Source organism: Panulirus ornatus, chromosome 52 (assembly GCF_036320965.1).
Source record: "Panulirus ornatus isolate Po-2019 chromosome 52, ASM3632096v1, whole genome shotgun sequence".
Lineage (NCBI taxonomy): Eukaryota > Metazoa > Arthropoda > Malacostraca > Decapoda > Palinuridae > Panulirus > Panulirus ornatus.
Genome location: NC_092275.1, coordinates 14,440,559 through 14,584,737, shown reverse-complemented (window position 1 = coordinate 14,584,737; position 144,179 = coordinate 14,440,559). Strand labels below are relative to the sequence as shown.

Sequence of the window (144,179 nt, the reverse complement as noted above, 5' to 3'; positions counted from 1 at the left end):
TTAAGCCAGCGTGTGATGCGATGCAGCCACCGTTAAAGAGGTAAGACCTTGACTACCTCTACACTGAGGCGACACCAACCCTCAGTGGTAACATGAGAGACACAGGGATCCCTCACTGGCTACAGGGTGGAGAATCTGTCCCTGAATGACTACAGTGAAGAGGAGCGATGCTACGTTGGTCACAGTTAAAAGGGAAGGCCCTTATCCGTCCACGTGATGAGCTCCTAGCCTTGCGTGGACACAGTGAGGAGCTCCTAGCCTTGCGTGGACACAGTGAGGAGCTCCTAGCCCTACATGGACACAGTGAAGAGCTCCTAGCCTTGCGTGGACACAGTGAGGAGCCCCATAACCCTGCGTGGACACAGTGAGGAGCTCCTAGCCCTGCGTGGACACAGTGAGGAGCTCCTAGCCTTGCGTGGACACAGTGAAGAGCTCCTAGCCTTGCGTGGACACAGTGAGGAGCTCCTAGCCTTGCGTGGACACAGTGAGGAGCTCCTAGCCTTGCGTGGACACAGTGAGGAGCTCCTAGCCTTGCGTGGACACAGTCAAGGTTGCCCACTCTGGAAGAACGAGACTTGGAGCCAAGTGGCCACACAGGAGAGACACGATATCTTATGGGCCACAATGAGGAATGTGGATCCCTGATTGGCTGCTAATCTGGCCGTACAGAAAATAGATGGCCGTCTGGATGGCCACAGTGGCACCTATCGATCCCGGGGTGGCCACACGGGAGAAACGTGAGCCAGACATGGCCACACTGGAGAGACCTGAGCCCTGTCTGGCCAGAATGAATACATTTGGCCTCCTGGCCTGGCCACAGTCAGGACACTGAGATCTTGTGTGGCACACATGGGAGACAGCCGACCCCTGGAACTCCCAGGGTTCCCAACATGGGAGCAAGACATAATGGGCCGCTCTGGGAGATCTATTTTTAGAATTCTATTTTTGTGTCTGACGTCACTCATCCGGGACCTGCGTCTGACGTCACTCATCCGGGACTTGCTTCAGGCTGGCGGGGTAAGAAGGACTTGCATACTTGTCTTCTGGTTTCGGGTCTTAGTGACTCCGTCTCAGACTTACCAGGACGTTACCAGCTCTGCAGCGACCAGTGACGTAAGGGCACTTGCGACAAGGTCTCCTTGTGGAGGAGAGAGAAGAGAGACGCATCTTATGTTACTCACACAAGACCTAGTGAGCGAACGTAAGGACAACATCAACATCTGGAGTTCATGATGTATATAGGTACTCTACTTCTGGCGGGAATATTTGGTTATGATGAATCAGAAGGAACTTAGTGATTAGCTTCCTAGTGTACCATCACTAAGCAGATATCACTATCTCTTCTGGAACAGTAAACTTTACCGTCTGAAGCAGTGAACTTTACCGTCTGAAGCAGTGAACTTTACCGTCTGAAGCAGTGAACTTTACTGTCTGAAGCAGTGAACTTTACCGTCTGAAGCAGTGAGCATTAAGGTGTGAGATGAGTAAGAGTGAGATCAACTTGTACAATCTTCACCCTCCTCCCAGACTCCATGTACCGGACAACCTCGTGGGGGAGAGAGAGAGAGAGAGAGAGAGAGAGAGAGAGAGAGAGAGAGAGAGAGAGAGAGAGAGAGAGAGAGAGAGACAGAGGTCCTTTCCTTCACCCACTACACACGCTGGTGCGAGCCTTTGGTATGATGGCTCAGCTTCTATCAATGGTCAGGTCAGGATCCAGGTCATTATACCGCAATGGTCGTACTGTCTTGCTCAGCAGTTCAGACCTGGACCAGAGACTGGCTATAACAGATCCTGCCAACAACCTGGCACACCACACTGATCATTCAGACTGTTACTGTATGTTGGACACAGCCACATCCCTGACCGTCGCACCTCCACATCACACGCTTTCTACACGGGAGTCGACCTCATGTTTCGCTGCCCCAGAACACAGCCAGCCAGCCAGCCAGCCAGCCAGGGATGCTCTCAGTAGATGGAGAGAAGATCGCCATGGAAACGTACTCACTGGGGGGTTGAGGGGAGGGATAGAGAGTGGAGGGTCACCCGCCATCCCCAGTACATGTGGGGGAGGCCGGCGAGGCCAACGGCAGAGTGAAGGGAAACAATGAAGTGTTGATCGTTGTGTGTTGTGGACAGTCTGGTGTCACCATCTGAGATGACTGGCGTCTCACCCGGGCAGGGGGGGGGGGGTCAGGACGTCTGGAGGTAACCACCTTCTGTCGTGGGTCCTGAGTCTGGCATGTCTGCACTCACGGTGTCCCCCCCAGCAAGAGCCTGCTGATGGGACACCGTGACAGCTGGTGGCGCACTCTGTGAATTGTATCCTCGCTAAGATCTTGTGGCTGTTAACATACAGAGAGAGAGAGAGAGAGAGAGAGAGAGAGAGAGAGAGAGAGAGAGAGAGAGAGAGAGAGAGAGAGAGAGAGAGTACAAATTCTCACCTCACATCGTTCTTAGCTCGAGCGAAGGGCTAGCCTGAACGCTGGTCACTACTTCTTACAACTTCATTAACAAAACTTCCTGGAAAACCAAACAAGATGAAAACAAAACCCAAGAACTGAACAGCAAAATGTATATTCTACGATTTTTTTCTTCCTGTTAGAACCACAAGTTATCGCTCAGATATTTTTCCACACTGTATGATAATTTTCTTTTCTTTTAAAACTTCCTGTCATTATTGACCGAAATTCTTGTTGTCTTTTCAATATGATCCAAAGTGTTTCAGTCAACTGTGTGTTGAGTCAATGATGTGTCTCAGACACAGCTGATGTGTCTACAGTGATGGCACACCTCCACAGTGAGGTTCCTCCTCAGATTTTTTACTTTTGTGATAAAAATCGGACACAAACTTACGGTTTCTCTGTGAATACAACAGTTTTTTTTCCCTTCTGTCCTGTGTTCTGTCTCCTGATTGACTATAAATCATTGATATTTTCCTGCTACAGTTTTTTAGGTAGACTTTTTTTTTATACTAAACGAGATGAATTCAAAGAGGGTTTTTCTGGTTCTGTCTCACAGTTACCAATATTTTTTTTCCGTTTTTTCTTGTGCATTGATGCTGGGTGCAGCATGGAACAGTCCCCTTGGTTTAAAAACTCTAATATTTGAAGTTTTTCTTGTGTGAAAAAATATCATAAACTTTTCGAGTGTACAAAATAAAAGAGAAAAAGTATCCAAATATTTAACATGAGAGAAAATTTTTATTTCTGTTGTATATAGGAACAGTAGAGGGTCTAAATGGCGCAAACAACGAGAACTAATATTTTCGTTGTTTATTCAAAAATAGTCTGGAGGTGGCTGGAGCCAGAGTAACACAGGAAGGAACGTAGGACGAAGAGAGAACATGAAGATAACTTTGTTCCTCTCATCATAACACGGGTGAAGGAACAGCAGAACATGTGGTGAACACTCGGGAACACAAAGAGAACACACCACAACATAGAACCTTATGTGAATCTGTAAAGTAAATTATAATATATTACAGTAAATAAAGAAAGTTGTGCGATGATCGTGCTAATAAAGGACTTTGGCCAGCAGTAGGACTTAAGAAGCAGTTTTCATCATTTCTGTAATGATTAGATAAACTATACTTTACTCGTATCAATAAAGCACTTTTGATATAGCTTTATTGATAAAGAAATCTAACTTTATTTTACTAATAGAGCACTTTTCATTATATTTCTACTAATAAGTTTCTCTAGGTTATCTCTGTGATGACAAAGATTTGGTGTTATATCTTTACTAATACAGCAAATCATTTCATTTGTATTTTGGTTGAGGCTTTATTCATATCAAGAAAGCAGTTTTACTACATACTTTAGATTATAACGCTCTGTGGGATATACTTGTTTTAGTGGTCCAATGTCTCAGTGTAGGACTACAACCTTACTGAAGAACAACACTAATGATAATAATAATAATAATAATAATAATAATAATAATAATAATAATAATAATAATGATAATAATAACGATGATAATGATGTTAATGATAATGACAATAATGATAATAATAATTGTGCATGTTTGAACGTGCCTGTGTTGTCGCCTGACTGACCATTTCTAATGCCATGGTAAGTTATCCTCGTACGTGTCGTCGTGTTCCTCAAGATCTTGTCACCGGAGCCGGTGTATTAAAGGCGACAGGTCGTGGAAGAGCTGGTGGCTCCTCACCTACAGTCATAATCTCTTAACATGGCTGGTCATCATCTCAAAAATCGTGAGACAATGGAGAAGGAAAACGTCTTTGGAGACAGTCAACTTAGCTTTGAAGATAACTATATGGTCCGTGTCCTCCTTCTTGGGTTCCATCCTGGTGCTTTTCTTATGTTAAAGTCAGGAGAGATGAATGAACGTTAAAGGTGACGCTGGGATATACTGAGCTCTTACTTCATGTGGTAAGATGATGAGAATCTGTCTTATATAATCATATCACGGCTTACTGCTCACCTTATGACAAGCTATATAACATCTATATGTTCTGATAGTCAAGATGAATCTTCTATCTAACAGACGTAATGAAACCTTTTTGTCTATGTCCTGACGGCTGAGATAATCTCTCTATGTTTTCAGAGCCAGGGTAATGAATTGGTCTATTTTCTCAGAGCCAAAACAATGTTCACGTCTATCATCTTACAGACAGCATGATATTGCTGTCTATTTTCTTAGAGGCAGGAAAGTATCAATTTTTGATCCATATACACAATTGCTTAGCTACAGTTACAAGCCATGATACAGTCTTAGCTACAGTTACAAGCCATGATACAGTCTTAGCTACAGTTACAAGCCATGAGACAGTCTTAGATACTTACAGTCTTCAATGCATCAAGCATTTCCTTTGCCATTGATTCTCTATGTTTCCCTCTAGACATAGACTCGTCTCATAGGATTACCCTACACACTGATCACACTTCCATGACGTAGTACACAACTAACCTAACTGGTCCTCAGTAATATCTCTAGTTTAACTTATATTCACTCATCAGTGTTACTTTGACCTCCATATTCATCCCATGAGAGGTCTTCCTCAAGACCTCCCTCAGTAACGAGTCTTCGCAACAAAAATGTATCCCACGCTGATGTCTCGTATCTGGATGACATCAGCACATCCGTCTTGTACCTGCCCGCAGGAGCGTCCCTCATAACCCCTGGACTTCCTAGCTGCTCTTGCTCCCTCCCCTTCACTCTTCGGCCAACGTCCGCTGGGCTCCCACACTCTCACTCAGCCATGCAATTGCTCGTGGCGTCACCGCTCATACCAGATGACCTGCGTCATTCTCATCAAAAACTCAGGAAGGACCGTAGACCACGCACTCCATCGCGGATCCCTCCGTCCTCTGAAGATCCGGTTCGCTGGCAACAGTGGTCGAGGGTTTACTCTCAGTGGAGTCGCTGGCGGTTGGATGAATATTTGAGCGGGAAAATGCAAGACTCTGATTGGCCAGCATCAGTTGCCACGTCCGGTCACTATCCCCGGGAACCGAGCCAACCAATCACAGTCCACGGCGCGAGATTTAAAGCATTTAGCCGACACGTGCGGCTTGGGATTCTTGCATCCGTGTTTACCAATGCAGCAGATGAATTGTTGAAGCGGTTGGTCACGCACGTGTGCAGAGAGGGTAGGTGAAGACGAGAAAACCTGGGTCAACTCCGCATACTCTTGTGAATGGCTGGCGTGGGCATCTTCATGGCCTCCATGTTGAATGACGATGAGCACACCAGAATTATTCTTCTCTCGCCCAGCAGATCGTATCGTCAGATGCTATTCACATACACACCTTCGTCCCTCACGAACCTATACACTGAGGGTCTTCACCTGTGTGTTATGCTCGTGTCTCTTGAAGTGGGTGGAGCGAGATGGCTCTCTGTGAGGGCTTTGGCAACTGTTAATAACACAGACTCCCAAACAGTCTTTTCCGAAAGAGGCGCCACCCGCTGCTGGTATTTATAGATCGCCAGACATTATCATAGCACTTAGCATTGTAGTGAGGAGCTAGTTAGCTAACTATATATCACTAGTGAACTTTACTGCAATAAGAACTAAATTTACGTTATCTCCATGAATCTTATCTACGGATCCTAAAGTTGCTTACCTGTATAAACCGTGTTACTAAACGTGTTCAACTGAATTATATCAACACTTTTATTACTTAATGAGTTTCAGTATTGCATAAGTAACCTATATAGTAGTAAACAAAGATGCATATGACCCCCGCTGTGTCAAGGAACATCATTAAGCAATTATGAAGTCTAAGATTCTAATGGAAAACCTTTACAAAAATCTTATGACAGAAGTGAACTAAATACAGGATAGATTATCATATTGATATATAGAGGGCGTCTGATCCTTGTGGAGGTTTATCACAATTCTGTCTTGATCCACTGAGCACAACAGCACGACCGTAAGATTCTTGTGCACGACGATGCGACGACCCTTGAGTACGACGGTACGACCGTCGTGTACGACGGTACGACCCTTGAGCGCGACGGAGAGAGCTTTGGGTAAGTCATTCTAGTGTCTGACCTGTCTCATGTCCCCACCATGACCTTTGTCAGGTCACCACACCCTGTGACTACTATCCCCTCCTGACTCACTCCTGCCCACCATACCGTACCCAGCCACTGCCTCATTCATGAGAACCAAGACATATGATTGCCCCACCCCCAATTCCCTACCCCCATAACACCAACCATCATTCACGGGATGAACCACTCTCGTCCTCCTAGCGACGTCAAGATTCTGGGAATCATTCAGTGGAAGGTGAATACGAGAGGTGATCAGGCTGAGGCGTTGGTGTTGGTCCAGATGTGCCATGAATACTATAGTGGCTGGTGGGAGGCGTGTGTGTGTGTGTGTGTGTGTGTGTGTGTGTGTGTGTGTAGAGAAAGCGAATATTCCATTTTCTTTTTCAGATACTTCCTATTTTCTTTTTTCCTTGTCTTCCTGTCTTGCTGGCTCAGTCATCGTCCCCAGTGCCTCCAGCACTCGCTGCTGTGCTCGTGTTGTGGTACTGAAGGTCTCAGGGAAGCGAGGGTCGCCTCGATGTACTATGTTGCCTCACTGCAGGTGGGCAAGTGGAAGTGTTGTGAAGGGTCCTTGTTGAGGGTGGAGGTATGGACGCTACTCACTCACAGGTCTGTGTGGGGAAGCCTCTCAGTGGTGCATGTTGTTGCATGGGGTGAACTGTAGTACATGGGAGAGTCATGTAACAGACGACCTGATGATCTATATCCAGGATATCTGTCTGAGGACACATTCCAGGTTATCTGTCTGAGGACACTGGCCAGGTTATCTGTCTGAGGACAGTAATATTATCGTGAACTAATAATAATCTACGTAGGAAGATGTAGTATAGTAAAGTGGATTGCTCCCTCCCACCCTCAACTCGCACCAGCATATACATGAAGACAGGACAGTAAAGCAGAAGGCTCCTCCCCACTCACCACTCCTTCCGGCTCATAGGTAGAGACAGGACAGTAAAGCAGAAGGCTCCTCCCTACTCACCACTCCCTCTGGCATATAGATGGAGACAGAGTAGTAAAGCAGAAGGTTCCTCAGCCACTATACGGAGTAAGTCCTCTAAGCAACATTAAAGAAAAGTAGAATGCAAAGTGTTACTTTTGAAGTAAAGAGGAACAATAACAACAGTACTGTGAAGGTGTTCCTGGGGCTGATACTGAACTGATCCATGCTGTGGTGAGGCTGAGGCAAGCAGAGACGAGCAACTCATACAGATCCAGTGGTGTGGTGGAGGCAACATGTCGGAGAGAGATATGAGAGACTAATGGTAATGTGGAGGTCTCCGATGACCCTCAAGACTTACTCTGATACTTAAGGAACAAGTGTGACAGATGTTTGGTTAGTGGTTTACTGTGCAGGAATTTCGTCTGAGGTGTTAATGGGACTCGAGCCACTGACACCTGGGACGAGGGATATTGAGGCTTGGGACCAGGGATATTGAGGCCTGGGACCAGGGATATTGAGGCTTGGGACCAGGGATATTGAGGCCTGGGACCAGGGATATTGAGGCTTGGGACCAGGGATATTGAAGCCTGGGACCAGGGGTATTAGTAAGTCTGTTTTATTTCCCTGGGTGGCATTCATTCATCAGGTAGTGGTGTTCTGAGTCCGGCCAACATCATCAGTCACTAAGGCTATAGGTCCACCTAACTATAGGCCTACTTCAGCACAGGCCTATCCTACATTAATGGGGGGAGGGGGAAGGGATTTACCCTTATGGAGTCAGGATCTCTGGGGATACAGTGAGGGAAAGGAGAAGGTCAAGTAAGGTCAGGAAAGAAGACAAGAGGTCAAGTCTTGTGAGGATGAACATGTAGGTTGTATCAAACCGTGGGTCAGGTGAGGCGAGGTCAGATGAGGTCAGGGACATACACAGTGCAGGTAATACACGAGACTGTGGCAGGGGTCAGGTCATCAGGTTACCATGAATGAAACACCAAGTTTGATAACATTAATGATCCAGTCAGGTCACTGGTGGGTGGAACAATGAAGGTTCTCTGCAACAATGATAAGCAACAAGATTATTGAATTAAAATGTCTGCTTGCACGTGAGCATACTAATGTTGCTTTGACTCCCTTACATATGATAGCATCAACGCCTCTTGCCCTGAGTACAGTTAAACAGTGGAGATGTTTTGCAGCAAAACAAAGTCCTTTCTTAATTCTGTTAAAGCAGCATAAGTAACACAGAATATCTATGTTTAAGACTTTACCCACGAGACACGAAAATCTTAGTAATTGTTACATATAAACCGACCATCCGTCCAAGTGAAATTAGATTCAGAAGTTTATAAAAAGCCAGCAGGAATGACTGGATGGCAGAGGCATTATATTCTCAGTGACTTTTATTTACCAAAAAGAGTCTGAGGGTTAGGAAGGAGTAAAGTGGATCAGGGAAGAGTACAGAGGACCAGAGATGAATAGAGAGGATCATAGACGAGTCTAGAGGATCAGGGACGGGTGCAGAGGATCAGGATTGGATGTAGAGGATCTGGGATGGGTGCAGAAAAACAGAGACGAAGGAGAGTGTAAATATAAGCTTGAGTGAGATCTTCAAACATAGTAACATGAAAACAAACACGAAAATATTCTGTAAGAAAATAAGACAGACAAAGAATCAGTGAACTGATGCAGCTAGAAAGAAAAATAATAGTGCAAAATCATTGTCAAAAATAAGGGATTATCATAAGAGGAGCATGAATTTTTTGTTTTAGCAATTAAGAAGGAAAGAATAAAAGAACTTGATGAGAAAATGATGAATGATGATGATAAGGTGATAATGAATCCTCATAGATGAAATGAAGGGAGTGAGAGCTATACAACACAGGGGCTCATTAGTAACTCCATTTGCAGTTTTCACGTGTGCATCAGGACCACACTGCCTCTCACCATGACTCACACACATCCTCACACATCCTCAACCCATGACCAGTGTATCAGAATGTTGCATCTTCTCTCAAAAATGGTGATTCATTGAGACCAGCTTCTCCACTCACACTAACCCCATAACATCCTTCCTTGGCATTCGTTCCCCACACCTCTGACCCATCTCTTTGTCTGAGCAGTTAGGGCAGTGTTTATAGTCACCATCATATTGTAAACAACCTTCACATCTAATACAGTCTTATGGTGCCAGTCTGGATACAGTGTCGACCTTTGGCATCCTTTCACAGCATGACTCCTGAAATAGCCTCCTCACAATAGCTTGGCCTCATTTCATTGCGTCCCAACTTCAGTACATTTGAATGAGTTGGTCGTCATCCAGCACATGTCTGGCCAGTACTGTGGTGTCTCCAACATAACAAACTCTCCAGCTCCTGAGCTGTGCTTTGTCTGTCTGACAGTCTCAGCATCACCTGTTGACGGGGTCAGATATCAGCATATCTTTTTACGGGGAAGGTTTGGGTCACTGTGCTGACTACTGTCAGCATATGTGAGGTACAGTTGGTGACGTGGTGCACCCGGTCGACAGCTGGCATGACGTGGTACACATGTCCCTGCATACACGTCTCAGATTCCCAAGCATAACCAAATACAGTGTTATTATGCTAATGAAAATATCCCACGAAAACTTAACCTAACAACCACACCAGACAGACTGTCTGGTCAACTACGTCATCTTTCTTGACGCCTACGTCATCATGACTTTGCTAACCATTAAATAAGAGAAACATTTACTTTACTAGTAAGTAAAAATAGTATGTAAGATAGAAGGTTCGTGTGTGTGTGTGTGTGTGTGTGTGTGTGTGTGTGTGTGTGTGTATGTGTGTGTGTGTGTGGACGAGCACGCCTGGCTGCTCCCGCTGACGGTGAGGACAGTCCACCAACAATGTGAACAAATATAGCAAAGATATTTAATAGATGCCAGAAATAGGTCCTGGATGGTGAAGGGGGCCCACATCTCTCTCTCTCTCTCTCTCTCTCTCTCTCTCTCTCTCTCTCTCTCTCTCTCTCTCTCTCTCTCTCTGCCTGACAGGAGAGCCTCATTTACTAAGTTGGTCTGTGTACACACACACACACACACACACACACACACACACACACACACAGGGGTATGTGTGGCTGTATCACCTGCTGGTTACGTCTCCTTCTTTCTCTCTGCGACACATCCCTAAATAAAAACATCGCCTTCCTCATGGTAAGATCACCCCCCCGACGGGATAAGGTCCCCCCTCCGACGGAGTAAGATCACCCCCCCCCCCCGACGGGATAAGGTCAGCCCTCCGACAGAGTAAGGTCAGCTCCCTGGTGGAGTCATAAAGTAGGTCAGCTGGCCGCTACATGCAGTACATCAGCCTCAATATCCAGATCCTCGTGAGAAAGGAAAGAAGAAGTTACCTGGAGACACACGAAGCGTCGAACTGGACCAGAAGGGTCACCATTAATGGCAGCTTCCCGTCGCGGGACGGTAATTGTAAGATTGGACTGTGACGCAAACAATTTGAGTCCTAGATGATATTACGTCAAGACACATCGGCCGGAGTACAACGCTGAAATATCGGCAAATGTCTGCAGATATCTGGGAACCGATTAATGTGTGAGAATTCCTACATTTGGTGTATGTGCTGTACTGCCACATGATTTCTGTGTCGCCGTTGACAACTCGAGGATGAATCGTTGTGACGTCTGTTTCTTTCATTGCGCTGTTAAGCTTTGGAACTCTATCTTGTCATGTCTTCTCCAACACTTACTTCCTGAACCCATAGAGAGACAGGCTCTTCTCTAACTCCAAACTCTCAGATTATTTTTTTTCTTCTTCTCTCTTGACTCCTCTGTCTCTTTGATAATATCATACATCATTTAAAATGTAAGACGTGTTCTTTCCTTCATGACCGGAGCCTTGGATGTAGAACCGTGGATTGTGATCATTGGTATACAGTTCTTGTTTCTGTTTATTTACCCAAGCTAAGTGACATGACACCCAACACCACATCTAACATGACAACCCACACCACATCTAACATGACAACCCACACCACATCTAACATGACAACCCACACCACATCTAACATGACAACCCACACCACATCTAACATGACAACCCACGCCACATCTAACATGACAACCCACACCATATCTAACATGACAACCCACACCACATCTAACATGACAACGTCATCTCAGACTCATCAAAACACTCATCAACTCATCAACTCATCAGACTCATCAACAGTCTCAGTCAGTATAACCAAACTCCTGGGTCACTAACACAAATAACATCATGATGCTCACAATTATACTGAGTAATTAGCCCTACTAATGACTGGAAATAAAGTACGAGAGTAACTATATAGAGACGCGGCAGGCTTACTGACCCATGGAATCATCGGAGATCTGGAAAAGAGAAAAAGAAAACTGAATTTGGTTGTTTTAGATCATGAAAAAAAAAACCGGATGTGGTCGTCCGTCTATACGCGCGCATGCACGCGCGCATTCAAGCGCAAACAAACAAACAATAAACGCACAAATACAAGAGAGAGAGAGAGAGAGAGAGAGAGAGAGAGAGAGAGAGAGAGAGAGAGAGAGAGAGAGAGAGAGAGAGAGAGAGAGAGAGAGAGAGAGAGAGAGAGAGAGAGAGAGAGCTTGGCTGGATCCTCCGTCAGGGCCACAGGTGGCAGGACCGTCTGTAACAAGCTGGCTGGTCCTCCTCCCCGCCAGGTGGTGCTCCTACAGTGTCAGGGAACCAGCTGTTCTCTGCTAGACGAGCCATCTGCCACAGGGGTTTGGATATCTGAGCCATTACCTGCCAGAGGTCAGGTCAGATGGTAACCCAAGGAGGTGACAAACCATTTGGCTAATAATGCAAGGATGAGGGAAGCACCAGCTGGATGAAGTTGGTAAGGCTCAGGTGGTCTTGAACCATCTGGTTACCGACTGATACAAGACAAACACCATCTGTCTTCGAGTAGTGACAGAGATACTAGCTGGGTTGTAGAAGGACTCATGTGCTGGCGGTGATAGTGGGAAGAAACCACCTATCTGGGGACCAGGGAACCACCTGTCTCGGGGCTAGAGAACCATCTATCTGGGGACTAGGGAGCCACCTGTCTGGAGACTAGGGAACCACCTGCCTGGGACAAGGGAACCACCTGCCTGGGGACAAGGGAACCACCTGCCTGGGGACAAGGGAACCACCTGCCTGGGGACAAGGGAACCACCTGCCTGGGGACTAAGGTTGTGGTGTCGTCCCGCAATGGCTGGGGGGGAGGAAGGGGGGGTGGGAGAGCCTCGCGCCGTGACGTCATGGTGACGTCACGCGTGGGAAATCAATGGACTGTGACGCAGACTCATTCTGGAAGGGTTTGCTCTGGCGCATTTTTTCTTTTTTTTCCCCCACATACGTTCCTTGTGTGTTTCCCAGATCTCTGAGCGCCGTCATGGGTCACCTAAACTACCTAATAGCCTCGTTAACAAAGCATTCGTATGTCTACCGTCGGCCGAAGATGTAAACAAAGCGACGTTTTTGCAATCCGGATTTATAATGAGGTCTGACTGGACGTGGCGGCCGGGAGACGGGCGGCGGGGGAGGGGCTGCAGGACTCCTGGCTAAATTTGGCCCGCCTTTCCCATCGTGTATGTACGGATCAGAAATAGAACACGGCCCTATGGAGGTAAGGAGGTAGTTAAGGTTCCTGGGGATATATAGGGACGAGATATATAGGGACGGGATGTATAGTGAGGAACACTGACGTGGGAAAGATTGGCTGGGCTCTTACTTCCGGGTTCTGGAGTTCTATACAGCGTAACTTTGATTATCGTTCCACGAATAGCGAAATGTCTGCCATCCTGGTCATTATTTACCTGAAACTATGGCAATAATTAGAAATGAATCAGTTTTGTACATGGTGTACATAACAGGATCTTCTTATTATCCTTGGTGATAAGGGATAAGGAATACTGCTCATGTGTCTCCTGCGTGTGGCACAAGGCGAGCCAGAGTGGCAGGGGGAGGGGAGCTGGGTATCCTCTCCTCCTTTATCATCACTTTCTGAAAGTTGGGACACAAGAAGGAGTCAAGCGAGGATTCTTACCTCTATGGCTAAGTCATCTGCTCATGACGCTTCCTCTGTAAGGTGGGAAACGACGAACAGATTAAAAAAGTGATGAAATCATTCTAGATTTCTCATATTCTAGTGTTTTTCCCAACATCTTGTGATGTAATCAAAACCAGTAATCAAAACTGTCTGGGTTGATCTTTACCTGTGCAGGAAAAGATAAGAGTTTTACAAGTTATTTCTGTAACTATCATTAATACATTCACTGTCGCTAAATATAGCAATACATGAGCTGGTCATTTCTGCCAGACGTATCGCCGGTGCGTTTTTAGTCTTCTGCTGCAGGTGACGTTGTCGATCTTTATAAACGACATATTTTTTTTTCTATGCTTTAAACTACAACATGTTGTGGTGCCAGAGGTATAGTAATCCCAGACGGTAGCATATAAACCACAGCTGACACACACCCTCACGCACGTACATAGCTATCATAACAAATTGGTACAGACAGTGACGCAGTGACGCTTCATCCCTTTTCTAGAAAGGTATTATGACGTTGAGGAGGTAATCTAGATTATTACCTGACTATTTCAGGCTGGAGAACTGAGAAAACATCCTTCTCAAAGGTTATCCTTCACCTGTTATGTAGGACTTGCATCATAGTTACGGTTCACGTTAAGAAGGGTATCCTACCAGGGAAGTACAACAGTCTGTTGGTAAGGAAGGTGTCCTACCAGAGGGACTCGACGAAGCCGCCATAACTTACAAAATATTTTCTCTAAGACGGTTGTCAGAGCAGAGCAGGTGGTCTGTTGATAACATGGAGCAGAGCAGCGACAGTAGGTCGATGTGTGTGGGCATCCCTGGACTATAGACGTGTCATGAGGAAGTGTACCTTGCTGAGGAAGGTCATGAGGAAGTGTACCTTGCTGAGGGGGAAACTGTTAGAGAGAATCATTGTGAGGGAGGAGTACATTACACACACACTCACATGAGGGAGGATTACATCACGCTCACACACACACACACACATACACACACACACATCTCAGACCTACACGAGGAATCAAACACAACGTTTTAGAACAAAATATTATACTGGTGAGAGGGCGGGACTGTATATAGCTGGACCCTCAGCTGGCCACCACTGATACCCTTCCTCACAGAAGAGTGATGGAGAAGCTGGACATCTAAGCTGGCGTCTGTAGAGGACACTTCAAATATACAAACGTATGAGAGCACATGGGAGGATATGAGAATACCTAGGAGTACATGGTAGTGCGTGGGAGTACATGGAGGTACTTGAGAGTAAATGGGAGAGCTATTGATGAGGAGACGTGATGGTGTGAAACAGGTTATGTGCTGGATGACACCCATGTCATCTGTACAGATCGAGACAAGAAAGGAAAACAAAACTGCGAAGGAAACAGAGGGAACTGCTGGAGATGACCCAGCCTGGTGCATCCAGAATGATATCAGGGTAAAGGATGTGAGTTGTGATGACGTCCTGGACCTACCCTTCCCTCTCGTCTCTTACGGACTTGGACGAACTAGTTTGTTGACGTCCTGACGACTCCTGGGGAAGGCAAAGTTACTCAACAACCCTCCAGCTGGGGAGATGGCACCCAACCAGCCATACAGACTGATCAGAGGAACCCTGGTCGTGTTGTGGGCAAACACAAGCCAGTCCTCCCCAGTTCAGACAAACAACGGGACCAGAGAGAGAGAGAGAGAGAGAGAGAGAGAGAGAGAGAGAGAGAGAGAGAGAGAGTATCATGAACGAAGCATTTCTTTGACCATTCGTCAGCACGGTACGAATAGAGCCATCCCCCAGCATCCATACCACTTGCAGTAGCCACGATCAAAGTTCTCGAGAACTTTTTCTAACAACAGATTGAATCTAGGACACAACAGGCGAAGACTCGGGTCTCGCTAGACTTGTGGCTTAAGGCGGTATGAGGAGCGAGGAACTCACGACAGTTCCTGGGTTGTCGTGTTGTTGGGGCCTGTAAGCAAACCCCTGCAAGAGGCGACACTGTGCATTCTGAACGTCAATTAACCACTCAGGTACTTCGTATAGAAGCAAGCCATCAGCTGGCTACTCTTACTTTACCAGCAATCAGTTCATATCGGTCAACCTGTGCAGAGCCACAACACTCTCATCAGCACTGAGATAGCAAGATAACAGAAGACTTAAGAGTCTATGTTGAGGTTATCTACCGGAGGACAGTGATAACACTCAGTCTTCCTAATTTACATGGATGGAGACAGGATAATGCAGTATCCATGTCATGGCAGAATGTACGCATGCATATACATGAATAGTTTACACCAGGTGTATACATACACCAGGTGGATACATATCCACCAAACACCACTGTGGCGGACGAGTAGCTGGGTTGTGGGTGCGACAACCTAACAGATCCGGGATTCGGACTTGGGCTCCCAATACCCACACACACCACCCAGTCAGCCAGCCACACCCTTGACACGACCAGCATGACCCTCGCTTCTCACACACCTAACGCGACATCCTCTCCTTCTTTACGTGACTGAGTATAACAGGATGATATTAATAGCCTCCAACGCCCCTTATAGTATGTCCCTTTACCCTAACAATGCATCGTTAATAGCGTCTCTCCCGTACTGATGTGAACCATTGATAACTCTCGTCTGATCTATTGCTGACGTGCTGGCTTTTTCCCAGATCTTCCTCCTGTTATCTGATATCTTCATACACCTCGCATCATCACCGCTGGCGACTCTTGCTATCTCGTACCTCACGTAACTCCTCCTCCTTGAACTTAACTACCATCAGTATAACTAACGTCAACGCCTCTCACATAAACACCCACCCTAACTAGCACTTGAGATAACTAGCGCTTCCTCTAACTACCATAACTAGCACAATCTGCTTCCCTATCTTGTCTCTACATAAGGTTATGATATTCACAGATAACCTGGTTATGAACCATCACGTTTCCACACCTGGCATGTCTGGCACTGGACATATCTACCACACCTAATCTTGTGAGCACCTTCTAGAACCATCACGTGCCATAACTACCACCTGCCACGTCCCACCATCTTATCCACACACTCCTCTGTGCTGGAGCCTTAGACACCACCCCTCCCCCTCCCCCCCAACCCCGGGACAAACATGGCTGGGCTTAAAATAAAACGTGACGTCACAGGCTGTAATCCCCCGCTGGCGTGATTGACCTCTTCCTCCATGAAATCTCTCTCTCTCTCTCTCTCTCTCTCTCTCTCTCTCTCTCTCTCTCTCTCTCTCTCTCTCTCTCTCTCTCTCTCGTCTCCCCAGCAGAGCACCACCTCAGAGCCTGGTCACTGGCGCTGTGTCAGGGTAACAACAGGTGGTGGGGAGCGGCCAGCCCCCAGCACTCGTGCACATCACTCAAGATGACGTGATAATCCACAACTCTGATAACTTGATAATCCTGCACCATGATAATCTGGAACTATATACCGGGACGTATGCCTATCTTTTCCATGATAGTGATCTCCATTTGTACAATGATAATCACAGTCGTTAAAGGATAAAAGTAGACAAAAGTAGAGAGATAGACAAATATATAGACAGACAGACTTCAAGGTTAAATGTTCACATTATCAAATGCCAGATAGCTGGAGCCATATAGCAACTAGAAATACATATTTGGTAGATTATATATTGGGAAAGTTTTCTATATATCCAAAGTGTTAGTTTGATAACAGAGGAACAGTAATGTTAAAATTAGACTCACAGATCATACGATAATTTACCTAACATTATGTTTATGCCAAAATGAAAGAGGACACTAAATAGTGAATAGCGTAGTATAAGAAATGTAGAAACTTTTAAGATCTGGTAGAGAACACGCCCAGAGGTGAAAGGTTACGTGCAAGGACATCCGGGATCAAGGGTCAAGTAGAGGGAGGGTCAGAGACCATGTTGACCTGAGAAGAGTGATGAGAAAGAGCTTGGGTCAGCCAGTCCCTTTATAGATTGTGTAGGGGTTACAAAGGTCATATATAGGTCTACAGTAAGATCAAGGATCAGGTATAGAAAGAGAGTAGGTCAAAGGTCACATGATGGGGTAGACACGCAGTGAGAGGTCACATGATAGGGTAGACACGCAGCGAGAGGTCACATGATAGGGTAGACACGCAGCGAGAGGTCAAATTAGAGAGAGTATGGTCATTTGATGGTATTAACCTGAGGGCAAATGTCATAAAACTAAGGCCTGAGGCTGAGGCCATGTACGAAGTGACCTGGAGTTGATTGTCCGCTAGGGTAACACACACACACACACACACACACACACACACACACACACACACACACACACACACACACACACACATAGTTTATAAGTACCTCATCGTTTCATACAAACAGGAAGTGAAAATTACAGATTACAAATACTTGACAAGTTATCCACCACACTGGTCCACAGTGACCCAAACCCCCCACTCTCCTATCATGGTATTGTAACAAGGCAGTCAAGCAGTGTACACAATCATGATCATGATATGTACAAGACTCGACTCAGACATGTACCACAAGGCAAGCGGTTGATGATTCTAAGTAATTATAATGATGAAGATTGTAATGATAATGATAATAATGATAAAAATGATGATGATAACAGTAGTAATGATACTCATGATGATATAGATATTGATGATAATAGTAATGATAATGATAATAATGATAATAATAATGATATTAGTAATAATAATAATGATAATAATGATAATAATGATTTATGTGAATGTATGACTTACAACATAACTTGCCATAAATCTTGCTATATGAACCAACGAACACAACATTAATGAAAACAAGAATAGTAACAACCACGTCCATCGTATATACAAAGCAACAAATAACAACAGTTATTACTAGGGCTACGTATCTGCTAGCCACTAGGTGGCGTTCGTGGAAGCGATGATGACGTCACGGCCGTTCGTCGTAGAAATCCGCTCATCAGCCACTCCTATTTATATCCCGCGTGACGTCACGGCCGTATCGGCTGGAATTTCCACACCTGCGCCGATTATCGTATAATTACCGATAATTAAGGTTCGGACTGACGATGATAAGATGATGGACGTGTATTACTCTAAATTAGTGTCCATTAATAAGGACTAGCTAATGATAGACTTGTATTACTGGGGATATAATGTGAATTATCTTGAGAACTCATCTGGATTATCGTTGAGGTAATGACGATTATTGACCAATAGGGATTAATGTGCATTATTGAGGGAGTAATGTGTATTATTGAGGATTAACTTTATTGTCACTGAAGGTATAATCTCAATAATTCTTGGCTCATATAAACAAGTATGATAATACAATTCACACGAGAGAACACTAACATCTCTGACTCCGGATTCTCGAAGATAACTACAAATTATCACACTTTGTTGACTATACGTATGATGTATGGTCTTTTATTAATGCATTTACTTACATATAAAGTATTTTGGTGGATAACTAACATTTACTGAATAGTGGAGTAGTTAACTGATAATGATTTCTAATTATTCCAGACTACTATAATCTTTTGATGTTGTGATCATTCAAGAAGATTAGTAAGATTATCAAGAATAAAAGAAGATTTATCTTTATGATTACAAATTATCATACGTCTTGATCATCTGAAATACGCAGGGATTATTAGACTTTTGGGGGACACGTCAGGATTATATTAGATCAATTGTCATATAATGTGCCGATAATTCTAAATCAACTGACTAAATATAATTTATAGCCATTTTGGTGTTTGACCTTGATTTTTACGGAAAAATGTCAATTTTTTCGCGTCAGTTATATAAATGAAAATTAAGTATTAAAAATGGAACTATATTTGATATTCCTGGATTTATTTTGTTCATATGAAGTCAATTATCAATGATAATCACCCACTAATGATGATTACTATGAATTATCATGGATAATTGTCAGTCACTCATAACAATTTCACATTTGTCAGAGTAATCATAGATAAAGATAAAGATAGAACACGAATAATCATTGATAACTGTGTGTTGATGTGATTATTCACGGATGATTATGGATCTGTAGGTATGATTCATGATAATTATGGATCACTAGGTATGATTCATGATAATTATGGATCACTAGATATGATTCATGATAATTATGGATCACTAGGTATGATTCATGATAATTATGGATCACTAGGTATGATTCATAATTCCTGTCACTGTGAATTATTTCATCAGCCTCGGCTGAATGTTCTGATATGGATGAGTAATGATAATCATTATTGCTCATCACAAAATAATTTTAGGTTGTCGAAGATAATTATTCCATTTTTGAGATGTCAGTAGTGATGTATGAACGTGTAGATTATCATGGTTAAAGGTATCTTTTACTTGTAGTTATGAAAAGAATGTAGTGAGCAGTATTATACAAAATGATAATCTGGATTATAGTGTTTGTATCATGAATAATTACTACTGATAACATACGGTTCCATAGATTATCATGGCTAAATTATCATCATACACCGAATATGGTCGCTTTTATGAAAATTATCAACTAATCAATTTCGATTATCTATGGTACCCAAAAAGAATCTTGAATTATATATAATTGCGAATTAGCGCAAATTATCGAGATTATTCTGAGCATCTGAGGTAATGTGTTGGTCGTGGTGTTCTCAAAGATGGCTATTATGACGTACAGTTACATTATCCCACCAATTATTAAAATGCTTGCTATTAGGACATGATAATTACCTTAATTCACTAAATCCTACTTCTGTATCATTAGAGATTACCATTAAGAATAATTACATGTTATCAAGAGTTATTTCATAACTAACAACAGCTGTTATTTAGTACTTACTCATACTCTTCAATCCAGGATCCCCAGAATACCCATATATATATATATATATATATATATATATATATATATATATATATATATATATATATATATATATATATATATATATATATATATATATATACATATAAATATTGTGTGTGTGTGTGTGTGTGTGTATCCACCTACACAATGGGACCATAACACAAACACCCACGTCACACTCCCACACAACTTGCACAGGTAATAACAATGACCTGTGCTGTACTATGGCAGAATAATAGAAGTATTTACTCCTGTTTCAGACTCTCGCCTCCAGGCTTGATGCTATAGGAGGTTCTTCCCCTCAACTGCCCCACCGACGTAAGCAGCGCCCCACGCGACCAGTACGGCAACTACAGACCAGCGGCAACACCGTGTGACGTCACTAGTACATCCAAGCCTGGCTACGAAGTCAACACAAGGTGTCAACACTGAGTGACGTAAGGACTGATAATGACATCCGTTTTATCTCTATTATTAGATCCTCTACCCACTACCTTGTGTCAACATACACTCTCTCTCTCTCTCTCTCTCTCTCTCTCTCTCTCTCTCTCTCTCTCTCTCTCTCTCTCTCTCTCTCTCTCTCTCTCTCTCTCTCTCTCTCTCTCTATATATATATATATATATATATATATAAATATATATATATATATATATATATATATATATATATATATATATATATATATATATATATATATCTGTCTATCTGCCTGTCTATCTATCTGTCTGTCTCTCTCTCTCTCTCTCTCTCTCTCTCTCTCTCTCTCTCTCTCTCTCTCTCTCTCTCTCTCTCTCTCTCTCCATATATGTGCGAGAGAGTCACAGTATAACCTTGATACGTAGCCATGTCTCCGTCATCGTCCTCCGGGACGATCAGTTCAGCCAACTTGGCACATCACACCACGCCACAACTTCATGTTATCGTTACAAATTAGGTAAGTCTTCTTCTGTTGTATGTTGTATTATGTCTGGGGAGATGTATCTTGCAGAAAGATGCACTCACAGGGTGATTATCTGTAACTACAGTTGGTAATTATGGGATAATAACGGAATTTTGGTAGTTAAACGTGGCGCGCCGTTACCGTAGACTTTTATCGATTTCTGAAAAAAATTTCTCTTCTCTCGGAGGCAAATACGTACTTATGGTGGTATGACTTAGCTACATGAGCATACATAAGGCGCTCTTATACGCTCTGACACTCACTAACATGTATAAGCACACACATACATATTATACATACGAACACACACGTATACATATACATATATAAGCTCAAACATACACATATGCTCGCACATACACACACACACACTACATACTTCCTTCCGTGTACTCAAATGCGTGCAGTGATAACACACAAATACGCAGACACACAGACACACACAGAGACACAACACAAACACACACATACACATACACACACACACACACACACACACACACACACACACACACACACACACACACACACACACACAACATTCCCGCTGGCTAACCCCACATGATTATTCCTGCTGGTCTCAGCGTGAGTGGCAAGCGTGAACAGTCTTTACTTCCTCATCATTGTAAGAAAGATGTCATTATCTTGCTGGTCTCATCTTCCATAATTACATTCATGTTATCAAGTGAGAATTTTGCCCTAAGGCCGAGCTAGTGGGTAGTGCTCACCGCAGGGAATTATAGATTTGCGAAGGTGTTGTGTGAGGGACATGTTGTTATATGCATTCTGTTAGGGAGGCTGTATGTTTGTGGACTGAAAGTCAACTGCCCATGTGTGGGTGAGGCTGAAACAAACGACAATCATTTAGGGCAAAGGGGTAAAACTTGACAGCCACTGAAGTGATGGTTTACTGCGAAGACGTCATTGTCCTTCCTGAGACTCAGACTGGTAGCGTCTCCCTGGTCTGGTCGGCGGCTACCTACCACTTACTGCCTACCAGAGAGAGAGAGAGAGAGAGAGAGAGAGAGAGAGAGAGAGAGAGAGAGAGAGAGAGAGAGAGAGAGAGAGAGATCATCACACGGAAGACCATCATATTACCTGACCCTGGGAGACACCACACCCCATCATCCCATAACATGAAAGACACCGCCATCACCCCATAACATAGGAGGAATAATAAACATCTGCCCAATACATGAACACAACATCATAACAGACCCTACAGTCTACCGACACTCACAACCACTACGGTCTACCACAACTCACAACCACTACGGTCTATCACAACTCACAACTACTACAGTCTACCACAACTCAGGAAACTCTCCACATGACCTTCAGACCACTAGGTTCTTGTGTTATGCAAACAAACATCGTGTTTACATTCATTCAGATTCAAATCTCTGCGCAAGACTGTGTGTAAATCGCCTCTTCTGGGAGTGAAGAATGAATGACTTGTTTTCATTGCACGTTGTCAGGTTGAGTGACGTAAGCAGCAATGAATGGAAGTTGTGGTCCTGACTGCCCCGACCTGGGTGACCTTACGTAGCACATCTCCTGTTTGTAAACAAGTTGACGTAAGTAGGAACGAGGTCACAACTAATTCGACGACAAAAACAACAACAGACTCTAACCTCTCCTGACTCTTCTCTCTTATCTGACACGAGAAAAAACATGATGACGAATTAAAATGTAAATAGCAAATGGAGCAACGTTTGCTTAACTTAGACACGGAAACAAATGTCAGATGACGTGTTTCCTGGATAGACATGGAGTAAACAACTCTATTAACGTATTCTATAGGACTACAAACAGACATCTAGTAACGCAAGTCCTTGATTTACTCTAGAAACAACTTTTAGGGAACGTATTTCCTAGATTTGAGGAATATTAGAATGCCAACCCCTTCACTAGGGGCTCGAACTCTGAACTTTACGCTAATGAGCGCTATTTAAGTTAATATACGGGATGCGTTAATTAATTTTAGATAATATTGATAAACTTATTACTGTCTTCTTGCTTGTCTATCTAGCTAGATGCTTCGATATACGTTCTTTTGTAGCCTGTACGTGGCTACTTGAGCTGTCCATAGATACATGGAGTGTCCGTGGGTCCGTGAGCTGTACGTGGGTACGCGTAAGTAAGTGGGCTGTACGTGGGTATCCCCAGTGTTTCTCTCGAGTCAGTGCATCTCACAAGTACTCACCTGAGTACGTGGAGGTGCCTCAGTATAAACAAGTCTACATCCTTTATTATCACTCTAGCAGTAAACAACCATAATCTCTAACATACACGTCAATAAATGATTTACACAAGGTTCACACTGGCGGCAGATGGAGGCCGATGATGGTCGTCACACGTAACATCCGTCACACACCGTCACACGAGGTGACGGAAGACACCGTAACCTAGGCAGCAGACGATCATGACCAGACAAGTTATATCTGGAAGGTTAATGTGCTGGGAGACGAGGCGTCCAGTGCTGGAGGGGTCGTGGATGCGGGGAGGTCCAGCCTCGACACGAGGACGACCTTGTGCTGGAGCTGTGGTGTCAGACTGGTGAGTCATGACCACTGTAGACGGTGTGACACTGCCCATATGATACGGTCATGTTCAAGGTAATGAAAGTGATACGGACATGTTCATCCCTCACTACCATAACGTGACTGTGACCAGACCTGCTATGATTAGCGAGAGCAGACAGCAGAGATCCTACAATCCTGGACCAGTACAGCTACGTTGGTGTGACTTATGGTAGGTCCCCACTGCTGCTGCTGCAGGTGTGTTGTCACCAGGCTGCCTCGACGCTGATGCATCTATTTTCATTACTGCCTCCGTTACAGACCGGGGGAGGCGGAGGAGGAGGAGGTGGAGGCGTCACAAATTGAATCTTATCAGAGTGGTGTTGCCTCTCTCATAATACTCCCCGGAAGCACGTCAGTACGCCGGCTGTTGCGTCAACAGGACACTAGTCAAGTTATCCAAAATTTACGTCACTGCCGCCTCTCCTACTAAAGACTTCAGGAAATGAACCTATTACCACCTCCTACCACAGATAATGTCCCAGTCTGACGTCATGAACCAAACAGTGACGCAATGACACGTCACGGACCAGGAAGTGACGCGTGGAGACGTCATCAACAGGAAGGTACATGTGACAGTAAGCAGTTTACGCTATTATCAACAGCCTCCCTGAAGTATGTAACCCATTACCTCTAGTTTGCATAAGTGTTGCGATGATGAGCGGGAAGTGGCGGCTGTTCATACTCTACCATCACCGTGATGAGACACCATCTCATTATGTGTTGCTCTCGCTCAGGATGAAGCCCTGTGGCTACCTCAGACAACCGTAGGATCATTCCATACTTTATCTCCAGCATTCTTGATCCAAGTGAACGAAATATATGTACTGTGTGTGTGTGTGTGTGTGTGTGTGTGTGTGTGTGTGTGTGGTAATCAGCCCTGAAAGCTGACTAAGATCCTATATCTTGAAAAAGACACATGAAGAGGGCAGACTGAAACTGCTGAAGGGACACAAAAGCATCTCACGAAGTTTATGTTTAGCCCTAATGATCAGCGCCTTGTAATACTGAGCCAGGGACACTGGAGTGAGGGGAGAGGACAGCCAGGTGAGACCTTGCCAGAGGGAGGGGTCCTGTTGACCTCAAGACCTCGTTGTAGGATGGGTTCCTATCTATCACAGGACCTCGCTGCAGGAAGGGGTCCTATCTACCTAAAGGGATACAGTCGTGCAGGATGGCTACAGTGAACCACTGACTGTACTCATCGCTCCTTCTTGTGAAGGAAACGTGATAGATCCTCTCATATTCACAGCGTAAAGTATTACCGGACATGGCAGAAACTGCTGACATAAACAGTCGTCTAGGTCAGGTGTTGACCGCGGGAGGACGTTGGTTCAGATCTTGCAAGGTAAAGCCGCAACCACCAGCTGTTCTGATGGAAAGGATGTGATACTGGGGGAAGAGGTGAGACTTGTTGAATGTTTTTACTGTGGGGTGTTGGGACGTGGGAAGAGTCTCGGGTGTGGGAAGAATGTGGAGTGTGGGAAGAAGGCAGTATTTTCGGCAGGGATGTTAGAGTGTGTTATGATAGCCATGAAGGTGGGACGCTGCAGTACACCCGTGCTTGTAGTGGCCAGTTCTATGCTGCAGTACACCTGTGCTTGTACTCACCAGTTCTATGCTGCAGTACACCTGTGCTTGTATTCACCAGTTCTATGCTGAAGTACATCAACCTGAATGATGAGCTGAGAAAAATTCCTAGTTTCGCCATACGTCATTACTGTTCATCAGTTGTAGTGGTGATCCACAGGAACGGTGTCCAAACTTTGCTTCAGTTGCTGAATATGATATTTAGGGTCACTGATGAGAAGGAAAGTCACGTCACAGAACACGTAGACATATGCAGAAAGGAAATAAAAAAAGACGAAAGTAAAGTCAAGATGTAAGGTGCTATGGATAAGGTCGGAAGGTCATGAGCTAAAGGTAAATTCAAGAGGCAGCGTTTCATACGTAAGGTCAGGAGCTAATAGGCCACAGGTAAGGCCAGACAGGAATGGGTCATGTATAGGACAAGGCGTCAGTGTGCCTTGGATAAGGTCAGATTAGACCTAGATGCAGTTGTCCATAGATAAGGTCAGGAGACACCAGATGGCAGGGAGACTGATGATGAGCCTAGGATAGATGGTGTGGGTTATGAAGGTCGTGGACACCTTACCATAACGTAAGCATCTGGAGCAGGATCAAGGAACGACGGCTTCACGTAAAGGTCACAAGTTAATGATATGCTGATGGAATCAGGATATGGTAAGGTCACAGGTAAGGTCAAGCGGTAGTGGCGGCGGAGGTCAGGTTGGGGTAAGGTCTGTAGGTCATGTGGGCCAGACGAGAAGGAAGTCATGTGGCTGGGCGGGTGGTCAGCTGGGACATCAATATATCACCCGCGCTGAAGGTCAAGTTGAGGGGGAGGGGCGGACGCCGGGCCGTATGGGCTACCAGCCGACGGGAAGGTCAGGGTCGGAAGGAGAAGGTCAAGGTCATGGGGTTAAAGGTCATGATGGGTGGGGGTGTATGGCTTGGCCCACCAGACGGGCCCCGGGGTAGGGCCCCACATGAGGGGCCCTCCGGACGCTCTTCTTTATGGTCCCGGTCGATGGTGTCTCGATGACGTCAGCACGAGGGGCAGTGACGTTATGCCATCGATCCTGCACGCGCCTGCCGCCGCCGCCGCCGCCGCCGCCGCCGCCGCCTGCCACCAGTTGCCGCCGGACGATGACTACACCAGTAGGGACACACCCCCTGCCCCCTGCCACCCTAGGCTCCCCAGGATCCTTTTTTTCTCCCCCTACTGATGTCACCTCCCTCCTCCCACTGATGTCACCTCCCTCCTCCCACTGATGTCACCTCCCTCCTCCCACTGATGTCACCTCCCTCCTCCCACTGATGTCACCTCCCTCCTCCCACTGATGTCACCTCTCTCCCCCTAGTGATGTCACCTCCTCCTCCCACTGATGTCAAGTATTTCCTCCACTGACGTCATGTCACAGAGGCTTCTGCCTGCTTCACACTGGCCCTGCTTCATGTGCTTATGTTCCTTAGCCCTGCTGTGTCTCCTGCTCCTGCACGTAGCGCACCCCTAGGTAGTGGTTCCCCTGCTTGCCTCCCCTGCTGGCACCCTTGCCCTACTGCTGCCCACCTCTGCTGATCCGGAACTGATCATCTCCTCCTGCAGCCCCCCCCCCCCTCACCCACCCCAGGCCTACCTGCTTGTTCCTCCCCTCCCTCCCAAACCCCCCGCCTCACTGCTTCCTGCTCTCTGTGGACCGCCCCCCCACCCACCCACCCTCCAGCCTGACCCCGCCGAAGGAACCAGACCTGGACGGCTCCTGGCGTAGCCGACCAGACCTGGATGGCTCCTGGCGTAGCCGACCAGACCTGGATGGCTCCTGGCGTAGCCGACCAGACCTGGACGGCTCCTGGCGTAGCCGACCAGACCTGGATGGCTCCTGGCGTAGCCGACCAGACCTGGATGGCTCCTGGCGTAGCCGACCAGACCTGGATGGCTCCTGGCGTAGCCGACCAGACCTGGATGGCTCCTGGCGTAGCCGACCAGACCTGGATGGCTCCTGGCGTAGCCGACCAGACCTGGATGGCTCCTGGCGTAGCCGATCACTCATGTCACAGACAAACCTTCCCCCCACTTTCCCAGTCCCCCTTCCACCTCCACTCCCGCGACCGAAATAAATCGCCATAAAGCACAAGCCGACACGCTTGTGGAACCCAACAATAACCTCTAATGACGCACATGCAGCTGAGGATTACAGGGGGGGGAGGAGGGATGGAGAGAGAGAGAGAGAGAGAGAGAGAGAGAGAGAGAGAGAGAGAGAGAGAGAGAGAGAGAGAGAGAGAGAGAGAGAGAGAGAGGATCCTAAAGCTACAGCAGGATAGCTCATAAAGAAGCAGAGGCCAGTGATACAGCTGTACTTCATGGTACTGCATGACACGCTGCGTCCCTCACCTGACCATCATCACGTTACACGATCACAGGAAACACATCAGATCCATAACACAACAGCTTCACACGACCGTTACGTTACTCAGGCTCGTCACACCTTCAGTCACAGTGGAGAGATTAGACTCTCAGTAACAGAGGAGCTAGTAAGTCATACAGTAACAATAAGCCATACCTCGAGGAAGACATACACTCACAAGATACATGCTAATACATGACACACACACACACACTCCCTACATCATGATCAGTATGTACAGTACAACAGTAAACATGGATCACACTTTTAACATAAACATCATCAATATTTCTGTAGATATAGTGTACGTCAGGGATCTAACCACCCATGGCAGTTATGGCTGAGTGTCAGTATAGATGGGATAATCATGACAATATTGATGTCATACGTTCAGGAATCATTCGTGGCTGGTGTCAGACATGATACAGGTCAAATTACGGGGTTACGAAGGACACCACCCATCACCATTCTGCTCACACATCATCAACTCATCAGTCACCAAGCGTTACAGCATCCGTCACCAGGCGTAACAGCATCAGTCATCAGGCGTTACAGCATCAGTCACCAGGCGTTACAGCATCAGTCACCAGGCGTTATAGCATCAGTCACCAGGCGTTACAGCATCAGTCACCAGGCGTTATAGCATCAGTCACCAGGCGTTATAGCATCAGTCACCAGGCGTTACAGCATCAGTCACCAGGCGTTACAACATCATCAGTCACAACAAAACCTTAATCACTATGAAGCAGGGCAACAGTGGCACCAGAGATAACATTATCCTCGCACGACTCTCACTCTTCATGTTCACCTTCAACAACAAAAAACCCCCAAAAAAAACCCCCCCCCCCCCCCCCCCCAAAAACCCCCCCCCCAAAAAAAAAACCAAAAAAAAAAAAAATTTAAAAAAAAAATTTAAAAAAAAAACCCCAAAAAAAAAAAAGGGGCCCCCCCCCCCCCCCCCCCCCCCAAAAACCCCCAAAACCCAACCCCCCCCCAAAACCCCCCCCCCCCCCCCGCCCCCCAAAAAAACCCCCCCAAAAAAAAAAAAGTTTAAAGGGGGGGGGGCCCCCCCCCCCCCCCCCAACCCCCCCCCCCCCCAAAACCCTTGTTAAACCTGGGCCCCCCCCCCCCCCCCCCCCCCCCCCCCCCCAAAATTTTTCCCCTCCCCCCTTATTTTCCCCCCCCCCCAAAAAAAACCCCCCCCCAAAAAACCCCCCCCCCTTTCCCCGGAAAAAAAAAAAACCCCCGGGGGGGGTTTTGAGGGGGGGGGGGGGGAAAAAAAAAGGGGGGGGAAAAAAAAAGGGGGGAAAGGGGAAAAAAGGGAAAAAAAAAGGGGGGGGGGGAAAAAAGGGGGGGGGGGGGGGAAAAAAATTGGGGGGGGGGGGGGTTTGGGGGGAAAATTTGTTTTTTTCCCCCCTTTTTGGGCCCCGGGGGCCCCCCTTTTTTGGGAAATTTTTTTCCCCAAAATTGGGGGGGGGGGTTTTTAAAAAAAAAGGGGGGGGGGGAGAGAAAAGGAGGGGGGGGAAAGAGAAAAAAAAGGGGGAGACCACCCCCAAACCCCCTCCCCAAATCACTACCTTGCCAACAAAACCCATACACAACCCCAACCTACAACATCCTTGGGGAATAAAAAAAACAACATCCCCGGAACAGAACATGGTAGCGTCCATACGTGCATCTACAACACCACACCATCACCACAGTCACCCCAACACCCACACCAACATCACCACAGCCACCTCCAACACCCACACCAACATCACCACAGTCACCTCCAACACCACACCAACATCACCACAGTCACCTCCAACACCCACACCAACATCACCACAGTCACCTCCAACACCCACACCAACATCACCACAGTCACCTCCAACACCCACACCAACATCACCACAGTCACCTCCAACACCCACACCAACATCACCACAGCCACCTCCAACACCCACACCAACATCACCACAGCCACCTCCAACACCCACACCAACTCACATCATCCCCCAAAATCTATGTCCTCAGGCGGACGGACCGTATGACCCCTTACCTAACCCTGCATCCCCTCCTCCTCCCCTACACCTCCCACACCTCCTGATCTCCCCAACCCTTAGCTGAATCACTCCAGCTCCCCACCCCGGAGCTCCCCACCCCGGAGCTCCCCACCCATTAACTGACTCATTCTATCTCCCCAGCCCTTAGCTCCCCAAACAACCTCTACGATAACAACCTCTACAACCACTACTATAATAACCACGTACCCTCCTTGAGATTCGCTGATCATCACAGAGCAATGTAGAATAAAGTGAAGGAAAACATTCGAGGACTGTGGAAACAATGTGATGGAGGCGGGTGGCACCAGGCCTCCTAGACAAAGGATAACAGTAGACAACAGTAGAAAATGAGAGAGAGAGAGAGAGAGAGAGAGAGAGAGAGAGAGAGAGAGAGAGAGAGAGAGAGAGAGAGAGAGAGAGAGAGAGAGAGAGAGAGACAGAGTAGCAGAGGGAGGGAGGCGTGGGTGGGTGGGGGAGGCTGTAAACTCTGTGTCCGTTCTTCCTGGAAAGCCTGGCAGCCTGGCCAACCCGCTCCCAGCCCCAGGACCGGTTCCAGGAAGTCTGAAGGTCAAGGATTTCTGGAAGAGGCAGAATGAAGGAGAGAGAGAGAGAGAGAGAGAGAGAGAGAGAGAGAGAGAGAGAGAGAGAGAGAGAGAGAGAGAGAGAGAGAGAGAGAGAGAGAGAGAGAGAGAGAGAGAGGGGTGTGTGGGAGGAGGGTTGTTATGGCCTCTTGGGGGGTAGGGAGGCGTGGGTGGAGACTAATGTCGTACTGTTATAGTGCTGGGAGAGTTGTGAGGGTGTGGGAGGCTCGCTGCAGAGAGAGAGAGAGAGAGAGAGAGAGAGAGAGAGAGAGAGAGAGAGAGAGAGAGAGAGAGAGAGAGAGAGAGAGAGAGAGAGAGAGAGAGAGAGAGACGCTTGGCAACATCATAAAAAGGAAATGAATGAGAGACACAAAAGTCTAGTTATCCCAGGGAATTATACAAGGGTTGAAGGGAAGCTTCCATCCTGGTTAACATTCTAAGTCAACAAGGGTAAAGGGTTAAACCTTTAAGATGACGATAATGATAATGATAGAAATAATAATAATGATGATAATAGTAATAATGATGATAATAATAATATCAATAATAATAATAATAATAATGATAATAATAATAATAATGATAATAATAATAATAGTAATAATGATAATAATCATTATCATTATTATAATTATAACAATGAAATAACATCATCATTATTATCATTATTAGCTAATGAAAATCCCAAGAGCCAAGCTTCAAGGTAAAACCTTCCCTACCTTACTACCAGGATAAGAAGAACGTAGAATCATACTTATATTATTAAATACTAATCCATTTTCTCAGTGTCCAGTTCTCTTATCATCATGTTCACAGTGGCTAGGTTGGATCTGGCGCACTAGCGGTCTGTGTTAGCTGGGATGGGTTCGATGCAATTCAACTGCAACTCAGGGACGGGAGATCTCTTATGGCAGGTGATGACGGTGACGTGAATGGTATAAGATGTAATTCCTCTCCTCTTCTTGTTCTTCGCATGCTTCAGAAGTTCAGAGAGAAGTAACCAGAGGATCCCACACGACAGGACCAGCAAGGATCAGGTCCAAGGGCGTAGGATTATCTCTACAGGATCGATAGCAGGTCCTCAGACGGCCTGGCACAGGTCTACAGCCCTCGGGAGGTCATCCCCCACAGCCATGATACAACATACGGGCAGCATAAGTCTACGGGCTGTAGTATCCGCGTTTCAGTATTGCTGGAGGGGGCAAGACAAAGCGCTCCATCCTTCTAGGTTTGAGGGAGCAGGACGAAGGGGTCTATCCTTCTAGGTGGGAAGGAGCAGGACGAAGGACTCCATACATGTATGGTAAAAGACTGGAAGGAATTCAGAGATAACGGAGCCGTGCAGGTGAAGAAGGAAGAAGACAGAGAAGATATAGAAGAGAAAAAAAATATGGAAAGCTCGAAGACGGAAAATTGAAAAACTGAGTTTGAAGAAGAAATTCAGAAGTCTAAAGAAAAAAGAGGAAATAGAGAACTGTATTGAAGGAACATATAACAGATATGAAAGATGAAAGAAGACAGTGTGGATCAGAACTCAATGGGGAAAGAAAACTGGAAGAAACGTGCGTTAAAACAAGCGGGAACTTGTGTGTGTGTGGAAAGTCCAGCAAAATATTCTCGAGATTTCTTTGCAAATTCTATGTGGTTCCTCCAAAACCGAATCAAACCAAACGAAACATTGTACGACTCTCCAACGACATTTTCTGAAAGAAATCTTCAGGTTCTAGGAAGGAGTCGATAGTGAATATATGTTATAGTTCACGGAAGAAAGATTTTGAAGGGAACCGAAATGTGATCTGGATATTGATGTTGTTGTATCTTAGTAACTGAGGAACTATACCCAGGTTAGGATAAGGATCTAAGTCATGGGAGAGGGTATATAACAGGTCATAAAACCAGATTATGATTTTAGGAAGTCCTTGAGGTTAAAACTTATATTATAGCTAAGATGACAACATGTTGTCTCATAATTACAAGCCATGCAACATGCTATCTCTGATATCGAAGCTCAATCTGTCTCTGAGATTAAACCTCACGGTATATATAAGATCACTACATAACCATGCTAATGAGTGGTTCAAGTCATAAGGTCAAGGAGCAGTTAGACTGTATGGTAATCAACTTAAGTAACCTAATTAATGATACTCGAATTCTATTGATACGTGAAGTTGATAACCACTGATCCAGTTTGTTCCCATTCCCACCTATTCCCGATGCATACGTTCCTACCTGTTCCAGTTACGTTCCTATCTGTTCCCATTTACGTTCCCATCTGTTCCCGTTACGTTGCCACCTTTACGACCTGTTGTGACTTGTAGGGAACCCCCTACACCTTATTGTAGCCTGGTCATCAACCTTCACGACTTGTAGTGGTCTAGTAAGGAACCCACACAACTTGCTCTGTCAAGACACGAGTCCCGGCGTCAGTCATAACGTTGTCCATCCCACATGCGCTTAGCACGACCCCGGGAGCCCACTTCATACGCACTTGTTGCTCTAATTCTGGTTACGTTTTTCCACTGCCGGACGCCGATTCATTCTACACAACCCTCGCCATCTCCCCTTCCCCCGTTTTCATTTTTCCTCCCCCCCTCCCCCACGCTGTTATTTTAGCCATGCATGCGACCCTTGTTATTTAACCACCCACCCAGCTATTAATTCTACCAGCGGACCTGCCCTGTTAAAAACATCAAGCGAAATATTTTTTTTTTCCTTTTTCTTTCTTTTTTGTGGAGGGGAGTGGGAGGGGGTGGGGGGAGGGGGGGTGGGTGGTGGTTCTGGCACCAACAGGTCACGGGTCTGGTCATCAACAGGTCACGGGTCTGGTCATCAACAGGTCACGGGTCTGGTCATCATCAGTACAATTTCTGTGTCAATCTGTTCTTGGAAACAAGAACTGTCAACGTTAGTGACTGTCATGTCTAGATGTAAATCTGTTTGTTCTGGTAAGAGAAAGATCGATGCACTTCTCTTAGACGCACGAATGGACGTACGAGGAATTCGTGTGTGTGTGGTTTCGAAATGACGAGGATCCGGTAAGCTAATTTATATCCGGCGTTGCTTAAATGTCAAACAGTCATCTGTCATACAGTCCCAGGAATAGTAAGGTCAGCTACTGTTATATCTTAGGAAGAAAATGAAGTTGAGCAACACCGTAGGTCCTGTTGGTAAAGGTGAAGGGGTCACCGTGGGAAAGAGTGCGCCAAAAGCCATCGTAATCTAAGGGTCGAGGGTTCGATCCTTAGTGATGGGTCAAGTTGACGGTCTTAACGCCCCTGATAGTGTACAGTTTACCTTCAGCTTCATCAGAGCACAACGCTTCTTTCATATTACATTAGCGGACTCTATAACTATATCCTATACTAACATATAAGATATATGTATCCTATATCGATATAATGTAATGTCCATCTTTAGTTTAGACGTAAAGATATCTTTTTTGCTGTATATAAACATCTCACGTTATATATATATATATATATATATATATATATATATATATATATATATATATATATATATATATATATATATATATTTATATAAATTCTATGATATAGATGTGTCACCTTGCCATGACGTAGCTGAGGGGGTGACGTTGAGTGCAAGTTATGACAGATGTGAGTGACCTCAGACACGACGGGCGTGTGTTCTCGTGAATGATCAGTACACAGAGGAGAGAGTGATCGTCAGGAACGTGGGCACCTTGGGGGGGGGGGGGGGAGAGATAGGGAGGGAGGGTGTGTGTGTGTGTGTGTGTGTGTGTGGAGGTACATGACAGCCGGGATGAAGCCAGCGTGGGTGTCCAGGGAAACAATTAATAATTTTCCTGCGCGCGCGAACACACACACACACACACACACACACACACACACACACACACACACACACACACACACACACACACACACACACAAACATACACACACACAAACACAAACACACACACACACACACACACACACACACACACACACACACAGGTACAACGAAAGGTGTCAAAGATGTTAAAAAGCATAAGAGGTGAGCGATGTATGGTGGTAGAGATGTATGCAACATCCCGGCCAGCCACGTGGGAGAGGAGAAGACGTGAGTATGGCACGACGGGAAGGTAGGAGGAGAGAAACATGGAGGAGGACATCGTGGGCAAGACAGGAGACGACCCAGAACTTTTGCATGACTCTACCGGGAGTGAAGTGTCAGCTTGAGAGCTGGTAACAAGGCTCAGGTTTGTAGCGAGAGGAACTGTGGAGGATGACATGTGAGGAACTGTGGAGGATGACATGTGAGGAAGTGTGGAGGATGACATGTGAGGAACTGTGGAGGATGACATGTGAGGATCTGTGAAGGATGACATGTGAGGAACTGTGGAGGATGACATGTGAGGAACTGTGGAGGATGACATGTGAGGAAGTGTGGAGGATGACATGTGAGGAAGTGTGGAGGATGACATGTGAGGAAGTGTATGGCAGGCTTGAGAGCGGAAGACGCCACAGGCTGCAACACCGGCGGGGCACAGTGGGTATCAGGTCTTGGAAAGCGTTGAAATTACCAGTAAAGACGAGTAGATGAGTCCAGTCTTGATGACGGCCAGGATGGAGTGTCTCCATGTGTGGTGCAGACAAGAGCCAGCTTGGATTATTGTTCAGTGTGTTGGTGGAGGAAGGTACGACAACGAGGACGTGCAGGACGCCGATGCCATACACATAGGTAAGGAAAGACACCTGGACATTGGGCAGTACAAACAGACGTGTCTCACAGACCTGCGTCATGTATAGGACACTGGCATATGTAGTCAGGAAGCGAGTGGCTGGCTACTTGTAACGTAGAAATTGAGACTCAACATGAAGTCAACGAAAGACCGTCATGAATTACAAGTTCATTTGACTTGTATAAGAGAGTGAGCCCTGGTTAGGGATGTGTGGACCGTATGTTCCTAGAGAGAGAGAGAGAGAGCGTTAGATTCTGTACCCCAGAAGTACGGTAGTGAGGCTGGATCATCAGGCAGGATGAATGAACAGACTCATTAGATGGATCGAAGATCATCTTTGTGGAAGAGAGGAAAGGCTGGGGTTACAAGTGGCCTGCCATACCGTTCAGCACCGAGATCATTGCTATTTCTGATCAGTGAGGATGATATGCCAAGTCTAGTCTCGTGTCTGAACATATTTCTAAAAGAGAAACTTTGATAACTTCCAAATATTGTCTGAGACAGGCTCGAGGAAATTCAGTCTTCTGGACGTAGAGTGATGAGAAAGGGACATGGTAATACCAGTCCTTCATACGAATTCTAACAAGAAATTTGCTTCGGGAATTTGTCTGTGAGAGAAACTTCGAAACTGAATCTGTGGCCAGCCTGTGGCCCGACCCCCCACCTCAGGAGAATTGTTGATGAAACAGACAGTCTGTTGGCTGACGATGGAAACGTGCTGAGGTGGCGCGCATGGTGTGGGAACTTACCTGAGTCGGTGTGATGTGATGAGGTGATGTGATGAGGTGATGTGATGAGGTGATGTGAGCATTTCTTGGCAAGATATAATGATAAGATAACCAGAATCATAACAAACAGGAAAGGGTGAAACTTGGTTGAACAAATTCATATAACTATCCTTCATGTGTCAGACAGGTGGAGGAAGGGAGCATAGTGACATACGCACACCACAACAAAATGTGCAGTAAGACGCAAATCCTATCCTTCCACTTCCTAAGGCTTGAGGCATAAAAGACCAGCTATGAATAAGGCCATCGTGACGAGCAGCCAGCAGTATAACTACTGAATCACCTTAAATAACCCGGCAGGGGGCGCTGCGGGTAGGGGAGGGGGGGGGGGGGCTGGTGGTAGGCAGGTAGCCACCCTCGCTGTAGCAACGTCTTAAAAGGTTACCAATATAGCAACAGATGCAGCAATGGTCCCTTACCCCTGACCCCTCCCCTCCCCACACACACACACACAAGGAGCCTTGGGCAATGTACCTTCTATGTGCGTCTGATGTCGTGACGTAGCTCGTGACGTCACAGGCACCACCCCTCCTTGCACCCCCTGCCTCCTCCCCTCCAGGCCCCGGCGACGACACTAAAAATAACCATTTAAGGTGTCGTGACACCAGACCACTCCGGCCAGGGGCGACTCCCTTATTTAAGGTAGGTGTGTACATGTGTGCGGGTGTGTGTGTGTGTGTGTGTGTGTGTGTGCGTGAATGTGTTAATGACTGAGTGAGCTTGTGCGTAAGAGAGAGAGAGAGAGAGAGAGAGAGAGAGAGAGAGAGAGAGAGAGAGAGAGAGAGAGAGAGAGAGAGAGAGAGAGAGAGAGGTTATTATTTAGATAAAGTTGACAGTATGATAAGTATAACATTGCACAGGACAGAAACTGTTGCAAGTGTTGCACAGCCTGCTCTATAGAAGCCATTGTACTGTATGTGGTATACTGTAATGTATGTGGTATACTGTACTGTATGTGGTATACTGTAATGTATGTGGTATACTGTACTGTATGTGGTCCACTGTACAATACATGTTGTTGCCATACATAATGTGGTATGCTGTACAGTGCATAACATACAGTTCTACTAATACAAGATGAAGGAAGTATTAGTATGTGCAGAATTCTCACACTGATATTAAGTTTCTGAATTTACATGAAACACAAAAGCCTCAGTGGAATAGTGGTCAGCGTCGCCGTATTCATCTCCAGTGGCTCGGGGTTCGAACTCTCATACGGACAGATGGATTGCAGCTCACCCAGCAGGTGGTCCTCATCCATCTGGTGGACAGCTGGACACCACCTTGGGCTGCGGTGCGGCACCACAGCTGTGGTGTGTCAGCCAGCCACCAGCTGCAGCTCGGCTCAAGTTTCCTCAGAGGTGTCTAGTCAGCCAGCTTGCAAGCTGGCCTTCCACAGTGTACCAGCACAAGCTGCCCTACCACAGACAAGTCAGCTCAAGCTGCCCAACGGCATTCCACCAGCTTCAGCTCCCCTCCCACAGACTTTCAGCTCAAGCTTTAAAACCACAGTCTTCCAACTCAAGCTTCGCAGTCCACTAGCTCAAGCTGGGCTACCACACAGTCTACAAGCTTTGTGCTCCCTTTGATAGTCTACCAGTTCAAGCTGCCATACTAAAGTCTACCAGCTCAAGCTGCCATACTAAAGTCTACCAGCTCAAGCTGCCATACCACGGTGCACTGGTTGATGGAACATGAACTGCCAGTTTCTTGATAAAGTTAACCTGTGTGGCTGCACAAGATGAGTATCGTTATTCTTTTACCAGAATCTTGATGGCGCAGTTGCCAGAGGTTCCTCAGTGGTGCAGGTCGGACCTCATGACCTCCCACAGATGCAAGAGGCGTCAGCAGGTGTGTGTGTGTGTGTGTGTGTGTGTGTGTGTGTGTGTGTGTGTGTGTGTGTGTGTGGGAGGTGTATGTATGCTAGGAATGAGGGGCCGAGGAGAGGCCATCTCAGACCTACTCAGCTGGGGTATGCTGACAATGCCTCTGATATTTGTCTTTAGGAAGCACAGATGTTATCTGGGGTGCGTGGGAGAGGTGCGTGGGCGTGAGGTGGTTCCTTTACGCCAGTCCCAGGGGAATGAGGAGGGCCAGCCATGTTGGACGAACTGCTCTTACGGGGAGAAGGATTTTTCAAGTTAGTGGCGGGCGGCGGACGTGGACGGCTGGGTAATTACCTGCCGAGTTGCGGTGCTTATCAGTGGGTTCTGTGGGGCGTCGGTGTGGGTGTCGGAGGAGCGGGTTTGTGGGTGCGTTGCAGGGGGAGGTCTGTAGCTGAGAGTTAGAGGGGAAGGTCTGTAGCTGAGAGTTAGAGGGGAAGGTCTGTAGCTGAGAGTTAGAGGGGGAGATCTGTGGCTGAGAGTTGGTGTGGGAGGTCTGTGGTTGAGAGTTAGAGGGGGAGGTCTGTGGTTGAGAGTTGGTGTGGGAGGTCTGTGAGAGTGGTTCCAGGGTGGCACACAGCAGCTCTGCTCGCACTGGTCGCTGGCTGACGGCAGCTTTCTTTTGATTGATAGCTGGCTGACGGCAGCTTAGCTGTGATTGGCTCCCATCATTAGGCACGTTTATCTCTCATTGGTCGCCACGGGTTGGTCCATTATAATCTCGGAAAAATGTCGCTAAAGGTGAATTTTTCGATCTTTTTTTTTTTTTTAAATTTCCTTGACTGTTGCTCTGAGATAATGTGTTAGTCTTTTGATGATGTTATTAAGAATGAACAATAATCAAATATGTGAGAATCAAGTGTATCTTACTTCGAATATGATGAGGATGAGACACAGTGTGATAATACTTCAACAGGAATACTATCTCACAGGAAATAAGCTGCAGGAATCTGTGTGTGTGAGAGACGTGAAGGTCGACCAAACCTGTCGTCAATTTCACAGTAAGAGTATTGTGTGGCAGACAAAGTGTTTGAAGATAATCAGTGTAGCATTCAAGAATTTGTATGAGGAAATATTCAGCAAGCTGTTCACATTCTATATTAGACCAAATTACGTAGATTGTTCTTAAGTTCGGTCATCGTACTGAAGAAGAACAAAGAACTAACAGGGTTGATCCACATGAGGGACACAAAGATGGTATCGCAATATAGAAGATAAGTTTAGAGGCCTTGAATCCATCTATAATGAAGAGAGAAGAGTAAGGGGTGACCTGAACTCAAACTTTAACCTCTTGAGCCAGTTTGATTAAGGTAATAGTAAACATTTATCAGAAAGATACCGACGATACAATAATCAGAAGTTAGAAACATGAAATTAAGCCAGAAACCTGTCATAAAAGATTTGGAGAAGTAATTCTAAAGTATCAGTAAAATAATGGATGACTCCCTCCCCGTATAGTAGAAATAGGTAACCATTACCAGATGATTACACACACACACACACACACACACACACACACAAGTCTCAGTTTTGAGATCCTGCAACAGTTGATAGAAGATGGAAGGCGAGACCCAGGTGCCTCCACCTGGCACTGCCTCACCTGTGTGGTAACACCCCCTCCGACATTGCCCTACCGCACATGACACCTCTGGTACTGTGCCACCCCATGTGGCATTCCCCTTACTGCCTTGGTAGCAGCCTCCCTCGCCCCTGGCGGCGGGCACCCTCCCCCCCACACACACACACACACACACACACACAGCCTGACCCCTCCTGGGGGCAGCCAGCCTGCGGGACCACACAGCTGCCGCGGTAAAAGGAAGATTTACCAGAATTGTTTTATTACACACTGGTGTGTTGGTCCAAGGTCATAACCCTCTTGTCTCGCTCCCTACCTGTCTTACTGTGCTCCACTAGTGTTGCTGTGTCACACCAGTGTTGCTATGTCTTACACCAGTGTTGCTGTGTCTTACACCAGTGTTGCTGTGTCTTACACCAGTGTTGCTGTGTCTTGCACCACTAGGTTGTTGAGCGTAACACCAGTTTTGTTGTTGTGTGTTACGTAATCCTTTTCAGTATCTTTAAAAGAAATGTTTTTTGTTTTGCGTAGTGCCCCCAAATGTAACATTACGTTTTCTAATACACAAGGTTTTGAGAGAAGGATGAATAGCTTTTCTTATTATGTCACTGACATTATCTTTGTTATATAAATCATTATCAAAGTATTGTGAAAATTATAGTTATTATTTTTCTGTACAGAGAACTGCTTGTTATGTTAGCACAATGATTCCGGGAGCTGAGGCTAAACTGCCGAGACGTGGATCCGTTCTCTTTCCTGCTTGCCAGCTCGGTGGACGGACGTGGCTCTGGTCTCTCTACATAATCAGGTAGTATTTTTGCCCTTATTATTGTCATCTGTCCTTGATTATTTGTTATACAGAAGGATGAAAGTGTAGGCATTATGTGTAGAGGGACAGAGAGCAGTATTTATGAGTAGACGTCTGTTTCACGTTTGATTAGAGTAAATGTTTCGTTTGCTGGTTCGCCATAACGTCCGACCCATGCTCGGATCATTTGTGTTTTTGTTATTTGTAACGTATTGTTGATTGATTGTTGCACGTGTATTAGTTCGACCTGACCTGGTTATTTACTGAAATGTGATAAGATAGATTTAGGTTTGGTGTTTAGGTACGTCATCCTCGACTTGCAAGTAGCAACATCAACATTGCCTAGTGTGTCAAGTGAAGCAGTTGTCTCGGGACACAAACCTGGGCTGTTGTGTGGAGGGGTTGAGACCCATCGTAGTTGAAGGCGGTTGGGATCATAACATGTGAATGTTGCTGTGTGTTGCACCAGTGTAACTTGTGTTGCACCAGTGTAACTGTGTAGTACTGCAGCGATGTTGTGTTGCAAAAGTGTGTGACTGTCTTATCAGTGTGTTACCGTTACCTCGTTTGTTACTAATGATTACCATCACTGTTATTGCTTATTCGGGTTTTGTGTTAGAGAAAGATTGTAACATATCATACCAAGGCGGTAGTATCATGGTGTAACAGGATGTTACCTCCAGCTGTATCTTATTGGAAATGTTACTCCCTACATTACTTTTGATAGTGTCGCCATCTTTGTCACACAGCCAATGTATTCCTACTACTACGGTATATTGTTCGTATGTGTTACAACCTGTGTGTTTCTAACGTATGTGTTACATTCTATTAATCTGTAACGTATACGTTGCAATCTATGGAACACATATGTTACAACCTACGAGTGTAAAGTATGGATTACACATGTTTGTAACGTTGGTGTTACAACCTAAGTTTCACTACGTGTGTGACAGTAGAGTTGTTACACTTGTTAGCTATGTGTGACCATGGGGAAGGTATGTGTGACCATGGGGGAGGTATGTGTGACCATGGGGGAGGTATGTGTGACCATGGTGGGGGGGGAGGGTTACAGCCACGTGTCTGGCTCTGTGTGTGTCACTCTGTCATCGTTTGTTACCACCTGTCACCATCTGTGGCAGTCCTCTACACCAGCCGCTCCACCAGCTGTAGCTAACGTCTTCTACCAGCTGTGACCCTTACCACCACCTGTCACCAAATGTTACCACCATCTGTTGCAACGTCTTGTCATTAAATTCAACACACACACACACACACACACACACACACACACACAAGTAGGTGGGATAGGTATTCAAGCAGACTGTGACCATGAGTTCGTTCTCTAGGGGACTCTTTTGCTTGGGGTCGTCCTCCAGGGGTCTCGCCTGCTTGGGGTCGTCCTCCAAGGGTCTCGCCTGCTTGGGGTCGTCCTCCAGGGGTCTCGCCTGCTTGGAGTCGTCCTCCAGGGGTCTCGCCTGCTTGGAGTCGTCCTCCAGGGGTCTCGCCTGCTTGGGGTCGTCCTCCAGGGGTCTCGCCTGCTTGGGGTCGTCGTCTAGGGGTCTCGCCTGCTTGGGGTCGTCCTCCAGGGGTCTCGCCTGCTTGGGGTCGTCCTATATCTCTATATATCATGAAGACACTATATCATCTCTATTATAAATCTTCATTATGGCATTAAACTTATTTATCACAGTACATATTACACGTTACCTACATGATAAATGATGACACAACTAATTGTGTGCATCTACGTTGTATAGACCTTTGACCCGACTCTTAAGGTTGGGTCAAAGGTTATGAATGAGTGGTGGTCACCAGCATATGGGTCAGGTCAAGTGCATCTAGATATTTCAGGTGAACATGTGGGAGAGGAAAGTGAATGTGATAGAAAATGAAGTTTAAGAGAAACTGAGGCAAGGGTTGGTTCCTTTCTTTCGTAGAGACGCACATAATAACACTTGTATTTATTTGTCTATTTCATGTACATATTCAGTTAATTATGCTTGTGTAACTTTCTTTGTCCAAGAGTTGTTAGGGGTGACGTCATCCTACCAGCAACGAAAGCTGGTATAACCTTATAGCAGCCAAAGCTATAAGATAACACTCGCAAGTAAAGCTAAGATTAGCCAGAGCTGGACGGTAATGTCATCATACTGGTAACTAAAGCTAAAATAAGATATGAACAGCAGTAACATCAACAAGCACAAGTTCAAGACAAAATTAGACAAGTCCCCTCCAGAACGTAGCCACGGCTAGATTCAGCCAAAGCTAAACAATATTCTGTCCAATCGGCAATCAAAGCTAAGCTTAGCCAAGTATAGAAGATAATGACCTGAGTCATCAAGGTTATAATTACCCAGAGGTGCATAATAATCCGTCATTATCCACAGCTATAGTTATCCACTCCATTAACCACTTGCAGCTAGATATAACCAGACCTTACTGTTACAACGTAAAGCTAAGAATAGCTACCTTATTCTCACCATAAGCTAAAAGCAGCAAAGTTCGCAGAGCTAAAAATAGCGTCATCTGTACGAAAGACTTCTAACACAAGGTTGTGACGCCGTTACCATCTACAGGCGAAACTAACTACATGATCTTACGAGCTTCCAGACCTAAAGATAGGCAGACAGTTCCCTGTCCTGTCGGCTGGAGAAGCTAACAATAGCTTAGTGCGTAAGGTGCGAACTCCCTCAGAATATCCCATGTGATCAAAGTGACCCACGCACTCTCCTCCACCACCCACTACACCAACACCACTACACACCAACACCCTCCACCCACCACACACCACCACGGCAATAAGGCAACTACAATATCAATATTAAACTATCGATCATTATACATATATATATATATATATATATATATATATATATATATATATAGTTCTAAAAGATGACAATTGAGCGCGTGATCAAGTAAATTCCTTCTAATCCTCGTAGATTAGGGATCATATATATATATATATATATATATATATATATATATATATATATATATATATATATATATATATATATATATGTATATATATATATATTATCCCTGGGGATGGGGGAGAAAGAATACTTCCCACGTATTCCCTGCGTGTCGTAGAAGGCGACTAAAAGGGAAGGGAGCGGGGGGCTGGAAATCCTCCCCTCTCGTTTTTGGTTTTCCTAATGAGGGAGCAGAGGAGGGGGCCAAGTGAGGATATTCCCTCAGAGGCTCAGTCCTCTGTTCTTAGCGCTACCTTGCTGATGTGGGAAATGGCGAATAGTATGAAAAAAAAGATATATATATATTTATATATATATATGTATATATATATATATATATATATATATGCTTAGCGATGTGTACTGTACAGGGAGGGAGTTTTACGCTGTTGTGGTCCTATCTCTTGTGTGTGAGTGCAGACCCATTTCCCTGTTCTTATACGTACATGTATATATATTGTATGTGCAGAGAGAGAGAGAGAGAGAGAGAGAGAGAGAGAGAGAGAGAGAGTGTTAAGCTGTAGTCAGCAACACATCATATATAACCTCACGTAACACACACAGTAAACCCCTCACACTAAGGCTGGAGACACACCATTACACAAGTATCACTCCAGGGCTCAGGCTAAAGTTCACAGTGTCAAGGATCAGGAGAACCTCCCCTACAGACACCAGCAGATCCCCAGCAGTACACTGTCTCCCCACCGTCCCTGGACACACACACACACACACACACACACACCACCCACGCCTAGCATTAACTTATCATTGACCTGTGAATCACAGAAGCGTCTGTTTTTTCCTACTGACACATCAATTGAGTTTGATCTGTGTCCAGGAATTGGGGGAGAAGGTGGTTGGTCGTTTGTTGCTGGGGAGGTACTGCTATCCTACAGTCATGGTTCTTACCATTTTGGCGGCGTCAGAAGCCTCTAGTCTTGCCTCCTGCAGGTCCGCCACAGCCTCACATGACAGACGCAGGCCACAGGAACCCTCACCAAGACATAATGATTTGCTCTTAAGATGATATTCCTCTGGTGGTGTGAGGTGGGCGGGCCAGGTCCCCCAGCAGTCAGTTCCGGTCAGGAGGCACCTCGCTGGTTCTTCTTTAACCCACCCACACCTTGCGGCACTCCCCCCCCCCCCACCCCCTGCTCCCCACCTCTCACACTCTCTCTCTCTCTCTCTCTCTCTCCCTCCCACGTCCGTCCTCCCCCACCAGCTCTACCTGCCTGGCTCCCCTCATTCAACCAGGCTTCCCCCCCCCCCAAACACTCCCCCTCCCCTCTCCCGTCCCGCCCTATCCTGCCCTTGAAAATCTTCCCGAGCTGTGGTGTGGGGGACGGCGCTCTACCCCGACTTTAACTGCCTGGTATACATGATAATAGAGGCGCTCTCCACACACACACACACACACACACACAAGCTGGCGTGACGGAGAAGCTCTTCATGACGTGGCGTGACTGTGTCGTCACCGGTGCGTCACAGAAGCAACTGCTGCGTCACCTATGGACCACCTCAGGACCTGCTTCTGAAAGCAGGCGAGACAACCTCTTGTGTGAGTTGGGTCCCTGAAGGTGACCACCAGAGCCCCGACCATGATGGTGTGGTGACCACCAGAGCCCCGACCATGATGGTGTGGTGAGGGTAGGTGGTGGCAGTAACCATGCAGGGTTAGGTAACACAGCCAGGCCCGGGGCAGGTGGAGGAGTTAACACAGCCAGGCCCGGGGCAGGTGGAGGGGGTAACACAGCCAGGCCCGGGGCAGGTGGAGGAGTTAACACAGCCAGGCCCGGGGCAGGTGGAGGGGGTAACACAGCCAGGCCCGGGGCAGGTGGAGGAGTTAACACAGCCAGGCCCGGGGCAGGTGGAGGGGGTAACACAGCCAGGCCCGGGGCAGGTGGAGGGGGTAACACTGCCAGGCCCGGGGCAGGTGGATCATAGTCTCTCTCCTTTAAGGCTGCTATACCTTTCTCTACACCCCCTGCCCCCACCTCCCTCCTACTGGGACCCCATACCGGATGTTCCACCCCCGCCATCACCACGCCACTACCACCACCACTACCTCACCACCACCACCACCTCACCACCACCACTACCTCATCACCACCACTACCTCATCACCACCACTACCTCATCACTACCACCACCATACCACTGCCACGCCACTACCGCCAATACCACTACCACACCACTACTACCACACCAATACCACACCACTACCACTGACACCACCACTGACATCACTACTACCACACCACCACTACCATCACCACCACTACAGTTTGCCAGTACCTACTTTAGTGTGGTGCACAACAGTATTCAACACAGAAGAGTAGGGGGTGATTTGATCAAAACCTTTGAGTTTTAAACCAATTTGATGACGTAGACGATGAACAGTTCTTCGAAAGATGAAAGAAAAGAACAGACGAGGACATCAACCTAAAAGTGAGCCAGAAACGTGTTCAAGAAGACATAAAGAACTACTGTTATAATACAGTAGGTACGAAGTAGTCAGGTGGACACCATAGACAGGTGTCCCACACGAGTGTACACCTCTCTCTCAGTACAGTACAAACAGGACATTACCTTACCATGCACACGTCTGGGCTTCTCTTTCTGTCGAAGTCATATTCCTCAGGTTTGGTCGTACGTACGTACGTACGTGTGTGTCATTACCCATGTGTGGTGTACGGGGGAGGGGTCTACACCACTGGGGTCCCGTCTCTTGAACGTGTACAGACGTGTGTGTGTGTGTGTGTGTGTGTTGCCTGGTGGTCAGGTCTCGTTGCATGTACGCTCTCTCTCTCTCTCTCTCTCTCTCTCTCTGGTAGGTCTGCCCAGCTACACGTCAGGGTGGCCGGGATGGGCGTGGGGGGTTGAGGTGGGAGGTGGGTGGCGGGGGGGGGGGGGGTAACTCCTCGCTAAGAAACACGTGTATTGATTCATGTAGACCACCACACACCACACACTGTCCGGCTGGTGACTGCTGCTGCTGCTGCCACAGCTGTTCATGCTGCTGCTCCTCGTAATGGTGCAGCTGTTCCTCCTGCTGCTCCTCGTGATGCTGTTTTCTTTTTTTTCTCTCCTGTTGTTGCTGCCGTTGTCAGTACCCGTGTGTGTGTGTGTGTGTGTGTGTGTGTGTGTGTGTGTGTGTGTGTGTACATCATCATGTACCCAGTAAGAGTACACAACCACAACATGACACTCACACGGCATCTCAGCAGTAAGTGGTACACAGCCCCGCCGTTCCTCCGTCCGTCTGTACGACATTTGTTCGACGCGTGGGAGCGTCCTCACTCAGCCCACTACGCTGCCGGGCGTATGTACAAGGCCGTCTCTCCAGACATGTTTCTAGGGAGAGTTGGTTATTTGTGTATGGTGGAGATGTGTTACACCTGTTGTTGGTGTTGTTGTGCATTTGTTTGTGTTGTTGCTACGTGTTCTGTTGTTGTTGTTGCTCTGTTTCTTTTGCTACTTGTGTTATCAAGTATTTTGCTTAGCTCTTCTGTTAATTTGTTATTGTTCCTGTTGAAGTCGTTGCTCTCTCTATCTCTCTCTTTATCTCTCTCTATCTCTCTCTCTCTCATATATACATGTACGTATGCATTCATCTACTTACCTGCTCAAGGATCCCCTTCTACGGGGCTCCTGCAGTTCTCTGGAAGCCGACCACGTCCACCAGGTGGAACCATAAGTCCTCGGGAAGTATGGTCTTGTATGGATGAGTCAGGCGAGGGAGCGACAATCAAAGGCGTAAGTGTCTAGTGACGTCAGTGTGGAAGCTGCATCTTGGGCGTGAAGTCTTGCAATAGGTTGAACCAGTGTTCGTAGTTCTACAGGAAAGCATAATGTTTACAACGCACACGAGAAAAAGTAACTCGTACATGCCTGGGGAAGTGCAGATTCTGTTGGTGTGGTGAGAACAGGTGATCTGTGAGAACACACGTGTGAAACGATAGGTAAGTTTTGTGCATCTGTTTGGAAGTTGGTGGCTGGCTATGGTATAAGTAGGGCGGCAGAGGCTTGGTGCTGTGGCAAAGCAATGAGTGCAAGTGTGGCATGTTTATGGTTGCTAGGAAGCCTGTGATTATTCTGGGAGACTTGTTTGATGTGGTTAACAGGTTTAGTTACTTTTATAAGGTGAAGGTGAGGCACGTGAGGCCAAGTTTAGGGTTTTAGGATGAGGTGGATCAAATGTGTGTAAAAGCTATTAAAGGATTGTTTATCTTGGTCAAAATTAGTAGCAGTAAGTGTTCTCTGAGAGCGTAGTGTGTTCATGGCTTGCGTTTTGATTGTGGTGCAATGAGAAAATGTCTTGTGTATGTCTAATGTGACAGTGGGTATGAGTGGAGCTTTGCTGAGTGGAAACAGTTTACCATAGTTAGGGCTATTGGGGAGGAGGGTACTGGATTACTTCGTGTCTGTCCAGAATTAAAAAGTCGATGAATTCTAACATTACCCAATGTTAACAGTGGAAGTTTACATAATCTAATAGAATTTGTTAACAATATCTTATGTTAATTTGAATATAATCTTAAGTTTTAGTAGCGTCACTCCATGATAAAAGTTCAAGTGTAATCGTATGTAATGAGAGTAAAAATCATCCGATATCAATAGTGCAAATGTAATGCAACGTATGTTAACATTACCACGTACACACGTTGGCGAATCACACATTGTGAACCACACTAGGAACAACTCTTCCATTTGTTAGTTATGACATTGTAGGGTCGTTCTGCTTTCCCGGGTACCTCTTGTCTGTCTCTCCTTCTTCCATCCTCTCTCTCTCTCTCTCTCTCTCTCTCTCTCTCTCTCTCTCTCTCCTGGAGTGATCCCGTCAAGGGACAAAGAATAATTCATTCATTCTTTCCCGCCACTTCCAGCACACAGGCACTCCAGTCAATGGCTCCTTCCCAGAACCACAGGCGTCCACACCGCTCCATGATCCGGCCGAGGATGACATGAATTCATTAAGCCGTTCTTCCAGTAACTGAGTAACGCATGTGAGGCACACCGAATATCCTGGTGGTCGAGACCCGTATCCGGTTAATGGCAGACGATTTAATCCTGAAAGAAAAACGCTTGTGGATCTTTTTTTTTTTTTTTTTGGTGTTGTATCCTGCTCGGCTATTTATCGGCTATTTACCTTGTTATTTACAGAGATATATATCTAGTGTCTTTCATTTTACTGGAAAAGGGCGTGGTTAAGAACTTGATTTCGAAGAAAATGTAATAACTTTTTTCTTATCTTTTCCTGGAATAGTTTTACATTATTGCTAAAAGGGTTAGATTCACGACACGGCAGTACAGGGAAGGTGGGGAGGATTGTCTGGGAAGAATAGAAGATTTCACAAAGAATTCGAATCCATTGAACCATTTGAGTCTAATATAAATTTCTTTTGAAAAAGATTTAAGAATGTCAGATACAATTGAAGTCGGTAACAGTATAACAGATAAACCTATTGTAGTAACGCTGGGACACCGTCCTTTGTATTCAGTAAAAGTATGTAACACTTTCATGTCTATTCGCAAGTAACACGGGTAACACCAGTCTTTGTACTTAGATGTATCACTATATAACACCATATTGTGTACTCACTATGAACAGCATGTAACACCATCCTGTGTACTCACTTGTAACACGTTGTAGCACAACTCCATGTTCTCATGGGTAACACAAGAAGCACTTCACCTAGATAGAGCCTTCAGAATACAATAATAAATCGTGTATCATAAATCCCAGATGACTGTGAAAAGCACATATTTGTGTATCAAAGATATGTGAATGAAAACTGATACATATTTACCTCTCTCTCTCTCTCTCTCTCTCTCTCTCTCTCTCTCTCTCTCTATATATATATATATATATATATATATATATATATATATATATACATACATACATACATACATACACACACACACATGACAGGTTACGTCCCTAACTAAAGATATGTGCTTTGATGTATTTGAATTTCTTCATTAGAATGATTATTTACACACAAGAATACACATATATCTACCTTTCTATCTTTAGATAGATACCTAGATATACGTATAGAAATATAACTATAGGTACAGAATGACTGACCTCCCACTGCAGAGCAGAAGAATGCAGTAGGAACTCTCCCACTCTCTGAACTCTGCCCTTTCGTGTACAACACCTGAGCCAGCCCGCCATCCACTTCAAATACAATTTATCCCTAATTATTTTGGCAACACATCAAGAGACGGTCACGGCGCACGCGCGGGGGGGTCGTTAGGGAGGCGGGGGTGGTAGGTGGGGAGGCGGGAGTGGTGGGTGGGGAATGATAGGGGAAGGGGACGCGGGTCTGGCGGAGGTCTGGGGGGGCGTCTGTTGGGGTGGGGAGGGGGAGATGACAGCCATGAAAGCACAGGCGCGGGAAAGCTGGAGGCGGCGAGCTAGGGAGGGGGTGATGGTTGGGGGTTATGGAGGGGGAGTTGGGGGTTATTGGAGGGGGGGTGGGGAAGTGGCGCGGATCGATGGTTCATTCACAAAATCCTGGACAGAGGGAGTGAATGGCTGGCAACCTTCTGCTCTCTCTCTCTCTCTCTCTCTCTCTCTCTCTCTCTCTCTCTCTCTCTCTCTCTCTCTCTGGTGAAAGAGAAAGGTCATGAAAAGTCCGACAGATTTTAAAGTTGAGGGAAAGTTTACGACCAGCAGGATGCTGATAACATGAGGACCAGCAGGGACCTGGTATCATGAGGACCAGCAGGGACCTGGTATCATGAGGACCAGCAGGGACCTGGTATCATGAGGACCAGCAGGGACCTGGTATCATGAGGACCAGCAGGGCCCTGGTATCATGAGGACCAGCAGGGACCTGGTATCATGAGGACCAGCAGGGACCTGGTATCATGAGGACCAGCAGGGACCAGGTTAGGCTACATGTAACGATCATAACAATATATCAAGACATCATTATAGTCTTGCAACACAAGAACTTGGTGAAGCAAAGTATCACTCGCCTTGGTTTTATTTAACGACATAATAACTACATATGTCATAAGAGCTATATATCTAATGTCATAATTATATATATGTCATAACTATTCATTTGATAGTCATAATAACTATATACTTAATTTCATAGTGACTATATATGTCATATAACTGTATATTCAATGTCATGATAACTATATATTTAACGTCTATTCAATGTCATAATAGCTATATATCTAATGTCATTATAACTATATATTTGACATAACTATATATTTCAGATACGTATGTGTTTAAACCTTTCCCTCCTCTACATAAAACATAATTAAAACCATATCAACAGTTAGATAAAGATGAATCTAGAACTAGAACTCTGTCTACCAGAAATGAATTAAAGATGATGGAACGAGGCTCATCTAGACGAACCTTACTCACTCCATCAGTTTAAACCTGAACCCTTCAGCACATGACAGTCCCGACCTTGAGCACGACGCCACGGTAGACCCCTTGAGCACGACAGTACGACTCGACCACGACGGTACGACTCTTAAGCACGACTACGGTGCGACCTTGCACACCGAAACTACCCTTCAGCACGACAGCCCTGGAGCACCAAGACAGTACACTTGAGTTCCAATATACGACCCTTGAGGAGGACGGTATGACCCCATAGTCTCGTTATTATCGACGGTCGTACCCTCGATTACGAGGATCGTAGCGTCGTGCTCAGGGCTTGTGTACCTTCGAGTTCAAGCGTCGTATTGTCGTGCTTTTTTGTCGTATCTCCTAGTTTAAGGGTCGTACCATCGTACTTAAGGGGGTGTATCTTCGAAATCAAGGGTCATCGAGTCGTGCTCGAGGGGTTAACACTGCTAATATTCTGTACCTTACTTAAATACAACTGGGCATGTAACAGCGCCTCCTGATCCATTGAATATGGGAAACTAATATTTGGAAAGATAAGAGAAAACGAAGTCCGTTGCATGGGTAGCTCAACTATTCGTAACAACTTGGAGTATGGGAAACTAACGCGTCTGGATTGATCAAAGAAAACGATGCATGTAAAATGCAACCCTTCGTTATTATCTTTCCCTCTCCCTAATCATCATTTCGCAGTTTTCAATTATTTAGAATTCGTACATATCTCCACTCACATCCCTTCTCTCAACTCTTCAATGACACAGTGGCTCTATAAAGCTAACCCTGTCTTCTCTCTAACCATTCTTTTCTACCCCAGACTTGTGGAACCCATTCACTCGTTCACTCTACTTGACCCTCTACGTCCCCCTGCTGTAAGTCGTCCTTTAAACTCAGAACTGTTTTTTCTGAGTTCGAAACACCGGACAGTATCCCCCACTTCTAACCATTCTTTAACTCCTCATTACTAAGCGGGATCTCCAATACACCACTTACCTGTAACTATACCTCTATTACTCATCAGCAATACCTGTAACTCACGCATGAACCTCATTCTTTTCTTTTCCTCTACTTAATATCACTATTCCTTCTCCACCACTGAGCTCCCACCGTCATGATGAAAATGGAGTTAAACATTTGGTTCACTTTAGTGTAAGAGGGACACACATTTAAAGTTTGCTATCTTAATATACAACTTCTTTAAGAGTCAAAATATAAAGAGGAAAAATAAATCACACTGGATGTTTAAATCTGACGTAGACGTGTGGGTAAAACATAAGTTGTATCCCCCTGAGCACGACGCACGACCCTTGAGCACAACACACAACTCATTAGTCTGTCTGTGACGTTCTTAATTTGTTTGTTTTTTCTCGATGTATTTGTCATTAGGTGTACTTGTAACTATCCTTATGAACACTTATCTCTCCGTATCTCTATCCTTATTTATATTCATAAACTCTAGTCTTTGTCTACCTACACTTGCTTCTATATAGTAATCAATCAACCTACTGTCAATCTATCTGCCTGTCTGTCTGTCTCTCTATGTATCTCTCTATTCTGGGTTTGTCTGTATTATTTTCTCTTTGGCGCCTCCTTCTCTTTTCCACCTCTCTCTCCCGTCTCTCTCTCTCTCTCTCTCTCTCTCTCTCTCTCTCTCTCTCTCTCTCTCTCTCTCTCTCTCCAGGGAGAAGATAGTTACCCCAGGCAACACCCCTCCCTTTCCTCCTTCCCCATACATTTTCACATTTTCATGCCACTTCCTCCCCCCCCCCTTCCTCGCCCCCTCTCTTCCCTTGTGAGGCGGCGTCAGGTCAGCTGGGGGAGCCACCTGTCAACATGACCAGCTGCTGGTTCTTCAACCCAGATGGTTGTCCCTCGTGACTTGCGTCTTGACTCTGTGATTACTGTTTGTGTGTTATGGGGTGACCGCTATCTTGCCCCGTCCTCTTAACTTTGTATATACGTACCATGTCTGCACTCCTCGGTACACACACACACACACACACACACACACCATAGAGAGAGAGAGAGAGAGAGAGAGAGAGAGAGAGAGAGAGAGAGAGAGAGAGAGAGAGAGAGAGAGAGTTCACTAAGCATCATAGTCCCTTCACCCACTTGGCCAAGTAACCCTCACCTGTCTTAACCCTCCAACATACAGGCTACAAAGACTCTACCTCCTGAAGCCTCCTTCCCTGTCTACTGACGACGGTCTTGTACCTTGCTTTATGATCCTGCGTCTAGCCACCTTCACCTCCATCACTTTAGTTACATCATTCATTAGTAAATAAGATTCTTCAGTCAATACAGTCATGATATAACTTCTGGAATAACTGGGTTTATCATTAGAATGCGAGACATTCCCATTCACACTTTAGAGAATTTCCATGGTAGTATATCCTCCCCATGTTCGATTGTTGCTCCTCAACTATTTTTCTGCATGTTATTTAGGTAGAGGGAGTGCTGGACAGGGAGGAACCCCCAACTTGACTCACCTGTTTCCATCTCAAACAAATGCTGATGCTGACTCCAGCAGATGCCGCCATGCTCATGGAGGACCATCAGGACTCGTGCTGTGTCCCCGTCGTGCACGCCCTCACCTCCCACTCTCTGGAACTCGTCTGGGTAGTTTAGTGTAAGAGGGTAATATGGGGGTACGTGTGGCTCGATGGTTCCTCCTCCACAGATGGCTGTGGGGCTACGTGGCCCACAATTTACCCCTCTCCAACATTAAATCATCTCTCGCCCCGTCTCTCTCAATCTTGTGGTAAGAACGGGTTGTGGTGAGGGGCCCGACACCCTGGCGAGGCAGAGCTGAGGCCACGTGTCTGTGGTCTGGAGGGTCGGAGGATCTACAGTTACCACTGTGTTAGTCATCTCAATGTTAATATACTAAATCGTTTGTACAGGATGACAAGAGGTCTAGACCGATGGGCCCCCGCCTCTGTCTCTGCTGTTTCCTCGGCTACAAAAACCTGCGGAGATTTCCTCTATGTACGAAATTATCCCTGAGGATGGAGGCGAGGGAATCCCAACTTAGCCGGAGGAAGGATCCCACCCACGTATTCCCTGTGCGTCGTGGAAGGCGAAACAAAAGAAGGAAAACGAGGAGTGCTCATGCTCCTCGAAGGCTCAGGTTAGGGTGTGTGTGTGTGTGTGTGTGTGTGTGTGTGTGTGTGTTCTGGCTTGGCACAAGTCTTGTGGAGCCCTGTTAAGATAGAAAATACGTAGTTACACAAGTATACAATATATCTACAGTACACATTTGATATTATTGTGGGAATCCTCTTCCCAAGGAGCCACATAGTAACTATCTAGAGAATTTCTGAAGACAAGAGAAGAAATCTCTAACATTATCATTTTATGATTAGAAATGTTTAATGTGATTTGTGTAGCTATTATCGAGTTTCTTAGGCAGTTTCTCGCCAGACTTTCCTGCTTTTCCAGACTTCCCAACTCTGTTCCTTACCACAGTCCTCCTTAACTATCACAGTTTGCCAGCATCATGATACACTTATATGGTAATGACGTTACCAAAGCGAAGAAGACAAATTAGTTCTACTCGTATGGGTAAAGTTAGTAATACTCCAAGTAGAACTTCTCTATCTTGGTTGTGCGTCTGCCTCTACACGTGCGCTACACAGCAGATAGCTCGGATCCTGATATGGTTTAAACATGACATTAAGGCATGGCCAGTTTACCTATTGGTTCCCGGACGAGAGCCACGCGTTCCCTGCCGGACGACTGTGTTGTGTTGATGTTCTCTGAAGGATATGTACGGAGCACTGGCCTGGCCACCCTTGTTACCCACAGAGTCTACTGTGATTCATTGTCCTCACGTCTTGATTTCCCTTTGTGATTGATAACGTTGGGTCATTCTCAGTCTTGCCTCAGCATGAAGTTAAAGGATGAAACAAACCAAAGAGATGGTGTTTTTCACGCAAGTGTTTACCATTGTGTTGTCCTGTTGGTAAAAGATACGTAAGATATTTGCCTTAACTGACTGGATGGTACGTGGCAGCTCTACAGTGGTCTGTTATTGGTTCCTGGCGCCTGAGATGCCATTTCGATTTAAGACGAGTTTTATGATTGTTCATAGTTTCTGGCGGTTACTACCACCAGTGCGGCATTATCAACACGACCGAAGAGTCTGGTATGCACTTTGGAGGAGAGTCTGGCTAACTTTGTAATCTGTTTTCATCGTAAAGTCATGCACTGTGCGTCATAGTCAAACAATCTTGTCACATCACAAATCACATGATCCTACGTTAAACACAGAAGAGAAAAAAGCCAAGACTAACTAAGCCGACATACCTCTGTATTATCCCAGCGTAACTGTAATATATAGATGTTCCAATTTCATCTCCTTTGCAAGTCCTGGCGGGAAGTGCTGTGAGCTAGTCTCAACATACTGAATCATCTCGTGATGAAATACATGAAATATTTTAATCCTTTTTATGTTTCAAGCAACAGATTAGTATAAGAAAAATCTTCTCAATCTCCTCGAACATTAGTGGTTAAAAAGCAAATTTTCTAAGATTTAGATTAGTTAAGAAAAAAGATACTTGAAACGCTTTACCAGTTCATTCACAATTAGTTGTGCGCAGAAGAAAGCAACCAGGCATTTTCACCCTTACAATAAACAAATTATGAGAACACTTTAACAACCTATACAAAAATCGAGTGAGAAACTTGATTAATATGGTAATAAAGCAACAAAACCCCTCCTGGTATAATGGATATCCTCAATGTAGACTTATATGAAATTCAGATCCGTTTAACGGGGTCAAAGAAAGAAAATTTAACATCAATATTTTACACTAGTTATCCATAAAAATATATCATTTTCTGTGATGTATTAGTAAAGTTTTCTTCTTAACGGGCTAACTGATGTAAACCTTCGTGGTTACTCTGATGAATCAAAACAAACAAGACAGTTAATAATAGGTACATATATAAATGTTTTAGGGTTTATATATATATTTCTCCTCTCTTACACTGTCTTTAGAGAAAGTTAGACTTACGAATGAGGGATCTAAAGCGACAGGTAGATGGTAATTTGACAAACATAAATGAATGTACGTTCCGCACTGGCAAATATGTTGTATCACGTTCCTATATACAGTGAGTACGTTTAGACTAAGTCTAGCAGTTATAATCATATCAACACATTATTACTCTCCGATAAGGCAGGTTATATAAAATTCCTTAGCGTATCTAAAAGTAGTTTTGCTTGTTTTCTAAATGAAAAGAACTTTACACTGTTAATTGAAAATCTGTTTATACCCAAGTAAAGTTTGTTATAACGGGCAAGTGGATAGTTAGTCTGGGAAGGGTAAGTGCCTCGTAAGCTCAGGCCGGAGAGGTGTATGCTTACCTTAGTAAGTGGCTCAGTTGGGAGGAGGTCGGTTGTGTTGCATCGATATGGTTGCCGAGCATGTTGAGGTGGGTCTGTCGTGGAAGTGTCTTTATTTCATTGTGCAGATGTTGAGTGCTTGTGGTTGCCAGGCAGCCGGTGATTGCTCTGGGTGCTTTGTGTTGTGTGATTTGTAATCTAGTCATGTTTACTCTTAGTAAAAAAATTACTATTATTGTTATTATTATTATCATTATCATTATTATTTATTATCATTATTATTTGTAATTGTTGTAGTAGTAGTTGTTGTTGTAGTAGTAGTACTATGTAGCTCCCAGACATCTTTTATGGGGCTTCTGCAGCGTTGAGGTTGTGGCTCAGTCAGAAGCAGAGGAAGGAGGTCCTCTGAGCAAGATGTTTCCCGGTGGTAACTCGTGAGCAGAGGCAGTTTTGTTATATATCACACACACATCAGACTTGAAGAAGATAGGCAAGATTTTTAAGACGAAAGATCACATTTTTAGAAAGCAACCCAGATATTAAAACTAAGTCCAGAGTTTAAAATGCCAGACGGGGTAAAGTGATATGATAACTGCATTTTTTTGTGTTTAATCATATTATCATAAATCCAGACCTGCGTTTTTCACCAGGTAAAACAAGATAAAACCACGTCAGCCAATATCACACAGCACTCAAACCCAACCCAGAAAAAACTTCCACACTTTAGAAAAAAAAATCAAAGATGTTTTTTCACTAAGACATTACTCCACCAGGAAAGCACTTCACTAGAACATTGTTCCAAGTGGACGGTACTCCACCAGGAAAGCACTCCACTAGAACATATGGCCCACTAGGACACTACTCCACCAATAATTGCTACATTAGGGCAGAACTCCACTAGGGCATTACTCCACTAAGATAGCACTACACCAGAGCACGACTCGGTTTGAACATCAACCACTTAGACAAAAACCTGAGTGGGTAGATATTGATTTAGAACAAAACTAGAGGTAAAGATCTTCAAAGTGGAATGTGAATCATTACCAAAATTAAACCAATGATCGTATCAGTGTTCAGTCATTGGTAGTACAATGTCTGATTGTGAGTGATAATTGGTGATGCTAATTGGTGATAATTAGTGATGCTAATTGGTGATTATCAGGATCGTGAGTCGGCGGTGCTTGCAGGAAGGGAGCCCTTCTAGGTCTGGGCCCACTCCCGCCCCAAGTGGCCCCCCCTCCCCGGACCCCACCACCAGAAACCCCCAACACCTTCCCCCTCCTCCAGGATCCCCCTTTCCTGGTCCCATTCCCCCTGGAACCCCTCCCCACTGACCCTACCCCCACCCAGGGACGTCCGGCTTGGGGGGGTGGCGGCATCCGATCCCCCCTCCCCCCCTCAGGATATGCATGACGTCATCTCCCGGTAGCGGAGCGTGGGAGAGGATCCCAGAGGCTCTGTGTTGTTGGTCGCACGGAGCGCTGAGTGGGCTCACTGGTGGAGCCTACTGGTGTGTAGGCTCACTGGTAGAGCCTACCGGTGTGTGGGCTGACTGGTGGAGGCCTACTGCTGTATGGGTTGACTAGTGGAGCCTCAGATTCCTCAAGACCAGATGAATTACGATGATTCCTCCTCGTGTGTGTACCACAGGTCAACACTTGATCAAGATAACTCGTATCTCAGACATAGCTGGGGTAAACAATATATTTTCTATCATTAAAAATTGAATTAGATTAAAATTCTATTGTTTACATACTGAAAAAATGTATATTGGAAGTTAGACGCAAAGTATTTACATACTGAAAAAATGTATATTGGAAGTTAGACGCAAAATAGTGTCTCAACATCTGACCCCAGATCATGAGGTCATCCCCTCCCTGACCTCGGCTGACCTGAGATGTAGCCTTGATATTAGGATATGATACCACGAGGATAGCGAGTATACCAAGACAGAAGACAATCATATTAAGAAAGGAAGGAACATGATGTCAGAAAGCTTTGATATCTTATCAGAGAACTGTACCTTTTACTATTATAAATGAGTTAATGTTTTGATATGGTTCCAAAATATGCCGCTATCAGGCAGGTTAGTGATTAAGATATCAAGGCACTAAGATATCAAATCATGATACCACAATAGAAAACAAACTATCATGGAAAATGGTTTCTAAAAGTAAGGAAAGAACATATAACCAGATGGAGAATTAGATAACAGAATGGAATGATACTAGAAGCAGAAGATATCATGATTTGGGTCATGGTGCCAAGGTATATGTTACAGACATAACGACCAAGATATCAAGAGAAACACCAGAATAGCAGGACAGGACAGTGGGAGCGGTAGCAGGTTGAGGGATCACCACACGAGGAGGCCCCACTAAAAGAACAAGACATCAAGGAGGAGAACAAGATAACAAGATAAACATGTAAATGGCCGAGGAACAAAGTAACAGCGTAAATCTTCGCTAAGATGATGAAAGATAAGATACCAGAATGAATATATAATAAGGTAAGGGAACAAGATAACAAGATAGACAAGGAAGGGAATGAGGAACAAGATAAAAACGTAGACAGTAAGAGTGTGAACAAAGAAGATAAGCAGGTAAAAGACAAATAAGATAAGAAAGAACCAGATAGCAGGATGAAGAGAAGGATATCAGGATACGACGCTGTAGAACACGTAATGATGCTTGAGGATCTGCCGCGCCCACAAGGATGGTGCAGGATCTCCAACACTGCTGGTGAGGGAGTGGCGGTGGTGGAGGGTGATCTCCCTCACCAAGCATAACTGTCTGGTTGTTATCTTTCATCCACTATTCCACCCCTCTCCCTCCATCCAGCTCTTCCTCTTCCATCAATGGTTGTTCCACTGCTCCACCATTTCGTTCCTCCTCCTCCTTCCATCAGGGATGTTCCACTGTTGCATCACGTGTGTGCGTCCATCCCATCCTAACATTCCCGAAACGTTGGTTCGAACCCCCCCCAGTGCATGCGCCCTCTACCATCCAAGATCAGAACTTACACAACAGTTGTGTTGACATAGAAAATGGTCACCGATGCCTCACACCTTCATCCCTCTATTATCCCCGCCACCGTCACCTCCTCCCGCTTGAGATCCTTCGTCATGTGGTCGCAGCTTTGGTTCGACAACTGCACTAGGTCCATCCCAGCTTTGCTCAGACCGCTACAGAAACATTCCCACCCCAACCACTGTGAACCTAAGCATCAGTAGACTGTCACCCCAGAGTCTGGGGTGACACTGTGTGTAGACTGTCACCCCAGAGTCTGGGGTAACACCATATGTAGTATCCAACCTTTTCATCCATGTAGTTGATGTACTAACCAATTATCGCTATTGGTGTCATTATTATCATTGATATGGATGCTAGGCCTGGGTCCTACACAAGCAGGTTGGGAGGAAGGTGGATGTTTTGGAAATAGAAATTTCTGAAGACAATTTGTGATGTGAGGAGGGTCGATCACGTCAAGATAAAGTAAGATATAAGCGAGTTATTAAGGCGATAATATATGAGATAGCTGAGGAGGGCGTGCTGGTGTGGTGTGAACATAGGTAGCGGATGAGTGAGTGAAGAGAGGTTGACAAAAAGGGTAGACTTGTGGGAGGTGGAGGGAACAAGAAAAATAAGCGAACCATGGAGGAGGTGGAAGGATGGAATAAAGAGCGAGTGTGTAACCGGATGAGCCACTGATACGACCATTAGCAAACGTTTTATGTTCACAGGGAAAAATATGTTGTTTATAACCCGACGTTCGCCCTCCAGTCCGCCATGGTATGAGGTGTGGTGGTGCAATATTACTAGTTATCCGTCCTGAGAACACCTGATCCCGGCCCCAGGCTTTTATCGTTCATTCGGGGACACTCCACTGCAGGCAACACGTCTTCACAAGTAGCGGTTCCTGTATCTAAGTAACCTCAGTAGCAAATCCGCGACTTCATTCCCGAAGTAACGATTGAAATGTTCCTTACGTAACTTCAGCAACTGTGAGGCGTCTCTTGGGATCAGAGGCTGTCAACCATGCTAATGAGGTGGTGGTTCCCAGCCTCCCTCAGGCGATGGTCTGCTCTGTGGCCCTCAGTGCCACTCCCTCCTGGGTGCCACTATCCTTGATGTTAATCCATTTTATTGACATTTCTTGTTGGCTTGCCTTCCCCTCTTTTGCACCCCTCTCTGTCAATAGCCCTAGTGGCACTTACTCACCCGGGTGCCACTTATCTTGGTGATAATTCCCCCTGTGCCACTCCCCGCGCTGCACTTGTTGCTCACGGAACTAGTGGCTTCCTCAATCTTGATGGCATTTCCCTTACACACTTTTCCCTTTATGTACTGTAACCTGAGGTCTGCCGGCCACTTGACCTTCTCCTGTTACACAGGCGGGGCCAGGCTGATGATTCAACCTGACCCGCCGCCACCACCAAACACCACAGGGACGTCTCCCTCCCACCACCACCTGCAAGTCCTGAAACGTAATGATTGACCCACCACACCAGCCACACCCCACCTGCCCCACGTCACATATTACTATGGAATATACTTAGTGACTTCCACCACCGAACTACGCGCACACAATATAAAACATACCCATGAAGTAGCTGAGTACAACAATGATGAGCGATAGTGGCCCGCGAGAGCGAGGAATACCAATAGTTTCCAGATGTATAATAATGTATGAACTAACCTGACGAGGGTCTAGTGTGGAGGCCGAACTGATGAAAGTTGATAATGAAGCAGATACCAACAAAAACTTATTAACTTTAATGAATGACAAGATAACTATAATCTCAATTTGTAAACAGAAAAAAAAAATATTCCATAGGAATGCATCACGACGGACCCAGGTGATGATAATGTGGATATGTTGTGATGATAACAATCAGAGTAGCAATCAAAACTGTGTCAAATGAACAACAATGGAATGTACAACATCTACAACGGGTAGAACTGCTGGAAAAATACTGGGTCCACAACCGAAGCATTACTGTAATGTTGATATAACATCTACAACCCAGGCTTTGGTTTGTTTATATAATCACGAGGGGTTATGGCCGTCATGGTAAGAAAGAATAACAATTTTATAAGGCGAGACGTGTGTGTTATGGACCATGGCAGCAGGTGATAAGACTACACACGTCATACAACCATCCTACAGTCAACAGTTTAAGTATCGTTGATGTTGTTTGGTATAATGGCTCTCAACAGCTGAGATACGAGACTCATCCTTAATACGTAATGTTCCTGGTATGTTATGATGTCTGCCTTTATGAACAAAGTGTCTGTAGCCATAATATCCAGCTACATATATTTACAACAATTACAACATATGTTTACAACATATGTTTACAGCAGGGTGAGGCTGATGAAGCGTCAGTAAGGTTCCTGGGCTCGTGTTTCGAGTACTCAAACTTGCGATGGTCGAAGCTGTTTCATTTCGGTGAACCCCAGTGGTTTTGGAAGTTTGCCATTGTTCACCTGCGGTGGCTGTGAATAACACGTCCCGGGATCCTAGAGTGTTTTTGTGTTCGTGTGTTTGTATTGTGCCAACTGAAATAACACTGAACGTTGATGGAAATTAGTGTTTTCGTGGTCATCCATTGGCAAGTTCTGAACATGACTGGGCCTCATTCGAATTGGAAGCAGGAGCCTTCCTCGCTAACGTGAGTTATGCTTTGATTTTCATGAGACAAACCTGTGGTAGTGACTGTGTTGTTGTGTTACTGTTGGTCTTAATGATTCAGACCCATCCTGACCTAACCTAACCAACTCCCAGAATACCACAAGCTTAGGTTAGGTCCAGATGGTAACTGTTCTCACCTTGTGCTCAGTAATGATGGACTTGTTTAACATCATGATGGTTCCAAGCTGTTAAAACCACACCCAATCAGGCCTGACCTATGTTGAAATGATGTACAGTTATACCTCTGTTTTAGATGAACTATAATACAATAGTTTCTTACATGTGATGGATTGTTATGAGTTTAGCAAGTCATACCGTTACCATCGTACCTTACCTAGCCAGCTTAGCCAGTTTTTATTTGATGTCCTTGATGTTGTCCAACCATAAGCTTGGCATCCCAGGAATGCAGCTCAAACACCTGTCGTATCTTAGTGAATATATCCACCGGTCACAACAGTGGACGATGGAAGCTAACATGTGAGATCCTGGGTTGTATTGTCACTTGTTTATACGATGTTGTCTCGTGATGTGTTTCATCAGCTGGATTTTTCATCCATGACCAGGAATGTTACTTGCAGTATTGATTAGGATTTTGGCTTGAGATGGTAGACTTTATATTTTCGTAAATATATTTTCGTTCCACAGCGCCTCGAGTGATGAGGGTTCAGTGTAGTGTTAGTTGTTTACGAGTGGCGGGCGACTTAAACTGGCAAGTGCTACAAATATGATCGGGTTGGATGACTGAAATAGTTTGGTGTTTCTCGCTGGTAACTTTACCTGATCATAACGTACATGTGGTGTGTCTTGGTTGTTTATAGCCCCGTAAATACCTCCTGATGACAGTAACAAGGCTGTTCGGGTTTGGTCAGGAAGAACAATTACTTGAATTGTCACAGTAGTTCGTTTTGCCCTACCCGTGTGTATGATGACCCATCCAGCCACTAGGTCCTGTACAACACCTGGAAAGTCTTGATATGCTTAGGATACCATGACCCACTCTACTGACGTGCTTTTGGTGTAGTAAACCTGTTTTTAATTCTTGTGTTAGTGGTCAAAACGGCACATAATGGTGCCGTTAGAGGACAGCAACAGTACATGATGGTACAAGCCTGATAACGAGGTGGGTCGGGGTGAGGGTTGTGATGAGAGTCCAGTGTTGTTCCTTGTGGTTGTTGTTGGCTGATCTTAACTTCGTCACTCATCATAAACTGAAAAAATCCATACATGTTAACAGTGTCCAGGAGCACATAACCACAGTACCACAAAGACGATGATGATCAGTGTATTGTAATGTCTTAATACTACGTAGTCAGGTAGTTTACTGGTTACACTATGCTACAGTTTCAAGCTTTCTCTTTCATCTTCGTTCCTCTTCACTAGAATTTCAACAGACTGATCCTATGGGAAGACAAACGGTAGTTCGTCACCAGGGTTGGTAGAGAAGGTAGATGGTAGAGAAGGTAGATGGTAGAGGAGGTAAATACCAGGCATGTCCGTATCTTCGTACCGTTCTAACATGGTAGAAACAGAGTAGAATGTCAACACCCCAGCTAATTCATGACTATCGCCTGGCCATTACTTCAGTTAAGAAGTAATTACAATTACATTTGTACATAGTTGTATCTTCCTGTACATTCCTGACTTCATGTGTATTAATAGAGTAGGAAATATTTACTGATAGATTCTTATTGCTCAATCTGGAAGTTGCCCCAACATGAAGCTTATGTGAATGTTTGACATTCTAATCTGTATAAGGTAATGTGAAAGCGTCATGCGAGTGTAAGAACCGGACAAGTCGGGGAAAACCTACTGGCTGATTTACATGATGGTTGTTTATGATTGCCAACAATAAATGCATTACAGAAGGACTGACTGGTTATACTGTATCTATAAACAGTTAACATACAATCTAGTTCGCTCCGACGTATGAGAACAACACACTACACGTTACAGTCAGCGGTTGTAATCTTAGGCTACCATTTGGGTTAAGTCGTTAACCATCACACTTGTTATAGATCACGAGTTATTAATGACGTTACGGTACACAGTCAGCACTCCAGACCCCACCACCACCACACACTCCCTCCTGACACACGTCAACACTTCCCGACCTTCATCTTTTATTCCAATTTTCAAAATGGAAATTTCAAACTCAGTGAAATGTACATCGTTCTTTGTGATAGAAACACGTAAGAGGCAGAAGAAATAATTAGGTTAATACACTATCGAATCTACTCGTGTTATACCCACAGGAGGAGGAGCGGTATGCAAGAAGTTATTAACCTTACCACTGGGTGGGTGGGTCTGTGTGACGTACGTAGACGGACGACGTAAAAGTTAGGTTTTCAGAAATTCCGAACCTCTGGATGACGAGATGTTCGAATTCCCAGAACAGGAACGTAACTGCGTTATAATCGATCTTTCGTAAAGGCAAGAACATTCTGAATTTCACAGTTTGCAGAAAAGTCGAGGCCATGACGTCGGTCAGAGGAGCAGTGGACGCTCCACACTCACAACGCCATTTAAGTTTCATCACGACACTTGTAAGCCCAAGCCATCTTCCAAACATGAGACGCAATGAATCGTATTTTTCTTGTGTCTTCACTAAGCTTCCCTTTATAAACCTGATGATCCTGGAATTTTGAGGGCATTAAATGGATTGCATGGTAAGCTTACCTTTTAGAAAGGTTTATACTAAGATAAGCGTATCATGCATCGTCTTGCATTCTAGGAACCTCGTATTTCATGAATATCACTTGACCTGTATAATGTATAAATATTTTACATATCTGAATTTACGAAATGATAGAAATATGTGTTAGATCGAACTTCAGGTACACATTCATCATGATTTGACCACGTTAACGACCTGGGAATATTATCTGGTCGTTGGTTACACACACACACACACACACACACACACACACACACACCCAGGGGCGTGTGTGGCCAGCAAGTCATCAAGTGTCATGACAACCTGGGGGTTTCCTCTCATACCGGAAGTTGACAGTGTAAATAATTGTGTCAAAGTCGAGCAAGTGGTGTAGAGGCGGCCGCCACCCGGGTCAGCGCCCCCTGCCTAGTGTGGGAGGGAGTGAGGGAAGGTTGGACGGTGGAGGGCGGTTGTGCCAGGGTGTAAGGTGGGAGGAATGGTGAGATTTATATTTCCTTGTAATACTTTACTGATCGATCGTGTTAAGTGTGTTTGGTGAAGGGGAGGGGGGAAAGGGTATGGTTGTGGTGGGGGTTCATAAACTCCCCCTCCATCAGAACTGGCACAGGGCATTGTGGGAGGGGGAAGAGGGGGGGTGGGGGTTCCTTCTCCTTTGAAGATAGAACTTTGGACTTAGTTGGTACTTGCTGTGAGGCAGGCCTGTAGGTTAGATATTGGAGGAGCCGACATTATTAAAGTGATTTTAGTGAGGAATTTTCCTTTCCTGGTGTCGTATATAACATAACGACCACAGTCAAGCTCTTATGATTAGTTCTGTGCGACTGAAAGTTTGTAACTGAGCCAGTCGTCTGAACCCTCTAAACCCTAGCGTCTGTGGCTTCCAAGCTCCTGACACTCACGGACGAACCTTCGCCTGTGAGACTCGACGAACGAATCCTTCAACAGCTTCACATTCCTGGTCATTGTCTCACACGTGTGGAACATACGTGAACATTGTAACAAAGGTCCAAGGATGATCCTGGTCAGTCATGACTCGTACCGTCCCCTCTAGACTGACATAATGTCTGGTTCTTTCTTGTCATATATTTAGTTTCTTCTTAAACAAATTCTAACATATTTAACTTTAGCTGGGGTGACCAGCCATCCACATGGGGCTGCATAGTCGTTAACCTGTGTCACGTAATTGATCGAGTGTCTGTCTTTGGTTAGTTACTAGCACAGGGACACTACATGGGGAAGGCCAGGTTGCAGGAAGTGGCGGAAGGTTTAACCTTCGCGATCAGTCGAGAACTTCCTCCCTGGATGTGTGTGTGTGTGTGTGTGTGTGGGGGGGGGGGGGGGGCAACCGATGCACTCCGCTGGACGCAACATGCGACGAAACTGTGTTGAATATTCCAGTGAGTCTTACTTGCTTTACCGTCAACATTCCCTGAAGATGATGATTTAGGAATATAGTGAAACACCGGAGATCATTCAAGCACTGAGCAGTGTACGATGTACAGTTGTACAGTCCATAGTGATGAGTATGGTACTTGTACCTCCCACATAATGAAGGATATGTGGAGAGAGTACGAGGTAATCGTCATGTTGTGTGTGTTTGGCTAAGGTTAAGTTTGTTAAGGGTTGGATGATCTGTGAGTAGAGGTCGCTGAAGTGCGAGGCATGAGTGAGCTTTTTATTTCTGCCTGCGGGTTTGGTGGCTAGTTATGGAATGGTTTGAGTGTAAAGGTTTTAGTGCTGGTACATAGCAGTCAGTGCTGAGCATCCGAAGTTGGGATAGAACTATGAGGATATTTGTTTGATGTCTAGGTTTTTGAGTTATTAGTTGCTGGGCAGCCGGTAACTGTTCTGGGTGCACGATTTCGCGTGGTTTGCATCTTTGTTATATTTGCTTTTGAGAAGGTGGAAGATAAGGCGGGTGAGGCACAGTTTAGAGTGGAGCGGATGATTTATTTTTGAGGACGCTAAAAAATTCTTTTTCTTGTCCAGATATGGTGTTCTGACGTTGCTTAGTTTTTGCGTTGCTTTTATGTTTTTGGTATGAACAGTGTTTATGGCGCCGGGAAATGTTGGTGTTTTGTTCAGTAGTTGTCCATGCAAGGTGACTGGAGTGTACAAAGCAGATTAGATTTAGAAACATGGGAGAATCTGTGTTATTGAGCGGTTGATAGTGTCTATCTGTGGGAATAATTCTATGGCGAGGAATCTGGCTTCTATACATGGTATAAGCGGCGAGTTAGAGGAAGATCTAATATCATTTGGTCAAACCTTGCGAGACTCGTGTGCAAGAATGCTGCTGTATGGCCTGGTCAATCTGGTGTTGGTTTATATATCTATGTACGACCACTTACGACCCTGGTATGAATATTTAATGTACATCTCCAAATGTTGCACCGCTTGTAACAAACATGAATGATTTGTGTTTTGTACATCTGGACGTATTTACTGCATTGGTTCTGGTTTAATAAACGTCAGCTGAAGACAGACATTAAATTCAACAACATACGGTCTTGACAGTTAGTATCTGGGGCGCTGAAATGTGTTCAACTTGTCCACAGGAATAGTAACTGTCACTAGGACTCTTGATGTAGTCTTATGAAGATGTGTGTATGTGTGTGTGTGTGTGTGTGTCAAATGCTTCAAAACGCGGAACTGATAAGTCAGAACCTCGGCTGTGGTGCACAACTTAGCCAGAGATATGCAGATGACACTGTGTCCCTCCGTGTCTGTGTCAGAGTTATGCATCATCATTTTTGTCATTTTGGGATCAGAGAAAAGTCACCATCCACAATTCTATTTCTAACATATTATATGTCAATTGCAACAATTTCGGTAAACCTGCTTTAATCTTAGTGTGTTTTCCATTTCTTGTTTCGGTAATTTTAGTTATGATCGGATAACGTGGAGGTGTTGTGTGGCCAGCGTTGTGGAAGACCCCTAGAATGTTTCTTGTATTTTTCTTATGTGCTTCGTTGAGCAACGATTCGTCTCCTTAATTCAGATAATCTCCAGCGGTCACATGATAGTTTAATAACACACGTATGCTCTTAACCCATTTCAAGGGAGATGTAATCCCTCTCAGACTTGTATATGGAGACACAAGACCCTTTCATTTTAGCCCCTATACCGTGACCTCAATATCTTAACTATGACGCTGTTATCTCGGTATGAGCGAGTGTGAGGCAAGAGCCATCATTATCCTCTGTATCAACCTCACATTTTTCACTTACAAAAAATTCTGGCGGCTTCATCCTCCAGTGATCGTGAGGCAAGTGACGAGGTGGCCGCGCGTGCTTTCACCACAGCCACACTCACGCCCATTTTTAACAGTTTCTTTCTCAGCCGAGCCTGGTTTGCAAAAGGTAATCTTAGATTTAGTGTTTTTGTATGAAAGTGTTGAGGAGGATTTACTTCTTTAATGACGGTTGGGGCTGGCCTCATAGAAAAGATGTGCAGGTCACTTGCCGTCTCGCTGTTAAAAGGTCTTGTCTATATCATGCAATACTGCTATATCTATCACTCGCTCGCTATACCAACGTCTTGATGTCTATACTAATTTTAGGTACGAACTCGGGTAAGAAGTATCACAATGTGCTCTCTTCATCCTATCTATGTGGTATCTTGGTAAACAAACCTCACAACACCTATCATGTTTACATAGTCAAATTTCTGGAATCATTCAGATGAAACATTATGAAAAGTGTTACATATATATGACAAGTGACGCGCTGGTGAGAACATCTAGAATTAATATTAAGTTCAGATATAAACCTCATACATGAATCCTCTTATCCTGTACCACGTTTTCGGTGGGCAGTTATATATATATATATATATATATATATATATATATATATATATATATATATATATATATATATCCTTCACTGCCCTGGTCACCGCAATTGCTGCATGTGCCACCGTATAGGATATTTCCCCCAGGAACATGAAAATATCAGCATTTGGCGAGGTGGTGGTGGCGAGGTGGTGGTGAGGTCGTGGCGCCGTAGGTAATGTGATTACCAGACATTTTACACTGACTCCCTGTGTGTGTGTGACATCTTCCTCAAAAGTTCAGATTGTCTCTCTCTCTCTCTCTCTCTCTCTCTCTCTCTCTCTCTCTCTCTCTCTCTCTCTCTCGTAGGTACGTGTGGTTATTCTATCACTGATCTTCATCTATGTTTTTTTTTCTTGTAATTTCCCTCAAAAAGACTGAATAATCAACTCTATATTGCTTCGATCATCTAAGGTCACACATAACATGTTCGGATGATAACTTACTCATTCTTCCTAACCATTTTCTACTCTGGTCACATATAGTTATTTCCTGCCTCTTTCCTAAGCTAATATTAACTAACTTCCGTGATGACATCATGAGGACATTTCATGGGACGTTTATATATTTCGAAATCAAACTATAAAAATTCAACCTTTTTTTTTTTTTTTTTTATCTCGCGAGTCGCCTACTGCTCGTTAAGCAATGTGTGTCATGACTGACGATTCTGTACAGACGTAAACAGTAGTCATGGTGGGAATGATCAAATTAGTGAATAATTATGTCCAATGAAGGTAATTAGAACCACTACTCATGACCATATAACACGGGACTGCATGACCACCAGACATACCCATCACTGACCTCCCCAGTACACCCCTCATCATGCACCCTCAGACACTGACCTCCCCAGTACACCCCTCATCATGCACCTTCAGACACTGACCTCCCCAGTACACCCCTCATCATGCACCCTCAGACACTGACCTCCCCAGTACACTCCTCATCATGCACCCTCAGACACTGACCTCCCCAGTACACCCCTCATCATGCACCCTCAGACACTGACCTCCCCAGTACACTCCTCATCATGCACCCTCAGACACTGACCTCCCCAGTACACTCCTCAACCAACTGGGAACCTTTGGCTCCTGGCTGGCTGAGTGAGTAATGGGTTGATCATAGATTATGTAATAACAAAGTCTGGCACACATGAGTTATGGCTGTGATAATCTTAGGTGTACGTCATTCTGTATACGAGATTATCCGAGCTATAATCCGTAGGACAGTTTTGTCGTCGAAAGTGATCCGACCAAACTGATTACATAGACGAGTGGAATCACATTACATACGTTTGATGATGGACACCTCACGTAACCCCTCACTGGTCCCACTCCATCCTAGATGTATGACACACACTCCTCGCCTCGGGTGTAGTGTGTGTGACACACAATCCTTATGAGTTACACATTGATTCTGGTGCCGGTGTTGCTGGGTGTTCAGTATGTGTACTGTAGGGCAGGCGTGACGACACATCTCGCTGTGGGCTGATAGCCTGAGGGTTGAGTGAGGGTTGTTTTGGAGGCTGGAGGTCCGTGTGTGGCGCAGGACGCTGTGACGTCAGGGATAAGATGTCTGATAATTTTTTTTTTTTTTAATCTTCCTTTTTGCCCATGTGAGGACATTCTGGTTTGTTTGTGTACTTGAGTGTATGTTGCTGGTACAGTGTGTGTGCTCAAACACATGGGGAAGTGTGTGTGTGTGTGTGTGTGTGTGTGTGGTCTTATGAATACATAGATTTGATGAATGATATGATGACATCATTGAAATTTGCACCCTCCTTCCATCTCTTTAATATATATATGCTGGCCCTAAGGCACAGCACGTACTGGATCCCGGGCACAGCACGTGCTGGACCCAGGGCACAGCACGTGCTGGACCCATGGCACAGCACGTGCTGGACATCAAGACGTACACCATTTTCATTAATCTAGTCAAAAGGACAAAACTTTTTACAGAAAAAAACGAGTTTTTGACTAAACAAGTTACATTCTTGTGTCTGGAACAGTTGGGGTCACTCCACGTGAGAACTTCAGTCTAATTTCACTCTAACGAACGGAATCATCTGGGATGTTTTGCTTTGAGATGACGTGTTGAGGTTAGGGGAGGATGACACGAGGCCCCGCTGCTGACCTTACGGGGGGGGGTGGGGGCAGACACACGTCAGCCTGGGTCACTGGCTGCGTCATCAAGCTGGCCATGGCTGACACTGATGCTGACACTGGCAGCTGATAACGCTGACTGAACGTGGTGATGAGGGTGACAGGTACAGGGGGGGGCGGGGGCTCATACTTCTCACTCCCCCTCACTTTTATCCCCCCCCCCCCGCCCCATCATTAGCTCCCCTGCCCCATCATTAGCTCCCCCGCCCTACCATTATCACCCCTCCCTCCCTCCTCCTCCCACATCCCATCACATGCCCATCCCTCGTTTTCTTAGTGATTTCATGGGTTTGTTTGTTTGTTGTTGTCTGGACTATAAATCCCGCCTCAAGAGTCTGCCATGAGTAACCAACCCTCAGTCCCTCTCATAATGTAACCCACCAGATAACGTATTCCTGAAGACGTTACACAATCTTTTATAACGAACTCAAGATTGTCTTTCAGAGCAGACGAGTAATCTTTTTACTGCATTCAACATAAAAATCTATTTCAAAAATGGGAGCGATTTAACTTTGCAATATGTTTCTTACATATAAAACTTTGAATCACACGTTTCATGTCTTAGCAATATGTTTCTTATATCATATATGAAAGGTCGAATCACCCGTTTCATGTTGTTACTATACTTCTGTTGTTACTGTACTGTGCAGTTTGTTTATTATGACTGGTTCTTGGCAGCTGCTCAGCTAGCAGTTACCTGTCGACCGTCTTGCGTGACCGACCAGCTGGCGCGTCGTGTCTGTAGAAGTGGCCCTTCGCTGGGGGGCGGCGTCTTGGGGTACAATATAATGATACAGGGAAATACACAGGTGTTACCGGACTCCACCTGCTAGTGAAACGTCACCTCCGGTGAGAATGGATCAAGGGACGTCAAGGAGTCCAGCAGGGTCATGCAGGAGGACCTGACCCATGTGGGGTCATTGCTCCCCTGGGAGGTCCTGCTGAGGGCTTACCCTTGAAGCTCAAGCTGGCTCGTACAAAGAGCCCTTGAGGTTGTATGATAATGATAGTGAAAAGAATGATAACTGATAATGATGACAATAATGATAATGTAACTAATAACGATAACAGCAATAATGACAGTGATGATAATGATAATAATTACTGAGAGGAAAATAGAGGACAGTCGTGGAAACAGATTTACGATAGAAAAGCGAACTTTTATGCGTTGTCTATTTTATATTTATTTCTGGAGAATTCAAACTTTCCTTTTTCTTTCACCACAAAACTCGCCTTTGTCATCCCTGCTCGTGATGTTATGTATCTTGAGTTGTACTCGATTTACACCGAGGTACGCCGTGGGACAGTTTAGAAAGGTGTTTCAGGCTGTAAAATGTAGGTTGAAGAAGGTTTGGGGTCTGTAGATTGAACGCTACGCAGTGAAAAGAGTAATGAGGAAGATCTAATCAATCTGACAAAAGTACGCCTGACTGGGAGCAGATGATGTTTTTCTCTGAAGAAAAGAGAAGTTGTGGAGGGTCATTGTTGCCGGAGGTCCCACAATGGCTGCCATGATTGTGCGTGACACACACAATGTAATGCAGCAGAGCTCGCTGCTCAGGCATGAAGCAACTGCTGGTGTGTTACGACAGAGAGAGAGAGAGAGAGAGAGAGAGAGAGAGAGAGAGAGAGAGAGAGAGAGAGAGCATCTTAACATCAACATGGAATCGTGTGTAATCCAGGTGGTTTAAGTTACTAGTTGTTATCATTACTTTAGACTGACTGGTTCAGCCTGAGGCTGTGTCTGTCATGTGACTGGCACGAAGTGGACTGAGACTGTCAAGTGACTGGTGCAGTCTTGGACTGTGACTGTCAAGTGACTGGATAGATGATCGTGTCAGATTTAGAACCTACTTTTTTGTTGTGATGTTGGAGACGAAGAAAGAAATGATGGTGATGAAGATGTACGTGGCAGTGATGGAGAATATGCGGGCGGGTGGACCCACTCTTGGAGGTACCACAAGACAGGTGGGAAACGAGGAGGGAGAATTATACTTATTTTCAAGCACTTTATTGGGAGAGAAGGGAAAGAAAGGGGGAGAGGAGGTGGGAGAGGTAGAGGAGGTAGGGAAGTGGAGGGAGTGGGGGCGGTAGCGAGGGCGCTGAGTGACGGTGTGGGAAGGTGTTGACGTCTGAGTACTTTCCCACGCCTGGTTTGTGCATCTCCTCCCTGATCACCGCTCAACACTGGTGAGAGGTTCCACTTGACTCCACACTGGTGAGAGGCTCCACTTGACTCCACACTGGTAAAAGGCTCCACTTGACTCCACACTGGTGAGAGGTTCCACTTGACTCCACACTGGAGAGGTTCCTCTTGACTCCACACTGGTGAGAGGCTCCACACGGGTGAGATACTCCATTTATCTCCACACTGGTGAGAAGCTGCACTTGGCTTCACACTGGTGACGGGCTCCACCTGCTGGTGAGGTGCTCCACTTAGCTCCACATCAGTGAGAGGCTGCACTTGGCTTCACGCTGGTGAGGTGTTCCACTTTGCTCCACACTGGTGAGAGGCTGCACTTGGCTTCACACTAGTGAATTGCTCTACTTAGCTCCACACTTCTAGATCAGAGAGACCGTCTCTTCGGTTCCACTTTGAGGAGGTAAACTGCTCCACTTTACTGGTAACATCGTTTGTCTCCACATTTGTGGGGTCCTCCACCAGGCCGTACGTGGTAAGGGTATTCTTGTCCCCAAACTGGTGATATACTGCTCTAGATTGCACATGGTTAAGGTCCTTGACCTCTGCAAAGCATTTGACGAGTGTGGTATAATACTCTGCGCTCTGAACAGCTTTCTGCTTCTGGCTTTTCTTCTGTTTTCTGTTGCATACTTTTACCCACAGTCGGTCCACTGCAGTGCTCGGTGACAGAGCTACTTCCTACCCTATCATCAGTGGTGCTCCTCAGTGCTGTGTTCGATCGCCCACTCTCTCTCTCTCTCTCTCTCTCTCTCTCTCTCTCTCTCTCTCTCGTCTCCATGAATTATCCTGTCTATTCAGCGTTTAACCTTGTTCACTCTGACATGGATGATTCCAGTCTACATGTTTCAACTTTCTCTCCTCACCTTAATTCAATGCAAAAAATAAGAAGTTTCAAACTATATATCTTTCTAGATCCTACTTGTTTACCCATTCAGATTTTAATGCAGAGCAGTGCAACCCCCTGTTTACAGGTGCCATAACCATCTACCTTGTTATTAGCTGTTTCACATTTTCAGTTTTATTCGCCTCAGTATGGAGTCCTGCTTCACATGTGAGTTGGCTTTTCTTCCAACTTTCTCTAAACCAGAGTGAATCCTTCCTTCTGCCTGATCAGCTCTGCAGTCATGTGCTCTCCTCAACCAGCCTTAGTTCTGTTTACCGTGATGGCGTTGCCTTCTCCCAGTTTTGAAAGTAGCATTTCACCCACTGCTCTCGTAAGGTGCCTGCATGTGTGTCTACCACTAAGGCTTTTAAACTCGTGATAAGTTTCTGGCCTCAACTTCCAACAGTTTGGGTGTGAAGGCAGACCATACGAGGATTAACCGTTGCAGGACCTTCTTTCCTCGAATGGCAAAGCTATGATGTTGTCTCCCCTTTTTTCGTCTTTCCTTTTCCTTTAACATTTTATCTTTCAAAGTCATGTCTACGAGCAACTCTGGGGATTAACCTTATCATCCCCTCCTCCCACCACCCCGCATAGTCTGCTCATCTTCATGTTTTGTCCCGGATGACTGAGTCCTGGTCGTATCCGTGCCACCATGAGGAGCGTCTCCACACTGAGGACAGATCCTTCGCTCAGTTCCACACAAGTGGATCTGTTTTCCCCACGATAGTGTGACAATCCATTTAGCTACACACTGGTGAAACACTCCACATGGTTCCTCCCAGCTACACACTGATGAGATTTCCACGCTGGTGAAATACTTACCCCAGGCTGTCGTGCCACTCCACTTGGCTCTACACAGGTGAGATACTCAACCAGGATCCACACGAGTGAAGCAGTTGATTCTTGGCTTTACACTAATGAGACCTCCACTTGGGTGAAGACTAGTGAGAAGCCACATTAAACTTCGACATTAGTGGGACGCTCCACTTAGCTACCCAGTGGTGTGACGCCCTAGTTAGTTCCAGAGAGATGAGACGATTCCCCCTTGACTCCTCCACAGTGGTGAGATGCCCCACTTAGCCTCACGCAGTCGAGGCGTCTCACTCGGGCTGATGTAAACAAAGATTCCTTGATCAAGTGATATGAGGAGGTCCCCAGGCGAGGAGGGTCAGGGGCCAGGGGCAGGCGACGCTGACACTGGCAGCCAGAACCTTCACATCTCTACAACATGACTAATTTTGTAGGTCAGTGTTGAGGTTTGGACTTGGCACAGTGATATCCTGTGGACTATGTAAAGAAACATCATATTATTCCTCAGTGTTACATAGCGACTACTGAGCATCTTTTCCTGTGCAGTACTTGGTTACAAGACTCCACCTGTGGTCCACCTTCGTCCGTAGTAGCAGGTCCTGATGGTTAGTACCTGAACTGAAGAGGAGCCGCTGTGCTTGGTGCTCTACTGCTTCAAGTTGAAAATGATGTGGTGAGGAACCCGCCGTACAAGAAAATGAAGTACACTGTAAATGTGAAGGTCTTGTGGGCATTAAAGGTTCTGGTGTCTACAATATACAGTAGTTTCCAACGTGGAGCGCCAGTGTGTGTTTGCTGACAATCTTGTTATGTGTTGCACGTCTCTCTCCGTTGTCATGATCGAGTCCACACCGTCACTGTTCTCCCATGTTTGTCCAGTCATGTGAAGCCTTTAGATCATATGTCACCCCTTGTCGCCAGGTGTTAGTTAGCATCGTATATGTTTCTCACCAGCACAAGGTACCTGGCAGAAGCTTACCTATCATGTGAAATATATAAAGCTTTAATTGCTTACTTGCATCACAGATGGCGTCTTCTTTTTGAAAGAGAAAGTCATAATGTAGGCATGAGCGTCGGTGTGGGCTTCGGGAACCTGGTCTGACAAGTCGTTAAAGCTGTCTCTCCTTAACAGATGACCCCAAACACCACCCTTCAGGCAGTCCAGCAAACTATTAGGTAGTTTATGGACATAGTCTCATTAGAGACACGTCCGTGACTGTTGTCTCTAATGAATCAATAGATCACTTCCATTCTGCGCCGACGACCTGATGTCTCCTGAGGAAGCTTCACGAGAGAGTCTGGATCAAGGCGGTCTTCAGACTGGCTCAAGTGGCGACCAGGCAAGTCCTGTTCAAGCAGACTGTAGTTTGTTTTCATTCTCCGGGTTCCCAGCCACGCCTCTCCTCCCACGCCCTAGCCACGCCTCCTTTCCCACGCGCCGACCATACCACTCCTCCCACGCCCCCGCCACGCCTGGGGAACTGAGGAAGTCGCTCATGTTCTTTGATTAAGATAAACAAATACATTCGTCTATATATATGCGAATTTGTTTTCATATTTACTGAGATGTTTATTGGTCTGGTTTCCACGATGAGGTTGAGATTGTTGTGATAAGAGCAGAAATTATCACACGCATACCGTCCCAGGAACGTCCTAAGACCGATTCAGGACCGTCCCAGGAACGTCCTAAGACCGATTCAGGACCGTCCCAGGAACATCCCAGAACCTGACCATGAACTTTTCCGTCCCGTCCTATGGAGGTCCCCTGACCATCTCATGACCTACGATAACCATTACAAAGCCATCAACTCAACCTTGACATTAGATGACGCAGCGCACGCAAGGGCATGACGAGAGATGAGGCCAGTACACTGTACACCACCAGAGATGAGGCCAGTACACTGTACACCACCAGAGATGAGGCCAGTACACTGTGCATCATGAGAGATGAGGCCAGTACACTGTGCACTTGACCTATGATAACGGAGCAGGTCACAACTGAGAGATTACACAGTGACCTGGTGTCACACGCCACAGGTCATCTCATGACCCTTGACTGATGAGGACGTTAATGCATCAGCTTCGACCACCATAGGTAACGCTGGACGAAGAATGTATGAAGAACAAAGTTTCTACTAACGAGAAGTAAGGGGAATGTTGATCAAGGGGGACGAAGAATGTCTGACGGAAGACGTCCATGTTGGACAGGTTAGGGAGATCAGACTCGGCACTGTGGAGGGGTCGCTTGGCCTTCACTGGAGGACGGGCCATAGAGGTCCACAGTGCATGGTCGCTAGTGCGCCCCAGCAGGTCCGGATTGGGGGGGGAGGGGAACCTCGGGTGGAGCACTATCAGCAGCCTAACCAGGCAACCGACGATAAGGTCAATCAGGAACAAGGCCATTAGACGTAATCATGGTCGACGTGTTGTTACGAGACGATGTGAAGGAAACAGAAGCTCAGGGTTATGTGTGTGTGTGACCTGTTGTTTAGCTTGTGTCTGGACGTCATGCAGGGGCGACGGGGAGCGGGAGGTGAACCAGGAAGTACAACCTCGCCAGGCCTGAGGGAGGAGGACATTGTTACGCGTGACGGCGAACTTGAACTATTGTCAGCGGTGAACAGGTGTCGGGGTCGACCACCACCACCAAGTGATGAGAACCAGTCAAGTTTTTTTCTTCCTTGTTGGAGATACGAGGGTTGGGTGGGTGGGTTGTGATGGGGTGCAGGTGGAGGGTCTTGAGGACTGAGAGGATCGCTGAGCAACAGACAGACGGTCTCGCGACGATGATGTGTGGCAGCGGGAGTGCTGCTGACGGTTGTGAGAACGTGATAGATAATAGATCTAGAAATCATTTTCTCATGAAGTCTAGATAAACTGTTCCTGTGTTAGTCACAAGATACACAGCAGGGGTAGGTGGAGGTCAGCATAGAGCGCGAAGTGCCTACAATAAATCGACATATGAGGGCGACAGGTGGGCCCAAGTGGGACTAGGAACCAAGAGGGCCCTCGTTTGGTTGGGCAGGAGGAGGAGAAATATTCGTGTTATTGTCGGCAATATACAGGTGGACCAACGTAACTTTAAACATAGTGATGGCTGGTGGTAAGTCTTACTGTTAATAAGATCATTTGCTCACATTCCTGTCCTCTTTCTGTTCGTTTAGGAGGGAATCTGCGCCACTCCTGCCACATCTCAGTGAGGACCCGTCTCTCGCACACTTTATGTTTTCATTTTGTCACAAACTTGGGGAATCTCTTGTGCTCTCCTCGCCATCCTGTGGGTGGTGACGCAGAGGGGGATATTGCGTGCGTGCACGAGAAAGGTCCAAGGACTGGGCCTGAGTGACTGTGTGACGTGTCAAGTTACGTAGTGAGAGCCGTGTTTCAACACATTATACAACACTGAATAAATTACTCAAGTTACATGGTAAGACAATTTTTCACAAGGGTTGAACAACAACAACTGTTGGATTATATGATGAATTCTTTACTACAGGTAAAATTGGGACAGTTTTCTGATACCTGAGGTGTTCTCTGTATCCCATTCTTCGCCACAGCCCACAACCTGGCAGGAGTTGTATAGTAAATTCTCCTTTTGTGATAAAAGTAAACAAAGTATTCTCTCATACCTTTGATGTGCAGCCGTCCTCACACTTGCGTCTTTTCAACTCAATAAAGTTGACTTGGGATCATATACATATGACCTTCAAGGTGTTAGACTGACTGACTGTCTCACTTACATACCACTGGTCACTGACAATGTTTACCCAGGTCTTCTTATATCTTTCTGGCCGCTTCTTGATTATGAGGCAGGACCATCTGCCTCTGTTGTCTCTATGTGAGGGTTCGAGTCTTGGTCCTTCGTGTCACTTGCTCAGAATATTGCCATCATGCTACCGTGAGCACACACACACACACACACACACACACACACACACACTCCATTCTGCTGCTGCCTGACTCAGCGTCATCCAGTGGTGGTGCGTCTCCCACACTCTCAATCTTCTCCACTCCTTCCTCCAGCAGGACCTCATCTTCCATAGTACAAACCAGTTCTTTGTCATTTTCTTATCTACTCCCCATGAACTCCTACGTCACTTAACCCAGTGCCTTTAACTCCACTTCCCACCAGACCCTGTCCGGGGCCACCCCACCTCTGCCTCGAAGCCAAAACGCAATAAATACATAACATGAATGAGGCCGAATCTAAGTGGTGGCCGCCGCTACGTGGGTGCAAACAAACTGCCACGTTATGTAGGGAGGTACGCCTCAACCAGGAACTCCTGAGGGTCAGGAAGGTCATTGTGGAGGGCCTGGCGTCACTCGGGAAGATCGAGGTCACTCAACAGCATCAACAGATGTGGACAATGGGGGTGGCACTCACGTGGTCTGCTCGAAGTCAAGGGTCAGGGAGCGGGTTGGGACGAGTGATTTCGGGAGGTGGGGTTCATGGTGACTGTCCTTGTTTGTGGTGTTGATGGTGATTCGCCACTAGTAGCTTCCATTACTGACGTCCACATATCACCACCACCACCACTCTCCACCAAGAGCAACAGCTCCACCCACAGTAGCTACGATCCTTCCCCCCTCCGCCTCCCACCACCACCAGCGTTAACTCCTCCTTTATGAGAGAATAAGGCAGGAGTAGTGGGACGACCATCTGACCCACGTGGTACACTTGGTACTGGATGGTTCCCAGCCTCAGACCTCCTTCCACTAGGTCGTACCGTAGCGTTCAAGGGTCGTGCTGTTGTTCTCAAGGGTCGTGCTGTCGGATTCAAAGGTTCAATACCATGAAATATAACAATGAAATGGAGTTCTAACTTTTCATTCAGTGGAAAATTAGGAAAGATGCTGTACACCACCCGAAGTGGGAGCAATATCCGTCAACTTCAGGAGGATCATAGAGAAGCAAGCGGAGGTATGTTTGGTCCACCTCTCTCTCTCTCTCTCTCTCTCTCTCTCTCACGGTTAATTTCCCCGCGCATCACGATGTTCCCACACTTCCCATGGTAATATGGTAAGTAAACAGAGGAAACTTGTCACTTCCTACCACATGTTGGACGAGGAAATGGTTTTCTAGGGGTGGTGGTGGGATGGGAGGGGGAGAGGTGTATGGGTAGGATCATGGGGGAAGGGTAATGGGAAAGGTGGGAGAGGAGTTCACGTGGGAAAGGTAGAGTGTGTGTGTAACGGGGAGGGACAGAGAAGAGAGGATGAAGGAGCGAAGATATAGGAAAGAGTGTGTAAAAGAACGAGGGAAATTGATGAAGCAAAATAAGGGGAAAAAAGAAGGAAGAAACATCATCAAAGATGGTGAGGCGATGGAGGAGGAGGAGGAGGAGGAGGAAGAGGAGGAATGCCAGGACCATGACCAGATGCCTGGCTGGCCAGTTACACAACTGGGATTTCCTTCGTTGCCACCATAAGCAGTTTTCTAGCAGACTCGCCCAGCATCCTACATGTGGCTGACGGTCAGCACCAACACCTGGAGGTCAGGTCATCACATACAACGGCCACAACACAACGGAGGAGATGTGATACAAGGGCGGACATCAGGTCCACCACCAAGACTACTAGAACATTGGCATAGCCAATCATCAGATATTAGTTACGCGGAAACTATCAATACATCTAAACCACAGTGAAAGAAATGGTTTGATTATATCAGTCATGGCTAAACAAATGCTCGAGTAGTACAATAAGCAGGTATGGCAGCTCTTCTCTTTACTAAACAGCTTTTAACACCTTCCCTGCCAACGGTGTTCGGTGACCGAAATCACATCAGGATGTGTTCTCTATTCCTCCTTTCCTACACAAATTTTCGAGCCAGTGTATTGTCTCTATACTTCATGATGTTCCTCCTTATATATTCCCCAAGTTGATGATATGCTGGAGACAGTGGTGGGTGGGGAGGAATCTTCTGGCTTACAGTCCTCTCCCCATCACTATATGTTACGTTCCCCGGCAGATAACATCGTCTTGGGTCATCAGGTCTTGTGTTATCAGGCTGCTCGTATCTTGAACTTATGTTATTGATACCTTACATCAGCCTTCCGCAAAGTCTAAGTTTCTGATAATTTACAGAAAACAGACTGGCCTTGCTTCGAGTTGCCAGAACCCTGGATATCACTGATATTGGCCTGATCTACCTGTAGTTCCCAGAACCTGGGATATTACTAACATTAGCCCGGTCCACCTGTAGCCCTCGGAACCACTACAACTGTGGGTTACCTGAAGCTCTCGGAAGTACCAGTGTTACCCATAGCCTTGACTACCATTGTGACGTCATAGCCTGTTAGTCCTCTCTGACTGCCATGAATAACAGTATGGGTCACCTCCACATGGTAATGGTATGTTGATGATGGGTTGTGGCGCAAATCCCAGACACCGTCTGACTTCCTGATGGTGCAAGATCCAGACCTCAACCCTTCTGATGGTGCAAGACAAAGTCCGCAGCTCTCCTGATGGTGCAAGACCTGGCAGCGACAGAGCCAACCCCTTCCCTATTCCAATCTTGAAGTAGTTCACCACCCTTTCCACCCGTCGTCCCCCTGGTAATACCAGACCCTAGACTCCTCCTAGTGTAAGATCTACCCTCTTGAGCTACACCCACATCCCCCTGGAGGTGCAACACCCTCCCCCCAACTCCACGTGATGCAAGACGCCAGACCTCGGGTGAAGCAACGCCCCAGGTCCCTCCCTCCCTCTTGGTCTATGGTCTAGGGGTTGGGAAGGTCAATTTTCGTCAGTATACCCCTTGTTGACCGTCCTCCACCCACCCTCCTGGCCTCATCATTGTGTCCCTCTGGTTACCACGGCTTCCTGTCTGACCGTCTTGTGGGAGCTGGACTCAGTCAGGTGGTGGCGACACTGGCGCGCCAGCTACGTGTCACTTCAAAGAAACATTAAGCACCAGTGTTGAGAATGTCTGCGTCACTGGGGTAATTAGTACGTGTACTGGGTAAAGAATGTGTTTAATGCGTAGTTGAGATAGATTTCAATCTTTTACATGTCTTACTTACAGAAACAAGTTTTTACGTTTTCTTTATACTTTTCCATTACTCTTCAGGTCTATAACCAGTTACGTTATTTTTTAGTATATTTCTGATTATTTTCTATAAATGAAATACAAATATGTCATTCTTTTATGTACTTTCTTGTCGGAATCCCATTTACTTTGTTTATTTGTATATTTATTCACTTTCATAGTCAGTAATGTATATCATCTTCGAACGATGCGATTGTTGACAATACTGTGACGTGGTCTGTCACCGACCACATCTGCACCCCCTATTGAACCTCTCTCTCTCTCTCTCTCTCTCTCTCTCTCTCTCTCTCTCTCTCTCTCTCAAGAGTGGCCTTATGACTGGCTCCATCTATGTCTGTGAAACATCGAACAATAATTGCTCTCGCAAATCCCGGTTATAATCCATCAGTCAAAGGACGCCTTATATTCACTTAACAAATTCAGCCAATGGGAGATTGTATCGTAACTCATGCCTCTCATGAATCTGGCCAATCAACGAGCGTCTTATACACGAACAACAGATTCAGCCAATCAAAGAACGTTTTACGAACTTGTGATATGAAAGACCATACGTGTCAGGTAAGGAGGACCTTGCCACTAGCCAGCGTTCCTTGGCCAACGCAGGAAGCGCTCTGTGGTCGAGCCAGGGTCTGTTCCCTGGCCAAGGTAGGGACATTATGTGGTTGTCGGGTCCCCCAGGTTGGCCAGCGTCCAGGCTGCAGGTAATGACTCCAACCTCTCATTACCTCAGTCCCTCACTGGACACAGATTCAACCATCACCAACGCTCGCGCTCAGTAACGTCCGTCTGTGTGTCTCTTTTCCAGCCATTTTCTAGGTTTATGTCTGATAATCTTGTTTATCGAACTTTCTCTGTTGTCATTTCCTTTCTCTCTGTCCGTCTCCCTGTCTCTCACTGCCCAGGACAGATCAACGACGTGAGACAGCGTTATATCCGCTACACACTACATGTACATACCTCAGCCCGTGTCTATATGTACGGTTGCGCGCGCCCACACACACACACACACACACACACACACACACACAGAGAGAGAGAGAGAGAGAGAGAGAGAGAGAGAGAGAGAGAGAGAGAGAATATCTCTGTTGTAGCATGTGGACAACTGGTCACAGTGAATTGCTACACATACGATTAAGAATTACGTCTCTCGTGGTGAACATATAACTGGGACATACGTGTGTGTGTTAATGTTATCAAGATATAATAAAGCTGAAATGAAAGAGTTAATGTTATGACTCTGACCTTAATGCAACCCGGTCGCTTATTAAACTAGATTCCACTCGACGTAAATTGTAAATATTTATTTTCACTGTTTCTATTTCGTGACATTTTTTTTTTTTGTGATTTCATTTTAAGAGAAAACTGTTCTGCGTTTTTATCATTTGTTCTGTTTACCATTCACATCTGTGCTGTGGAGCCGAGGTGAAGGATTTGAAGGTACGGGTGACAATGAGTTTGGACCAAATCCTTATCCAATCATCCACAATGAAGGAAAACACACGGGCGCACGCACAGACACACACAGACACACACACACATAATACAGTGTAAGGTGTCCTCTGCCTACATCAGGCCAGGTCATGCATGTTTCCTTAGTATAACGCTATATCTTCTATATCATATAATTCTCATACTTTACGTATGCATATATCATAGCTCACGTATACATAGCCATGAATCATACAAGTAAAGCATTATATATACATGTACTCATGATAGAGATATACATATTTCAACATTGTGTTCATCTCAGAGCTTCACACATAGTTAAGTGCATGAGCTGGCCTGGGCACTTCATAAACTCTGTCACTACAGTAACAGATCCGGGTTAATGCTACGCTATACAGGCTGTTACACAACCTGCCTTTGTGCCCTAATGCATAAGATTAAATCACAATGGTCGTAGCAACAAAACCAACACGTTACACATGTGTGTACACTGATAGTCACACACACACACACACACACACACACACACACACACAGATTTAAGAGGTTACATAATGGGAGGGTATGTTCAAAAGGGGACACCACGAGTGTAAAAACCCCCTCCCCGTACAGTCGAATAGGTAATTACACACACACACACACACACACACACACACACACACACACACTAGTGGAGTGGGGGGAGGAGGTCATGGAGAGCGGTGAAATATTCAGAGCGGACGTAAACAGAATACTAAAGTGCCTACAATCCATGTAAGGCTCTCGTGGTCCTCACGACATTTCGCCATATGTGCAGATGATGCGCGGTACACACACACTGGACACATTGCTGGAAATGTTGTTTATGGTGTCACTGAAGACTTCTGCAGTGACCAAGGAATGTAGGGGACTTAAATATGCTCCCACAGCGCTTAAAAACACTCTCCCCCCATCGTGCTCATGGGTTAAGTGCTCTTACACTGGGGAAGGGACAAGGGATGTGAAGTGTGCAGTTCATGTCACTTTAAAAGGAAAATGTTGTCAGAGGTACTTATAGCCATCAGGGAATATCTAGTTCCAGAGTCTGACGCTAGAGAGTCGACTGGAAATCTGAACAAACGTTCGTGTGACGTCCACAGTGACAGACCTACATGTAACATGCCACAAGTATGGCTCCTACCAGGTGACGGGTGTACCATTCTACCCAGGGACATAGTAACTCGGGGAAACATTCCAGAAGTTCTCATGTCATTCTGGCTGTCTTCTTTGTTCTGGTGTTGACGTATGTTGTGCACGATGGTAGATGCTCCTGCTCCATCCTGTGGGACGTTCACAAAACGTTTGTAGCCCAACTGGCGACCACCATACGTATGATGGTAACGACGGGGCACATCCTTCGCTTGGAGGATGTGATACAGGAGTTTATTGTTGAAGAACATGCTAAACATCTCTGATGATATGTTATGTTAATGTGTTGGGGATTAAAGTCTATCGTCGGCTGAAACTTAGGATCTGATTACATCATTCGTATGAAGAAGACAGATGCTCTTATGCCTTATGAAAATCCTTCGTTCAGTTCTCTTTGTTCACCGATGTTCAGTAATAAGAACATAGTGTTCAGACTGCCATCATTGCTTTTTCAATCATGTTCAAGACTTGATACGACCAACGTAGTTATGGAATATATTTAAGAGTGAGAGAATGAGTTTCACAGACAACAGTACCGTGCAGAACAACATGATGGTAGTAGGGATGTGTTGCCCAACATCTACACACACACACACACACACACACACACACACACACACACACACACACACACACACACACAGTTTCTGATCATTTTCTATTTACTCTGAAGACCAAAGTGTTGTGATACCAGGAGACGAAGTGTCTGGAAGTAAGCCTTATATATTCAAAGGTTTTAGGAGTTTTATCAAGGAAAGGTTTGTATTGACATGTGGAAGAGCAGTCCCCTAATTTGCAGACTGATGTAATTTTAGTTCGTTTGTAAAACATTCTTGATTTCTAACGTGTTTAACCAGACGAACTAGGATTGAGATAATGTTACTATGTTACTGCTGTTGTCTTTCCCAGGTGAAGGACCTTCTACTTCACCATCTGGTATCATAACAAAGATAAAGTTACAAATATATTGGCATCTCTCTTCCAAGTTAGATTATCTTGTCGAGCGTACACAAGCGAACATTGTATCATTATCTTCTTCCTTCACTAAAGCAACACAAAACAAAAGAGGAAGTTGAGGAGGCCAGATACGAGCTGGTAGTGTGGTCGACCTCCCCACCCTGGCTGCAACACTGGTGATGACAAACCCATCACATGACTACTGTATAACTCTGTAATGTTTATCATTTCCACGACTTATTTAGACACGGCCCCAGAGGTCACGCTTCCCTCACAAGCTGCACCACAAAAGAGAACGTTTTACAAGCATAAGACAACAAACCAACCTACATAATGGAAGTAGAATTTGTTCTTTTTATTCAAGAGTTTGTTTATCATCACCCAAATCCACTTTGCCTTCCCTTCATCAGCCAGGAGGTTATTATACGCTGCCTCACAGATTGTCGTCTGTGAGGCAGATCTTGAAAACTGTTGAACCCTTGGCGGCGCACATGGGGCCACCCAGGAGGTATGGTCAGACCGTGGTGTCATCTAGTGAGGGAGGCAGAGACCAGGCTGCTTCTGTGACCTCATGACCCGTTAACGTAGCCAGTAGTCTTCATGATCCCCAAGTCATGGCATAGCCGTACTCATGCCGCGTGTGACCCTGGGATCCTTGATGACTTTTAGGTGTAGATGAGCTGGATTTTGAAGGTATGTACGTGTACAATGTTGCTACAGTTGTTGAACTGTACTTGAACGTTTACATCAAATTTCAACTTGCGTATGTACAATTTAGGATCGAAAATACATAAGCTACAACATGTATAAGTTAGGATCAAGAATACATAGACTATATCTCGGTAACATGTAAGCTTGGGTGATGACTACATACACCAGGCAACACATTTACACAAACCAGAACTCACGTCCACACACCCCGAAGTGGTGGTCTGCACAGCTGAGCAGAGGTTGGCGCTCTGGTCTTTTCACAACAACACCGTCCCCGATACAATGGTTCGTCTCTCCGCCTCATTATCTTGCCCAGGAGCAGCGTGTTCTCCTGCTGGGGGAGGACGTGAGGCAGGGGTGTCCCCAGGGAGGGGTGTTAGGACCCCTGGGGACATTTCTTGAGGCTGGGTAGGCTGCTGCTGCTGCTTCCAAAAACACCTGCCTCATCCACAACAAAAGCCTTAGTCTATATATGTATGTATGCATGTATGTATGTATGTATGCATATATACATACTTTCCTTGTGCTTTTTTAGTACCTTAGGGGAAGTTGATTCGATGCCAGACATGAGAAAATTTTGATGAGAATGACTCCCACAGTTCACTAGCCCTCCCCCGTCCTGCGATCTCATGTGGAACTCCACAAAGAAGGGAACGCTGTCACCTCACCAGTAAGGGTCAAGTGAAAAACCAGGCCATCATACCCAGGGATGGCACCACGAAGCTCAGGGGCTATGCCCAGTTAACTGATCATTACAGTATCGCCTCTGATACTTTCGTACTGTTTACATCTGTATTGCCACATCTTACGTCAAGAGCCGGGATTTCACCAGACACATGCCAGATACGTTATCTTATCTGCCCGCCGGACACGACCAGCTGTGCAACATTACAAACACCAGCGTAGATGCCACAAGAACTCTCGTCTCCGAGATGTATCATCCATTTCAGAAGTCCTCTGTCAGAACCACTGTAAACTGGCTTCATCTCTGTAGTGGCCAGCAGTAGTGACGCGTTGGAGGACGTAATCAAGCAAGACCCTTCACTTCAATGTCTGTATCATCCAAGGGAGGACTCTTGGAGCTGACCTATCACTGATATAACCTGAGATTACATTAAAGATCATGATTCCTCGTGGACCAACTCTGTGTCATTCAGACCACCTCTGATAAGCCCTTACGATAAGGCGTATCTGGAGGGCTTGGTGGCGCTCGTTACGTGGCCTTATGTAAAACTTTCTGAATCCTAATCTTCACTTAATCACAAGTGGTCGTGAAAGATGGTTAGTGACCTTACACAATGAGGTCAGTCACTACCTCTCATAGAGATAATTAACCCCAGAGTTCCCCTTCTCTCGTATCAAGTTACTTTGGCGCAGCTATGTTGTGGCTGGGAGGCTAAGGTTGGTACCTCAACTCTTGCTGAGGCAAGCAGGGAGGACCCCAGTGTAGTAGATACGGCGACACAAACACGTTCAGTAGACACCTTGATGTTCTTGTTGTTGCTCGACTCATGTTTGAGCTATAGATGCCCGAGACAGTTGGTCGTCCTTGTTGATATTAAGCAAACAATTGTAAACTTCGCCAGCAGATTTATTCTCGCACGCCCTGCTACACTGTGTACTTATCTGCTGTAATATCAGTCGATTCATAATTTAAACTCCTGACATGTAGTTACAAGATATTTGCTCGTATGTTATCCGTAAAGATGGTCATTTCCAGATACATGAGGGGTATCCCCCTAACTGTGACTATTGTAAACACTACACTGATCGTGCAACTTGTTATTCACTCCCATCATTGTGGTCCAGTTGTTGCACATTTCGCACGCTCTGTATCCTCAATGACGCCATCGCCCGCAGGGAGGGGTACGAGTCTACTACATATGTTCGTTGTTTGTTCGTAACAAAATTCAAAATTAGGCCCGTGACGCTGCAGACGAGGCTGGATCGTCCGTAAACTGATGTAACTCTCTTGGGGTTATATGTAGTTAGACAGATAGAGAGACAGACAGATGTGCAAGCAGGCATTAAGTCAATAGCTAAACAGATCCTTTCCTCAGGCAGAACATCTGTACCTCCAAAGAGGAGGCGTGGGTATATCTGAGGACATTTTGAGAGAGAGAGAGAGAGAGAGAGAGAGAGAGTCAGTCGAATTACTACTTTCTGATTGACTTTCCTGTTTCTACCATAGTTTCGAATGAGACAGCAGATAACAGCAGATAACCACGTCAACAACCACCAGGTTTCCTGTTATCTGTCTATCTTGTGTCCTCTCAGGTACTCATCCTAATCAAACACTTCTCAGGATACACCGGAGAGTTCAACACTTTCTGGGATGCCCTTGTGGACGGCAGACTAAACGCAACATAATATTAAAGTAAAACTACCGCCCTCGACCCGTGACGTAAGTCAGGCAGCAAATTCTTCCACAGATACAAAACCACAGTTATCAAGGCTTCCCTCAATGGAACCTCTACAACGACGTTCAATTAGGACTTGTTCCATCTTGAAACCCAACACCTGCTGCCAAACCAGATGTAACAGTGGATTCCCTGGCCCAGAGGTCGATACCAGATTTGCCTCTACGTAAGCAACGTCTGTCAACCAGAACCCACGGATCAAGAAAGATTAATCCACACAAGATGTCGATGGATTAGAGGCACTAACTGTCACGCCATCAAGGGTTCTTCTCAACGGGAATCTGCAATTTGAAGGCAGGACCCAAAGTCCCTGAGGGGCTGCGCCACACATACTCCAGTCTCCTCCCCAGCAGCATGGTCGCTCCTGGCACACCCGCCTCCCACCATGACGGCTGCTCCAGACACACACACACTCACCTCACGCCTCATGATGTTCTCCTGACCCCTTCCTCACAGCTAGAAAAACAAAACCCACTATGAAGTCGGTTCATCACTTTATCTCTTTCGTGAACTTCTTTGTTCTTACATAAGCAGATATGCATTCCTTTCTACCTGTGTGCTTTTCTATCTATCAATCTGGCCATTGTCCTTACGACGAATCTATTTCCTGTGACATTCTATCGAGTGCTTGACGTAGGTGGAACAGTGTTTGTGGGAGGAAGGTGCGATCCGGATGTGCCTGGCTTACGATAATCTCCTCAGGAAAAGATTATCGCACGGTACTCTCTGTCATGACTGTCAAATATGTTTTTTCGTCACGACTGTCGCACACACCTCTGTCAGAACTGCTGCGCACATGTCTTTCTGCTGCGACTGTCGCACACGCCTCTGTCACGACCGTCGCACGTATATCATTCGTCAGAATTATCGCACACGTCTCCTCGTCGCAGCTGTCGCACATAGCTTTCGCTGGCTCCCTCACTCAGCACTGTGAGTCAGTGGCTGGTACATGTATAGCTGAGGGCACGCATGTTGAGTCACATATTCGAGTCATTGGCATGAGTCGTCCTCATAGCATCGACTTGGCCATAGTTCTGACGTCAAGTCATACCTGCTGGCAGGGTCGAGTGTGTTGAAGTGTTTCTTAATGTAACCTAAAGCTATGTAATCACATCAAAATGTAATCTTTTAAGGTACCTCAGGTAAAATGATTACTATAACTAATTATCTAGATTTAATGATGGAAATTTCCCCCGAACCCTGAACCTCTCTCCAGCAGCCAGCCCCTCCCACCCCACCCCAGAGGGGAGGTGGGTCGTCAGGGGTGGGGGGGACTCCACTCACATACAAACACGTGAGCCTGACCTCTGAACTCTCACTTCGGCCAGGTCTCTGGGGTCAGACGGGGTGATATGTCAGACGGGGCGAAATTCCGGGGTCAGACCCGTAGCCTGAAGTGCTGACCATAACTGGTGGTGACCTCATTATGTTCTGACGTATGACTCCATGACCCGCAGTGGGTACTGTTGTTGTTGTTGTTGTTGTTGTAGGCGGTAGTTCCGAGTTTATGTGATGGTTCCATTTTTTTTTTTATGAATTTCTGACTTTTGTCCTGTTCACGACACTCGCCGGTGAGGGGCGACGTGACGCGCCGGGTCGACATCTTGTGGTCTGGTTGATGAGTTGGGGGATGTGTGGTGGTGACTGTCTGGTGACCCTCATTGTCTGGCGTCTGGATGTACGAATATGTGTATCTTCCAGACGAAATGTCTCCTGACGAACGGGTTATGTACCAGTTTAGTTAAGCCACTCTATAATTATCTTTGGAATATAGTTGTTTGTATTATACAATGTTAGTGTAGCGAGGGACGTGGTATCATTCGGCGCCAGATATTATATACAAATGAATAATTCAGGAGTTCGAAGGAACTTTGCTTTTCAGTTTCTCCAATGCCATATTTCCCCTGACTTTCATAGCCAACTTCTGAAGGATTGTGTAATGGGAAATAATGGACCAGATCACACTCAGCCACTCTGTATATTGCCCACTGACTACATTACCACTGGCTACACTACCACTGGCTAAACTACCAGTGTGTGACGATATCAATCATTGTGAAGGTAATATTGTGGTGGAGCAAGTGGAGCAAGACTGACACTTTCCCCAACGCCAGACATCGTGAAGTTCACGACTGAATAATGTCGTCCCAGGTCGTCCCAGCAAACTGCATCCAGACTAGACTACCAGAGCTTCTCTTTATGTTGACACGACTCATGATTCCCGTATTCAAATTTCTAAAGTTTTATGAGAAATATGAATATGTAATTGACATGAAGAACTCTTTGGTTAGATATGTATGATATTTGTGAAGTAACTTTTGTCTTTGTGAATACTGTGTGTACTTGATCAGTGTACATAACTGTTAAGAACAGTTTGGCTCGGGTTACTTAACTCTTGGCTGTGTAAACGTATGTACAACAGTTAAGGACATCATAGTGCTATGCCCATAACTGGCATGGTTGATATCAGGTCCTGATGACGACAGTTTACTTTATGTTCGTAACTGTTGACGGCTGTTTAACTCTATGCCCTTAACTGCTAAGGACAGTTTACGTTTATGCGTATGTAACTGCTAGTGACAGTTTTTGTGTACGTAATTGTTAGTGATAATGTACGTGTATGTAACTGCTAGCAACTGTTTAGCTCCATTTCCCTAACTACCTCATCGTTGCGATGGAACACGTCCATTACGTACATGGTTCCTGAGTCTGTGTACGTGAGTGATGGCCATAGTTTAAGCTAAGTATCCGGGTCCGGCCGGCTTAGCAGTGCGTACGTGAGAAGCTTACACAAGATGCAGCGTCCTGCACACTTTATCATCAGGGCCTCCTATCTTATCTTATCTTACCCTGACGCAACTCCAGCCTCTCCTCAAAAATACTTTTGCCTTTTGATATTTCATGAGAAGAAAATGTCAAGCAATTTTCATCTACATTGAGAAGGTCAAATATATTGGTAGTTTCCCGTTTTTATTAATGTGTTCGATTTCTTCTGTTGTAGTATGAGGGTTCGACCCTTGAGCAAGACGATACGACCTTTGATCACGCTGGAACGACCCTTAGCTATGATGACCTGGCATTTGTAGTATGGGTCAGGTCGAAGGTTAGTCTATCAACTCTAATGGTCATTCCGTCATGTACAAGGGTCGTACCGTCATGCACAAGGGTCGTACCGTCATGCACAAGGAGTTGAGTTTGTCAGTAGACTCGTGTGATTCACTTGTGGTTAACTACAAACATATAATCAGGTTACCTACGTACACACACTCGAGGATATACAATATACTTTTCCGGCCTCAGTGTTCATGACGTATTTCTCTGTATAACTGACCTTTGGATGAAGCTAATTCAATAAACAGCCCATTACTATTATTTTTATTATTATTATTATTATTATTATTATTATTATCATTATCATTATATTTCTATTATCATCATCATTACCATTAACCTTCCCCCGAACTCTGAAGGTAATTACACATTCTTCATTTCAATTTCATAAGGAAACAGTGCATGACGTCATATAAACACGATATTTCTTGAGTCGTGATTGGCCAAGAGCAATTACGAGCACGTGACGTCATGCTTCGGAGTCACCCTGCTTATCCGGTGTAAAATGTCACAGTTGATTGATCATCATGACATGAAATGTTAGTTCATATTTTTCTTTGTTGTTATCTATGAGATTGTCGTCCAACAGTTGGAAGAATTGATCATAGACTAGTTAGGAGGACTGGTGGTTAAGTAGTTAGAGGACAGGGATGGGCGACTGGTTTGATGAGAGGGAACTATCCAGTGTGGCCTTCACGATCGTGAACCATCAAACTGGTTTGGTACCTGTTTTCCACTTCCCGAATTAGCGAAGCAGCGTCAGTGATATAAGACAGCTAATATCCTCGTTTGATCTTTCTTTCTTTCCTTCCTTCCCCCTTGACAAAAATGTTAATACAGGAGGGGAGGAGTTCCAGCCCCGTCATGGTAGGTCGACCAGCACGAGATACGTGAGCAGGTGATCATAACTTCCCGTCCTCACGTGTGAAGACTGAGGGAACCGGGACGATGACCCAAGAGTCATGGCCTTAGGTGTGATGACCCCAGGTGTGATGACCCCAGGAGTGATGACCCCAGGAGTGATGACCCCAGGAGAGATGACCCCAGGGGTGATGACCTCAGGAGTGATGACCTCAGGTGTGATGACCCCAGGAGTGATGACCCCAGGAGAGATGACCCCAGGGGTGATGACCTCAGGAGTGATGACCTCAGGTGTGATGACCCCAGAAGTGATGACTTCAGGAGTGATGACCCCAGGAGTGATGACCCCAGGAGTGATGACCCCAGGAGTGATGACCCCAGGAGTGATGACCGTAGAGGCAGAGGGTAGCGGTAGTATTCATCAAGCGTGTGGTGAACACTACCAACTACCAGACCGTAGCTGCACAAACCTCATCATGACGCCCCATGAATGCCCCTCGCTCCCTCCCCACACAACATGTGTAGTGCACCGCACCCAGTACTCCAGCACATACCAGTAAGGTCCCTCACCAGTAAGGTCCCTCACCAGTAAGGTCCCTCACCAGTAAGGTCCCTCACTAGTAAGGTCCCCCACCAGTAAGGTCCCTCACCAGTAAGGTCCGAACCCAATACCTTGTCATCGATGTCCACTACAGACGGACAGACAGATGGAGGTCATGATGCTGGGGACAGCAGTCAGAGGCCATGCCTCACCTTGATGCAGGAGGCGTCCACCACACTCGTCCACCTGGCTCTCCCTGGCCATTCATTACCTGCATCTCCTCCAGCCACTCGCAAAGATGCTTACAGCACCAACCCCGCCACGTCAACTCCTGCCAACAGAGATCCCTCGGTACAGTTTAGCGTCACAACTTCACTGAGCCCGTCCCAGCTGGCACAGACGCCTGCGAGAGCCGGTCCATCCCAGCCACTGTAGACTCCATCAATAACCGGTACAGAGTCGCCACTCCAGTGATGGTCTATAAACCGTTTGTTGAACGTCTTTCCTTCCGTTTTCATAGACCCTCTGTTGATAGGACTCACCGCAGAGAGAGAGAGAGAGAGAGAGAGAGAGAGAGAGAGAGAGAGAGAGAGAGAGAGGCAGGATAACAGGTCTGGCGCCAGTAAATGACATGAATTTAGTCATCAGTAAGACCAGCAGCCGACCTCAGGGACAACTGTGCTTGCTCCACTTGCCTGTTCTTTCCTTCTTTCCTCACGTTTGATTCTTTCATCGTCTTCATCAACATCATCACTTCGCTGTGCCTCTGTACGTCTGTTTTTGAGGTGATTATATTCTACATCTTCCTTAGTTCGCTGTATAGACACTGAATGAATACATTTTCTTACTAAGTGTACGTCTTGTTCCTGTACGTTATTCACTATACATTATCTTCTTTAATATTCATTTCCTTCACTGATTCCTATTTTCTTTCATTTACCAGTTCTTTTACACACGACTTCCCTCAGCCACAGGTATTCATCTCGCATCATATTGCTCTTGTATCACCTGTATATCATCCTGTTCTTATATATGGTAATATGTTTTTTGTCGTTAATTTTCAGCATCTTCATAGTTCTCGCATTATACACATTCTTCATCGATGTGTAGTAAATCCACGAATTGTTTATTCACTGTATGATACAATACACACACGCTTTACATTTCATTCATTGCTTAATTTACATTCTTTTACATCCTTGCTTAATTCTCGGCAAGATTATTTTTTTACATATTCCATTCATTGCTAATTATACACATCAACCGAGTCTCATTACTTATTCACTTTGTTTTTTCTTCACAACATTTTCATTCATTGTGTCGCTCTAAGTGTTGTAGGCTGAGCCAAGGCTTGTCTGACGGTGCTCACACATGGTTGAATCACATCATACCATTCATACATTTGCATAACCCCTTCACGTCTCAGATAAAATAATAAATGCCATTTACTGGTAGCAACTGCCTACAATTGCCTTACCCCCAGATAGATGCGAAGTCTCCTAAGGGCCAGACTCCTCTTTCTTGAAGCAGAATCCTCGGTTCTATGACCATGACGCATATAGTGCCATCTGACCACAGAGAGCCACAATTGGACTAAACTAGGGTCGAGCTAATGGCTCGCCTATTGCAAGTCATCTTGGTGTTGGTCCTCCTCTTCATCTGTCTTACGTCTATTCCATTTTCGCTCGTGGGTTTGGTTGGTTAATCAACTTAATCAATTCATCTTAACCTGTCACTCTTTCGTCTTGTCAACGGCTTTTACCTGTATTTATCTTCGTGTTTTGTGTGTTCCCTTCATTCTCACGCTTTATCAACATTGTACCTCTTCCCTATTCACTTGTTTTTCATTTTTTCGTCTCCTTCTTATTCTACTTCTGTCTCTTCCCTTCACCATCCACGTGTCTTGCATTTGCCTTCGTCTCTTTCTCCTGACTCCCTCCCCCTTTATGTCTGCGTTTCTGTTATTTAGACGTTATTGTCCATCTGTTCTGTTGCCCGTTGTGGAGATGATGTGGAGGGTGGCAGCCGTTACGTAACGGTCCTGGGGCCAGGCCTGGTGTGTGTGTGTGTGTGTGTGTGTGTGTGTGTGTGTGTGTGTGATTACCTTGTTATATGTAAGGGGAGGCAGCTCTACGCTGAAGTGGCCTCAGCTCGTAACTTCATGTATGCACCACAGGGACTTGTGAATGTTACCCACATTCTCTCCAGTCCAGCTTAGCTCGTTCCACAAGTCCAGTAGTCTGGCACTGAGTAAATGTTCCAGCCTGTCTTTCCTGATACTTGTCTTGCCTACCTTCTCCACAGTTACGTCACATTTGCTTTTGTATTTCATAGAAATAACGTAGGGTCATACCATCATGCCCCCCTCAGGGTTCATCGTTGGTGATCATTTTATGTTTTACCTCTCCTTCCATCTGTGTGATACCAGACTGACGACACTCCGTCCTTTCATCGTGATTTATTCTAAATTATCTTTCCATCATCTTCTTCCCGCTCCTGGAGACCTTCTCCAGCAGTTCCAAGTGGTTCCTCCAGCAGAGAGAGGAGGAGAAGAGGAGGGGAGCAGGTGTGGCACATCAACCCAGATGATGGTCTGTTGTGTCAGTGTAAACATACGCTCATACGTATTTATGGACGTACGTATTATCACGGACGGGTAGTTGACCGTACGTACGATATCTCATGACTTGATATTCACTAGAAAGGATGACGACCTGACCACAAGGAACATGTTCAAGATAATTGCAATGTTTTCTTCTCACTGTAGAAGGATGTAGGTCACATCCACCCACCCACCAGCCTTATAGATCCACTCTCCTGCCAGCCTTATAGATCCACTCACCCACCAGCCTTATAGATCCACTCTCCTGCCAGCCTTATAGATCCACTCACCCACCAGTCTTACAGACCACCGTGAGAAGACACAGGCTGAGGCAGGTCTTTGATCGTGCAGTGAGAGGTCCGACAGGTCTCGCTGGCGTCGTGTTACCACATCATATCATAAAATCATTCTGATTTTTTTTACCACAGGAAGTGGCAAAATCATGGTGGCCGTCCTCAGAACAGTGGGGCAGAGGAGGATACAGAGCGCACAGTACATGGGGGTACGTGGAAATGCCAGATAAAAGAGTTGATGGTCTATAACCATGTTACGTGCTCAGGGACGGTGACAGCATTACGTCACCCTAAGCTGTATAGATGGTGACGGGAGAGCATAGGATAAGGTTCATCCTCAACCTTCACTCCCTCCGGTATATTGATGGAGAGCGGGTAGTGTAGAGGGAGGCCCCTTCCCACCTACCACTCCCTCAGACATATCAGCTGTTAGGAAAAGTGTCGCTGAGGAACACTACGTACCATTATTATGCAGTGGAGGTTCCATGGGAAAGTGAACGAGAAAGAATGAGTCCAGGATCTGCGCCGTAGTGGCTCACTTAACACGGTGGGGGTGAGGGCAAGGTCCAAGCTATCATATATATATATATATATATATATATATATACACACACAGCTCACATGTTGGTGTGTATTAGTGATCCTTCCTTGATAGTCTTCATCATAATCATGAGTCAGTCATGAACGGTGTGGAGTTAGACACATGAAGGCTGTGTAATACTGTGTATTTTGTGACTACATACAACTCATACAAAAAATATGAAAAATACATATACAAAACTTGAATAATTTAATAATTACTCATATCTATAACTCTAAAACTAATAGTAAATGAAAGTCATACATAAGAATTAAATAATTTAAGAACTTGTAGTACCTTAGAGAATAACAGGAGAGGTGGCAATAATTTAATGAAAGATCCTTGAGATTTCCTCGTAGAGGTGCGTCCCGTGTGTGAAACTGACTGACATTTTAGTATTATCTGTACACTAACTATCTTGATAACACACTAACTATCTTGATAACACACTAACTATCTTGATAACGTTTATCATAAAGCTGTAAAACATGCACAAACTTCACATTTCATTATATATTACATACTTCACCAGGTTGTCTAATAGTGCAATATGCATCTAGCTACTAACGTTGGACAGTATTTTGTCACTATTATAATGTTTTCACATCCGTGTGGATCCCTTTGCGCGGGAGTCTCCAGATATTCACTTGTGTGTGTGGATTCATAAGACATTATTTGTATTTCATAGTTTAGACACGTTAAGTGTCATACACAAACTTTATAAGTCGTCTACAAGAAGATAGCGTGATTAATTCCGAGTTACTAGCACGTCAGAATATTTTTTTTTTACATAAAGCAAATCTTCCTTTCATCTAGAATTCATTTCATGTCAGAGAAATCAGGATCATCATGATATGCAGCAGCAACATTATCACAGATCAATCATGCCAAAAATAAATTTTAAGACGCTCTAGTGATCCTGTACAGCAGCAGGTGAGGATCTCCACACACACACACACACACACACACACACACACACACACACACTTACTTGCTGGGAAGCGTGGACACTGAGGCCACTTGGACTCTGTCTTCTCTGTCACGACAGAAGGATTTGTGATGAGTGGTGGAGGCCGTGCCAGAGGTGAGTGCTTGGGGCCACAAAGTGTTTGTTTACACTCAGGTGATTAGGACAAACAGCTCGTGTTGGGGGGGGGGGTGGAGGGGCGGGGGATGAAGGTTGAGGTGTGAGGTGTGAGGTGTAGGGTATGAGGGGTGGGGCGTGAGGGGGAGGGGTGGGGCGTCAAAGGCGGGGTGTGAGGGGTGAGGGGTGGAGTGTGAGGGGTGAGGGGTGGAGGGTGAGGGGGGTGGAGTGTGAGGGGCAGGAAGTGAGGGTAAGGATCCCTCACCTGGACAGACAAGAGATGTCCAAGGGTGACTGACGTGTGTACATCTACAATAAACATAAATAATGTACTATGGTTGAGATTGACAGATCTGAGGCATATGATAACAATGGTCAGATGTAAACTTTCAAGTTTGTAGATCGAAAATGTTTTTTTTTTTGTGCTAAGTTCTTGGCTGAGTCTGCTTATAACAACAGCTCCCTGAGACAGAAACTGTAGGAGGCTAGAGTGCAATGTTATGGAGACATGGATGTTGTTGAACAAGTCTGCTTGGCAGGGACGTCTACACAATCTAGTGTTATGACTGTGTTGTGCCTCTGTGTATGTAGGTGTACATGGTGCTGTGGGTGTTGGGAGCCTGCTACACAGGGCTGAGTATGTGGCGTGTCTTACACTCCAGGGAATGTGTAGTACACGTCATGTATGTGTACTGTGTGTGTGTGTGTGTGTGTGTGTGTGTACACTTTAAGTCTCAGGGTTCCATATACAACACAAAGATGTATTATCATGAATGTCCTTTTCATGTCGTGCGCGGTATAATAACCTGGGCAAGGGCGAGACATGGGGCTGTTGGAGCCAGCTGCCTTGAACCAGCTGGCTGACGTCCCCTCTAGCCAGCTGGTGGTGTAGTGGCCCAGCTGCTTCATGATACAAAAGTGGCCTCGGGAAAGAAAGAGACACACAAAGGACTTTTTCTTATGGCAGACACTTTTCTCGTCTCCTTACATTATGAGTTGCTTTTCCTTCACAATGTCTCGTTTGAAACAGGCGTCGCTGTTTCTGTAGGAACCTTCTCGCTCGGGAATTAGATTACGTAACAACTAAACTCGCTGCATCTTCTAATACAATTCGTACAGATGTCGTAACTATCGTACACTTCGTATACATTCGCATAGCCGCAATAAGCTTTCGTTCAATAACGTGCCATATATTTTCGTAAAGGTTCGTGCAGCTGCTGCGAACACTCAAACAGCTGATATGAATATCGTTGATATGATATAAACATCATATTGCTCGTAAAGTCTTGTACAACCGGTATTTACATCTTGTAGAAACACTCGTACACTTATAAATTCTTGGAGAGCTCCCAAGAATTATTGTACAAGGTGGCATAAGTATCGTAGATGTCTTGAACTATCATACAGCTATTTTATACAGCTGATGTAAGTAATCGTACAGTTGGTGCAATCTGTCTTCCAGCCGGTTTACTGGGACAGCTCGTTTACATTTACAGCTACCAGGAACCCAGCTCCTGCAACCTGGTAAATTTTCCCCCCAGACGGGAAAACTCAGGTACGTGGGTTGTCTCAGCGCCATCTGTCCCTCCTGCGCGCGTCCTGACGAACCTTGTCGATTAGGGTCCTTAGGGTGGCCATGGCATCGTCCAGGCCCTCCCCTGTGAGGGCACACACCGGGGCCACCGCCCACACCACGCCCATCGCTTCGCCCAGACCCAGGCTCATGGCCACAGCCTGGGCAGAGCGTGCATGGATCTGATCCTGCAAGAAAACAAGGAGAGACGCACGTCCATTATCCTGCGAGGAAACATGAAGGCTCAGTGTGGGCGGGTGGATGATGATAGCAACACACGGAGGGTGAGGCAGTGGGTCAGACCATAGGTGAACCAGGTGGAATGAAACACGATACAGTACACAAATGATTCGTGAAACAGGTGGGACGAAAAATAGGATAGAATAAAGACGTGGTAGGTGAAACAGAGGAGTCGAAACTCTGCAGAAAATGAACTTAAGATGAAACAGTTTGGAGGGGATTTACTGGGCTGGTGGTGGACACTGTAACACGTGGTGGTAGCAACAAGGAGGACAATGCTAGTGAGGCAAATGTGGTGAAGTGACGTGTTAGGAGGGATGAAAGATTCAGGGGGATGGCACCCACCTTATACAGGCAGTGCAAACAAACTGAGGAGGAAATCACAATACTAAAGACATCATCGTTCATCTTCTTCTACATGTGAACCAACATGGTTGATGGGTAAATCACACTAACCTCCCTTGATACTACGAGTCTCTCTCTCTCTCTCTCTTTCTCTCTCTCTCTCTCCCCCACTCCTAACGCCCACATCCATTGAAGCTCCCTCTGACTTGTACACAAACGCGTCAAATAAGGTAGGACCCAGCAGCCTACATTAGGAACGCCACCCTTGGTTCTTTCAGAAGAAGGGTTCCCAGGGCCAGTCAGTTCCACAGCCGGCCCAGGACTTATACAGACAAACTACCAGACCCATTCATGCCGGGAGTACGTGACACACGGACGAAGAAAGTCATGCAGGATATCATTCATATTAAGAAGGGTCGAGCAAACCATCATGTGCATGACCAGACTCCCCATAAATGCCTCTTGTCTGTCTTCCTCAGTCTCGCATGTCGGGACAATGGCCACCCGTCCACGCTGTCTAACATACACACACATACACTAACGTATACACATACACACTATACGCTCACTCCCACACACACACGTATATCTACACACACACACGCACATATACGCTCGCTCACATAAACAAACGTAATCATACATACGCACATGTACACACACACACAAACAAATTAGTGACATACCTCCCCACACAACCCCCTCTGTGTAACCTCGCGTCCTCCAACCTCAGATAAAACGTGCCAGCGACCTTCCCCAACAACCCACAAACCTTAACGTCTATAGTTCATAACAACCCAACATCTAAGCTCAAGTACAACCCACACACACCTCCTTCATAACCCTACCATAGACCTCGTAAATATCTTCCACAGTTCCCAGATACAGACTTTGGCCCAGACTCACACGCAACGTCTTGAGACGTGAACCTTTCTGCTGAAACATGTGTAAGCCAGTAGACCACCCGCTCCCTGACGTCATACGTAACTAGGAAATCATTTATCTCCCCCCCCCCCCCCACACACACACATATACAAAAAAAAAGGGATTGACCAGAGGAGACGAGGGTTTTTGAAAAGTCACGGGAAGTGAAAAGGATGATAAGGAACCATAGACTAACGAAGACAGAGAACACAGTGCTGAGTGAACAGAGAATAAATGTTGAAGATGATATAGCATATGTGTACTTAAGAGAAGACAAGAAAGCAAGTGATGATGGGACATGTTTAAGCAGGAGTTGATAGAGAAAGTGTTTAAGGTTTTGGGTGACGAGAGTAGAGCAGACGAGTCACCGGAGCCATCTCCACACCCGCTTGGCCTTAACTGTTTACCTCCTACTCCCACACCCACACACAAGTCCTTGTCTCTCCCACGCTGTCGTGGCTCTACCTCCCACTCCACACCCATGGTCCTGCTGGCTCCTACTCACTCGACCTTCTCTCTCTCTCTCTCTCTCTGTGGACTCGACCTCCCTCCCATGTTAATGCTCACTTTCTTACCATGCGTGGAGCGCCTCTCTCCCACACACTCCAGACGATCTCTCACACCACTCCCTGCTGAGTCCACATTCAACCAGGACTTTCCCTGCCTCCCTCTGTGTTCACAGCTACCCAAGATGACTCTCGCACAGACGTGGTCTTCTGTCACTCTGTAAGAAAACCATCCTCCTCACCCGTCTCCCCCACACAACACGGGATGCTCACACCGTCTCTACTCACCCGACTCCCTCTTACAACCCCGACCACATCACCACCCACCTCCTCCTCTTTACTTCTGCCAGACGTCTCTCTCAGTGCCCCACTTTAGCTGCCTGTCTCAATGCCGACTCTCCCCGACTTCACTGGTCAAGCCCCTGAGTTGTAATGGATCCTCCAATATGGCTGGAAAAGCCCCGTGAAACAAGTACGACAAGTGTGGTGGGCCAGACCAGAGACAAGGAGCAGGGGGTATCTCTTGCCAGGACGAGTGACCGAGGCCACGAAACTACCGTGCATCGCCCGCCCCCCGACACACACACACACACACACGGCCAGCGACAGATCCGACCCAAAGGTCATCCAATTAGCTTGATTCGTCTACATAGGTCAAAAGAATTTTCCTGGTTGTTAACCCTTGACAAACGTGTATATATTTTTTGACTTAGAACATTAGCCAGTGTTTTAGTGTTTGAAACCAGGGAAAAGAAACTTTAGCTTTGTAAGGTAGAAGTGTTGGTGGTCGTTCATCCTGAGAGAAAAAGATATTTTCTAACGAGCGAGGCAGATTATTTTGTGGACGTGTCATTCTACAAACCTACGTGGAGCTTCGTCTGTGTGGCGTTCAGGGTTGTGATGGACGTTATAAAGGCGGTGTTAAGGTGCCAGTGTACGCCACAGAGGCGGAGGTACAGACCCAGCGGGGTCAACAAAAGCGGTGGTAGAGCCCCGGTGAAAGATGCAAAGACGGGGACAGAGAAACGAGGTGGTGTGATGGCAACCCGTCAACCACACCACACCACACCACGCCACCGCCTCTGTTATGCCTTGCTGAATCACCCACAAACCTTTCAACACTTTTATTCTGCGACGAGAGGGACAAGTGTGGCTCATGAGCCTCACACCGGCCACCCCCCCATGCCCACACCCACCCACACGTTTCTGAGTGGCACTAGAACCTACGTATCGCCCACCACCCTCGCCCATACCCGCCCACACGCCTTAAGGTGGTGATGGCGGGGAATGGGGAAGGGAGTGGGTGAACCGAAAGGGTGAACCAACACCCTGCGCCACACGCCCTCACATCCTGTGCACCGAAAGCACCCACATTATCCTATATATCAGGCGTGTCGCAGTAACATCCGCCCGCTGGAGCACGCAGGCCGCCGCCCCGCCGCCCCTTCCGTTCATTCAACCAGGCGTCCTCCACCCCTTCAACCCACCCATCAAGTCATCCACCGTTTCCCCCCACCCCCTCCTCCTCCTCCCCTCGTTCACCCACGTTCTTCCTCATTTTCCACCCATCCACACAATCTTCCTCCCCCTCCACCATTCTACTCCAGTTCTTCCTCCACTGCAGACACCCTCATCCTCCCCAGCCTAGCACTCTCCTGTAACTCCCTCTCTCTTGTCATCCGCCTCATCCACTCTCCTGGGTCCTGCCCTCCAACACGTAGCTGGTCATGGTGGCATATGCCTTCCCTTTACTATACCCAGAGTTAGAGAAGCTAAGGAGGACACGTCGCTCACATTCAATAACTTCAGTAGACATAACCAGAGGAAGATGGTCCTTAACCAGGACAAGGCAGATACTCTCCTGCAACTCTCACTCGCTCTCCCTACTCTCACTCACTCCTTCAGTTCTCCCTCTTGCAATCTGTACTTGTAGGTCTGCTGAACTTTGTATTCTGTGTGTGTTGCTTGGGGTTGAGTGCGCACTGTGCTGGCTCGTAGATGTTTAAGGGTCAGATCTGTTCACAGTATGGTAATGTCTCCCTGGGGAGGCTGCCCACGACCAGCCTTGCATTACGACCTCTCTCTCTCTCTCTCTCTCTCTCTCTCTCTCTCTCTCTCTCTCTCTCGTCCTAGGTAGTGGGAGGCAGGTACCTACCTGGAAGTTCGCCAGCACAAGCAAGGGTGGTGTAGGGATGCCCAGCTGGACCGATGATGCACGAGATTTCTGTAACAGGAAAACAAAACGTCTTCGTTAGTACTCGTTGGTACTCCAGTACAATGCGTTAGTTCTCTAGCTCATATCCATTAGTACATCTATACTTGAGTCTTTCCAGTAACGTAATCTCGTGAGTATATGGTCAATTGTGTCAGTGCTCATTAGTAGTCAATGTTCGCATACCTATCACATCTTCAGTACTTACATAAGTAAGTACTCGCATGTTAACACTACCATTTGTAAGTACCAACACACGACTGTTAATACTAACATAGATATATATTTACTTTAGTACTACTACTCATGAGTACTTACGTTAAGTTAGTTCCAACATACGTAATTACTCATGTTCATTAGTTCTCATCAATGAGTCAAGTGTTAGTTTCAAATGTTCATTTTACATTAAAATCTATACAACAGTCTTAGCTTATGCCTTCATACAAAGCTTAATTAGGCGTTACGTGAGCTGGAACTTTGTAGAAAAAGCTTTGGTAATTCTAATTCTAAATTTTGAAGGTTTTGAGAATGTTCATTTCAAAAGTATGTGGTTTGGGCTGTACCATAAGTAAATTCGTAAGTGACTGAATGATTGTGTGATCTTACTATAAAATCCAGTCATTAACCTACCAGCCTCACTTACTTTAATTACTTGTAAACATAAACAAGAAGCCACTTATGAAAAATGACCAGCCTTACTACTGAACTACACCCACCCCTCATTATGTCCCGTTACTTGGAAATAGAATATCAACACCAACAGCAGAAGTAGCCACGACCAGAGTACACATTTAGTACAAGTAACACTCGCGCGCACACACACACACACACACATGACGGATCATACAGTGTCGCTCATCAATCACATGTTCATAACCTGAAGATTATAATTTTTTTGGTCTGTTGGTTCTTTGTGAACTCTTCTTGGTTAAAGTGTCTCAATTATTCATCAGTCGTACGATAATTATTCAAATTTTAAAGATTCTCTCTCTCTCTCTCTCTTGGTTTAACATTCTAGTCTGGTACCACAGCTGTGACCAACCACCTTCCATGTTCCCATCAAGAGCCAAGGATTATCATCAGTTCCACCTCTAAAGTTCTGACAACTTGAAGGTTCCTCCTGACGTAGGGTCAGCTCCCTGCAGGAGAAGGCAGTAGACCTCCTGTGTATATACGTATCTACACCACCTCCTGTGTATATATGTATCTACACCACCTCCTGTGTATATATGTATCTACACCACCTCCTGTGTATATATGTATCTACACCACCTCCTGTGTATATATGTATATACACCTCGAGCCTCGGTACCACCAACTCAAGTTTGGCTCTGATGATAACTTGACTATGATATAACTTAACCAGTTTCTAGAGTTTCAGCCGAGAACCTGTTACAGAAAGTAAGCTGCAGTCGGCGTCAACCGTTGTTGTTATCACCTTCTGGGCTGCCTCACTGTCCAGGTTCGAGTCTGTTACTCTACGAGTCAAGACAAAAGAGCGTTGGCTGTACCCTTAGGAATCCGACCTGCCTCACATTCCGTACCCTCCCTGCCTGACTCGTCAAGGCTGGACACTCACCTCCTCATAAGTTCTACGAACTTCATCTCAGAACTTGGCCTTAAAACTCATATGAAGATATATCTAATCTGTCTGATATCTACACTTAAAGTACACATTAACGTGTCTGAAATCTAGACTTAGCATGTACAGGAACCTGTCTGAAATCTGGATTGAACATGTCCTCGAATCTGTCTGGAATTGGGATTCAGCAGGTCTACGAATCTGTCTAAATCTGGACTTCAGAAGTGCACCTCAGGGTCTGTGCTACGGCCTCCTGATCCCTGACGGAGAGGAATGTGTGCTATAGTCTGAGCTAAGGCTATACCCGGACCACACCGGACCGGGGAACTCACTGACCTTGAGGACTCGGGCCAGCTCGACCCTCGCTTCCTCCATCATGTCACAGGGAGAGGCAGAGTCGACGACGAACACTATTCCATCCGTGGCGCGGGTGTACGACGACCACAACGGTCGTAGTCGTTCCCCGCCACCCACGTCCCAGCACGACCAGCGGTAACCACCTCCCCAGACCTGAAGACGGCGCACAGGAAGAGCGAGGGTCAGTGTGATGCGAAGGATGAGATGTGATGGCACGAGGAGAGGGAAGGAAGAGATATACAGTGAGACAAGATGATGAAGGAAAAGAAAGACAATAGTATGAGAGAGAGAGAGAGAGAGAGAGAGAGAGAGAGCTCTATAGAGTTAACTTCTTTCATGAAGTATTTTTGAAATAGTTCATTAAAAAGGAATTAACTTTATAAAGATAATTTCGCTTAAGTATTTTCGAAGTGGTTCATTATTACGTTATGAATTATAGATCACCGAGTTACAGAATTACGCATTGTTAAGTCTAAATGAGAAACAGCTACAACTTTGAGCTAAACAATCTCGTTATCTCTTAACAATCCATAGAAAAAGATATGAACTTAGAATATAAATGTGTTAACTTTTTATAGATAAAACTGAAAATGTCACTTTAAAATTAGTCATTAACACTGGGTTACTTTTAAAATGTCAAGTTGAAATTGTTACTTTTAAATGTAACGTTAAACTTATTGTGAAATTAGTTAAATCAAGATTGTGTTACGTTACAAGAGAACTGTGTGGCTTGAAAAAGGTCAGCAAGGTCATCTTTCAGAAGACCTTCAGGAAACCTGAAGCCTTTCCTGACCTTCTCATGGTTGAAGCCGATGGTGGGTGTGGTGGCCACGTAGCAGCGGTACTTCATCCTGGTGAGGACTGTCGTCTTGCCAGACCCGTCCAGACCCACGAGGACCACGTGCTTCCTCCTCTTGACCACACCCTCCACCGCCCGCGCCACTCCTGCCTTCCGACGCGACCACGAGTCCATACTTGGCTTCTGTAGGGTTGTTGTAGCACCTGTAGGAGGGTTCTTGTAGGGCGTCTGGGAGGGTTCTTGTCGGGCCTCTATGAGGCTTCTTGTCGATCGACTGGGAGGGTACTTGTAGGGCCTCTGAGAGGTTCTTGCAAGGTGTCTGGAAGGATTCTTGTATGGGCTCTGGGAGGCTTTTTGAAGGCGCTTTGAGAAGTGTTTCTTAGAGCCAGTGTTTCACAATAAGCTCGTGCGAGAGCTTAATGGGTAAACCAAAAAAACTGGCCCTATCTTGGGAGCGTGAGGAACCTTGTTAATCTCACTACACCTACTGTTTCGCTCCTCGCAAGGCGCCCTAAAACAGTAGGGCTCCTGTGCAGGAGCTGGGTCGCGCTTGCCGAACTCCTGTGTGGTAGACCAATGACGGTAAACCGAGCGGATCCTAAGTACGACCTTAGCTAGACGGTACCTTCTACTGTCTCCCTGTGGAAGGGGAGGTCTCTCCTCTCTCTCTATCAGTGGATGGACAGGAGGTCTCTATACTGTCAGTAAATGGACAGATTCCTCTACTGTCCCTTGAGACAGGTCCCTCTACTGTCTCTCAGTCAACAGGTCAGCGTCCCCTCGCCTTGGGATTGGCACGCTGCGCTATCTGTCGACTCTCTCGTTCGATCGCTTTTATTAACTGTTTGTTTTGATTGTCTGTGACGAAACTTTATCTTCTCTCTCGCCTCCTCGACCCAGGGCCCTTGACGCCTGTGTACTGCATTCAGTCCCACACCTGAGAGGAAGAGACGATACTTTCCATTACACATATTCATTGACGTCACATGATGGTTCTTATAACAACATTCATGAGAATTCCACATCAAACATCATAACATTAGAAATACAAGACTTTTTTAACAATATCCCAGACGTGCATTTGATCACAGAGCACTAAAAGATTATCATTTTTGTTCATAAAATTACAATATCTAATAATTGTGTTCATAAAATACTCTACAATATCTAAACATTGTGTTCATAAAATACTCTACAATATCTAAACATTGTGTTCATAAAATACTCTACAATATCTAAACATTGTGTTCATAAAATACTCTACAATATCTAAACATTGTGTTCATAAAATACTCTACAATATCTAAATATTTTGGTTACAGAGAAGTGACAAGTATAACATGATCTACTCATCTCACTTCAAATCACATAAGTATGTTCGATGTGATATATCCATATACACACATTAGGTTTTATATATTCATATATATGTCTCACGTCAAGTGGTATATGGAGCACTTATGTTATTTTCTTTTCATGGGCATTACCTAACCCAGCGTGAGGATGGGGCGCAGGAGGCTTTCTCCTACTGCTAAGCTGGCACACCTCGAGCCACCTGACGATTTCTCCTCTTAGGATTCAACCCACGTAGTGAGAGTGCTCGCCCCAGGCTGGGGGGGTGAGGTCAAGTGCGGGGAGGAGAGAGAGAGAGAGAGAGAGAGAGAGAGAGAGAGAGAGAGAGAGAGAGAGAGAGAGAGAGCGCCAATAAGCGCCCCCCAACGTTTCTCACTGGCAGGAGGCGCGCCCCAGCAGGTTGCATGCTATGTGAGCTGGGTGGGCAGGCAGACGGAACCCACCTGTGTGCTGCTGGTTTTGCTTGCTTGTCCAGCCCAGTTTTTGTTTGTGTTTGTCAGGCTTTGTTGCTTCTCTGTGTCCGACATGTTCTTTGTTTATTTTTTCCTCAGACTCGTTGTTTGTTAATTACTTGTGTTTGTTTGTTAAGATTACTTGCTTATGCCAGAATGTTCGTCGTATTGACTTACATGATATATTCCAATTTCCATTCTTTGAGTGTATGTACTTGTGGATGATTGTTTGTTTATCAGTTGTTTTTGTTTGTGTATAGTATTTGTTAGGGTGGTGTTGTTTCACCTTCAGATTACACTCCCCAACCCCACCAGGTTACGGGGCAACAGAGACGATCCATTGACGTTAGACTCGATAGAAAGTCGACCCAATGGTTCATGTATTTTTGCTCTCTGTAACAGTTATCAGTCATTTACCCACAGGCAATTGGTGATAATGATAATAATAATGATAATCAAGAGTGTGATAAGCCGTTATCCTTCAGTGTTTTTGTGTCTTATAAACGTGGGAAAATTTGCGTGCTGTAATCTGACACCACTGGGAGGGTTATGACACCACTGGGAGGGTTATGACACCACTGGGAGGGTTGTGACAGCAGTAGAAATGGTTGTGGTGTCATGACACCAATGGGGAGGATGGTAACACCAGTGGAGAGGCCTGTGGTGTCATGACACCACTTGCGACGGTTATTGTATCATAATGTAACACCATAAGAGGGGTTGTGGTGTCATTACATGGTACTAGTGGGAGGCTTGTGCTGTCATAATATGACACTTTCATCAAGTGACACAGTATATCCACTGGAACCACATATGACAACAAGTCAGTGCCACACATGACAACACATCGGTGTCACATATGTCAGCATGTCCATCGTATATATGACATATGATGCCACATGGTAACACCTTAGTGTCACGTATGAGAATATGAACAGTGGTGTTATGATCGCCGAACATTACAGAACTACATCTCTACTGTTCACTAGTGCTGCCTGAGTGTGTTCACTAGTGCTGCCTGAGTGTGTTGATGGACCTAAGTGCGTCTTGAGCTTAAACCTAAACTTATTTTAGTGTATTTCCAATATAAGTCAACATCATTTTAATGTGATGAATACTTGAGACTAAAGCACTTCAGTGAGTGTTGTCATCACGAACTTAAAAGTACTTAAGTGTGGGCAAGAGACAACGTTGGGAGCCTGTCATTAAGTATCTACTATGTAAAAGTGTAAGTAAATAAGTGAGTGTGTTCTAACAGAAACACTATCGTCTGATATTCGAACATATGACACACGACCAAAGGAGACAAATTCCCTTGGCTAAATGCTTTGCAGTGCTTTCTTCCTGTACGAGACCCTTCCTGTTCCTGCTGGTGTCACTGATGTTTCTGCTGCTGTTTCTGCTGTATGATAACCGATGTGGCACTGGGAAGACAAACATGCCCCAATCTGACCGACGAATATAAAGAAGTACGAGAAAGACTGAAGAGATTAACCAGAGTTCCTAAAGTGCTTGTTGACCAGACTCTTCAAGGTAGAAGAGTGGCAGGTCTTCACACACACAAAATATGGGAAGCAACAGCCAATCACGAGCCATGGGTCCCAGCATTAGTGGCTGGGACACATGCTGGCAGGTCATGAGGGCAGGCAGTGGCCAAGATAATACCTGCAGAACAGGGTGAGAACAGCATCGTCATAGTGGGCAGAATATGGTGGTTGAGGAGACGTGACGGTGGTAGAGTTAGCAAGACAGGTTTCTGATCCCACTTTGGGTAAGAGAGAGATGGAGGATAAGCCACACTAGATGTGCAAGTAGTAGTCCACACTGGGGGAATAAGCCCACTGTACATATGGAACAACTCAAGAAATGAGATAAAGAAAAAAAACACATAAAACTCAATACTTGTGCAGCGCCCACAGCTCTGGTGAAGCAGACTATGTGATGTTCATTTTGTGGAATGTCCAAGGAGAATGAAGGGCGTGGTTATGCTCAGTATAATCATGCTGTTGCAGGGTTGAATTACAGCGTTTTGAAACAATAGTAGGAAACAAGATACATAAAGTTTTGTTTCTGCACTGTAGGATTCTACTGGTTCATGCTTCCTCACTCGAAGCTGATGTACAGGTCTAAATAGAGAGGAAATATGTTCAGCACGAGAAAGAGAACAAGCACCGGGAGTGAGGTGGAATGGAAGGGAAAGGTGAAGCATGCACGTACAGTGGAATCATTGGCATAAGTGTGAGGACAGGTAATTCTGGGATAAATGAAAGTGAGTTGGCGACGGAAAAGAACCAGAGGGACGACATCACCGCTTACATGATACGAGGAAGTCCATCATCAACAGTTACTGGCCAGGGTAAGCAGGGCACTATGCATTATAGAACAGAGAGACGCAGAGAAGCAGAAAAGCCAAATGAGGAAGTTAAAAACACCAAAGGCTTATTTCACGTCATAAAGTGCTTCAGAGATGGCGAAAGTCAAGCAAAAACATCGACCAAAATCCCTGAAAGAGGAGAGTCGCACAGGAGGGGGCAACACTAGACCTTGCACCGCGAAAATCGTATTGTTAACCTGAAAGAAATGAGATTCAGATTGTAAGAAAGTGAGAGTTCAGGACAGATTCAGAGACTTGGGAGACGGTAACAATGGGTGATGAGGCGATGGTTGGAAGGATGAGAACGATCCCTTTCGTCAGCGAAGGGAAATTTAGGGGTTTGGGAAGGAAAGAGGCTGACGAGGAAGGATGGGGGTTAGCTGAGACCTGTACACTGTTGGTAGTTCTGCCATCCACACTATACACCTGCCTCACCCATAGCTGGGACTCAACTTGGAAGACCTTGCTCGGAGATACTCAGGAGGCCAGAGACCCAGTCGAACAATCCGGGAAGTGGGGAGGGTATAGACGTGAAATCATCCAAAGTGGAATTAGATGAAGTTAAATTGCCAGAAAGAACGGTTTTATCAGTTACTGATTGCTGCTGCTGCTGCCACTGGGAGGGAATGGCTAGGTCACATGACCCTAGGACGACGAGGGCTCCCTTGGAGACCTGCCAGGTTCACATCATCTCTACGACCGAGTCAGGTCATGTGATGCTACTGAAACCTTTCTTACGTTTCAGTGAAATGTTCCAGATCTGCTGTTTCCTAGAAACCCAGTGCGCAGCGTCCACCAGGCCTGACGCTGTGCAAGACCCGTGCACCACACATAGTCACTTTGTCTGGTCTGCATCGACAACAACAGAGAAACTTGACTCTTTAATGACTCCGTAACAGCGTAGTAGGGCGGCATAGTTCTGGAGAAAGCCAATACGACGTATAATTCATGTAGAAAGCCTCCGGTTTCCTTCTACAGCACAGGCTACCCTCCTGTAGAGGCGTCAGGTTTCGGCCAGTCCAACAACCAAGGTATTTGAACGGGGTTCCACTTCCCCACCTCCTTATATACAACAGGAGTGGAAAGATAATCATGTACGGTGAGGTAGAAACCCTCTTCATTAACCTCACTCGCAGCACAGTTCTGCCATTCCGTAGACATGCCAGACACCTGCGCCACACCAACCACAGTTGATCGTGTGCACGTCTACGCGGCTCATCCCTCGTCATGATGGCACAAAGCTAACTTAATCCCACCCCTACAGAGACCTGGTCACCTACCTGGTACACTTGTATGTATCGTCCACTCAGCAAATATGTCGGCATAAAATATCCACAATCCGAGTACTCTTCTGTTTCCGTTACAACAGACACAAGGGGTTGAAGTGCACGACCACCGTTAAGATTCACTGCACAGAGTCCCACAGTCGGAACGCCAGAGGGTAAAGCAAGCTGCTCAAGTGCAGCAACGACCTGAGGCGGACGACCTTCGCACACGACCGCGGACCGACACTCTCTGAGCCACGAATTGTCTAAACTCGCTCTTATAAATCCCACGCGAGACTGATAACCGATTCAGAGCGGTGCGGGGCTGGCGGGAGCGCGGGAACCCCAGCGACCACTGTGGCGGGGCTGGCGACAATGAGGGCGGGCTCACCGTGCTGGTAATAGTGATAAGGCGGTGTGGGCTGGCCCTATCACCTCCTCCAGGATCACATTACGGCCCCATGCCCTTCTGGCCGCCCGAGGTGCCCCCGTCACATCGGAATGCAGTGAGTAATGCGGGTGTTGCAACTTTTTACCCCACCCTCGCGTCTCACTACCCGTTTTCCGCGCCCCTTCTCATCGCCCCGGAATTCATTTTCGAAGGATCTGTATCCGTTACCAGAGAGGATATCTGGTTGATATTCCAGACAGATCCTTGAAAATATATTGTGCGCCACGCCTGCCCGTCAACCAGAGGAATGATGTCATGGGGCTACGTCACTGATACGTCATCAAATTGGGCGTCAAGTAGATGACGTCACCTTGATTCAACAGGGGTACCAACCGTCGCGAGCTCCTGCAGGGCATCACACGGTTTAGACACGCGTTCCAACGGTCGTGTAGCGACCCACATGGCGGGCATGAGTCATTACCAAGGCACTGCGTCCTTCCACATCCTCCTCCTAGACTCCCCCGCTCCCCCAGGACACGCACACACACCTACCATTGCTCTGGGTGGGGGTGTTGGCCTGTCTGGGGCTCCGTGTCCCTCACTCAGAGTGTGGATTTTGTCAATTTGTTGCCGTCAGGTCTACCGCCAGGTCCACCGCCAGGTCCATCTTGTTTGATGCTCATGTTCGTGTGTGTCTCAGGCAGGTGTAGTTTCTCTGTGTGGGTTGTGTTAGCACTTCCAATCCCATCTGTCTCTTCCTTGCCTTTACCCATCACTCACGACAAAATCGAGTCGTACGTAGTCTCTCTCTCTCTCTCTCTCTCTCTCTCTCTCTCTCTCTCTCTCTCTCTCTCTCTCTCTCTCAACCCTCTGTCAATAAACAAGTCGCCCCCACCCAGCAGGACGTACCTTATCGTTCGGTGGAGTACCGGATGATGAGATAAGCCAGTGATTCAGAAGGAAGACGACCACACCAGCCCCTCACCTCTCCACTCCAGTGAGCTCCCCATCCTCACTCCACCCCCACCTCCCCGTACTGATCAGTGACGTCACGATGTATCATGATCAATCTAGCATTATTTCGACCGTGACCCGGACGGAAGTAGGCGGTCCTGGCCAGCGGATGTCACGCTCTGAAGGTCATGTTGATCCTCCGCCGCCGAGACGTCGGCCGATGTGCAGGTCGTGCTGACGATGCTGACAGTGATGCTGACGATGGTGATGTCACTTGTATAAGTGATGCTGATATCATAGATGATATCGGTAATGCTGACAATGATAGCGGATCGTTGATAACGCTAGTGATGCTAAGAAATGGTGGCAGTGAGGATGGCGAAGTTTATGATGTAAGTGATGAGTACGTTGCCGCTCATGAAGTATTAATGCTAACACTCATGATGATGATGCTGTTCATCCTGTGACTACCATATTAACAGCTGTAGTCGTAGCCATCATAATACAGTCACATCTTACCGATCGGAATCATGTATGAGCTGCGGGAGGTGATGACAGCGCAATCACTTGTTTTCCCAGTCACACGTTATCAACATATGATGATGACGTACATGATGCTCCTCCTGCGACCTTCCTCCCCCTCTCTCCTCGTGTTGACGGCGCGGTCGTGGGTTGGTTGTGTTGCTGCAGCCACTGCTAATATTGGTTCTGCTTCTGTTGATGATGGAGGTGTATAGCACCTCCACTGTCCCGGCCTCTCAGCCTGACCCATGTTGCAAGTCTTAGTAATGAACGTGGTGCTCTGTACCTCCGCACTCATATCTCGATGAGTAAACCTCTTCACCTTTGACAGATGCGTCTACCTTGGCTACTGTAATCCTGTATCATCAGGTACAGCGTCTCTTACTACTGAACCACCAGCTCAATAGATGGCGTCCTCTTTACTAACCCGCCTTAAGCTTAATAAATGACATTATCTTAACTAATACCTTCAGATCAATAGATGACGTGTCCTTAATGCTGCGGCCCCTCTCAATAGGTGGAGTTCGTTGTGACGAACACGTCTTCACTTCAGAAGATGGGAATCATCTGGACAAATGTGTCAGTGAGATCAATAGATAACACTGCACCTTTTGAGAAAACCTTGGCTTACTAAACACAGTGCGCTCGTGTTCCGCTTCCACCTTACATCGCAGCACTGATCATACCGATGCGTAAAATAGCAAGTGACGTTACAGTTAATGTAACACCAGCAGGATACATGCCGTCGTTCCATCAATGGACGACCATCGCCTCAGTAGATACCGTTGTGTGATGACACTATCCGCCTTCATCAGTCAAGAGTACATCATATTCTTCCACGAGGACGTGGTCTTAACTAGTGAAGCAGCAGCAGCAGCCTGGACCAGGGTCATGACTTATAGGTTTGACAACATCACGTACGAGCAAGCTGGACTCCCGGACCTGACTAAGTCCAGGACTCACCTGGAAGTCGGAGAAATAGTTATGGATTCAGTGGACGGAGTCGAGGACTTCATTATAATCTTGTTCTTCAATATATTGATGGTTCACATGGTTCTGATAGACTATCTATCTGTTTGTATGGTGGTTCGCCTACTGCACTGATCACCAGGTGAATAGAAGAAGAACGCGTATGGAACCTGATTGTACCAAAGGTAACAAGGAACTGGTGTGGCGACCTTGTGGTGTGGTGTGGTTGATGCAATACCACCTCCACAGATGGTGTGACTGATGAGATACCACCTCCACAGATGGTGTGACTGATGTGTCACCGTCTCCACAGATGGTGTGACTGATGTGTCACCATCTCCACAGATGGTGTGACTCATGTGTCACAGATGGTATGATAACTTGGATTGTGTCACTACCACAACCGATAGATCTGGATGGAATGGTTGTGACCACCACAGGTGGTGTGGCTGTAACACCACATGACACAAACAGATGGTGTGGTTGTAACCACCACGTCACCACCGTAGATGGTGTGGATGTACCATATTTTCATCCTGAACGATTTGATTATAACTATCTCCACAGATGGTGTGGTGGTAATCCCCACATCTCCACAGATGGCTTGACTATAACTAAGACACCAGGACCATCTGTTGTCGCTAAAAATGAATGCACGAGCTTCTTTTCTGTTCACTATTGACAATATCAAGATTGGTTGGTAATGGATATGTTAAATGAATCATATATCGCACAGACAGAACTGTTTCCATTCTGATTTCGCAAAGAGAGAGGAATGTCGGAGTGATACGTGGAAGTTGCAAGTTAACATACTGTGAAGCAACGTAACAAGTTACGTAAACGAATCTGGTATAAATGCCTGATGATATAACGAGGAAGTGTTGGAAAACAAACGTTATATAGGCTTCATCTGGTCTTTGAGAGAGGCAATATGAGAAAGATTTTACGTAGCGCTACAGTAGGTGAAAGTAATAACCACAGAAAGCCTTACGATACGCCAAAAGCATTTCCATACCCAAAGGAAATCGGATGTTACCCAACAATCCTGGAAAATATTCATCCCTAAACAGTGAAGAACGGTACACTGTTGCTATATTGACAACGGTGATGTAGATACTATGAATAAAGCAGAGCCAACTGGCATATAGACCTTCCAAAAGAGGACGAAACGGCAGCTGTCACACCAGCAAGATAGTGGGGGGGGATATAGACGTGAACTCCTGCTATACAAAGCAAAGTTGCTATATAAGGCGATGTGAGGCTTGCCACACCAGCAGCTGACGTCTGTGGCGGAGACACGGCCACAGACGCCCACACTCATAAGCTTTTTGAGTTATCGTCGAAGATAAGGAGAAAGCAAATATGAGAGTCACTCCAACTTAAAGAAAACAAAAGTAAATCATATGTATGGGGCACATGTGTATGGTATGACTAGTAAGCATGACCGAGACGACTCTTGAATGCAAAAATACGACCAGTGGTCTACGATGGGTGAAGTACGACCAGTGGTCTACGATGGGTGAAGTCGTTGCCTGAGTCTAAAATGTAAAAGAAAAGCAATCTTAATTTCAGGTAAACACAGACAGCTTGAAAAAATATTTGAGATAACGAGACACAACAATACACGTTATTCTGGGTGTCGAAATCGGGGTGTGTGGAGAACCTTCTTTTGTTAGACCCAAGAATGTGGGACTAACGAAGTGGGATGACAGAATGAGGAAAAGAATGTTGGATGAGGAAGACAGGATATGGTGGTCATGATGGGTTCACAAGGGAAGGGAGGAGGGGGACTGTGGTGGTCCTTTATTTTCACTACTTGTCCTGAATAATCTGAGATCACAATGTAACATGCTGGTCTTGGAAACCAGAGACACAAGTACTCATTATTGCTCAAGGGAATAAATCAAATTGTTATGGATTCCCTTTCATATAGGCCTCCGTGAGCATAACAAAGCTGATGCTTGAGACAAACATGCAGTTAATAAAGGTAATGTTGAAATAAACATCAAACTGTCAGTTAGAAGCATCAAAACTGTAATTAGAAAGAACCTATTTGAAGATATTGATCATGTGAATTGTAAAGTTTGTGGTCAAAGATTTGGACACAAACTAGAATACTATGTCTTAGAATGTGAGGAAATAAAGCCTTTTAGGGATAGATCTAAACAAACCCTGCAAGAAAAGTCACAGCATCTAATTGTTAATAACAAGATACCTGACATTTTAAGTTTGTATCTACTTTTTGCATCTAGTGGTAAAACTTATGAAACTATGTAATGAATGTAATGAAGCCTATACCATAAATCTTTGTAATATTCTATGTAATATCAACCCACTGGGACCTACCTGAGACCCTTTGTGACCCCTCTAAGCTCTTACGCCACCGCTCACAGGATAAGCAGGGGTTACCGGCACTGATCACATCACCACCATGGGTCTCAGGAGACAGAGGGAGGGCGGCTGGGACCGTGGTGGTCCCAGCGTGGGTCCTAGAAGAGAGGGATGGGAGCTGGGACTGTGATGGTCCTATATAAGGAAGCCTGGTATGTAGGAAACATATGGATGATGAAAATGACCCGATCCTCAACCACGGGCCAGATGAAGGGGAGGAGGCATTCTGTGTGGATATCGGAAGGGTAGGCCAGCACCACAATGGCTTTCACATTCCTTTCCCAAACCAAGGTGACTCCTGACTTTTCTTCGTGCTTTACATAAAAGTAAGATCCATGTCATTCAGTCCATAAACACAAACTTCCTCTTGAGGCTAAAGTTTGAGATGTGAATCTGTGGAACAAAAGTGAAAGGAAATTTGTGTAATACATGAAGCAGCTCTTTGTTAATTATAACGGTCTCATTACAGGACTCATCAGGAGTAGTCCTGCCCACTCCCTGACATCCGCCCCATCATTAGGGACACACACACACACACGCTACCATTGTTTATCTTATGTCTAAGGCTCCAGTCACAGACAACCAGACCTTAATTGAAGTATAGAAAGAATTATGAAATGGAAAAGAAAAAGACAAGGGAGAGAATATTATTTTTTTTTTTTTGAAAAATTGAAAATAGAAAATCTTCCTTAGAAAGTATTATGAAATGGAAAAGGAAAAGATAAGGAAGAGAACTTTTTTTTTTGAGAAATCAAATATAAAATCTTCTTTTGAAAGAATTATGAAATAAAAAAGAAAAGACAAGGGAGAGAGTTTTTTTTGAGGAATTATAGATGAAAAACCTTTAGATAATATTATGAAATGAGAAAAGAAAAGACAAGGGAGATGATACTTTTTGCTGAGAAATCAAAAATAGAAAATTTTCCATAGAAAGAATTTTGAAATGGAAAAGGAAAAGAAGGAAGAGCTCTTTTTTTTTTTTTTTTTTTTTTTTTTTTTTTTTTTTTTTTTTTAGAAATTAAAGATAAAATCTTTTTTTTAAAAAAATATGAAATAGAAAAGGAAAACACAATTGAGCGAATATTATTTTGAGAAATTTAAAAATCTTCCTTAGAAAGAATTATGAAATGGAAAAGAAAAAGAAAAGAAATTTTTTTAGAATTAGAAAATAAAAAATCTTCCGTAGAAATAATTATGAAATGGATAAGGAAAATACAAGAATTTTTTTTTCTAATAAAAAATGAAAAGTCCTTAAAAAGAATTATGAAATGGAAAAGGAAAGGACAAGAGAATATTTCCTTTTTCAAAAATACAAAATGAAAAATTCTCCTTAGAAAGAGTTATGAAATGGAAAAGGAACAGATAAGGGAGAGAGTCTTTTTTTTTTTTTTTTTTTTTTTTTTTTTTTTTTTAGAAATTAAAAATAAAGTCTTCCTTTTGAAATATTCCATGTCAAAGATACCCATGTTAGATATGTCATATGGACTCACTGGACGAGGTTCTCTAACTGGGAAAGCAAAGTGCAGAACAATCTTGAGCCCACAACTTCACAGTAAGAAGAGAGGTTCAGCGACCTAGCCAGCCGTCGCCAGGCACCACGGCCCTTGGCACTACCCAGGCCAATCATGGCACCAATTATATGATCGGGAGGAGGAGACAAGATCTCTTGGAAACACTCCCCAGTTACCTCGTCTATTCTTCTCTCCTGTTTCATTGCCCTAGCTGCCCTACACATGATCTGGGCACAACGGAGAAGGAATTTCAGATTTTCCAATGATTCACCAGCCTCGCACTGGTTTGTTGTCACCAGATCCTTGACAGCCTGTTGAGCGGTGGAAGAAATTGAGGTGCTCCATCCGTGTTTATCGTCAGTGTTGTGGAGAGAGCGGAGGAGGTAGGCGAGAGCTCTTGCTGCCATGGTTGGGGTAGCATCCGACTCCAGAAGACGGCATGTCAGAGTTCGCACAAGATCGAGTCCCTGAGTGGCATCCTTCAGCTGGTGTACCCATCTATCGAGCAATCTAAGGATAGCCACGCATCCTTGGGGACCTGGCACATATCCAGTAGATAAGACATATTGGACGACTTTGGGTACGAATCTGGGAGGAGCAGAGACAGTTTTGGCTGCTCTCGCCAAGACTGTGAAAAATAGGTCACTCAAAGGACCCAGGTGAGACACATCGAGGCTCCGGTTAAGAGAAACAACAAGTTTCAGCAAGTCCCTGTCACATCCATCAAGGCGGATAACGCTGTCCGGGTGAATCTTGGCGATGTTATTATACAATCTTGCAACGTTGGGTTGAGGAGCATTTCTATAACCCAGCATAGCGAGGGTGGGGTCTCCAACCACACCGAACAATTTCTTTCGTACAGAATTCGGCAGTTTACCTATATCTTCTGTGCTCAACCAAGAAAGCAAGTTGTGTGCTGCTGACATAAGCACATCACTAGCAGGTCGGTGAGCGTAGTTTCTGATGGACGAGTATTCTGAGAGGTTGTTGCAGAACAAGACCAACATATCCAGATCCAAGGGATATGTTTCTTCATCCTCCAAGATGAAAATGATAACTTCTACAAGGCGGATTTTCTCAAGAAGGTACTCTTGACCTTGCACAAACCTCAATGCGGCCAAAATGAATTTCTTCAGATAACATTCATTCTCCTTGAAAAGAGTTAGTAATGCTTCGAAATAGTCTTGTCTGACGGCATTTATATGAGGGTTCACTCGGTCTCTGAACTTGAAGCTGTCATGCTGGCCTGCGTAAAGCGAACGTCGTACCACCTTTTCGTACAAGGAACCCAGGTCCTGATCCTCCTTTAGAATGGTCACGATACTAGTCAGGGACTCCAATCTCATCAGCCACTCTTTACACTGTCGTTCATCAGCAGGTGTTTTGCGATGAACTGCGCCTTTGCCAACGTAATAATAATCAGTAATCTCGGGAGCAGTAACTGGCAGAGTCCCGAGGAGATCGTCCTTACCCTGCATCTTGTATCTCCTGACTCGATCTTCCCATTCTTTCCGAGACAAGTCGTGTGTTCCTGCCGAATGTCTTGCACCACAACACAGGCAATTTCCCTCTTTGCGTTCTCTCTTTGGATGTTTCAATACGTGTTCCCCAAAGTCCAGATCCATAACTTTCTCTTCAAAAATGTCCTTCCATGCTAGGAAATTCATGGCTCGTTTGGCATCCTCTTGGGTTTTGTAGGCATCCAACTTTTTAACTGAGAATAAAGGACGCTGCCAATGGCAGATGGTGTGGGAGAGTTCTGGAGTATGAACGGCGAGGCAGCAGTTGCATACCTCTTCCTCCTTATCTGTCATAACCCTTTGCCTTTTGCAGGCAATCTCTTCCAATCCATCAAGGTCAAGTATGCGTTTGTCACCCATTTTTATTGTATTAAACTTCAAAGGAGTATTAACACTGATAAGATTGGAACTGATGCTCGAGATATCACCCCACACTCTTAGTTTGGGTAATGCTGCTGTCCCTCAAGACTCTATATCCGAGATACGTATATCTAGGGGAGATGAGCAGCGATCGTATCTTTGTTACATGAATTCAGAGAAGGTACGTCACTTTACCTAATATCCCACATGCATATAATAGGTAGGTCGAGTTGAGATGCGTTCGAATAGAAAAGAAAAAAAAATTGGTGATCAATAACTGGAGGGGTACATGAGGGTGTAATGAAGGTGCGTGTATAGCGAAGATAAAGGTGCAGTACAAATGAGAGCGTAATAAATTTTATATGGCACGTAGCAAGGGCGGGAGGTAGTCAAAGGCTTTGATAATCTTAAGAGTATAAGGTATATTGTCTTTGACCCTGACCTGTAAAGATAGTAAAGATTGCCACATTCATACGACATAAAAGGGTTATTAAAGATCAGTAGTGTTATGGGTGTGGTGAAGATGTAGCATTTTAAAGATAAGAGTGTAGTGAGGATGTAGAATAGTGAACATAAGCGTGTAGTGAAGATATGATTTAGTGAACATAAGGGTGTAGTGAGGATCTAGTATAGTGAATTGGAGGGTGTGGTACAGATTCTACGTAGAATAGTGATCATAAAGGGTGTAGTGAAGCTATAGTATAGTGAACATAACAGTGTAGTGAAGATGTAGTATAGTGAGCATAAGGATGAAGTAAAGATGTAGCGTACTGAACATAAGGGTGTAGAGAATCTTCAATCTTCACTACTACAATCTTCACTACTACTTAACTTCACATCACCCTGAAATCAATAACCATCTTCACTAATCCCTAATCTTCACTGCACCTTTATATCTAATACATCTTTACAGGCCAGGTCAAAGGCAATTTTCATTATACTCTTAACATTATCAAAACCTTTGACTACTTTCTCTCGTCCTTGCTACGCTGCCATATAAACTTAATTACACTCATCTTTACTACACCCTTATCTTCGCTATACACGCATCTTCACTACACCCTCACGTTTATCACTTTATATCTTCTCTACACCCTTATGTTCAGTATACTACATCTTTACTTCATCTTTATGCTCCCTATACTACATCCTCACTACACAGTTATGTTTAATATACTATCGCTTCTCTACAGCCTTATGATCACTATTCTACATCTATACTGCACCCTCAAGTTTACTGTACTAGATCCTCACTACATCCTTATGCTCACTAAATTACATCTTCAGTACACACTTATGTTCATTGTTCTGCATCCTCACTACACCCTTGTATTCAAAGTGCTACATATTCACCACACCCGTAACTCTAGTGATCTTTATCCTTTTATTTTGCATGAATGTGACAATCTTCACTACTGCTCAACTTCACATCACCCTGAAATCAATAGCAATCTTCACTGAACCCCCATATTCACTGCACCGTTGTATTTATATCTTTACAGGTCAGGTCAAAGGCAATTTTCATTATAATCTTACCATTATCAAAACCTTTGACTACTTCCTCTCGTCCTTGCTACGCTGCTACATGAACTTAATTATGCTCATTCTCACTACACCCTTCTCTTTGCTATGCACGCATCCTCACTACACCCACATGTTCATCACTCGATATCTTCTCTACACCCTTATGTTCACTGCACTACATCTTTATTCATCTTTATGCTCCCAGTACTATATCTTCACTACACTGTTATGTTCACTATACTCAGTACACTCTTATGATCACGATTGTACATTTTTACTGCACCCTCAAATTCACTATACTAGATCCTCACTACGCCTCTAGGTTAAATGAATTATATCATCCGTACACGCTTATGATCGCTATTTTACATCCTCACTACACCCTTATTTTCAAAATGGTACATATTCACCACACCCATAACACTAGTGATCTTTATTTGCCCTTTTATGTCGTATGAATGCGGCAATCTTCACTACTACTTAACTTCACATCACCCTGAAATCAATAGCCATCTTCACTAAACCCTCATCTTCATTGCGCCTTTATATCTGATCTATCCTAACAGTTTAGGTCAAAGGCAATTTTCATTACACTCTTACCATTATCAAAACATACTACTTCCTCTCGTCCTTGCTACATTGCTATATAAAAATTACGCTCTCATTATCTCCCTTATCATCGCAATACACGCATCTTCACTACGCCCTCATGTCTATCACTCTATATCTTCTCAACACCCTTATGTTCAGTACACTACATCTTTACTTCATCCTTATGCTCACTATACTACATCTTCTCTACACTTATACTACATCTTCTCTACACTGTTATTATTCGCTATTCTATAGCTTCACTACACCCTTACGATCATTATTCTACATCTTTACTACACCCTCAAATTCACTATACTAGATCCTCACTACACCCTTATGTTCACTAAATCATATCTTCACTACACCCTTATGTTCACTCTTCTACATCCTCCCTACACCCTTTATGTTCACCAAATCATATCTTCGCTACACGCTTATGTTCACTATTCTACGTCCTCACGACACCCTTATGTTCATTAAATCATATCTTCACTACACGCTTATGTTCACTATTCTACATCCTCACTACACTCTTATCTTCAAAATGCTACATCTTCACCACACCCATAACACTACTGATCTTTAATAACCCTTTTATGTCGTATGAATGTGGCAATCTTTACTATCTTTACAGGTCAGGTCAAAGACAATATACCTTATACTCTTAAGATTATCAAAGCCTTTGACTACCTCCCGCCCTTGCTACGTGCCATATAAAATTTATTACGCTCTCATTTGTACTGCACCTTTATCTTCGCTATACACGCACCTTCATTACACCCTCATGTACCCCTCCAGTTATTGATCACCAATTTTTTTTTCTTTTCTATTCGAACGCATCTCAACTCGACCTACCTATTATATGCATGTGGGATATTAGGTAAAGTGACGTACCTTCTCTGAATTCATGTAACAAAGATACGATCGCTGCTCATCTCCCCTAGATATACGTATCTCGGATATAGAGTCTTGAGGGACAGCAGCATTACCCAAACTAAGAGTGTGGGGTGATATCTCGAGCATCAGTTCCAATCTTATCAGTGTTAATACTCCTTTGAAGTTTAATACAATAAAAATGGGTGACAAACGCATACTTGACCTTGATGGATTGGAAGAGATTGCCTGCAAAAGGCAAAGGGTTATGACAGATAAGGAGGAAGAGGTATGCAACTGCTGCCTCGCCGTTCATACTCCAGAACTCTCCCACACCATCTGCCATTGGCAGCGTCCTTTATTCTCAGTTAAAAAGTTGGATGCCTACAAAACCCAAGAGGATGCCAAACGAGCCATGAATTTCCTAGCATGGAAGGACATTTTTGAAGAGAAAGTTATGGATCTGGACTTTGGGGAACACGTATTGAAACATCCAAAGAGAGAACGCAAAGAGGGAAATTGCCTGTGTTGTGGTGCAAGACATTCGGCAGGAACACACGACTTGTCTCGGAAAGAATGGGAAGATCGAGTCAGGAGATACAAGATGCAGGGTAAGGACGATCTCCTCGGGACTCTGCCAGTTACTGCTCCCGAGATTACTGATTATTATTACGTTGGCAAAGGCGCAGTTCATCGCAAAACACCTGCTGATGAACGACAGTGTAAAGAGTGGCTGATGAGATTGGAGTCCCTGACTAGTATCGTGACCATTCTAAAGGAGGATCAGGACCTGGGTTCCTTGTACGAAAAGGTGGTACGACGTTCGCTTTACGCAGGCCAGCATGACAGCTTCAAGTTCAGAGACCGAGTGAACCCTCATATAAATGCCGTCAGACAAGACTATTTCGAAGCATTACTAACTCTTTTCAAGGAGAATGAATGTTATCTGAAGAAATTCATTTTGGCCGCATTGAGGTTTGTGCAAGGTCAAGAGTACCTTCTTGAGAAAATCCGCCTTGTAGAAGTTATCATTTTCATCTTGGAGGATGAAGAAACATATCCCTTGGATCTGGATATGTTGGTCTTGTTCTGCAACAACCTCTCAGAATACTCGTCCATCAGAAACTACGCTCACCGACCTGCTAGTGATGTGCTTATGTCAGCAGCACACAACTTGCTTTCTTGGTTGAGCACAGAAGATATAGGTAAACTGCCGAATTCTGTACGAAAGAAATTGTTCGGTGTGGTTGGAGACCCCACCCTCGCTATGCTGGGTTATAGAAATGCTCCTCAACCCAACGTTGCAAGCTTGTATAATAACATCGCCAAGATTCACCCGGACAGCGTTATCCGCCTTGATGGATGTGACAGGGACTTGCTGAAACTTGTTGTTTCTCTTAACCGGAGCCTCGATGTGTCTCACCTGGGTCCTTTGAGTGACCTATTTTTCACAGTCTTGGCGAGAGCAGCCAAAACTGTCTCTGCTCCTCCCAGATTCGTACCCAAAGTCGTCCAATATGTCTTATCTACTGGATATGTGCCAGGTCCCCAAGGATGCGTGGCTATCCTTAGATTGTTCGATAGATGGGTACACCAGCTGAAGGATGCCACTCAGGGACTCGATCTTGTGCGAACTCTGACATGCCGTCTTCTGGAGTCGGATGCTACCCCAACCATGGCAGCAAGAGCTCTCGCCTACCTCCTCCGCTCTCTCCACAACACTGACGATAAACACGGATGGAGCACCTCAATTTCTTCCACCGCTCAACAGGCTGTCAAGGATCTGATGACAACAAACCAGTGCGAGGCTGGTGAATCATTGGAAAATCTGAAATTCCTTCTCCGTTGTGCCCAGATCATGTGTAGGGCAGCTAGGGCAATGAAACAGGAGAGAAGAATAGACGAGGTAACTGGGGAGTGTTTCCAAGAGATCTTGTCTCCTCCTCCCGATCATATAATTGGTGCCATGATTGGCCTGGGTAGTGCCAAGGGCCGTGGTGCCTGGCGACGGCTGGCTAGGTCGCTGAACCTCTCTTCTTACTGTGAAGTTGTGGGCTCAAGATTGTTCTGCACTTTGCTTTCCCAGTTAGAGAACCTCGTCCAGTGAGTCCATATGACATATCTAACATGAGTATCTTTGGCATGGAATATTTCAAAAGGAAGACTTTTTTATTTTTAATTTCTCAAAAAAAAAAAAAAACTCTCCCTTATATGTTCCTTTTCCATTTCATAACTCTTTCTAAGGAGAATTTTTCATTTTGTATTTTTCAAAAAGGAAATATTCTCTTTTTCCTTTCCTTTTCCATTTCATAATTCTTTTTAAGGACTTTTCATTTTTTATTAGAAAAAAAAATTCTTGTATTTTCCTTATCCATTTCATAATTATTTCTACGGAAGATTTTTTATTTTCTAATTCTAAAAAAAATATTCTTTCCTTTTTCTTTTTCTTTTTAATTTCATAATTCTTTCAAAAGAAGATTTTATATTTGATTTCTCAAAAAAAATTTCTCTCCCTTATCTTTTCCTTTTCCATTTCATAATACTTTCTAAGGAAGATTTTCTATTTTCAATTTTTCAAAAAAAAAAAAATAATATTCTCTCCCTTGTCTTTTTCTTTTCCATTTCATAATTCTTTCTATACTTCAATTAAGGTCTGGTTGTCTGTGACTGGAGCCTTAGACATAAGATAAACAATGGTAGCGTGTGTGTCCCTAATGATGGGGTGGATGTCAGGGAGTGGGCAGGACTACTCCTGATGAGTCCTGTAATGAGACGTTATAATTAACAAAGAGCTGCTTCATGTATTACACAAATTTCCTTTCACTTTTGTTCCACAGATTCACATCTCAAACTTTAGCCTCAAGATGAAAGGGAGGTCACGCACATTAGGGCGAGGTCCATACTTTATGATGAAGAACTTATGTGCAAACTATAACAAAGGACAAGTTTGCTCGCTTGTTCATGCCTATGTTCACATTGTTATGTTAGTTGTTCATGTTTATTCTCACGCTTATTTTTGTTACATTGTGAAGGTGAACATGAATACATAATGAACTGAAGATTTGTCTGGGTGTTAAATGTATGACATGGCCATATTTGGACATACATCCCAATCACAGATGAATGAGATTTAAAGGATAAAATCCTCCTTTCTTTCCCCTCGTCGTTCTTTTGGAAAGTAATACAGGAATGCGGGATTTCCTGCCCCCCATTCCATTTTCTCTTAGTCGCCCCTTACACCAGTCGTAGCGAACAGAGAAATGGGAAAAGGTACAAAAGCCAATTCTCAGTAGACCTCTTACAAGTAAGACAAAGGAAATAATACTTGAATAATGATTATGTAACCAGTAGCTTCATTAACCAGTATTACCCTCAGTTCAACACAACTGCATGATGGCCGTATTGCAAGAACAAATGACCTTGTTATATCAATACTCTCTCTCTCTCTCTCTCTCTCTCTCTCTCTCTCTCTCTCTCTCTCTCTCTCTCTCTCTCTCTCTCACTCTCTTTACGTCACCTTCATCACCTGAGGAGCCTACAAGAAGCGACTAAGATCACTGAAGATAATAAAAACCGGATGACAATCTTCGTAAAGATCGCTTAGCGTTACTTAGATCACTCAAGATACCGCGTGATCCCACATAACAATGGAAGGTTCAGCCTCAGTCCATCTCAGTCACTTCCTGTCGGTACTTGAGGGCCAGAGGGAGGGGAACAAGGAGGACCTTCACCCTCCAGAATCCACTTCAAAAGAGGAGGGTATGGGGCGCCCAGAGGAGGCCATCCTGCGCACGGTGCGAGGCGTCTCAAGGCTGAGTCACGCCAGAGGGAAGTGTATGGACGGTACAAGTCATGACTTCCTGCTGAGATTGGCACATGGTAGAGAGAGAGAGAGAGAGAGAGAGAGAGAGAGAGAGAGAGAGAGAGAGAGAGAGAGAGAGATCTTCTCTACTTACGAGCACCGGCCACGACATTTTGCCAAAAGCCACAATGTATCGGTCACCACATGTCTTGCATGGTAAATGATCTCTCTCTCTCTCTCTCTGTTTCTCTCTCTCTCTCTCTCGCACCATGCGCGTTCAATGATCATTGATCCTCAGCTCAACTAGGACATACTTTTAACCATACATCAAGTTTTCTTTCAAATGATTTTGTGTTTGTTCTTTGCACGCTTCTTATGTTGACGAGACCAAGCAACAGTGTACCGAGGTGCTTCGCCGCTGGATTTTCGTATATAGTTTGACATTTCTTTCGTCTATTCCACCATTTTCTTAATTGATAATTCTGTCTCTTTCAGTGGAGATATCATGTTCAAAGTCTGCTGTCACGTATGGGTTATCCTGTACCCTGTTACTTCCTCTCTCTAGGCTACAGAGATCATGTACTGTTAGAGAAGAGCCAGTGTGTGACATGTGCGAGAGGTTATAGACATGAATTCCATCCATGAAGATGTGTAGGCCATCTGGCGGTGAGGAAATATATCTTCCAAAATGGTTCCCTTCCCTGGGACAAACTTCTTGACGTATGTACTGCTCGAAACCCTTGTGGCACAATAACTCAACGGTTCTAATCGATCTCATCCCTTGCGTCAGCAACGGTTTCAATTGGTCTAATCCCCTGGGCATGCTAGCAACACAGAAACTTTATCGTTATTTATAGCCAGAATGTAAATCTGCGGGAGGACCGGAAGTGGGGTGGGAAGGAGGTCCATGATCCCGAGGCTGGGGCTGGAGGGACGGGTGTTGTAACCAAGCAGGACACGTAACTGATAACGGTGGGATAGCCCTCCCCCCCTCCCCTTCGCGGGGCTCCCCAGATTGTTACAGGAGGGAGGGAGGGAGAGTAGTTGGGCCCAAGCAGGTCCCTCGTGGGTCCCTACCCTCCCCTACTACAGGAGAGGGGAGGGGTAGTGATTGCTCCTCCTCTCCTGCAGGAGGAAAGGCCAGACAAGGGACATGGTTGTGTCCTGTGGGACTTCCACCACCCTCCCCTCCGGCAACCACCCTCCTCTCCTGCAACCACTCGAATGAGTATTTCATTAAGATCTTGGCTACCTCGCTTGACCTACTTGACCTATGTTGAGACGGCACTACACACACACACACACACACACACACTCTCTGTGGTCTCCCCTCCCGGTAATGAGAAGTAAACAAAAGGTAAGAGTGCCTTTGGCTCATGTTTACAACTAATATTGAACACGTCGGCGCGGCGATCACATAACCCAGGATGAGCGTGTGGCTCGTAGGGCGTGTAGGAGAGGCGTCCTTAGGGAGTTCAGGGGTCCTATCATATATATATATATATTATATATATATATATATATATATATATATATATATATATATATATATATATATATATATATATATATGTGTGTGTGTGTGTGTGTGTGTGTTAATGCATTGTTATCAATATGTGACTTTGGATTTTGTTGTTTCTCTTCCGTTACAGAAACGCTAAAGTTCTTATTTCCTCGTTACATAAAGAGCCATCTGACCTTTGGCCCCGACCTGAGGAAGGTTATGGGTAAACAGACTGGGAACTGGTGCATGTCCAGACAGGGAGAAGCCTTGAACCTTGAGGGAGGTAGAAACAGATATACCTATGAAGGTACATGGAGACAGGTAAGAGGGAAAGAGAGAGGAGTCTGTGGGCTTCAGACACGGTAGAGGGAAAGATGTATATACATACGAACGTACGTAGAGGACGAGACAATTGGGGGGACTTACACGGTCTTGATAAGGTAGGGGAGGCAAGGACCTTTACAAAAACAGGTAGAGAGAAACGCATTGACATGCAACACTACTCCCCTGACAGCTCCAACCACCCCACTCGAACCCTCCACTACAGCATCCCCTCTCCTCCCCTTACAGCACCACCCACTCCACTAGACCCCTCCACTACACACCCCTTCTATCTTATAGCACCACCCACTCCACTAGACCCCTCCCACTACACCACCGCCCCATCCGCTTAGCCCACCATTACATAAACTCAGCTCTGGGGTTTCACTTCATCTCTTATACAGCACACAGTTGAAATGACCTGCTCACCGTTTTGTGTGTGTGTGTATGTGTATGTGTGTGTGTGTGTGTGTGTGTGTGTGTGTGCGCGCGCGCGAGCGCGCGCGCGTTATGACCACTAAACAGGGTAGTCTACAATATTTTTGCATGTGTCTGGCCCGGGTCTGAGGACTAAGGCCCGAACAAAGAACAGCAACAAAGCCGTTGCCTTCTGAACAAAGACGTGAGCATAAAGAAAACGTTCAATACAAAACCTGACATGAAGAAATAACACATTTCCTTGAAAGATAAGATTCGAGCATCCTTAATGCCATTTTCTATGACATAAAGTTGAGCGTTGTGAGGACGCGTGGGCGGGGTAGTGCTATTCAACAGGTAGACTTGCCAGCCTCTCGGTTCTCTGTCACTTGATGTCACTTGTATTCACACACTCGGAAAGAAAAAGTTGAACCCCTGACATGCCGGGGACTTGAGGCATTACAGGAATGAACTCTTTCACTGAGGATTACGAAAATGACATTTTCCAAGACTATCTGCTTTAATTTGTAAACGTTTCTTATATTTACGATTTTATTCCCTAATGCCTGACAGAAAGTGCAAAATCATCAGAGAACGTATATTTAACTAAGAGGCTTTCTTGTGAAAATATTCGATTCACTATTCACTGAATCTCCTACACCAAGAATCAGACACTCTCTCTCTTAATCATGTGTGGTCATAGAACGCATAAAAAAACTCTGAACTGATGTGAAACAACTGTATCCACGTCAGACTCCAAGACAACAACTGGCTTACATCAAGCAGAACGAATGGACAGACAGCAGCAGCTGGTCCCCTGCAAAGCTCAGTAGCTCCTTCGTCAGTATCTCGTCTGTTGAGGGTAAAATTATCGTCTTCATTGTTAACGAAGCATTATGGATGACTGATGCAGGACCAGTGTGTTCCTAGGTGGTAAGAGATCCCTCAGGGATGGTTCCAGTCACGTCTACAGACGACGAGGGAGTTCAAGCTTCCCGCTGAGACCCCGGAGGACGTGAGGAGGAGCCCTCTGCCCCAGATGGCCCTGGCCTTGACTGACAAAGGCGCCTAGCACTGATCCTAGCTGACAGGAGGTGAGAACGACTGAATCCTAAAGAGGGTGACTCAGACAAAGCACTATCAATCTTTGACACAGATGCCGAACTAAATTATCTTTTGTTTAATGATATGAGGCAATAACCCTCAGGTCTCTGTCCAGGAATAATGAGTCTATTCATTCTGCATCTGATTCTTGAGGATCAAGAATAAATGAGAATTCAGAACAAATAAGAAAGGAAGGATATAAACGACCTTTCTGATGAAAAGAGAACATAAAGTTTACGTTGTAGATCTAGTGAGTCCTAACCACACCACCAGGGAAGGGAGGGCAGCACTAAACAGCCACCAAAGAAACCTGAGAAACAGGAAGATATTTGTCAGTGGAGAGAGAGAGAGAGAGAGAGAGAGAGAGAGAGAGAGAGAGAGAGAGAGAGAGAGAGAGAGAGAGAGCTTGAAGCAATCCCGTGAGTGAGTTATACATACACATTTCACTATTCTAGCCACGGTTAAACAGACACACATCAAATGTCATCCATCTGTTCAAATATCACTCAACATCCTGTTGTTTACACTGTTTCATGTGAGGGCTTATTGTTGTTTACTGATGGTGCAGGGGGCGTGCCCACACAGAGGCAGGCTCTCCTCACTAAGCAGGCTGTCCTCACCAGACAGGCTCTCCTCACTAAGCAGGCTGTCCTCAACGGGCAGGCTCTCCTCACTAAGCAGGCTCTCCTCATCGGGCAGGCTCTCCTCACTAAGCAGGCTGTCCTCACCGGACAAGACGCCCTCACCAGCTTCCGGAGGACACCGTCACAGTACAGTTGGCAACACACAAGACAGAGTGACTCATGTCTCAAACATTTAATCTGCGCCAGTCTGCCCATTTGGTACACATGTTCCGTGTGTATACTCATCATATTCTTATCTTTATTTGTGTTTGGTTTCATCTTATCTAACACTTCACTTGTTACAACTATCTATCTGCGTCTTGTATCGATGACGTAGGTCCTGCGTCTTGTATTGATGACGTAGGTCCTGCGTCTTGTATTGATGACGTAGGTCCTGTAACTTATATATAAATCACATTATTTCTTCATCTTATATATACTTTATTGTTGTCTTCAATTCCCTGCTGATAATTCTTATCTCCCTAATGACTGATGCTTTCCTTTAGTTAAATAATTAGGTCTTGTTGTTGTTTTATGTTTGATTTACTGTCCCTTCATATTTGCTTCTAAAGCAAAGTCTGTATTTCAGAATATTGTGGTCTTGTCATAATGTTTAGCAGACTTATAATCACATTTTCTCCACTTGTTCGTATCCGCGTCTCAACTCTACTAATATTCCTGACATGTATTCTGTGACTACTCATTATCTTTATTTATCAATAACTTATCTCCTCTATCTTGAGAATGTGATGGTAAAGATGCTTCTAAACTTCACTAATATCAACGTTATCACATCTGTCCGCTCAGAGGCGTGTGTGTGTGTGTGTGTGTGTGTGTGTGTGTGTGTGTGTGTGTGTGTGCGTGTGTGTGTTTATGTGTGTGTGTGTGTGTGTGTGTGTGTGTGTGTGTGTGTGTGTGACAGAGCAGGTCTGACAATATATATGTTTTACGAGTTTACATAATAATGACATTTCAGTCTCTTGAATCTCTCTTAGTTCCATTAGTCGTGCTTCCTCTGGTCACACAGACATATAGACAACCACAGACACAGACACAAGTCTTTGACCCCACATATACAGACCTCCCTCGCCGTGGTATACAAATGCATAATCAAACCCACTGTAGAAAGACAAACTGTCTTGACACATGCTGTGGTCATACTACGCCAAAACACTTACTTAAGCCACACTTGCAGTGATACATACTAAAGCACACAAGCCACATACGCAGGGGTACGCACATGGTATACAGACAAACGAACAAACGTTACGAACACAAGCAATATAATTACAAAACTAAACAGAGAAACAGTGGTGCGTACACTGGGCCACCCACCCACCCACCCACCCACTCACATCTTCACAGAGTATGTGTCTGTCTCCCAGCGCTCGAACACCCACACAGCCCACCACCATCATCTGTGCTGGCTACGCTTTGGTCTTCGGTGTCTATCTGGTATGGATATAACATTCTCAGTCATTGATTCTATACGGGAATTCATGGATACACCTCTTCATTCAGAATGAATTAGCTCAGTGAAAGTATTTTCAAGAATGAAGATGAAGCCAGTCAGGACGGTCGCCACAGGAGGGGGGTGGAGGGGAATCTCCAGCCTGTAGTGTGTTTTTATCTTCGTCCGGCTGGTCGTCCGGCCAGTCCACAGGGCAGGAAGACTGGCTACTTTCTACATCATTTCTTACCATGTGTTCATCCAGCCGTAGAGCCGCGCCACCAGCATGACTTCCAGTCTACTGGGGTCATGGCCTTTCTTCGTACCAACGAGGTTCGACAGAGATTATGTTTGAACCATCGTCTTAAACTTTTAAAAAAAACATCCGCTGTAATTGTTGAGGTTGTTGCAAAGTTGTGTAATTACCAAGAGTGTTAACTCTTACTTGGATCATCCACCAGGTGGATGAATGAGTTCCACTAAAACAGTGAAGGACAGAGAATCATAGATGGTGGCGGTGGTTGGTTATGATCCAGAGCGAGCCAGCGTATGTGACGGCCAGAAACAGCAATAATGTTGGGGGTACTTGACGAGAGTAAACAATAGTGGTGTGTGACGTGGCTCTGAGGATAATGGTGGTGTTAATGATGGTTGTAAGCCGTTGTTGTGGTACATTCAGTGGTTGTGAGGGCTGGAGGTGGTGCAACTGAGATTGGTAACTGTGGTTTGGGGGAGGGTGTTCGTTCATCCATAATGGTGTCAGGAGAGATACACCCTGATATATGGACATGATATTCCTTCTACATCCTCGGCCACAGTGACGGTCAATGTGGCAGCCAGGCGTTCCTGTCCCCACCCTGCCTCCGTCCCGCTCCTCAACAACTTGGTGATGAAGCTGCTGACCTCACTATCAACATGATGACGTGTCAGAAATAATTATTTATCATGCAGACGTCACACATGATGACGGTTGCTGAACGAGCCTCGACGTGTTAGGACGTTTGGACGACACATCTGTACACGTCGGTGAGGCCATCCGTTGGGTGGCTGGTTGGGTTCAAGTCGTACACGTGAGTGATTCATAGACACTTGTCACACACTAACACTCTGATAGGATCCAAGAGCATCCAAGAGGTTATCAGTTTTCCCTGGTGTTTAGATGCGTCTAAGTGGCATGCATTCATTGATCTGATGTGAAGATTACTTAAGAAGTATAAGTGGGGGGAACTTCCAGCCCACTTGTTGCTGTGGCGCCCCCTTGTTGCACCTCCAACATGACTGCCTACCCCTCCTCCTCCTCCTCCTCATGCTAGTACAACACACTCGTAGTGAGTGTGTTGTCATCAGGGTAACACACACACACACACACACACTCGCTCACATCCCCAGCTCATGATTATCTTACCGTCTTTGTAGATTTTGTATATCTCAACAATTTTGTGTGGTCGGGCCATTCGTAGCCCTGACCCGGGCTGACCTCGGTGAGTCTGATCATTCTCAGCCAGCTGCACGTGTGACCTATTTGACCCGGTATTTAGTGCTCTTCTGGGGTGACCTTCTCTAGTCTCTGGGCTCCCCAGACCCTAGCATGTGCAACTGTTATGGCAGCAGGACTCGCCTCCCGCCACGCAGAGATTTGAGCCATGATGAGCCTCGCGAACTGTTGGCCTCTGGTGTCAAGGGGCTGACCTCCAACTGCTGTTTTTTCTACCCTGCCACACTCACGAAAATCCACTAAAAAATAAACTGCGTAGCCACGTCAAACTGCCTCCCTCCGTGCACTTCTAACGCTCACGACAGAACCATTAAATCCTTCACTTCCCAGACCTAAATGTTACAGCTCTTGTCCTCCTCTGTATCGCTATGTTACAGCTCTTGTCCTCCTCTGTATCGCTATGTAATCTTGCTACATATCTTTCTTTTATATTCATCTTAATGATGCGAAGGAAATGTAACTGGCGTCTTGGTAGTGTTGACTACAATGTCATTATTTGCATTAATCTATTGGTAAACATATTGATGTCGACACCATCCTATCGAGGTGACTGACTACACCGTGTGTGTGTGTGTGTGTGTGTGTGTGTGTGTGTAGGACAACATGTATGGTGAAATCTTCTAATTGCAATCAGTTCTACTGTCGTAAACCTCCCGAATCGAGAGAATCAAAATTGATAATTTGATGTATCAAGGTGTAATAAATGGATGATTCCCATTAAACATTTGTAGGAGAAGAGGAGAGGAAACACTGATGATAATCATGGAACAGGAATAAAGAATAGATAAGACACGTCGAATGATGAAGAAGCTGACAGACAGATATAAAAACGTTTGAATTGTAAGAAATGTTGACCTTCATAACAATGATGAGGGAGATAAATGCCAGAGATTAGCAGACAACTTCAGACAGGAGGATCCGTCTCATGAAACTTCGGGGAAACTTGGGGGAAGTTCTTTGTGCATGACTGATCACAGACACGTTCTCATGACTCTCTCTCTCTCTCTCTCTCTCTCTCTCTCTCTCTCTCTCTCTCTCTCTCTCTCTCTCTCTCTCTCTCTCTCCCAGTGTAATCAGATTTTCCTAGTCTGAACAAAAATTCTCAGAATCATATGAATCAAGTCAGTAAGAGAGAGAGATAACATGGTGTATTACATGATGGTAATATATCCTTCATGTTCTTTAGCGTTGTAGACGTATGATACAAACTTCTGTTACTGTTACAATCGCGTGACACAAACGTTTGATAGTGTTACAGTCGCGTAACACAAACGTTTGCTAGTATTAAAGTCGTACGACACAAACATTAAACATTTCCTAGTGTCACAATCGTATGACAAAAACGTTTACTAGTGTTACATTCGTATGACAAAAACGTTTACTTGTATTACATTCGTAGGACAAAACGTTTACTAGTGTTACATTCGTATGACAAAAACGTTTGCTTGTGTTACATTCGTATGACAAAAACGTTTGCTTGTGTTACATTCGTATGACAAAAACGTTTGCTTGTGTTACATTCGTATAACAATGAAAGTTTCTAATTGTTGTATTTGTATCATACAAACGTTTGCTCACTCGCTGCTAACTCACTGCTCCGTGTGGTCACTGACAGCTCTTGATACTCAGTGCTTGGAGCCATTATATGCAGGAGAGTGTGAGGCGTGCACGGGATAGACTGAACTGGAACGATGTGGTATACAGGAGGCGACGTTGCTGTTAATAGACTGAACCAGGGCATATAAAGCGGTAGGGAGAAGCCACGGAAAGTCCTTTGGGGCCTGGTGATGGACAGGGAGCTGTGGTTTCCATGTATTACACATGACAGCTAGAGAATGGATGTGAACACCAAATGTCTTTTTTTCCTGAAGCTACCTCGTTAACGCGGGAAACGGGAACGGGTATGATATATATATATATATATATATATATATATATATATATACACAAAATCTAAAGTAATCCTTCTCTAAAATGCTCTTAGTCACATCATATCATAAAGAATTCGCCCCAAATCTACTGCACAAAAAGATCTTTCACTGTAAGTCCGTGACAGTAACACTGTGTGACTGAGACCGTTATATCAAGAAACCCTTTGCCAAATTGCCGGCTGATTACGACTACCTGGTGCCGGGCACGAAGGTGATAACCTGACCCACACAGTTGAGCAGCCAGACAGGAGGGAGGGATGGAGGGAGGGAGGGAGGGAGGGTGGAGGGTGTGTGTCGTCTTTGATCTGACGGTTTGCTGGCTGTGGTGACGGTTGAGTGCTCCGCCCAGTGGTTGATGTGTCCAGTGGGTGATGTGTCAAGTGGTTGATGTGTCGAGTGGCTGCTGTGTTCAGTGGTTGACGTGTCAAGTGGTTGATGGGTCAAAGGGATTGTGTCGAGTGGCTGGTGTGTCGAGTGACTGGTGTGTCGAGGGGCTGCTGAAGGAAGGCCGAGTTGGGAGGGCAGAGGATGAACGATAAACATCATGAATGTTGTATTCCCGCGGACACCCATCACCGCTAGGGGGCCACAACCAGTCACCCATCACCGCTAGGGGGCCACAACCAGTCACCCATCACCGCTAGGGGGCCACAACCAGTCACCCATCACCGCTAGGGGGCCACAACCAGTCACCCATCACCGCTAGGGGGCCACAACCAGTCACCCATCATCGCTAGAGGGGCCACAACCCTCATCCACCACCGATAGGGGGCCACAACCCATCATCCACCACCAGCCCATCCTTTAGGACTGCCACCCACTATCCATCATCTGCCCAGCCCTAAGGGCCGCCACCCATCACTAAGGCCCTAAGATCTACCACCCATTACCCATCATTATCCAGCCTTAAGGGCCGCACCCACCACCCATCACGGAGTCTGGTCCAGCAACCAACACCCAGCACTTTGATCTTATTTTCATCGAGAATTCCTATTACATTTACATTTACATACTAACGGCATCTGTAAATACCTGTAACACCCTCATCCTCCCCCCCCCACAACTTGGCCCCCTCCATCCCCGTGACCCGTGACATTGTGCTGGGGGCCTCCCCAAGCCCTCCCTATGCGGAAGGACTTGATGAGAAAGGGTTATATGATGTCCTCACAGCCACCACCAGCACAACGCTCCTTTCATCAACATCACCACCATCCCCCTTCACCGCCGCCTCCAACACCACTCCATCTCCCTACCATACCCATACAGCCATCACCCCCATCTTTCCCCTTTCATACACCATCAGTATCTTCATACAAACCATTTAGTAAATAAACCTCTATTTTGCACTTCGCTGAGAAGTCCACGTCAGGAAGTGGAGCAGGGAACTGTTGCCACTCCTGCTCTCCCAGGGCAGCGTACTTCCTCTACTGTGTCTCATCTCAATTTTTCCTTCCAGTTGTTGTGCCTGCCAGAGGGCATGGCGGGTGGGGAGGGGCTTCACGCTCCTATCTATACCTGAACGAATGATTATAAGCCTCGCCCTGGACCATCGCGCCTCCTGTCCTCCCCAAGTTCTCTCGCGTACAACCTCCTCCTCCTCCGCCTCCTCCAACGTACGATCGACTCACAAACATTTGGATACATGGGAAGGTGTTTGACTCCCCCTCACTACCCAGCCTCCCTCCCTCCCTGCAGCATGGGGGAGGGTGGGGTGGGGGGGGGGGGGAGCAGGTGAAGGGAGGGTCCCCGGCGGACGACAGGGCCGGGATGTGCACATCAACACGACCCACACCACCACCTCGTGTTTTGTTTGGTCTGCCGCCCCCCCTACACCCCCGCCATCCCCCCTCCTCCCACGACCCCCCCAAACCCCCTAACGTCCGCCACTGTCGGTCTGGCTTTACAAGTCGTTGTGTGTGTGTTGGGGGGGGGGGGGGTGCTCAGTGTGTGTGTGGGGGGGGGGGGGTGCTCAGTGTGTGTGTGTGTGGGGGTGGGGTGTTCAGTGTGTGTGTATGTGTGTGTGTGTGTGTGTGTGTGTGTGTGTGTGTACATGCTACACAACATGTGACGCTCTCATCCATCACTCACACTAACATTATGTAGGAACCTTAAACACGAGGTTACGACCCTCAGCATGCAGGTGCGAGCCTTGGCATGTATATACGACTCTTGAGTATCTTTGCCCTGACCCCTCGTGCTCAAGTGTGGTACTATCGTGTTCAGGGGTCGTACTGTCTTACTCCAGTGTCGTATCGTCGATCTCAAGGGTCGTACCGTCGTGCACAAGATGTTAATGTTGCCAAAAGTATTGAACAGAACACGTATGACGACACAGACGAGAGAATCTCTCTCTCTCTCTCTCTCTCTCTCTCTCTCTCTCTCTCTCTCTCTCTCTCTCTCTCTCTCTCTCTCTCTCTCTCTCTCTCTCTCTCTCTCTCTCTCTCTCTCTCTCTCTCTCTCTCTCTCTCTCAGTTCTCCCCCCTTCCTTTACACAACACATAGTTACAAGCGGCCGCCAGCCAGCCACCCACATACACACACACACACCGCCAGCTTTTCTCTCCAAACAACAGAGGGTCACTAGAGACGGGAGGCTGATACAGTGGCAGGGGCCAGGCTGTGTGATCACTGGCCTGAACCAACACTGCTCCCTACCCCACGGTAGCAGGTGATCTGCGGGATATAATCCAACATAACTCCAGGATGCTTTCTTTTATGTTCAAGGCTCCAGTCACGAACAAAAGTCATCAAATGCCGGACTTTCATTGAAATTATGGAGAGAATTATGAAACAGAATTAGAAAAGGGAAAGTTTTTACGAATTTTTGAGGAAGTGAAAAATCTGTCTTTTGAGATGTGCAACGTCATAGTTATTGGGAAAGACATGAGAGGGTAGAGAGTTCCAAAGCTTCGACGTGTAGGGAGAGAAGCGCTTGTCAAAACGACCCACCCTTGAGTTGCCGACGGCTACACAGTAATCATGTGACGCAGCAGCTTGCTAAAGTGGTGCGTGGTCTAGCGAGTGGTGGGGGGCACACAAGCAGCCAGCTCTCGGGAGCAAAAACCAAAGTAATGCCTATAGAAGAGGGAAAGTGAACCAACATTGCGGCGTAGGGCAAGGGGGTCAGGTTTGGAAGTTAGTCTAGGACAGTCTATAGGACGGATCGCTTTCGACTCGACTCTGTCCATTATGGACTTAGGCTAATGTTACTGTCCTGTGACGCCGCTGTCATGATGATCCTCAAGCAGGGCAACACGAGAGGTGGTGAGGCTCACGTCCCTCCCTCACCTGCCTGGGTCCTGCCTCTCACCTGCTGGACGACCCACCTCAACGTTTTGGGCCAGAGTTCACACGTGACCCTGGCTGGCTAGCCTGTGACCCGGGTTGACCTCTAGGGGAAGGGTCGTGACTAACGGACACTGAATGTATTTGGAACTTTTGAAGATAAAATGTAATGAGAAAGTATTTCTAGTTAGCCCTGTACCCTTCCTGGTGAGAGGGTCTGGGTAAGGACCACCTGTCATCGTAAGAGCTTTATATATATATATATGTATATATATATGTGTGTGTGTGTGTGTGTGTGTGTGTGTGTGTGTGAGTGTGTGAAGAAATATTTGTGCGTATTTATAAGTACCCATGTACGAATGTTACTGTGTGTATATTCAGGGTATATTGATAACATGGAGTAGTGATGATAAGGTGGCTATAAATGCCAGACCCGCCCCCTCACCGCGCACCAGATACTGCGTCACTTCCTGGTCAGACAGACACACAGACAGACTGGCCCACCCTCACACAACGTACCTACCATGTGACCAGGGAAGCCATGGTGAAGCAGAAGCCCTTGCCTCAGACACGTCTCTACAGTAAGCACATCACTCACTTGTCTGAGGAATGAATAAGCCAAGATAATATACAGGCAGGTAGAGTCACTGTTTATCATGGTAACTCCGGCGGGTCTGAACGAATTACAGTAAACATAGGAAGGCAGCAGTCGTCTGTGGTGGAGCTGGGATACATTAGCTGGCAGACACAGACAGAGGCTAGTACGTGTGTACTGGAGGACCAGAGAACGATACATTATGTGCTAATATTGTTTGGAAACACCAGCCAGCCAGCCAGTCAGCTCCTCCCCTGTACCTTGTTAAAAACGCACCAACAATATCCATTCTTTATAACGTTTACAAAATGACCTCGACAGACTTTATTGACGTCATGATCAAATTAAACCAATTGGATCCAATCACAGTAATTACCATGCGTTCCTGCCCTATAATTCCATGTAATTTAATCCCTTAATAAGATTTAAGTCAGGTTTTAATTAAGGTTCTGTCGTGGAGGTCAGACAGGTCAAGGTACCTTCTCAGTACGTGAACACAACCAAGATAATGGGTATATACATAGAGGGCTGAGGGCTAGAAACATATAGGGCTAAAGGCTGGAAACATAGAGGGTTGAGGGTCGGAAACATAGAAGGTTGAGGGCTGGAAACATAGAGGGTTGAGGGCTGGATATATAGAGGGCTGAGGGCTGGAAACATAGAGGACTGAGGGCTGGAAACATAGAGGGCTGAGGGCTAGAAACATATAGGGCTAAAGGCTGGAAACATAGAGGGTTGAGGGTCGGAAACATAGAAGGTTGAGGGCTGGAAACATAGAGGGTTGAGGGCTGGATATATAGAGGGCTGAGGGCTGGAAACATAGAGGACTGAGGGCTGGAAACATAGAGGGCGGACTGAAACAAAAAACTGAAGGCATGAAGATTTGTGAGCTGAGGACATGAAATTTAAAAGGGTGAGGATATGAAGCAGAGCTGAGGGTATAAATGAATCAGGGGGCTCAGGATATAGAGCAGAGGGCTGAGGGAATGAATGAATCAGAGGGCTGAGGATATGGAGCAGAGGGCTGAGGATATGGAGCAGAGGGCTGAGGGAATGAATGAATCAGGGGGCTGAGGATATGGAATGTATGAAGCATCTTTATCATTTGTTTGATAACATTCCAAAGTTAATTAATGAAATAACGTTAGGAAGAATAATGTGTTATACCCGAAGTGTTTTGATGTGGGACGGTAGTTACATGATGGTCCTTATATAATAAAGATAAACGAATATACAAATAAATGAATGAATAAATAGATATATAAATATATGTAGATAGACACAAATACACAAACCAGAGGAGCACATATGGTACAAGTTAAGGGTGCCATTTTACTGTGGGTTACAGAAACCAATAGCGTCCCAAAGGGTTGGCTGCTGAAGCCACTCTTGTTCTTAATGTATGCAAATGACTTGCCAGAGGGACCCAAAAAATATCATGCCACCAGTTGCATGCATGTGATGCTAGACTCATGGCAGGAATGAGAAGTATTCAGGATCTTGACTGAAGGTACGGTATACTTGAGGCTGACAGGATCATGAAGTTCACCTTGAGTGGATGTAACACGAAGATAACAGAACAGACAGATGAGGACACGCTGCTCTGCTCTCGTCTCTCAGGAGCAAACCAAAGGACTCTACGTGTGGGAGGAACACTCCAGTTGCCAAGAAACATAGGAAATCACAGGAAATCGTAAGAAACCTACACATGAGGAAGTGTTTTGGCGTTAAACCATCAAATTAGCGACACAAGGAGACATTACCCGCCATACATTTTCCCACGTAAGAAAATAAAAGAAAACCAAAATAAGAAGGAAATCTTTCAAGTTTCACGATCACGTTGACGATGTTCATCGTTAACAGGTTTCAGAAATAAGGAAAAAGTTTTAACTGGAGGACAACACAAGAAAATAAATGAATTACTAAAAAGAGACATGAATGAATACCACAACAGAAGGAGACGTGTGCAGAAATTGGGGGAAGCAAGTGAAGGACATGTGATGACGAGTGTGATAGTAAGGTAAAGATACACATGGGAAAAGACACACTAAGGAAGAGGACCCACGAGTGTGTACTCCCTGTCTGTATACACAGACTGGTAACTGCATACAGAAAAACTTAATACATATTGATCATCTCTATACACATATACATAAGCAAAACATTATATATATATATATATATATATATATATATATATATATATATATATATATATATATATATATATATATATATATATATATATATTGTTGCTTGTGTGTTTAAGGAAACACCAAAGATTCTTAAATCTAACTATTTTCAGAAGGTTCCCGGGACCGTCACCAGGGAGATGGTGACAAGGATTATTTTCGTTATCAGTAAAAAAAGTATAAGTAAAATGTGTTACCTACGTCAGGTGGCTCTCTGCTCTACTATGTTTCAGACTGGATAATTCTGTGTCTCTGTGATGTTTTAGTACATCTGAAATGTGTTCCGATCCTTTGCTGGGTGAACATAGCTTGTTTTCTCGTTACTGTGGTATTCGAACGCGCCACAAGATCTGAATCCGTCGCACTTTATTTATAACTTAACCTTGAACGCGTTTCAATCCTCTTGTTTACATCGTTTTGCCACTAACATTCCGCTTAAAATCTATTCAGAATAAGCTACCGAGAATTCTTGTGGATAGAATAGAGCTGTATCTTTATCTTATAATCCATATACGGTCGAACTTACACTATGTGTCTATTATGGATGCTTCTCAGCTACTGTCCATGTTTACATTTGTATCAACGAGGCGATGCAACGAGTTAAGGATTCTATAATGAGACCAGGAAAGTAGGTTAAGTTAGGGGTGCTTGGGGGACGGGGGGGGGGGGGGGGGTTAAAGTGAAATAAAGTTACGTTTGATGGTCAAGTTAGACTGGTGATTAGGTTAGGTTAGTTAAGGTGTTAGGTGGCAAATGTACGAAACTTCGAGTGTCAATGTATATTGTTCGGCCCACCTCTCACAATGTTTCATATATCCTCCGCTCAGTTTATTAAGTTCCTGCTATGTTGTCTGCTGGCTACCTTCGTCCTCCGTTGACGACATTTAATATGTCACATTGTCCACACGTGGACATTTAATTTATGTTTATATACTGAAAAAAAAAACTACTTAATGTAAATGTTGCGAAGACTCTGCTTATCTTCACAAGTTCGTGAAACACCAGCCGATCACCACGTAAGTGTGGACCTCCAGTGTACTACGTCTGTCTATCTGGGGGATGGAGAGAGAGAGAGAGAGAGAGAGAGAGAGAGAGAGAGAGAGAGAGAGAGAGAGAGAGATGAGGCATTCTGCGCCTCGCCAAATAAGGACAAGGAACGCGTGCACCCCCTCCCCCTCGCTGCTTGACGCTGTCGTCTTGTCCTTACCAAGACGCTAAAACATGTACTTCGTCACACATCCCGACTTCTCTAACTAGACATCAAACCACATCTATTCTAACACACATCATACCTTCACTATACGTACTAAAAAACTCTTGTATAACACGCCATTAACTCTGTTATATGTCCTAATTTGCATGAACACAAGTTTTTCCAGTTCATGTTGGCGTCACACACACACACACACAATGTTTTCCCCGTACGTAAAAACATCATGTTTTCCCCCGTACAAATGACATGACGTATCCTGACCTCAGCCAGTAACCATGCGGATGCCATCAATCTATTTCTTGTTCCAGTATTCGCAATAATGAGAGGATTGTCAAGGGGTCGTATGTTATTAGTAGCAGAACGTCTCCCGGGGCGAGATAGTGCTCCACGGAGCGAGAGACAAGCTTAACAGTCATATGCAGGAAGGTTGCTCACCAGTTCTCATTAACTTACAAATAAACACGTAACGGGATACGGCAAGCACCACTCACGACAAAATTAAATCTCTCACAAGATCATTAACTTTTTGAGCGTCGCCTCTACATCATAAGTTCTGTCACTGTGTTTCTCGACTAACACTATGGCGTATTTATCTTAAAGATTAAATATAATTTAGGTACGTTCCCACTGGCGTTTATTGATACCAGAACTTTTATTTAGTTTCATTTAATTTGTGGCATAAAGACACACACTAATACACAGACGTAAATGAATTAATAACCGTAAAAGAGAATGTTTGCGACCCATTCCATTCATCATGTAATAAATGTTTTATTTTCGTTCTTATCGTAAATGTTTTTACGTATTTGTCTTGTGGATCATGAAATTAACTTTCTGTTTTTAGTTGTGTCGTAATCTGCGTATTTCACGATCACATACAACCTTGACACATCACTAGAGAATAGGTCGCATTCATGATGAACCACGTATCATATAATTCAGTTTATTGATGAATAATGAATCATAAAGTTATCTTCGTAACTGTACTACATTAAGCCTGCATTATGAAAAATTGCGTTAGATTACAGTCCAATGAAATACGTTCAGTATCAGAATTCCTATCAAAATGTGTTAACAAACTCGGTAAACTACAATTAGAGTGAACATAAATGTCGTATGAAAGTACGTAGTAATCTACGGCGAGGTGAGCGAGGGAACATAGCTCTTACTACGTACCTAACTGAAATGTTCCACTTGCTGAACCGCTGGCGTACGTGTCCCTGGCCCCTCACGTGGTCCTCTCCGACGTCCCTGGCACTGTGTCCTCTCCTGGTACTGACTGGCACCTTAAGCGATGGGTGGCAACGCAGGCACTGGCACCGTGGTCAAACCCAGGCATGAATAGACACGCTGTTCGGATGCTGCGGAAAAAGTATCGTACGCGCCTGTTGAAGGGCACCGAGACCAAGCATTTAAATTTTGAAATTCCATTGATTCATAGTTGATAAGATATCCCATTACGAATCTATTTATACTCTATCAGCTATTTCGTCAGCAGAATCACTGACAGCCTATGTTGTAGATGGTGTGTGGGAG

The 144,179-nt window shown here is 45.3% G+C and overlaps 1 protein-coding gene and 1 long non-coding RNA gene across 3 annotated transcripts; one reads left to right on the top strand and one right to left on the bottom strand.

Moving 5' to 3' along the window:
- Positions 1 to 40,195: 40,195 nt before the first annotated feature.
- On the top strand, positions 40,196 to 117,147 carry LOC139765106 (uncharacterized). Its single transcript, XR_011716573.1, has 3 exons — positions 40,196 to 40,314; positions 53,583 to 53,809; positions 116,799 to 117,147. It is a non-coding gene; the product is annotated as an uncharacterized lncRNA (long non-coding RNA).
- LOC139765105 (ADP-ribosylation factor-like protein 4C) lies at positions 96,165 to 143,974 on the bottom strand. Of its 2 annotated transcripts, none has more exons than XM_071692281.1 (5): positions 143,820 to 143,974; positions 105,653 to 106,595; positions 104,839 to 105,012; positions 102,864 to 102,932; positions 96,165 to 98,881 (listed from the first exon to the last, which is right to left on the bottom strand). In XM_071692281.1, the coding sequence occupies exons 2-5, from the start codon at positions 105,830 to 105,832 to the stop codon at positions 98,690 to 98,692; spliced, it is 615 nt and encodes a 204-aa protein (XP_071548382.1). In that variant the 5' UTR covers positions 105,833 to 106,595; positions 143,820 to 143,974; the 3' UTR covers positions 96,165 to 98,689. The 2 variants fall into 2 exon arrangements, with proteins under 2 accessions (XP_071548382.1, XP_071548383.1); XM_071692282.1 differs by lacking the exon at positions 143,820 to 143,974 and adding an exon at positions 111,118 to 111,516.
- Between the last annotated feature and the right edge of the window lie 205 nt (positions 143,975 to 144,179).

Coding starts and splice junctions, on each gene's coding strand:
- LOC139765105 (XM_071692281.1), bottom strand. CDS start 105,832: ATGGACTCGTGGTCGCGTCGGAAGGCAGGAGTGGCGCGGGCGGTGGAG. Junction 105,013..105,652: donor TCGGCTTCAACCATGAGAAG/GTCAGGAAAGGC, acceptor CGCCGTCTTCAG/GTCTGGGGAGGTGGTTACCG. Junction 102,933..104,838: donor AGCTGGCCCGAGTCCTCAAG/GTCAGTGAGTTC, acceptor TTCCTGTTACAG/AAATCTCGTGCATCATCGGT.